This window comes from Hypanus sabinus, chromosome 11 (genome assembly GCF_030144855.1).
Source record: "Hypanus sabinus isolate sHypSab1 chromosome 11, sHypSab1.hap1, whole genome shotgun sequence".
In the NCBI taxonomy this organism is placed as follows: Eukaryota; Metazoa; Chordata; class Chondrichthyes; order Myliobatiformes; family Dasyatidae; genus Hypanus; species Hypanus sabinus.
This window is the reverse complement of record NC_082716.1, coordinates 55,647,321-55,791,499: the sequence shown is the minus strand read 5'-3', so window position 1 is coordinate 55,791,499 and position 144,179 is coordinate 55,647,321. Positions and strand designations below refer to the sequence as shown.

At 40.7% G+C, this 144,179-nt stretch overlaps 2 protein-coding genes across 3 annotated transcripts; one reads left to right on the top strand and one right to left on the bottom strand.

Moving 5' to 3' along the window:
- The first annotated feature begins 43,254 nt into the window (after nucleotides 1–43,254).
- LOC132401589 (growth arrest and DNA damage-inducible protein GADD45 alpha-like) lies at nucleotides 43,255–45,265 on the top strand. Its single transcript, XM_059983607.1, has 4 exons — nucleotides 43,255–43,412; nucleotides 43,651–43,752; nucleotides 43,872–44,085; nucleotides 44,616–45,265. The coding sequence occupies exons 1-4, from the start codon at nucleotides 43,372–43,374 to the stop codon at nucleotides 44,724–44,726; spliced, it is 468 nt and encodes a 155-aa protein (XP_059839590.1). The 5' UTR covers nucleotides 43,255–43,371; the 3' UTR covers nucleotides 44,727–45,265.
- Nucleotides 45,266–65,082: 19,817 nt separating this feature from the next.
- LOC132401976 (guanine nucleotide-binding protein G(I)/G(S)/G(O) subunit gamma-12-like) lies at nucleotides 65,083–133,239 on the bottom strand. 2 transcript variants are annotated; one of them, XM_059984365.1, is made up of 4 exons: nucleotides 133,077–133,239; nucleotides 78,618–78,667; nucleotides 78,424–78,531; nucleotides 65,083–69,345 (listed from the first exon to the last, which is right to left on the bottom strand). In XM_059984365.1, the coding sequence occupies exons 3-4, from the start codon at nucleotides 78,502–78,504 to the stop codon at nucleotides 69,220–69,222; spliced, it is 207 nt and encodes a 68-aa protein (XP_059840348.1). In that variant the 5' UTR covers nucleotides 78,505–78,531; nucleotides 78,618–78,667; nucleotides 133,077–133,239; the 3' UTR covers nucleotides 65,083–69,219. The 2 variants fall into 2 exon arrangements, with proteins under 2 accessions (XP_059840348.1, XP_059840349.1); XM_059984366.1 differs by lacking the exon at nucleotides 133,077–133,239 and adding an exon at nucleotides 101,112–101,181.
- Between the last annotated feature and the right edge of the window lie 10,940 nt (nucleotides 133,240–144,179).

Here is a 144,179-nt window from a genome sequence, read left to right as displayed (position 1 = left end):
GTTTAGATTTTTTATATGTCTAAAAATTATTCATACCTCAGCATACAAATTAATCTAATCCACATGAATATAGGGTAAGGAGTTGGTTAATGTGGTAAGGAGTTTGTTAACTTGATTCAAATATAATCTATTTGGTATTATCATATCTTTCTTTTGTTTCATAATATGTATTTTCTTGAAATCTGTATTCTTCTATGTAGAATTTAATAAAAATATTGAAAAAGAAAGATGTGGTGGGGGGAATCTCATTGAAAACTTTTGAATGTTGAAAGGCCTAGACAGAGTAGATGTGGAAAGGATGTTTCCCATGGTGGGGGGTGTCCATTTAAAACAGATGCGGAGAAATTTTTTAGCCAGTGGGTGGAGGATTTGTGGAATTTGTTACCACAGGCAGCTGTGGAGGTCAGGTCATTGGGTGTATTTAAAGCAGAGTATGATATGTTCTTGAATGGCCACTGCATTAAAGGTTATGAGGAGAAGACTGGGGAGTGGGGCTGCGGAGTGGAAAGAAAGGATCAGTCACAATTAATTGGCGGATTAATGGGCCAAATGGCCTTATTCTGCTCCTATGTCTTAAGGTCTAATTAGTTAAGTACAGAAACTGATCTTGATGTTTTTTTTTCTAGGTACTGTGTTCGGAAATAATTCATATTGGAATACTACCGATTGGTGGCCTCATAATGGTTGAAGACTCTCCTGAAGGTTACATGTTCTACGATAAAGCGTATTATTGGCTACTTGTACATTCATTTGAACAGATGTTAGGTATGAAGATTAGGTTGGCAACAGACGGACTATTCACAACATTCATGGAGAAGTCTATTTGGATCCCTTCAGATACCATGGTATTAGTAGTCTGTGTGGGTGAGGAAGGTGAAAAGGAAGTATGAATTTATGAAGAACTAAGAAGAGATTTTGTAAAGAAAAGGAGACCAATGTTTATTGGTAATTGTGATCGAGTAACAGTAATATGGGGAAAAGATGGAACTACTATGATAACGGTGGGTGGGATGTCATGTTTTTTGGGTCCTGCTTCAGAAAAAAAAGGGGTAATAGCTCAGTACAACTTCTTTGTGAATGTAATGGTACTGTTGACATGGACACAAATTGGAAACAAGATTATCGGTGAGCATGTTCCCCAGGCAACTCAATCCTTGTTGCTCTGGAGCCCCAAAATCTTCTGTAAACACCTCACTCCATGCTGGAGCTGACAACAATTGATACCACAACTATTGTCAACTGTTACTATTGTTGTGTGATGAGATTCAGACAGATACAAAGGGAGTAGGACTTGTATTAGAAGAAACGGAAGAATGAATTATTCTAGTACCAGGATGTAGACAAGTGTAAGTGTTGATTAACTTGACATCACTCCAAATCCCTAGCTGGTGTGAAATAAGCCTCCAGGAGCTTTTCCGACATTTATTAATTGAACGGTTTACCCATTCTGAGTTTAAAACATGAGCGAGGTGAAGAAGAGGGCTTATTAAACTTACGGGAGTGGGATACGCGGCTGGAGTTTCCATGGTAAATACACTAGATATTGCAGAGTTAAACTCTCAGTTGGATATTCTAAGGCAAAAGATGAAAGAAATTGTAAATTGAGATTTTCAGGATATGGAAGGAGTTAGCACTTTGGGAAAGAAACAAGTGAATATATTTTCAGAAATGCTCCATATCTTATAACCCTTGGGAGATGTGACAAATCAAATACAGAGTTAATAATGAAACTACTACACTAAGGATGCTGTATGTATAACTCATATCTCTTGGCTACTTTCTGTAACTGGAGTTAACATGGTACAATTAGTGAACCATAGGGTTACTGATTGGATTTCAGATGAACAGCTAAAGGAGTAGATTGGCACCTTAAAACCAGTCGCTTTGGGCAGATGGGGCTTGTCAGCCATGGTTGGCAGCTCATCTAGGAGAAGGAAAACTCTGATTTCAAGCCTCCACTGCCTTGTGGCTAGACCCATTCATTGGGAAGGCTTCAGGAGTAAACCCCGAAGGGAAAAATCCGGAGCTGGAGCCTCTACAGACCTACATTGAGTTCAATGCTGACTGGCAACTCCTGTGACGCTGCTGGTACCAAATTGTATCGTTCCTTTTGGTTCATCAGATGCATGGAGAGGGAGAGCTTGCTACATGGGCAACAGCTTGCTCTCCATATTGTACTGCCCAAGCTTTAATATCTAGACTGCCAGGATGCGATATCCATGGTCAACTCTGACCGAGAGAGGCCTCTGATACATCAATGATACTGTTAAGGGCTCACTTAGATATGTACCTACTGCTCTTCCACCCATCCCTTATTTTAGTTACTAACCATAATCAAGCTATTATTAGAATTATCCAAGACTGTTAAAGATCATGTGGATTTAGCTAATGATGTTTTGTAGAATCCACCATTTTGGAGTAAAGTTTGGGACGGGGGTCTGAATGTTAATGTACATCCTTGGATTCATGTTATTTTACTTCATTTTTGTTCTGCTCTTTGTTCTAATGATTATCCAGTGTATTTTCCTGTATCTTTCGATGGCAACTTAAACACCTGGAGTTTTTGTGTGCTTAATACCATTCCAAGTCTCTTCATAGTAATTTTTGTCTGACTTTATACCATCTTGTTGTCTTTGAGTATTTTGTACCTCGACCTCATCATATTTTATTAATTGTTATTAAATACCTTGATAACTGGTTCAAAGAGGTATATTTTATCATGTTTTTTTATATGCTTTTGCACTGGTAATATTTTTAAATGTGCCACTGTGTTTGATATTACTTTTTATCTATGTTTTACAGTCTATGATATTTTGTTGGTATCTTTATCTGTATTATTTGATGTAGTCATGAATGCTGGTGTTCCTTTTGTACTATATTCCCTCAGACATATATACAGTAGTGTGATCCAAAGGGGGGAGCTGTTGGCCATGAAGGAATTAAACAATAAAACTTGAATTGGTCAAAGACAATGGAAGTGGACAAACCAGACATCTTTATTCTTGCCATGTGCTTGAAGAAATGGAGGCTGCCATTTTGCAAAGCTGCTCTGTAACCTCCATTTTGTGAACTGTTTGATGAATTGATTCCTGCTCTGGGATAACTTAATCAGAGCAACTGAACGTGTACACAAGGAGTTTCTGCTGATAATCTGTGAAAACACAGACCCTTCTCAGATGAACTGTTTATTGTGTACAATGGCATGATTGCAGAAGTCTCCTAAGGCATGAAGTTGTGTAGCCCTTGGCTACATCCAATGGGAATCTGACACAGGTCATTCAGATGACCTTGTGTGGTGAACTACATATACCTGTCTGGACATGCCCCCCCTGCTGACTGCTCCTGTGGCTCCTCCCACGGACCCCGGTATAAAGGCGATTGGGGCCTGAGCCCTGGCCTCAGTCTCCAGGATGTAGTATGGTGGTCAATTGCTGCTTGTTCTTTCTTCCAGCCAATAAAAGCCTATGTCTCACCTCACGTCTCGGAGAGTTATTGATGGTGCATCAATTTTATTGGCTGGAAGTTTTAAAACATGGAAAGTATTTTACATCCAGAAAAATTAGACTTGGACCCCCAAGCCCCAGAAACAGCTCTTGCCTTTGAACTCTGGCTTGCATGCTTCCAATCATACTTGGAAGCGATTCCAGTGACTGAGCCTGCCACAATGTACAAAATACTACTATCCAGAGTAAGTCCGAAAGAATTCTCCCTTATCAGAGACCTGCCGACCTACCAAGGGGCACTGGACGCCCTCAAAAGACAGTACCTACAGCCGGTGAATACCATCTACGCAAGATTTCACTTAGCGATGCAGCGACAGCGACCCGACGAGTCAAGCGCTGAGTTTCTCCGAGCCCTACAGACACTCATGCGAACTTGCGACTGCAGAGGACTGACGGCGGAACAACATGCGGAGCTGCTAGTATGAGACGCTTTCGTTATGGGGATCAGGTCAGTGTATGTGCACCAGCGGCTGCTGTAAAATGCCGATCTTACTTTACGCTCGGCGATCAAGATGGCCGACATGCTGGAGGCTGCTCTGCACAACGCTGACGCTGTCCAGCCACGTGATCCCCCGCCGGAATTCACCACTGCTGCTGCCAGTCCACAAACTCCCCGAAACTGACCACAGCTGCTGCCAGTCGCAAGTCCGCGCAGTGTTACTTCTGCGGACTCGAAAAGCACCCCCAAAATCACTGCCCGGCCCGAGAAGCGACCTGCTCCAGCTGCGGGAAGGAGGGCCATTTTGCAAAGGTCTGTAAGTCTAAACCACGAGTGGGGTTGGGCAGCGCTGTGTGTGAGGCATGGGGGCCGCCACCATCTTGCCTGCCCGCCTCGTGCGAGGCATGGGGGCCGCCATCTTGCCTGCCCGCCTCATGCGAGACGTGGGGGCGGCCATCTTTGTCGGCGCCACCTCGCCCCACCCCTGACCCACCGGTGTTTACCGGGCACCAAGACGGTGGTTCAACTCTGGCCTCTGTAACCCTCGACCAAAGCGCCCCATACCAGCTTGCAAGGTCAATGATGGACATCCTGGTGGAGGGGCACAGGACTAGCTGCCTGTTTGACACGGGCAGCACTGAGAGTTTTATTGACCCAGACACGGTGCAACGCTGCGGACTCGTGACACGGCCGGTAAGCCAGAGGGTCACCATGGCTTCTGGGTCGCATTCCACAGACATCCGGGTGGGTTGTGTAGCGACATTGGTGGTGCAGGGCACAGAATATCGGAACTTTGTGCTACTGGTCATGCCTCAACTGTGCGCGCCTGTGCTATTGGGGCTGGACTTCCAGAGCCACTTCGAAAGTGTGACTATAGCATATGACGGGCCCCTCCCACCACTCACTGTCAGGAATCCTCAGTTTTTGTGGGACTTCGTCATAAACCCCGCTACTGACCACACACACACACACACACACACACACACACACACACACACACACACACACACACACACACACACACACACACACACACACACACACACACACACACACACACACACACACACACACCGACCCACACATCCCATCCAGCACCATGCTGACAGGTGCGCCACTGACACCACTTGCAGCCTCTCCACCCTCAAGATTTCCCCCCCACCGCTGTTCGCCAGCCTGACCCCCGACTGTAAACCTGTGGCAACTAAAAGCAGGAGGTACAGCGCGGGGGACAGGGCCTTCAATCAGTCGGAGGTGCAGCGGCTGCTCAGGGAGGGGATCATTGAGCCAAGCACAAGTCCTTGGAGGGCCCAGGTAGTTGTTGTTCAGACCGGGAAGAAAAATAGGATGGTCGTGGACTATAGCCAGACCATCAATAGGTTCACGCAGCTTGACGTGTACCCCCTATCCCGCATCGCGGATATGGTCAACCAGATAGCTCAGTACAAGGCGTACTCGACAATAGATCTGAAATCCGCTTACCACCAGCTCCCCATCCGCCCAGAGGACTGCCCCTACACCGCCTTCGAGGCAGGCGGCAGGCTCTATCACTTCCTGCGCGTCCCATTTGGTGTAACAAATGGTGTCTCTGTCTTCCAGAGGGAAATGGACTGGATGGTGGACCAGTGCCAACTGAAGGCCACATTTCCCTATCTGGATAACATCACCATTTGTGGTCACGACTGGCTGGATCACGACGCCAACCTCCAACGATTTTTCCAAGTGGCCAAAGCCCTGAACTTATAACAGGGACAAGTGTGTGTTCGGAACCACCCGACTCGCTATCCTTGGGTATGTCGTGGAAAATGGGGTCATTGGCCCTGATCCCAACCGTATGCACCCCCTGTTAGAACTCCCTCTTCCCACCACCCTCAAAGCCCTCAGACGGTGCCTGGGCTTCTTTTCCTATTACGCCCAATGGGTCCCCCATTACGCAGACAAGGCCCGCCCCCTGGTCAAGTCTACCACATTTCCCCTCTCGAGGCCTGCGCGGCCTTCAACTGCATTAAAGGGGACATTGCCAAAGCTACGATGCATGCGGTGGACAAGACCATTCCCTTCCAAGTAGAGAGTGACACCTCCGATTTCGCGCTGGTTGCTACCCTCAATCAGGCAGGCTGGCCAGTAGTATTCTTTTCTTGTACCCTTCAAGGCCCTGAAATTCGGCACTCCGCGGTGGAGAAAGAAGCCCAGGCCATAGTGGAAGCTATTAGGCACTGGAGGCACTATCTCACCGACAAAAGGTTCACCTTGCTGACTGACCAGTGCTCAGTAGCGTTCATGTTCAGCAACCAACAGCGGGGCAAAGTCAAAAATGATAAAATTTTGCGGTGGAGAAAAGAACTCTCCACCTTCAACTATGATATCCTGTACTGGCCTGGAAGGCTTAATGAGCCCCCTGATGCCCTATCCCGGGGAACGTGTGCCAGCGCACAGCTCAACCAGCTATACGCCCTCCATGCACATCTTTGCCACCCGGGGGTCACCCGATTTTACTATTTCGTGAAAGCCCAGAACCTGCTGTACTCCCTTGAGGACATCAGGACGATGACCAGGGACTGCCAAGTCTGCGCTGAGTGCAAACCGCACTTCTACTGTCCTGAAAAGGCGTAACTTATCAAGGCCACCTGCCCCTTTGAGCGACTGAGTGTCGACTTTAATGGCCCCCTTCCCTCCACTGACCGCAATGTCTACTTTCTCAACATTATCGACGAGGACCCACGGTTCCCCTTTGCCATCCCCTGCCCCGATACCACTGCCACGTCCGTCATAAAAGCCCTGCGCCAGCTCTTCACTCTGTTCGGATATCCCTGCTATATCCACAGTGATAGAGGTCCTCCTTTATGAGTGACGAGCTGCGCCAGTACCTGCTGGCTAGGGGCATTGCTACTAGTCGGACCATGAGCTATAATCCCCGGGGAAATGGACAGGTGGAGAAGGAGAATGCCACAGTGTGGAAGGCCACACTTTTAGCCCTTAAATCAAAAGGGTTGCCGGTCACTCGATGGCAGGAGGTCCTCCCTGAGGCACTCCACTCTACCTGCTCCCTGTTATGTACGTCCACCAATGCCACCCCTCATGAACGCCTATTCACTTTTCCCAGGAAGTCTGCCACTGGGACCACCCTACCGGCTTGGCTGACGTCCCCAGGGCCAGTGCTGCTCCGGAAACATGCGAGGAGCAATAAATACTCCCCGCTGGTCGAGAGGGTTCACCTTCTACATGCGAACCCACAGTATGCTTACGTGGTTTTACCTGATGGGCAGGAGGACATGGTCTCCGTCCGCGACCTGGCGCCCGCAGGAACAGCGGACCACTACTTGGAACACTCCACGGTAACTATGAACCCTGTACCCGAGGTGACACCGCGCACACCAAGCCCTACACAGACTCCTCACGACACTCCTATACCGGGCGTCTCGCACGCGCATATACCAGGTGCCTCGCATACGCATGAGGGCATCACTGACGCCTAGTGGGCTGACACCTCCAGTTAAGCCGGAACCAGCACAATCACCGTCTCCAGTGCAATCACCACCAGAGCTACGTAGATCGCAGCGACAGATTCGACCACCTGATAGACTTAACCTGTAAATATACTTGTAAGAAACTTCGCCACATGGGGACTCTTTTTTAAAACGGGGGGGTGGGGTGAATGTGGTGAACTACATATACCTGTCTGGACACGCCCCCCGCTGACTGCTCCTGTGGCTCCTCCCACAGACCCCTGTATAAAGACGATTGAGGTCTGAGTCCGGCCTCTCAGTCTCCAGGATGTAGTATGGTGGTCAACCACTGCTTGTTCCTTCTTCCAGTCAATAAAAGCCTATGTCTCGGAGAGTTATTGATAGTGCATCACCTTGAGCCAATGAGATTGAAACACAACATTTGAACTGATAAACAGAGTTGTATAAGAAGGAGGAGCTTCAAATGCAAAGGGACAAACACTCCAGGAACTAATTATCATAAGGAAGAACCCCATGCCAGGAACAGGGAGATCCTCCATTTCGGTGTTATAAATTGGAGAAGTTGTCAGAGTGACTATTGGTAGAGAGGGAGCAGTAGAATTCATGTTTTAAGTTGTTGTCCTGGGGTCAGCATAGCTACATTGTCGTTCATGAAGTGACAATAAAGTGCAAACTTTGATTGATTAAGATTTGTGTTGTGTATTGCTTAACCTAAGTCAGTTGATGAATAGTCAACACACGAGAGACTGAGTTTTGCTGCAAGGACAGGCTCATCACACTAATGCCCACTCAGACTCTAAATAGGTACAGCTACCCTCTGATCACACAGAGATAATTATACCATCACACAGAGACTTTCACACTCGTACCCGCCCCTTCCTCCTCCCATGCTGTCATTTTAACTTTCTCCTCTGTAGAGTTCAACTCCCCCGCTACTTTCTCCTTCCCCTCCCACTCTGCTTGCTGCCCTCTCTCCATCCCAGTTTCACTTTTTCTCTCATGCCCACCACTCCCCACTCTTGTGTTCCCTCTCCTTTTTTCCATCCTATTCTTCCCCTCTTTGTTCCCCACTCTTCCCTCTCAGCCCCACTCCCTACTCTCCCACTCCTTTGCTCACTCTGTCTGTGCCACTACTCCCACTCCTGGTCTCCCCACACCCCTCCACCCACCTGCTCTCACCCCCTACCTCCTCCCACCTCACTGCTACTTTCTGTCCTATCTTGATACCCTGGTGTCCCTGTCCCACTCCCCACTTCTCCTCTTTGTCCTACTTACTCTGACTATTGCCCCATTTTCCCCCTCCCCAATCTCCCTCTCCCTCTATGCCAGTGTCAGTCACCTTTCCTCCACTCCTCGATTGCAATAGGGAAAGGAATTCCATAGTTACTCTACATCACACCAATTTCTCAGCCTTACTGTCCTTTCATCAAGAGCTGCTCCACACTCAGACATAACCACACCAGAAGACCAGACATGGGACCATTTCTCAGTGAGAGTATTGACAGGGCACAATACTGTGACTTTCAGAGGGTTTCAGAGCAGGAGCTTGTTCCCATACACAAACACTTTTCAGGTGCACACGTATTCTAGTGCCAAGGAAAACTATAAGGAGAAGCAATCCTCTTCCCCACCCACAACACCCCTGCCCCCAATCTGAAGCCAATAACAACCGCAGTGCTTTGGCCAACATCATCTAATTCAACACTGACATAAACTTTTGGCTCAAGGAGAAGTCACATGGGTAAAGGCTGTTTTAAAAGCGAGACAAATGATTGTAGTTTTGTGGCTTAGGGAGACCTCTTGTGTTGAGTAAAAGAGAGAACAATACAAAGTAAACGAGAATACAGAACCTAGGTCAGGGGTGGGCAAACTTTTTGACTTGAGGGCCACAAAGGGTTCTAAAATTTGACAGGGGGGCCGGACCAGGAGCAGGTGGACGGAGTGTTTTGGTAATACACCTCATAAGAGAAAATAAAATATCATGGGATATGTAGAAAACATGTGCTTTAATTTCAATTGAAAATGAACAAATACATTACAACAAAATATCTGTCTTTGAAGTCCCATGGTATTTAGCTATTTATTGAAATGACTTTTAAAACACTGAAAATTAAATTAATAAAATACAGCTTTTTTTAATAGTAACAGTTATTATTTTAAAGCACTGAAAATTCTGTTATCCTTCAAGATATTATCATCATCACTCTCCTCCTGACTGTCTTTATTTCAAAAACGGTAGGAGTTGCAGGTCTACTTATCCTGCTCCTTCTTATTCAATTGTCCCCTGTGCCAAAACTCAACAACGACCCGCACAATGACAGAACAGTGAGTGCGCGCCAATATGCGGAGCTCTGTGCTCGCAAATCCCTGCAGGCTATCTCTCTTAGCCAGAACGCTGGCCAATTGTGAGCCGGTTCGGATGTGCCAGGAAATGGGTCGCCACAAGGTCACAAAGTAAAGCGCAAATGTGGAGTAATACGCTGCACCTCAACAAAGGTCAATGTATATAGAGTGCGTCATCTATTGGGAAAACGCCAGAATTGCGGGGAAAAAACATTAACAAGGTTTATTAATATAATTTCATCAAGTTCTGCGGGCTGGATTAAAAAGCTTAACGGGCCGCGTATGGCCCGTGGGCCGTAGTTTGTCCATGCCTGACCTAGGTTATGTAGGGGTCCCGTTTACGAGAACTGCTCATCAGATGATTTCTCCATAAATCAGAAACCCATATTGTATCACTCTTCATTCGCTTGCTCTAATTCTTTTGCCTCATTCAATAGTCATTCTAACACTGCCCATCATTAAACAAGTGGAAAATATACTGATTAATGTTTAATGAAGATCATCTAAATTGTTATGACTACTACCAGCTTGAAAAATGTGTTAAAAGTATCTGTAATATTTCCATGAGGATTGCCAGGGAGCTCTTGTATAAATAACTTGGAATTGGTTTATTATTGTTGCATGTATTGAGATACAATGAAAAGCTTGTTTTGCATTCTGTTCATACAGATCAAATCACAACAGTGCATTGAGGTAGAACAAGGTAAAACAACAACAATGCAGAATAAAGTGTCACAGTTACAGAGAAAGCATAGTGCCTGTAGCAATGAAGTTCGAGATCATATTGAGATAGATTGCAAGGTCATTTCCATCACAGCAGCATGACCTTTGCAAAGGGTCAATGTTTGTGACAAATATTACTTGCTCAACTTGATGTAAACAAGAGCCAGTCTTCAGTTCTTTAATAAACCTCTGACTCTCCCAGTTATCTTGCCCACCCCTCTTCCCACCCTTCACTTGTAAAAATGCTATTTGTTTTTCTCAATTCTTCCATCTTTACTGTTCTCATGATGAGTTTTCCCACTCTAGAATATCTGAGATGTCCTCAAGCTTATAGAATGGGGTTTCCAATCCACCACCATCAATGCTGCCCTCACCCACATCTCCTTCATTTCCCACACATCTGCCCTCAGACCATCCTCCCACCACCATAAAAGGAACAGGGTTCCTCTTGTCCTTACCTATCACTCCACAAGCACATAATTTTCCACAACTTCTGCCACCTACAAGGGGATCTTACCACTATATTCACCTCCGCACACCCCCAACCCACTCTCTACTTTCTGCGGGGATCACTCTCTATGTGACTCCCTTGACCACTCGATTGTCTGCATTGATCTACATCCTGAGACTTATCGCTACAAGCAGGACAAGTCTCACAGCTGCCCCCACACTTCCTGCCCTTCCATGATCAGGGCTCCAGGCAGTTCTACCAGGTGAGCCAATGCTTCATCTGCCAGAAGGTTGGGGTCATCTACTGTGATCCCACTGTGGTGTGGGACCCTCTACATCAGTGAGACCACTTTGACAATCACCTTCACTCCATTCTCCACGAAAGGTGAGACTTCCTGGTGGCCACTCATTCCAATTCGACTTCCCACTCCCATTTTGACATGTTGGCTGATGGCCTCCTCTAGTACCACAATGAGGCCATACTCAGGTTGCAGGAGGAATACATCAGATTCCACCTGGGTAGCCTCCAACCTGACGGCATGAACATTGATCTCTCTAACTTCTGATACCTTCTCTCCTCCCTTGGCCTGAAGAGTTGACTGTTCATTCCTCTCCATAAATGCTGCCTGACCTGTTGAGTTCCTCCAGTACCTTGTGTGTATCACTCAAAACATCCTGCATGCAGAATCTTTTGCGTTTAAGTATCTACCTCACCCAGGCACTCCAATAAAGTGGAACCCTGTATAGTTTGACTGGGTTGGTAATTGTATATCTGGCTATTTTGTGACCTAGTTTCCAAGGAAAATCGATGATGTCCAGCTCAGCAACATTTAGGAAATGGATGTTCAGTGACAGCAAACAAATGAAAATATGGTAGATCTGATTTAGGATTCACAAATACCAAATAACTTCCAGAGAGATTTCTTCAAAGAACTGAGGAACTGGGGATATTGTTTGACAACATTTTTCTAGAAAATTAAAGCCTTTAATGTTGATTGGGCAGCTTTAGTGTACAGACAGAACAGCAATATGTCATTCTATAAGGATATGCAAATTATCATCAATGCAATAAAAAGGGAAATGACAAATCCTTACCATGAACAATGAAAAAGATCAGGGTTGATTATGTTCAGAAACACAATTACATGAGGAAAACTTCAACAAACAAGCATGTTTCCACGCCAAAACAAATTGATATGAGATCATTGTGATAGGAAATGCGATGAGAAGCCATGCTGAAACGATATGCTCAGGGGAATGGAATAGGGTTGAGCAGAATGCAATCCATATCCTAGGGACATGCTCATGTTTCTATAAGGAGTTAAGTGGGTGCACAAGTGTCCAATCAGTTCAGTAGGTATGGGCTCACGTTTCAAGCTGTAGGTTTTCTATACATGAAATTGTATTGGCTTGTCTGCAAGAATTCATACACCAGAGCTATTTAAAGCAGTAAATAATAAAAACAAGTGAGGCTCTGATTTTTGAAATATATTTTTCAACTATTGGCACAAGTCTCCCATGGGACTGGTTAAGCTTGCTCTGTAGCTTGCAATGCTAATAAGCCGAAAGCAACATGCACACAAGTCAGGCAGCATCTATGGAGGAAGTAAAAGGACAACATTTCAGGCTGAAGCAGGGGCTCAGCCCGAAACGTCAACTGTTGATTTTCCTCCATAGATGCTGAGTTCCTCCACGTGTGTTGCTGAAAACTTCCAGCATCTGCAGAACCTGTCGTGTTTGTAATATGCATGAAGGACCTTTCACTTAAAGGGATCCAGTAATACAGGTTGACCGACATTTTAGATTGTAGCTTCTGGAGGTCATAACTCCTAAATCTAGAAAGTCTAATGTTTCAGCTGAGATTACAGGAACTGTAAACTCTTATGACAGGCCGATCCCCTCCACTGCACAATGTGGCTTATTAAACCAGGTTCTGAATCATAAAAATAAATTATTACTTAGGGTACCGACTCTCATTGAACTTTTTCTGTGCCATTGTTTAGTTCATACATTGTTCAGATGTCAGGCTTTAAAGCTTATGCTGATTTGACTTTTATTTTTTCCCTTGCAGCTTGGTATATTTTGCAGCATGTTGTTTTGTATATAAATAAACAACATTGTGGGCTGAAGAGCCTGTACTGTGCTGTACTATTCTATGTTCTATGTTTAAAGTATCAGGAAATCATGATCTTACAAAAGTTATATAACAGATTTTATGGCTTAAACTTGACACAAACATGCAATGTCAAGATGAAGAGCACTGGCCCAAAACATCAACTGTTCATTCCCCTCCATATTTCTGTGATGTGCCTGCTGAGTTCCTTCAGCATTTGGTGTGTATTACTCAAGATTTCCAGCATCTGCCGATTCCTTTGTGTATTAAGAGGTATTACACACTCCATTTCATACAACAAAAGGCCTGCCCTGGGGTTGGAAGCCTGTCTGTGTGTTTAGGAGAAGTTTGTTTTGTCCTGTTCTGGGTTTGCTGTGTAGGTGCCGGAATATGTGGTGACACTGGCGGGCTGCCTCCCATAGGATGTGTTGGTTGTTAAGGCAAATGATGTCGTTCACTGTATGTTTTGCTGTACTGTACACATGATAAATCTGAACTTGCATCTGAGTTATACAAAACCTGGCTCAAATATTGCTTTTCTGGATCTGTGGATATGATTCTTTAGCAGGAAAACCATTTCCAATAGATTGTAATAAAAGCTGAGGATTCCCAGCTGTTTCCTTCTCATCATGATGGTCCAGGTGGCTTCTGGGATGTGGTTCCAGTTGCTCCCCAGATCCCAGGAACTATTTCAGCTTCAGAGTACACACAGAAAGCATGCCCCGTTTCCAGACAACGGCCACTCACACTCACCTCCTAACAACAGTAATTCCATGTTAGGAGCAGAACACCAACAGAATTTTCATCCTGCCTTTGCTGTCGATGACAGCAGTAATAAAAAATCCCATTAGGATCTGCTACTTCTCACAAACCTGGATTAAATCCACCTCATTAGGAAAACTGATATCCACACCAGGTTCCAAGAGTACCCACAGGCCAAATTCTGTAAATTGGCAGAAAGATTTATTATTGTAACATGTCCAAAGATACAGTGAAAAACTTGTCTTGCTTACATTAATACAGATGGATTCATTACAACAGAGCATTAAGGCAGTATAAGATAAAACAAGGACAGAATAAAGTGTTACAGTACCGAGAAAACGATGTACAGAACGACAATAAGCTGAAAGGTCATAATTAGGTAGACTGTGAGTTTAAGAGTCCATCTTACTGTACCAGGGAATGATTAATAGTCTCATAACAGCAGAATGGAAGCTGTCTTTGAGCCTGGTGGTACATACTTCCAGGCTTTTTATTCTTTCGTTGGGGTGGATGGGGGTTTTGATTATGTTAGCTGCTTAAGCAAGGCAGTGAGAATTATAGACAGACTCCCTGGAGGAGAAATTAGGTTCTGTGATGTGCTGGACTTTAAACGTAACTCTGCAGTGTCACAGGCAGCGTAGTTACCACACTAAGGAGTGTTGCATCAAGGTAGGATGTTTTCTGTGGTGCATTGATACAAAACTGGTGTGAGCCAAAGGGGACATGCAGGATTTCTGTAGCACTAGTGAGCTGTCTGGGCTCTGCTGTCAACATGGTTGGACCAGGAAAGGCTACTGTTGATGTTCATTCCTAGGACTTGAAGCTCGAAACACCGTTGAAGTGAACAGGGGCATGTGGTTTGATCCATACGTACCCTCAGCCCCCCCCCCCCCACCAATCCTTCCTGAAGTCAATCACTAATTCCTTTGTTTTGAGATGAAGATTATTGTCCTGACACTATGTTACAAGACTCTGTAACTCCTTCCTGTACTCCAACTCATTGTTATTGTGATTCAGCCCACTACGGTGGCATTATCTGCAAATTTGTAGATGGAGTTAGAGCGGAATCTAGCCACACTGTCATGACTGTAAAGGGTATAACTACAGAATAATACCTGTTGTCATTATTCTGTCTTCCAGAAGAATACACAATATCCCCAAGCATCATTTTAAAGCAGGGCAGGTGAACAGGGTGGTAGGGTAGCATAGTGGTTAGCATAACGCCATCTATCAGTAAGTTGGGGTCCAATTCCGGCCGCTGTCTGTAAGGAGTTTGTATATTCTCCCTGTGACCATACGGGGTTCTTCCAGGTGCGCCAGTTTCCTTCTGCATTTCAAAGACATACAGTTAGAGTCATTACGTTGTGGGCAAGCTATGTGACAATTACAAGTTGCCCAGCACAATCCTCGCTGATTCGATCTGATGCAAATAATGCATTTCACTGTATGCTTCGATGTACATATGACAAACAAAACTCACCTTTATCTTTATTATCCTTGTAGACTGGTCAATAATTAATTCTGAACAAAAGCTAAAGCCCTCTGTGAGATCCTGCTTTATGTAAGTTACCTGCTCTGCTCTAACATTTCAGTGCAACAATGTCGGAAAAGTATTCATTTATTGTAAGATGTTTAGAAGAGTCTTGAATTGGTGTAAGACATCCCACATGTGTAAGCTTGTTTCTATGGTAATTCAGCATAGCCTGCAATTATCAACCACTGAACAAATAATGTTGCTTGTCATTAAGTTTTAAACATCAGTGGCGAAGATGGTGTCTTGTCTTACAAAATACATTGAAGCACTCTTGCACAAGTCCTCTTCCTTTCCTTGTCTCTTGGCTTGAGATCTTAAGGAACATTTATTCATACAGTGTAATTGGAATTCTTCTCTGGCCAGCTGGTGGTGCTCAACTACAAGATTTTTCTCTTTCTGGTTTAGCTTCCTGCTTAGGAAATGAAGTAAATTTCTCAATCGAAAAAATCTGCAGATGCTGGAAATCTGAGCAACACATACAAAATGCTGGAGGAGCTCAGCAGGGAAGGCAGCATCTACGGAAAAGAGTACAGTTGACACTTTGGGTCGAGACCCTTCATCAGGACTGGAGAAAAAAGGATGAGGCGTCAGAGTAAGAAAGTTGGGTGGTGGGGGGGGGGGGGTGGGAGAAACACAAGGTGATAGGTGAAACTGGGGATGGGGAGGAAGGGTGAAATAAAAAGTTGGGAAGCTGATTGGTGAAAGCGATAAAGGGCTGGAGAAGGGGGAGTCTGATAGGAGAGGACAGGAGGCCATGGAAGAAAGAAAAGGGGGAGGAGCACCAGAGGGAGGTGATGGACAGGCAAGGAGGTAAGGTGAGAGAAGGAAAAGAGGATGGGGAATGCCGAAGGGGGTGTGCGGCTATTACTCCCTCAGCTGAAAGTACTTCCCCACCCCCCAACTTCCTGCTTTCCGCAGGACTGATCACTATGCGACTCCCTTGTCTGTTTGTCCCTCCCCACTGATCTAACTCCTGGTACTTAACCCTGTAAGCGGAACAAGCGGCCCACCTGCCTCCACACCTCCTACCTCAATTCAGGGCCCCAAGTAGATCTATCAGGTAGGGCAAAACTTCAGAGGTCCATGAGCCAGTTCTCATCAGGGGATTAGAGCTGGAGAGAGTCAGCAACTTTAAATACCTTGGCGTTACCATTTCAGAGGATCTGCCCTGGGTGCATCATGTAATGCCATCATGAAGAAAGCATGGCAGTGCCTCTACTTTCTTAGAAGTTTCCAAAGATTCAGCATGCCATCTAAAATTTTGACAAACTTCAACATTTTGGTGGAGAATGTATTGACTGGGTGCATCATGGCCTGGTACAGAAACCCTTGAAAAGGAAAGGTCTACAAAAAGTAGTGGATATGGCTAAGTAAAGCCCTCCCCACCATTGAGCACATCTTTGGCCAGCTCCGCTCTCGTGCCTCTGTAATTCCTTTTACTCCGCTGTAACCCTTATACATCTGATTTTAGCTTCTCCTTCTCAAACTGCAGGGTTAAAATTATATCAGCACCCAAATTTCATTCTGGGTCCAGAATTTTCCAATAATTTTGATCGTCCTCCAACCGTTAAATGGAAAGTCAACATTTAACATCTGGATATTAGCATCAGAGAGTCCAGAACACTGCAGGTATGTTGTGGAAGAAAATGAACAGTTGATGTCCTCAGTCAGGTCCTGATGTAGGGTTTCAGCCTGGGACGTCGATTGTTCATTTTACCCTCTAGGTCAGGTGTTGCCAAGCTTTTTTACGCTATGAACCAATACCATTAAGCAAAAGGTCCAAGGACTCCAGGTTGAGAACCCCTGCCTGATGTGCTTACTGCTTAGTTCTTCCAGAATTTTGTGCATGTTGATCCAGATTTCCAGTATCTTCAGTCTCTCTTGTGCTGGAATCTAATCTCTCAATTTTTTCCCATCACCCTATCCACATCCATCTGCTTCTCTGCACAAAATCTTTTGGATAGGCCGGTTTATTACTTGGGGCTTTCTGGTCATTTTGAAAAACTAGGTTTCAATGCAGCCTTAGAATTTTTTCTTCAAAAAACCAGTCAGTGCCAATTTCCATGATATAGTTATAAATCTTGTCAAGTTGCCACAGACCATCCTTGATATGTCTACCATGAAGATATAATGGCCCCTCTATGTCTGAATATCTCAAACTTGGGTCAAAGTCGTTGGTTTGAATTAAGTAGATCCTGACTTCTAGTTGTTCTATGGTTGGGTGAGTTTTGTAAGTTATCAGTTGAAATAATTCGTAAACCACATACACACAATGAGCATTGATATTACAACTGGAAGGGAATTGTCAGATGCCACTCACCTCATTTTGGACAATCAAAACATTACAGGAACCCAAAAACAACCGAAGAAGAGTTATTTGTCCTTGAAGAAATGAAAGACTGAACAATCAGCAGGGTGTTACTGACAATACTGCTCATTCCTTATTTGAGGTCAAATGGATTTACATGGGGCAATTAAATGTGGGCAAAGAAACTGACAGTGTGAGGGGAAAGAGCCTGAAGCTTCACAGCCCTGTTTCCAGTCTTGTCATATTGCTGAAATAAACCTTTTCAAAGCCACAGAAGACTGCTCTAGAGACCTTGAATGATCACAAATGTTACCACCTCCAATTTAAAATCCTCTTTCTAGCAACCAGGTCCCTCCATCGTTTCTCGCCTGTCTTTCTCACTCTGTAACTATGACCCCTCCAAGCCCCCCAGCAGGACCTTTTGTGTATTCCCTAGCATAATCAATCTAAACTGTGCTTTCAATTGCCTTAACCCCAAACTCCAAGGGCCGGTAACGAGTTCACCAATTAGTTGCGGGTCTGGAATCACATATGAACCAGGTGAATATGGATAGCAGGTTCCCGCACTTAAAGGATATTGGTGAACCAAATGAAAATCAAATATTTTTAGATGTCTGAAATTTAAAAAAAGATACTGGAAACACTTGGCAAGTGAGTCTGCATTTGTGGAAAGAGAAAAACAGAGTTAATGTTTAGGTCCAAGACTCTTTGTCTCAACTGGGACTTCAGTTCCTTGGTTAGTATTCCTGGTGCTAGCATTTTAGTCAGACTTGCTAGTTAATCAAATTTAAAAGTCTGTTGCTGTTCTGATGAGAAATGGATTTGCATCTCCAGATCATTTGTTCTGTATTCTGGATAACTTCTCCAGTAACATACGACTGAACCACCAAATCCACAGTACTGACAGAATCAACAAGTCTGACAGGGGTCAACACATTCCAAGATGCTGGCTATGCACTAGAAATTAGAGATTGGAATAGTGATTTGTTGAAGCAGAGAGGGCAAAGGAGTCTTTGAGGAGAACAGCGATAGCAGTAAATTTGATCACAGGAGTACAGTGTCATCTTACGTTGAGACCAGGAAAGGGATAGGCTCAGGTGAAATGGATTATGAACACACTGAACCTGCAGAAATACAAGGTATGAAGTGGGGTTTCATACATGTTTTCAGGCCAAGGACATTTGAAAACTTGGCCTGATGGCAAGAGAGAGAGAGAGAGAGAGAGAGAGAGAGAGAGAGAGAGAGAGAGAGAAGGAAGCATCAGAGGCAACTGATAGAATCGTTGTCTCTGTGGCAACAAAATAATGAGATTGTGGTGACCCACTTCCCAGCGCACTCAAACCGGCTCACAAAGTGGTGGGCGCCGGCATAGAGGCCGGTCCCAAAGAGGGCGCCAAGCCAGCAAGGGGAAAAGCCCGTGCGCGGGACGGGACTGTGAATACGCGCCCCCCTACAGCATTCCCGCCTGGGGAAGGCGGGATCAGGAAGGCTTTAAAGTGAGGCCACGAAGTTCGAATAAATCTCTTTTGCAACTGCAGCTCACCGACTCCGTGTTGTTTATAGCACACCGCTACAAGATCTTCAAACTTGCTGTTGAAGATAAAGGAGATGAAGTATGGTGGGTAGTGAATTCAAACATTCAAAGTATATTTATAATCTAAACAGTACGCAGTATACAACCCTGAGATTTGTCTTCCCACAGACAACGATGAAACAAAGAAGCACCATAGAACCCATTCAAAGAAAGCATAAAACACTCATCAAGCCAAAAAAAAGAACAAATCATGCAAACAGTAAAAAAATGAACAAATAACACAGGATATAAAACATCAAACCATAAAGTCATTGAAACAGTCTAGGAATGTTCAGTTTAGTTCAGTTCATTTCAATTTAACACTGTGTCATTTGTTGACTGCAGTCCGCCCCGATCAAAATTGCACAAACTAGCAAACAATAAGGAGTAACCAGAAAGCAGAGACTCATCATAGTGTGAACTACAGAGTCGAATCCACAAACCACTTCGATTAAACCTTGCTTAAGTCCCAGCATCGAGCAAGAGAGAAAGAGAGCCCAGTCAGACGCAGGCAGGCAGTGCTGAACACCAGTTTGTCCTTTGCTCTTGTTCTCATTGATTTCAAACTTGCTTGAATGAAGAAAGTTTGGTGATGGAATGGGAGTGGGGAGTTAACTTTGATCAGTCTTTAGCGAAAAGGGCATGAAATGGAAATGTTTGCTGCATTCCAGCCAAGTCTGGTGACAGATAGTTAAATAAGATGTCCACACCTACATTCCTCAGATATAAGAGAGATGCAGATATAAGAGCTACACCATGCAGGACCACAGCTGAAAGGGGTTAGTAGAGTTAATGGAGCAAAGTTATCAAAATTGTTATATACTTTTCAGAAACTGGAGAAACAACATTTAGAATGGTGGATCAGAATTTAGACAGAATCAGAAAATGGAATCTGAAGGAGAAAGGGGAAATTATGGACAAAAAAATAAGAAAATAATCAGAGACTTGCTTATCAGTGAGAGTTGTGTTTGGGGTAGAAAGGCCACATGAAATACAGATTGAGGTGTAGCTACAAATATGGGTAGGTCAATCTCCACAGAAATAGGCAACAAACTCAGAAGAGAGAGAGGGAGAGGGGCGGAGGGAGAGAGTGAGAGAGAAAGAGAGCAAGAGAGAGTTAGAAAGCTTAAGGGGAATTTTTGAAATGTTAACGATGAGAAGTCAATGTGCGGGATGAATCAGGATGGCACCAATACTTGACAATCTTGTCAACATATTTTCCTAGATTCCAGTATCATTAGGAAAGGTGGGGAAGGTCCCAGGCAGGATACCATTCATTCTGATTGTAATTGCATGACTGACAAACTGTGTGGTTGTGAAATGTTCAGGTCATGAGGCACTCAGATCTGGAACTGCAAATCATGACTCATACAGATCACAAAGTGCTCAAGCTGAGAACTGCAGAAACAATGTTGTACATTCAATAGCCTTCACTAAGTCTTTTATCAAAATGATAGAAAATCAGCATATGTGTAAATAACACTCCCACATAATAGTACTACCACTTCCGTCAATCCCTTCACCAATCAATAATCCCACACATTACTGTCTGCATGAGTAAGAATACTTAATTCATACATTCTGTGAAAATCCCTGTTCTGTGAATATTATACATGTAGATTGTCAATTTTCATCTGGTTTTTCTGGAGAGTTCTTTCTCCCCTTTCATTAAACATAATGATGGATTTCAGGTGTCTTGCTGTATACCCTCAAGTGTAATTTGCCACATGGTTGAGGGCTGGGTGCTTAATCAGTGATGGACGAGGTCATTTCTCAGAGCAGCTATGAGTCAACAATATTGCTGTGACTCTGGAGTCATATTGCCCATACAAGGCAAGGGTGGCAAATATCTTCCTTGGAAAAAATGTAAATGAATCAGATTCATTCCCATGACAGTCTGGTTATTTCATGGTCAGCATTACTGATACTGGCTTTGAACATTTCTTTTAAACTTAATCAAATTGCTCAGGAGCACACTGTGTACATCCTATCTATTCAAAAGACTACATGAGTTAAGTTGCTGTAGAACAAAAAAGAAATTTAGAATTGCAATTCTGATATTGTGAGCATCTCCACAGGATATTCCCTGGAGAAGCATCTTAGGATCTGTTAAGCTTAAACCTCTGTTAATGTTGATGTGTTACAGCTGGTCCCAGTATTCGGCATCATTTCAGATAGTCAACTCAGTATGGATGAAGGGTCTCTTGTTGCATCTGAATCTTTACTCCAGGCTATCCTTTTTCCTGAAGCCCTGGCCATTGCAGAAGTTAGTGCATTTGTCACCTTGCATTATCTCAGATGCTCGGTATACAGTCTTATCTGCAGCGGAAACAGACAAATTACAAAAGGCGAAGGATCGTTATTCTGGCTTCTGAGATGGCTGATTTCGACCAAGGAATTTGAATTGGGCCAAGGGTTATACGAGTCATTTTAAACAACAGTGTACATTTTCCCTTCTGAAGTCTATTGCACAAGAAGGGCGTATTCTCAAGCCAAGTGCATGGGAGGTGGGCGGAGAAGAAAAAAGTAGAAACGATATCGGTGTTTACAATTGTTCATAAAATGACAATATTATTTCTGGTAAAGGATCACCACGGTTACAGGCACAAATGCCATAATCTAGAGAAGCTGGGTTGCTTGGTGTGGGTGGTGGGTTTTCTGGCAATCATTGGAGTTTTGACTCGGTAACAGTGGTTTTGCAGATTCTCCCTCTGATTGCATGAGTTTTCTTTGGGTAACCTGGTTTCCTCGCATATTCCAAAGTGAAACTAATTGGTAGGGTGTCACTGGTGAGTCAGCAGGTAGGATTGCTGCAGTGATCTGAGTCTAGTCCTGACCTCCAATGCTGTTTGTATGATCTTCCAGTGATTGCATGGGATTGCCTTATCTGTTCTATTCCTCTCAGGTCCCAAAGACATGCTGCTGGATTGCTTAATTGGTTGTTATAAAATACCTCCTAGGTAAGTGAGTGGGAGGAGAATCAGGACAGAACTGATGGATATATGAGAGAGAAATAAGTCATGTTTGGGAATAGTTTTGAGAACCAACATAGACTCAACTGAATGGCCTTTTATGTGATAAGTAAGTATGAGGACAGGAAACAAAATATGCAAGTAAATGGATGACATGGGGTGTCATTTCTTTTGGGAGTCTTGTCTTAAACTGCAGCACCTAATGAATGAAGGCTGGTAAATCTCCTTTGCCATCTATTTAGTTACACAACTGGCCAGCCAATTTATCTTATAATCTAAAAACACATTTCACCTCTGGAAAGATAATCTACCTGTCCCTAATTAAATACCTTAGTTCTCTATTGGCTAGTATAAATACTTTGCCCATTAACACGTAAAAACTTTTAAGTATTCTACCACTTTCAAAAAATGGGTGAGTCTAGATCCAGAGGGCACAGCCTCAGAATAGAGGGGTGTCCCCTTAGAACAGAGATGAGGAGAATTTCTTCAGCCAGATTATGATGAATCTGTGGAATTCATTGCCACAGATGGCTGAGGAGGTCAAGTCATTGGGTATGTTTAAAGTGGACGCTCGTAGGTTCACGACTAGTCGGGGCATTAAAGGTTACGGAGAAAAGGCAAGAGAATGGGATTGAGAGGGATAATAAATCAGCCACGATGGAATGGTGGAGCAGACTCAATGGGCAGAATGGACTAATTCTGCTCCTATGTTTAATGGTCTTTTTGTTATATGAGAAAAAAACTTTCAGAATATGTTTCATTAAACATCTTAGGTCAACTCAAATGGAGTAATCCCAGCAAATTTCCAAGCTCTTCTGAGTGTTGAATCTACAATTATTGATTTTCACTGCTTTAAGTTTACAAGGTAGATGAAGTGGAAGATACATCAAGCTTATGATAAAATGGTGATTAGAGATGTTACTGGCCCTGCCCAGGGGAAAGTCAGCTGGGGGTGTCATGACATGGTGGTTGTCTCAAAAGTGGCAGTTTTTCCAGTCATATCAAAACTAGAAATAATCCTCTGAAGATGCAAGATGAGTACAAGAGAGAAAAATATTAACACCCGTGACATTGCTGATGCTGGAAATCCAGAGCAATACGCACAAAATGCAAGATTGGTAGGCTGACATCCCAGTGAGTTGGCCTTAGCCCAGACCGTCATTAATCCCTGTATCTGCTGAGTGAAAGCTTTTCTCTGACTCCCAGCAACAGCTACAATTTCTGGCTAGCAAAGGAAAGTGAAGATTTAAAGCATCTGCTAATTAAAAATAACACTATGTTTTCTGAAAGGCAACAGATTCATGACGTGTCATAATGATAAGAGTTTGCCTTGACCCTCTAATCTCATGAAAATGTTCGGAGCTTAGAGAATTGTTTATTGCTGTCATTTTACTATCCTTGAAGAGTGTAAGAGTATGATTAAAGATTAGCTTTATTAGTCACATGTACATCAAAACATCGAAGTATACAGTGAAAAGTGTTGTTTTCGTCAGACGATCACAGACTGAAGATGTGCTGGGGGCAGCACACAAGTGTCACCCTGCTTCCAGCACCGACCTAGCATGCCCACAACTTACTAACCCTATTCCGTATGTATTCGGAATGTGGGAGGAAACCGGAGCACCTGGAGGAAACTACAGGGGGAACAGAAAAGCTTTGTACAGGCTGCAGCGAGAATTGAACCCCGATCTTCCGATCACTGGCGCTGTAAAGCATTGCACTAATTGCTATATTACCATGCCACCTGTTACTGTTATGTTCATGTTATCTTTAGAACTAATTATATTCGACCACATGCACTGAGCACTGAATCAGTCGTTTTAATCTTGCATGACAGAAACCATTGCACAGTACCCTGACTGCAACCTTCCCTGCAAAAAGCTCCCAATGATGTCTGAATCAGATGGAAAACACTGCCCACTGGAAGGGTTAGAGCCTACCATGCCACATGCTGCAGGGCAATTACTTGCTGAGCAACTGAGCCCCTGACCAAGCAGCATACCTACAGCTGACTTCAAACCACCTCAGTCCCCACCAGATTAAAATCAAGCTTCATTGTCCACAATTCACACAACTTATCTCTGGAGTCTTCAAAGAACTGACTATAAAACAAAAAAAGAAATCAACTCTTTAGTTAGGAAATCAACCAGGTGCATCTTGCTTAAGAAACTGAACAGAAATAACATCTCCTCCTTGCTGACAATTGATACTGGTGCACCACAAGGATGCGTCCTTAGCCCACTGCTCTTCTCTTTCTACACCCATGACTGCATGTCTAGGCACAGCTCAAACGCCGTCAGTAAACTTGCCCATGACATAACTATTGCTGGCAGAATTTCAAATGGTGACGAGAAGGCATACAGGAGTGAGGTTGATCAGCTGACTGAAAGTGCTGCTTCAAGGCAATAGACAATAGCTGAAGGAGTAGGCCATTTGGCCCTACGAGCCTGCACCACCATTCAATCTGATCATGGCTGATCATCCACAATCAGTACCCCGTTCCTGCCATCTCCCCATATCCCTTGACTCCACTATCTTTAAGAGCTTTATCTAACTCTTTCTTGAAAGCATCCGGAGAATTGGCCTCCACTGCCTTCTGAGGCACTCAGAATCAGTAAGACCAAGGAATTGATTGTGGACTTCAGGAAGTGGAAATTGAAGAAACTTTAGCTGTTTCAGAAAGGACAGGGAGGCAAAAGAGGTGGGGGCATGGCACTGTTGATCAGAAATAGTGTCATGGCTGCAGAAAAGGAGGAAGTCATGGAGGGGTTGTCTACAGAGTCTCTGTAGGTGGAAGTTATGAACAGGAAGGGGTCAATAACTCTACCGGGTGTTTTTTATAGACCACCCAATAGTAACAGGGACATCAAGGAGCAGATAGGGAGACAGATTTTGGAAAGGAGTAATAATAACAGGGTTGCTGTGGTGGGAGATTTTAATTTCCCAAATATTGATTGGCATGTCCCTAGAGTGAGGGGTTTAGATGGGGCGGAGTTTGTTAGGTGTGTTCAGGAAGGTTTCTTGACACAATATGTAGATGAGTCTACAAGAGGAGAGGCTGTACTTGATCTGGTATTGGGAAATGAACCTGTTCAGGTGTCAGGTCTCTCAGTGGGAGAGCATTTTGGAGATAGTGATCACAATTCTATCTCCTTTACCATAGCATTGGAGAGGGATAGGAACTGACAAGTGAAAGAAACATTTAATTGGAGTAAGGGGAACTATGAGGCTATCAAGCAGGAACTTGGAAGCATAAATTGGAAACAGATGTTCTCAGGGAAACATACGGAAGAAATGTGGCAAATGTTCAGGGGATATTTGCGTGGGGTTCTGTGTAGATATGTTCCAATGAGACAGGGGAAGGATGGTAGGGTAAGGGAACCGTAGAAAGGCTGCTGTTAATCTAATCAAGAAGAAAAGAAGAGCTTATGAAAGGTTAAAAAACTAGGTAATGATAGAGATTTAGAAGATTATATGGCTAGAAGGATGGAGTTTAAGAATGAAATTAGGAGAGCCAGAAGGGGCCATGAGAAGGCCTTGGCAGACAAGATTAAGGGAAACCCCAAGGCATTCTACAGCAAGAGGATAAGATGTTAGAGAATAGGACCAATCAAGTGTGACAGTGGAAAAGTGAGTATGGAACTGGAGGAGGTGGCAGAGGTAATTACTGAATACTTTGCTTCAGTATTCACTCTGGAAAAGGATCTTGACGATTGTAAGGATAACTTGCAGCGTACTGAAAAGCTTGAGCATGTAGATATTAAGGAAGGGGATGTGCTGGAGCTTTTGGAAAGCATCAAGTTGGATAAGTCACCAGGACCAGACTGGATGTACCCCAGGCTACCGTGGGAAGTGAGGGAGGAGGTTGCTTGAGCATCTGGTGATGATCTTTGCACCATCAATCAGGACGGGAGAGGTTCCGGAGGATTGGAGGGTTGCAGATACTGTTCTCTTATTCAAGAAAGGGAGTAGGGATAGCCCAGGAAATTATAGACGAGTGAGTCTTACTTCAGTGGTTGGTAAGTTGATGGAGAAGATCCTGAGAGGCAGGATTTATGAACATTCGGAGAGGCATAATATGTTTAGGAATTGTCAGCATGGCTTTGTCAAAGGCAGGTCATGCCTTACGAGCCTGATTGAATTTTCTGGGGTTATGACTAAGCACATTGATGAAGATAGAGCCGTAGATGTAGTGTATATGGATTTTAGCAAGGCATTTGATAAGGTACCCCATGCAAGGCTTATTGAGAAAGTAAGGAGGCATGGGATCCAAGGGGACATTGCTTTGTGGATCAAGAATTGGCTTGCCCACAGAAGGCAAAGAGCGGCTGTAGGCGGGTCATATTCTGCATGGAGGTCGGTAACCAGTGCTGTGCCTCAGGGATCTGTTCTGGGACCCCTACTCTTTGTAGTTTTTATAAATGACCTGGATGAGGAAGTGGAGGGATGAGTTAGTAAATTTGCTGATGACACAAAAGCTGACGGTGTTGTGGATAGTGTGGAGGGCTGTCCGAGGTTACAACGGGACATTGATAGGATGCAAAACTGGACTGAGAAGTGGCAGATGGAGTTCAACCCAGATAAGTGTGAGGTAGTTCATTTTGGTAGGTCAAATATGATGGCAGAATATAGCATTAATGGTAAGACTCTTGGCAGTGTGGAGGAGCAAAGGGATCTTGGAGTCTGAGTCCATAGGACACTCAAAGCTGCTACGCAGGTTGACTCTGGTTAAGAAGGCGTACAGAGCATTGGCCTTCATCAATCGTGGGATTGAGTTTAAGAGCCAAGAGGTAATGTTGCAGCTATATAGGACCCTGGTCAGACCCCACTTGGAGTACTGTGCTCAGTTCAGGTCACATCACTACAGGAAAGACGTGGAAACCATAGAAAGGGTGCAGAGGAGATTTACAAGGATGTTGCCTGGATTGGGGAGCATGCCTTATGAGAATAGGTTGAAAGAACTTGGCCTTTTCTCATTGGAGAAACAGAGGATGAGGGGTGACCTGATAGAGGTGTACAAGATATTGAAAGGCATTAATTGTGTGGATAATCAGAGGCTTTTTCCCAGGGCTGAAATGGCTAGCATGAGAGGACATAGTTTTAAGGTGCTTGGAAGTGAGTACAGAGAGATGTCAGGGGTAAGTTTTTTACGCAGAGAGTGGTGAGTGTGTGGAATGGGCTGCCAGCAACGGTGGTGGAGGTGGAAATGATAGGGTCTTTTAAGAGACTCCTGGATGGATACACGGAGCTCAGAAAAATAGAAAGCTATGGGTGAGCCTAGGTAGTTCTAAGGTAAGGACATGTTTGGCATAGCTTTGTGGGCCGTAGAGCTTGTGTTGTGCTGTAGGTTTTCTAAGTTTCTATTGTAAACATACACCAGTCCTCACTGAGGGATCAGCAGTGGGACGGTTGAGCAGTTTCAGGTTCCTGGGTGTCAACATCTCTGTAGATCCATCCTGCGCCCAATATATTGATGCAATTACAAAGAAGGCAGAACAGCGACTATATCTCATTAGGAGTATGAAGTGACTTGTATGTCACTAAAGACTCTCACAAATGTCTACAGATGCACCATGGAGAACATTTCAACTGGTTGCATCACCACCTGCTATGGAGAATCAGAAAGAGCTGCAGAAAATCGTAAACTCAGCCAGCTCCATCATGGGCACCAGGCTCCCAGCACTGAGGACATCTTCAAAAGGCGAGGTCTCTAACTGGTGGTGTCCATCATTAATGATCCTCATGTTTTGGACACACCCTCACTGCTGCCACACACTGAGTGTTGTGGGAACAGCTTCTTCCCCTGTGCTATCAGGTTTCTGAATGAATGTACACTATCTCACTACTTTTTCCCTTTTTTTTGCTTTCTTTTTGTACTGCATATTTAACTTATTTTTATATAGATTTCTTATGTAATGTAGAGTATTTAATTAATATGCATTAATGTGCACTGCTGCCACAAATCAACCAACTTCAACCTGATTCTGATTCAGGTAAGTTTTCTATACAGGAGTCAACTAATCTACACTTGACCTCCCCTGTGTGGAAAAGACCACATCTTGAGCAGCAAGTACACTGAGCTGAACTGAAAGAATGTTTGGCACCTGAGAGGGTGGGAAGAACTGGTTTTACACCTCCTGTGGTCTATGATGTGTTGTATTTGTTAAAGGGAGCTGAGGAGCATACCGTAGGGTCAGAGTCATACTGCCCACCACAACGATCACCCTTCTATACGAACTCCATTTGCCAGCACTTGGCCAGTGGCCTTCTTCACTGTAGCAATTCAAGTGCTCATCTAAATACTCCTTAAAGACCAGAGAGGCTTTCTGATTGTGATCGCCTCCCCTCCACCCCCGCACATCTGCATTCTACAAATTCACAGCCAAAGTTTCAAACCCTAACAAATCAAACAAAAGCACTGCATATTTTTCATCTCAGATCAAAACCTGAATACTTTTTTGTTCAGCTCTCCACACTAGGGGATTGCTGCTGTGGTTGCCCAATTGTTTGCTTACACTTAGGGGATGTTAAAGAAATGCAGATGCTGCTGATTACAGAATACTTCCCTTGAATTCGAGAAACACCAGCAACTGTGCTGGTAAATCAAACTCAGCCCAAAAATAGCAGTGAGAAGCACAAAATGAAAGATGAATTGAAAGGTTTCTAGGAAGTGAGGAACATGTAGAGATGAGGCAACAGCAATACTCTGGAAGTAATAATTTAATGCAGCTGTTGTAACATAATTGCAATAAAGGGCTTTATTACAGCCAGAGACTATACAATATGTTGCTGATAATCTTGGTTCCGTAAGGAAAGGCAGTGTGGCTAAAGATAAAAACGTTCTTTAGTGGTTTTCTTGGTTGCCCCACCCTGACCCTGCTGAAAGGAAACCTAACTCATTGTCCCTGCTTCTTCCTGCACAATCTACTCTCAAGTCATTTTGCAGTTCCACAGAACACACTGAGATTCGGCACTGCCCACATCTGCCTCCATACGTCTGACATTTTGTAAGTCATGTGCTAATTATCTATGACCTCAGCCTTCCATTGCCAATAGCTGGCTCGTGTATGTTTATTTTAAAAAACTGCAGTAATAACAATTGGTTCTTTTTAAGAATATTCTCGAGCCATTAGATCATGCTTTTTGATGAAATAAGTTATAGTTAATTTCTCTGAGAGGAATCCCTAACTACAGAGAAATATAAAAAAAACAAGAAAGGCAGTACAGCAGGTTAATTATCGAATACTGAGTATTCTCAGCCTAGGTTTCCAAGAATAACATAGCATCCGAACATGGTACCACACCCTAATATACATTAGCGTAATTAAAATGAATAGAGACTAAAAATCTTAAAAATGTGATATTTACATTGCTCAGTGGTTTAACAGTGGAAGGCTGCTTGGAATTTTTTGAGGCACATTACCACCATTTGCAGCCAAGTGGATGGTGTGCATAAGGCAGAAACAATAGCAATGATAGAATGCAGGCTTAGGCCATGGGGAATTCATCCAAGATTCTGATCAAATCTCTGTAAAGAATGTGAGGGGTGCCATATAAATGCAAAGTTCTTACATAGCACTGAGTATTCCATTCAAATTATTTTGGCTCATAGAAATTTACTTTTTAGAACCATGTTACTTTTGCTAAAGATAAAATAATTTATCAGATTTATTTCTGCCAAATTCATAGGTTCTGCAGCTTGTTCTATCATAGTACTGACTTTGCAATATTTGCAACGTAGTACTTGCAGCCCGAAAGAGAGAACACAAAGCAAGAAGGACAGAAATAACCAGGAGCCCATCTGCAGGGAACTGCATGCTTATGAACTTTCATGACCACAAACTTGGCTCAGTCACATGAAAATTACTACTCACAGAAGAGTTTAAGATAAGTGAGAATATGGAGAAAAGGAAATGAAAAGGCATATATTAGATAATACACAATTTTCAATTAATATTCTAGGCTGGAAATTCTAGTGCACCCACTATTATGTACTAAAATGGTGCCAACACAAGGGTGTTAAAAACAGCAGACCAGATTTTTCATGTTTTCTTGGGCAGAAAGACACGCCTTGATCTACAGTTATTAAGGCTAAGCCTGGTTATATTCCACGCATTGATCAATTGGGGCAGGCTGGAAGTATTGGGGGCAAGGTTGCGTAGGTGGATTGTCATAATGTAGCTGGGCTGAGGGAGATGCACTAGTACATTGCTGGAGCATGATCAGTCAACATTACAAACAGAGCTTTGTGCATTATACTTGTAAGATGTTATTGAGTAACCAACACATTTTATTTAGGCAGGATATTAAAGACATTAAAATATAGTGAGAAATACAATTGCAGATGTATAGTAGTGAAGCAAAGAAGACTGAAGAGCTGGTGAGATTTTCTTATTGATTCCCATCACGGTCTGCAAGGAGTTTCTACGTCCCCCTGTAACTGTGAGCGATTCCTTCTGCTGCTCCAGTTTCCTCCCACATTACAAATTACAAAGACGTACGGTTAGGATTTGTTCATTTGTTATGTGCCGTGTCGTATGACCATGACCATGTTTGTTCTTGGCAAATTTGTCCACTTATGTGTTTTGTCATTGCCTTCTTCTGGGACGGTCTTTACAAGATGGGTGGTCCCAGCCATTATCAATGCTCTTCAGAGATTGTCTGCCTGCTGTCAGTGACTGCATATCCAGAAAGTGATTTGTACCAATTGCTCATATGACCATCTTCCACCTGGCCCCATGGCTTCACGTGACACTGACTGGAGGTATAGGCAGGTGCTACAATACGCTCAAGGCTGACTTGCAGGCTAGCAGACAGAAGGAGCACCTTACACCTTATTTGGTAGAGACAGATCCCCACCCTACATCCAATGGTTAGGATTAAGGTCAATAAATTGTAGGCATGCTATGTTGGCGCAAGAAGTGTGGTGACAATCGCAGGCTGCCATCAACACAATCCATGCTGATGTAGAGTTATAGAAAACTACAGGACAGAAACAGGCCATCTAGTCTGTGCCTAGTCCCATCAACCTGCACTGGTCCATAGCCATCCATACCCTTTCCATCCTCGTACCTATCCAAACTACTCTTAAACTGTGAAAGTGAAATCACATCCACCATTTCAGCGGCAGCTCATTCCACACTCTCGCCACTCTCTGAGTGAAGAAGTTTCCCCTCATGTTCCCTTTAAACATTTCACTTTTTGGTCTTAACTCATGACCTTTATTTGTAGTCTCACCAAACCTTAGTGGAAAAAGCCTTATCTACACCTCTCATAACTTTGTATGCCTCAATCAAATCTCCCCTCAATCTTTTATATTCAATGGAATAATCTTCTAACCTATTCAATCATTCTTCATAACTCAGGTTCTCCAGTCCCAGTGGCATCCTTGTAAATTTTCTCTGTACTTTTTCAATCATATTTGCATCTTTTCTGACCAAAACTGCACACAATACTCCAAATTAGGCCTCACTAACATCTGGCACAACTTCAACATAATATCCCATCTCCTGTACTCAATACTTTGATTTATGAAGGCCAATGTGCCAGAAGCTTTTTTTTATGACCCTATCAACCTGTAATGCCACTTTCAATGAATTATGGATCTGTATTCCCAGATTCCTTTGTTCTACCGCACTCCTCATGCCCTACTGCTCACTGTGTAAGTCCTACCCTAGTTGCTCCTCCCAAAGTGCAACACTTCACACTTGTCGACATTAAATTCCATCTGCCATTTTTCAGCCCATTTTCCTGCCTGTCCAGTTCCTGCTGCAAGCTTTGGTAGCCTTTCTTACTGTCCACTCCACCCCCAATCTTGGTGTCACCTGCAAATTTGCTGATCCAGTTAGCTACATTATCATCCAGATTTACCACTCTCTGGTTTCTCCCATAAATCCGATTTACTACCATATCTTAAATGCTGGGCAACAGAATCCTCTTTACCAACCTCCCATGCAGAACCTTGTCAAATATCTTACTGAAGTCTATGTAGACAGCACCCACTGCCTTGGCTTCATCAACTTTCTTGGGTAACTTCCTTGAAAAACTATAAGATTGATTAGACATGACCTACCACACCCAAAGCCATGCTGATTATCCCTAATCAGTCTCTGTATATCCAATTACTCATATATCCAGTCCATTAGAATATCTTCCAATAATTTTCCCACAACCAATGGTTCACTGGCCTGTAATTTCCTGGTTTATTCCTAAACCCTTTCTTAAATGGCAGAACAACATCAGCTATCCTCCATTCCTCTGGTACCTCACCTGGCACTGTGGATAATTTAAATATCTCTGCTTGGGCCTGTGCACTTCCCTCTCACAGGCTCCAACAGAACACCTTGGGCACTGGGGATTTGTCCACCCTAATCTGCCTCAAGACAGCAAACTTCTCCACCTGTGTAAGCTGTACATGACCTCGTGCTGATTTGCCTCACTTGTATAGACTCTGATTCCCTCTCCTGAGTAAATACAGATGCAAAAAATAGACTTAAGATCTCCCCCATATATTTTGGCTCCACATAGATTACCATTCTGATCTTCCAGAGCCCAATTTTGTTTGCATCTACATGAAGCATTATTGCAGGAAAGCAGCATGTTTCACACAAGTCATGCTCTCTTCTCGCTGCTGCCATCAGGAAGAAGATAGAGGACTCATACCACCAGTTTCAGTTATTGCCCCGCAACCATCAGGCTCTTTAACCAAAGGGAATAAATTCACTCAGCTTCACTTGCTGCACCATTGTAATGTTCCCGCAACCTGTGGACTCAATTTCAAGGACTCTTCATCCCAGGTTCACTATAATAATTTATCATTACCATTTCTTGTTGAACTTTCACAGTTTATTGCCTTTTGCTGAACTCTCAGTTTGGTGCAGTCTTTCATTGATTCTGTTACAGTTATTATTGTATAATGGATAAAAGAAAATGAATCTCAGGGGCTGTATATGGTATATATGTACTGTGATAATAAATTTACTTTGGAACAGTTCAGCACAGGAGGACAGTGAAATTTACTTTGAACTTTGAATTCCCAAGCCTCACCAAGCCCAATTTTTCCAGTACAGTCACAAGGCATGGGATTGAGCACCACAGTCCCACAGTTGGCTCGCTGGTCTGTGCCCGTGCACAAAGACCGGGCTCAGAAAAGCGGCTCAGTGCAAAGGCTGAGTTTGCCAACATGGAAATGCTTGGCACTGTACACAACTCGGTTAGCCATTGGCTTTCACCCCTCCACGTGGTCCCTAAACACGATGTGGTTGCATCCATGCTGCCTTAACGAGACCACCACCCCTGCTCAATACCAGGTCCTACACGTTCAGGACTTTCAGCACGGTTAGCCGGAAAGATAATTTTTTTCTGAAGTGGACTAAGTCAGGGACTACCATCCGTGCACACTGAGGATGTTCCCAGAACTGCTGTTATAACCCTGTTTAGCCTTTTTAAGTTTCAGCACAATCCATTTGGGCAGAAATATCCAGCACAGACTTTCCAGTGACTAATGCACTCTTGTGTGAAAAGACTCAGAGTTTCTTTTTGTTAACCTAGAAAACGTAATTGTGACAGCGCATCCAAAACTGAACACATCACATCTCTGCATATTTTTTGAACACTTGAGCCAATAAAAGCTAATTATTAACCCATTAAATGTCATTTTGGGTTGTCTACTATTGGCTTTCTTGGCCACTGCATCTCCATAGGAAATGCGACACCCGTCATCAAAAATTGTTGCTATTATGGACTTTCCATTGCCCCGCACTGCCAAAGCACTGCTGGAGTTTTTAGGTATGATGAATTTCTATCACCAGTTTCATTCCACAAGCTCCTGAACTTATGCCTCCCTTGAATAGTGCTCTTAAAAGCAGTTACCCTAATCCCATGTGTGAGTGGTCAGCAGACATGACCAGAGCATTTGATAACCCCAAATGAGCTCTTTCGAATGCGATCCTTCTGATGCACCCGCTCCCCAATGCACCTGTGGCCATCACTACTGACACCTCAGACTATGCTGTGGGTGCTGAGCTGATATTGAAGGTGTGTGACAGCCACTCACCTTTTTCAACCCGCAGCTCTGCACCCACCCCTTCCCGAGAGGTAATACACCACATTCGACTACAGTTTCTTGGTCCCATCTGGCCATCTGCCATTCTTGGTTCCTACTGGAGGGTCGGCATTTCATAGTGTTCTGTGATCTCATGCAAGCAATGGCTAAAATGTCAGAGTCTGGCTCTGCACAGCAGCAACGCCACCAGGCCTACATTTCGGAATTCACAACTGACATACAGCATATCAGAGGGAAAAATAATGCTGTGGCTGATTGTCTCCCTCTGCCCTCCATCGATGCCATACACATCGGGGTTGACTATGCCGGCATTGCAGCTGACCGGGCTACCGACCCAGAGGGGCCAGCTCACAGGACAGCAGCAACGGGCCTGTGGTTAGCTGATGTCAAGTTCGGGAATGCAAGTGTTTCCCTCCTGTGTGATATCTCAAGTGGTCGCCCTTGCCCAATAGTGTCTGCCAACTAGAGGCGTATTGTTTTTAACTCCATTCACTGCCTTGAATCCAGGTGGGAAGGATTCACCAAAACCGGTTGTTTTAAAGTTTGTGTGGCACGGCCTTAGGAAGGACGTGTGAGACTGAAGTGCAGCCTGTGCTGTGTGTCAGTGGACGAAAATTATCTGTCACGTTTGGCACATTTCAAGGTCTCTGAGCGACAATTTGACCACATCAGTGTGGACCTGGTTGCTCCTCTCTCCCCCTCCTACAATTTCACACATCTCCTTACTGTGGTGGATTGTACCACCAGGTGGCCGGAGGTTGTCCCTCTAGCATTGATGACGGCTGCAGACGTGGCTCGGGCATTCATCAAACTAGGTTGCTTGGTTCCACACCCCATCTGATACTTCTTCCCACCGTGGTCCCCAATTCACATCAAACCTCTGGGCTACAGTGGCCCAGAACTTTGGCATTAAATTGCATCACACCACCCACAGCCTGTGTGAGTGCTTTCATCATTCTTTAAAGTCTGCTGTGAGGGTTCCTGACAGACAAGTGTTGGCATGATTGTATCTCCTGTGGGTCCTCTGCAACTGAGTTGGTGTATGGGCAGCCATTACAGGTTGTTGGGTGATCTTACTCCTGACACCATGACCACCTGGTTGGCACCTCAGAAGCTTTCTGCCCTCCTGAGTAAGCTCAATTCTTTGACACCTATTCCTATCTCCCACATGGTGTACAGGGTTCCAGTTAACCAACGTTCCACCTTGCTCATTTTTGTCTGCCGTGATGCACATCAATAACCCCTTAAGCTTCCTTACAAAAACCCATTCTATTTTGGGTCAGGATGAAAAGACTTTTATTGTGGTCAGGAAGATAAACCTGAATATATATCTGTAGATCACTTTAAACCAGCTACCAAGACCTGGATGGTTCCACTGCCATTCCCTCTGCACCACCCATGGATGAGACAGAGACACCTCCTGTTACTCCAACCAAGGCACATAAGGACCTGAGCCGGGGGGCTCATACGAACTCCAGACAGGCTCACAACGCCTGTTTCAGTGAACGTCTGGGTGTGAGGGGGTGGGAGCTGTGGAGGTTAAAGTAAAGGGCGACAGATGACACAAAACTCACAAACACCGTCAAACTGTTGTGTTGACTTTAAGAGATGGTGTCTGATATAATGACATCTGTATAAGGTGATTGGTTTGTTTGTAATGGAAGTAAGTAGCTGCAGCATTTGTTAAGCACAACAAATGACTCTCGCATATTTAATTCACAAAATCCTGTAAGATTATGTGTGAAATTCGTTGTTTAGCAGTAAAATTACTATGAGTACAATAAGAACTATATAATAAAATAAATAATGAGTGCAGAAAGAGAGCAAATGGTGAGGTAGTGTACATGGGTTCATGGACAGCTCAGAAATCTGATGGGAAAGGGGAGGAAGCTGTTCCTAGGAAGTTGAGTGTGCATCTTCTTGATGACATAATATGACATTAACCAGAGGCTTTCTCATCAAGTGTCAGTTCCAAAGCTGATCTCATCGTATTATTGTTCATGCATGAAGATGAGTTCCTAATGAGCAATGAATACATTGCCTTGATATCAAGGGAGCACTTGACCAACCATGGCCAAAGAAACTTTGCATATCGGGTCATCTGGTTCAGGGGGAAACCCACAATGACTGGAGTCATATCTGACCCAAGGAAAGGTGGTCATGATTGGCAGAGGGCAGTCACTCAGCTGTGGAACGTGGCTATAGGATTTTCTCACGGAAGACATCTATATTAATGCCTCCTCTGGAGTGGGTGCTTTGAAGAATTATATTGCATTTAGTTACAACTGCAACTCCTTCAATACTGTAACATTGTAAGACATCCAGCAGCATTACTCAAATCTGATTTATATTTGGATGAAAAATAGAATATTTACTCATAACAGACACCTTGAAGAAAGCACATCTTCAATCTGACAGCACAGCCCCAGGTTGAGTCAGGAAAAGGCTACTTGAGGATAAAGACCTCAGACCTGCCCTGCATCTGTATCTGAGATTTGGAGCCTTACAGCTGGCATCTCTAGGCTTTGCAACTTTGCTACCAATGGTGCCTCCACAAACTCCTCCAAATTCACTGGAAGGTCTAGTGAACTAATGTTATTGCCCTCTTGCAGGGTACTTGGAGCTGACATATACTCGGGTAGCTAAGCTCTGCAGGGCTCGTTGCTTGCGTACTTGACACCAGATCCTGAAACCGACAGTACATTGTCCACAAGCTGCCAACGGAAGAGATCAAGGGAGGAAAAGATTCAAGAGACAAGAACTTCTGCAGATCCTGGAAATCTAGTGCAACACATATAAAATGCTGGAGGAACTCAGCAGATCAGGCAAGGTCTATGTAGGGAAATAAACAGTCAATGTTTTGGGACAAGACCCTTGGAAGGGAATCAATGATGTGCCTCTTTATAAAAAAAATAACATCCCCATTGTCTCCTAGCATTACCGGCCCATGATTGCCCAAAGTGTTGAGGGAGCATTCAGGATAGTATTGCGAATGACAATACTGAGAGCACACAGAAAACCTGCATTAGAGATGTCCGCAACACGTGCCATTAGTAGAAGAATTCGTGCTTCCCAATTTGACTTCATTAACTATGTCAGATGCACAAAACCCGACTGGAATTAGGTCATCCTCAGTGCTGAGGGACATCTAAGAAGAAAGGGGAAAAGAAGAAGTTTTGTGCCAGGCACAACATCTCTGAAGTCTGTGCACTCTGGGGAGTTGCTACATTTCATTACACTCACCCTCTCTTGCAAGTCCATGGTGAGATGATGTGTGTAGTTTCACCTGCCTGTTTACTGTTTACTAAGATGTTTACTTGTAAAGGTTATAACATTTCAAACAGCATCAGCTCCAAAGTCTAGCTCCTGAGCTAAACGCAATCGTTTAATACCAATCAAATCAGCAAAGGAAGTCCGTCCAACAAAAAATACAGCTCACTTTGTCATATGCCATGTTACCAGCCTGATCAAAGTTCAAAGTTCAATTTATTATCCAGGTATATATATGTCACCATATACAACCTTGAGATTCATTTTTTGTGGGCATTCACAAAGAAACTCCATAGAATCAATGAAAAACTGCACAGAAGATAGACAAACAACCAATTTGCAAAAGACAAATGTGCAAATACAATAAAAGCCAAAATAATAATAATAAGTAAATATGCTACAAATATTGAGAACATGAAATGAAGAATCCTTGAAAGTGAGTCCACAGGTTATGGGAACAATTCAGTGTTGAGTTGGGTGAAGATATCCCCTCTGGTACAAGGGCCTGATGACTGAGAGTTAATAACTGTTCCTGAGCCTGGTGGTGTGGGTCCTGAGGCTCCTGTACCTCCTTCCTGATGGCAGCAGCAAAAAGAGAGCATGGCCTGCATATTGGGGGTCTTTGAGGCTTTCCTGTGACAATGCTCCATATAGATACGCTCAGTGGGGGCGGGTGGGGGGAACTTTATCCCTGATGTAGGCTTTTACGTTCAAGGGCATTGGTGTTTCTATACCAGCCCATGATGCAAACAGTCAATGCACTCTCCACTGCACATCTATAAAAGTTTGTCAAAGTTTTAGATGACATGCTGCTTCTTTACAAACTTTTAAGAAAGTAGCGGCTCTGTTGTACTTTCTTTGTAATGACACTTCATGTTCTGGACGCAGGATAGATCCTCTGAAATGATAACACCGAGGAATTTAAAGTTGCTGACCCTCTCCACCTCTGATCCCTCAGTGAAGACTGGCTCCTGGACCTCCAGTTTCCTCCTGCTGTAGTGAATAACCAGCTCCTTGGTCTTGCTGACATTGAGGGAGAGGTGGTTGTTATGACACCGTTCAGTGAGATTTTCAGTCTCCCTACTATATGCTGATTCATCACCATCTGGGCAACAACCGTGGTGTCATCTGCAAATTCGAATATGGCATTGAAGCTGCGCTTAGCCTCACAGTCATGTGCAATGCAAGTAGAGCAGGGGGCTAAGCACACAGCCTTCTGGTGCAGCTGTCCTGATGGAGATCGTGGAGGAAATGTTCCCAACCGAACTGACTGGGATCTGCAAGTGAGGAAATCGAGGATCCAGTTGCACAATGGAGGTATTGAAGCCTAGGTCTTAGGTCTTATTGATTAATTTTGAGGGAATGATAGTATTGAATACTGAGCTGTAGGCAATGTAAAGATGCAAGAGAGAAGAGGGAGAAGACATGTTTGAATGGGACGGAGGGAGGAAGATAGAAAAGGATTGAGAAAGGAGTGAGTGTGGAGGAGGAGGGACAGTGAGGAGAAATGATAGGTGGAGGATGAGGAACAATGGCTGCCACAACAAGATTAATAACAACAGACTGAATCTTATGTCTGATCTACAGCAATGGTCACCCATATTTTGCGTTAAGTACCAAAATGATTGTGGTACTAAATTAGTAGTTCCTTTCAGTGATCTCCAAGGAAGAAAACTTGACCAAAGGAATGGTAAAAGTGGAGCTTGCGAGGAAAATGACTGAGATAAACTTAGTGAGAATACTGGATCTTGTTTAAGTTAGGTGGTTATTAAAACTATTGATAGCTTTGACTGACTTACTAAAGAAATAAGTAAATGATCTTCATTGGATAAGCCCTCAGTTGCAAGGAGATTAAAGAGGTAAATTGTGGAACATTGGCTATAATGATCCAGCTGCCATTGATTTCTTAAGATGACTGCAAGAAACTTGATTCCATCCACCTCCTGGATAAAAAAAATCCTCCTCAGATCCACTCTCAACCTCTTGCACATTATTCTAAACCTATGCCCTCTACTTTTAGTTAGCCCTGCTATGAGGAAAAGTTTCTAACTTCCTACCTAATCTTATGATGGAGATTCACTTTCCCGGACACAAGAGCATTATTGCTAATATCAGCTTTCATCATAGCAGCATGACATTTCCAAAGGGTCAGAGTTGTTTGTGACAAACTTTACCTTTTAGCCAATATTCCTTGCTCAGCTTTTCATTGTAACTAAGAACCAAAGGACACTCAAAGCTGCTGAGCAGGTTGACTCTGTGGTTAAGAAGGCATACAATGCATTGGCCTTCATCAATCGTGGAATTGAATTTAGGAGCTGAGAGGTAATGTTATAGCTATATAGGACCCTGGTCAGACCATACTTTCTATGGGGTCAGAAGGATGTGGAAGCCATAGAAAGGGTGTAAAGGAGATTTACAAGGATGTTGCCTGCATTGGAGAGCATGCCTTATGAGAATAGGTTGAGTGAACTCAGCCTTTTCTCCTTGGAGCGACGGAGGATGAGAGGTGACCTGATAGAGGCATTGATCATGTGGATAGACAAAGGCTTTTTCCCAGGGCTCAAATAGTTGCCACAAGAGGACAAAGGTTTAAAGTGCTGGGGAGTAGGTATAGAGCAGATGTCAGGGGTAAGTTTTTTACTCAGAGAGTGGTAAGTGCGTGGAATGGGCTGTTGGCAACGGTGGTGGAGGTGGATACGATAGGGTCTTTTAAGAGCCTTTTAGATAGGTACATGGAGGTTAGTAAAATAAAGGGCTATAGGTAAGTCTAGTAATTTCCAAGGTAGGGACATGTTTGGCACGGGCTGAAGGGCCTGTATTTTGCCAGCATTTTGTGTGTTGTTGTTTGAATTTCCAGCATCTGCAGATTCCCTCGTGTTTGGCCTGTATTGTGCTGTGGGTTTTCTATGTTTCTAACCAGCTTTCTGTTTTTAATTTAAATTGAAAGCAATAATCAGTCTGAAGTGAAAAGGACAGCTTTGCAGACAAACAGCACTGTCTACAGAGCTCAGGCTGCTGGTCCACAGACTGCTGAATGAAGTGACCATGAGATATTCTGGTCTGCATCAGCTAAGTACAAGACAAAGATGATGTTAATTGGCCTACATCAAACCAGGCGACTACAGCTAAGTTAATTTGCATCATTGTGATCGAGATCAAGGAAGGTTCCAGACCAAACCTATTTTGTCACTTAACACATTAAACATGGTCACAAATCAAACACGATCAATCAATAGTTGGAATATGTGTGTACTCAGAGAATCAGCCCTTATAACATTAATTTTGGGCGTCTGGTACTTCTGTCCTCAGAAACTCTTAGAATATCTGAGTGAATTACTTTGTCCCAGCAAAGATATCTGAAAGACATCACCTGCAAATAATGTCAACTAGTAGCAAAACAGTGTAAATATTAGAAAGCACTGGGGATTGCTAGAAATGACAAGAAGAATGAAAAGAAGACAGGGTGACAGTAAGAAGAACTGGAATTCATTCCACAAGCTTCAGTTTCTGTAACAGATAACTTGTTCATCAGCAACTCATTGGTAAGCTCTTTTAGTTCATAAAAAATGTACCTGTGTTTGGAGTTCCTTTGTAATGTATAGATCTTCTGGATATTGGAAAATTTCTATAAATCATGAGTTTTAAATGTGTATTAAGAACAGTATAAATATTAGGAAGCTTTGGGGATCGTTAGGAATGGCAAGGAGAATGACAGAAAGAAGAACTGGAAATCATTCCTCAATCTTTGGTCTCTGTGACAAATGACTCGTGCATCTGCAAATGTTTGCTAAGAACTATATCTTTAAACTTAAATGTGTATCATTACAAATAAAATAAACTGTGTTTAAACTACTTCATTAGCTGGAAATATCTCCTCCTTGGTAGTGAGTGGGGGACCCATCACTCAAATCATATGCATATGCTAGACTTCGCCACGGAAATGAGACAGGTAAGTAAGCTTTGAACAGTGGGTTGTCATAGGTGAGGGTACCTGTAGATACCTATATAGGATAAGGCTTAAAATCTCCTTTTGAGTTTAGGTCTTTGCTGACAGTGAGCCCAACGCCATCACAAGTTATGTCCTTTGTATCTTTGTTTATCGCTATCAGGTTTTTCATCAGCCTCCTTTACTCCAACAAAAACAAGTCTGGACTATCCAGTTCCTCCGCATTCATCCCAGACAATCATGCAGTCACATCCTTCCTACACTTTGGTGGCCAGAACTGCACTCTAGCTGCAGCCCCAATAATGTTTTATGACGTATTATAATCTGCCTGTCTTTACCGTATATTCTATGCCCTGGAAATGAAAGTAAGTATCCTGTATATTCTGCTTGTTTAGTCTGGAACTTTATGGCATAAACAATGAACTCACCAGTTTCAGGTAACGTGCTCCCACTCGGTCCCTTTCTCGCTCATTCTAATCTGCCCGAGCCCTCTCTCACACTCCCTTCTTTTCAACCCCACACCCCAGGTTCTGTCACTCAATTTCCTTCCCCTCCTGCCCACCATCTGCACACTGGTTCTCCTACACTGCCCTACTGTTCGCACGTAACCACCCACCCTCCTTTACCCACCTTATCACCTTCTTATCTTAATCTGCAGTCCACTTACCTCCACTTAGCACTTCAAAGCTCATGTTGCTCGATCCACCCTCCCTTCCCACCTGCCTCCACTACTAATCAACCCTTCCTCACCTGGATCCGCCTATCGCTTGCCAGTCTTACTGCTACCTCCCTTCTACTCTCCCACTGACCCAAAACCCCCATTTCTCTCCAGGACGCTGCCTGTCCCACTAAATTCCTCCACCTTTCTTTTTTGCTCCAGATCTGCAGTCTCTTACTCTGTGTGCTTTCTTCACCAGTTTTCCAGCTGTGCCGCCACCTTCAGGACTTTGTGCACCGAGTCTCCTGTCCCTCAAAGTCTAACAAAAGTTGATAATGCATTACGGTATAAGTTTTGTAACATATATAACTCGTGTTTGTGACTATTTCTTAATGTCTACAGCGAATGTTTTATCACCGTACTCAAACGTATTTTTAAAATTTGTTCTTGGGTTGTAGCTGACTTTGGAGGACCACTTTTATTGCTTTTCTGTATTCCTCGAGACACATCGTATGTATTTAACGATTAAATTGGAAAGAAAAACTTGCAAATATGTCGTACTTTTAACAATGATCTTATTATGTCCCAAATTGCTTTCCCGAGAGTTTTAATTTAACTTCTGAAAATATAGTCAGAGTAATACTGGGTTTCAAGACACTGATCCAACAGGTGCGGGATGTTGTTCGAGGTGATGGTGTTTTTCTAATTTCGCTGCTGCCCTTGGCGACAGAGGTTGCAGAGGAGCTTTGTTTATTGTATCTATGCATTGTTGCACACATTTTTATTTCCCTTCAAACAAAACATGAATGATAGTTGTTTCTAAGCATAACTTCGCAAAGCTGCAAATGACAAACCCGGACAATCACAGGGAAGATGCCCGTTGACTGACAGATAGAGATCCAATGAAACGATGCGCTCTGTGGTGAAGACCCGCCCCTCCCTCCGCCGGGCTGACCCTTTGCCCCCTGCAGGTCAGGGAGAGAGCGATACCCTTATTAGCATAATGGAAATCAGCCAATGGCGTGAGGGCCATGCAAATATGCGATGAAATGTGGATAGTGGATTGGTGGGTTGGGATGGACACATCCGGCCCATAGTTGTGGCCCCGCCCCTTCCCCTGAGTTTTGTGCTGGAACTGGTGAAAGAGACGGACTTCAGAGTGAGTTCGGGTGCAAATAGCAGTGATTCGGCGCATCGCCTGCAGGCAAAGGAAGCTACTGTGACCTGTGTAACTTCTTTGAACATAATGACTTTTGAAGAGCTCGCAGGGGATCAAAAAGCAGACAGGTAAAAATAATGCTACAAAACTAATCGATTGCATTTTTTAATTGTGAAAATAGAACAATGTTTGACGGATACAGATTTTCAGAGCGCAGAGCTGACCTTTGATTAGCATTGAGCGTCGATTTGGAATTTTCCCCTCATATTTGAATCATTTTTAGAAGATTTTTAAAAAATGTATATTCCCTTGCTGAACCTGAAACTATCAGCGATGAATCTAATTAATTTCTGACTTTTCTGACAGGATGGATGTAGTGGGGAAAGCTCTGGAAGAAGTTTTGTCCTCCGCGTTAGCGCAAGGCTGCATGACAGTCGGAGTGTACGAGGCAGCGAAACTCCTAAACGCGTAGGTGTCCATTTAAAAAAAACAAATTTGCCACACTGCTACTTTTATTGGCATTTTGTTAGGGATTACTTGTCGTTTGCTAAACGTCTTGATTTATATATTTTTTTCCTTTTCAACAGGGATCCTGACAATGTTGTTTTATGTTTGCTTGCCACGAATGAAGGGGATGACGTGGACGTAGCGTTGCAAATTCATTTTACTTTGATACAAGCTTTTTGTTGCGAAAATGACATTAACATCATGAGGGTGAACAATATGCATCGTTTGGCGGAGATCCTCGGCGGGACGGACGGGGCAGACGAACCCAAAGATCTCCATTGCATATTGGTTACAGTAAGTGTTACCCTTTTCCCGGTACAGCAGCCGAGACTAAACAGACAAGTGACAGAAATTCTAGTTTCAAACAGTGCAGTTTCTGAAGGAGATAAAACAAGGACCAACTCCTCGCCTTCGTATAAACTGTTTATGAATAACTCGTGCAAACCCCACTTGTTGCAGGTAAAACAACTCACAACAAAAGTCAGTCAGTCCTGACGAAGGGTCTCGACCCGAATCGTCAACAGTGCTTCTCCCTACAGATGCTGCCTGGCCTGCTGTGTTCCACCAGCATTTTGTGTGTGTTGTCTGAATTTCCAGCATCTGCAGATTTCCTCGTGTTCATAACGAAGGTGCTCAGATAGTTTTTTAAAATCTTTGCAGCAGGATGTAACCGAGTTGAGATATGTGTATCTCTAAAATTTTGCACCGATAGATGGCGTGTCATATATATAGGTGGAGATAATTCAGAGTATCGAAATGGAAATGAATCTAGTGACATAATTGTTAACGCCATATGGGTAATTTGTTTTTCTTTTAAATTTCAGAGTCAAATAGCACCATGGAAAGATGGAGCCTTGAACAAAGTCACTTGCTTTTGTAAAGAAAGCCGATACCTCGACCAGTGGGTCCCGATTATTAATTTGCCCGAACGTTGAAGATCTTTTAATGGACTTTAATCTCAAAGTTGGATTTAAGAAATTCATTCACTTACGCGGGGTAGCTCCGAACGTTTTCAGAATAGCCGCCCGAAAAGTTGGCGTTGGGACATTAAGGTTGACTTTTTTTTTCGCAGAGGGCGGGCTCTGTGTAATAATTGTCTCTGAAGCTGGACTATGACTCAGCTTCAGTTTGTGCCTGGAAATAGTAATGAGTAAGCAGACGGGAACTGAAGCAAAGCTTGAGCTGGTTTCAGTGCGGAGAGCGTAACAATTTCCGGAAGAATTGTGGGAGAATTACGACTTTTCATTTCGGGAAAAGAAATGTTTTTAAAAAAATGACAACTGGATGGATGGTGAACCGATGTCGTTGGTTTCATTTAGTTGTTCAGTAACAGCAAGGTGACAAAGAACTGAAAGCAAAGTTTTTAAAAATGCAGACCTTTGGTGTGTTAAAGAATTTATAGTATTTCAATTGCAAATATGATTTTCATGCTGCTGTTATAGTATGAAATTAAATAAGTTATTTTTGTGATTTATATCTGGAGTTTTTATTATTTATGTTTAACTGAAGTGAACAGCTATACTTAAAGTAAGTTCACTTTGATAATTTAGTATTCTTCCTTTTACCCTGTAAATGGATTTTAATTTGGTACAGTGGGAGCTTGTTTTGATTGGACACTGTCGCCACACAGTGCATTGGGACTGATTGCTGGTTTTAAAACACAAAAATACAACTGCAGATGCTGTGGATCAAAGAATACGTACACAAGGCTGGAAGAACTCAGCAGGTCAGGCAGCATCCATGAGAAAAGAGTTTTCTGCTGGTTTTAAATTGTACCTGTCTTTCTGTGCTAAAGGAAGATGCAGAGAGATAGAATTTGGGTTCTCAGGATGCCTGTAATCAGTATGAAATGGATCTGAGACTACATTTGCGCCGGGTAGCAGTTCTGAAGCATGTGCGTTATTTCTTAACCATTGCAGCTGTATCTCTAAAGACCATGACACTTGCAGGCACTTCCTGCACATAAACTGGCCTGTGGTTGGTCAGTTAGTAGAAATAACAAAAACTAAAAGGAAGATTGCATGTTGAACCTATTAACATGGATGGAAGTGATAAACCTTGAGGAACCCAACTATTAGTGAAGGAAAAAGTAACCCATTTAACCATCTTGAGGATTCTGTGACTGTAGTGAGAATTCCTGGTGGCGATGTTCAGTTAAGGACAAGAGTGCTCTGAGATATTTAAACATAGTCTATAGCGAGAGAGAAAGGTATTGCTAATATACCTACCTCTTATCACAGAGACCACCAGAGTGGTCGTCACCAGAATTTGATTCGGATTTCCAGGATCTGCGATTTACCTGTGTTTCTTTACACGTTGCCTGCCATCCCAACCATCAACACCCTAAACCAAAGCCGATTCCTGAACAGAAGTGATCGCGGGTAAATGTGTGAGGATAACCTATGTCCACAGAAAGAAATTACAGTTCAACAGTGAGGAAGGGAGAACGTAGATAAGGACTTGGTGCCACCCATCTCCTGATGCTATGGTTTTGGATGATACTGGTTAGGGGCTGCAGTAGATATATTTCAAGTGTAGAGCTTGGGAGAACACCAGGGGTAACAGTGCAGTGATAGGAAGTGAAAGCACTGATTGTGAATCTCTGGCAACGATTGAATAGATAAAACTTAAGTGAGTGTGCTTGCTTCTCGCCAGACAACAATAGAGAGTTATTGCAGGAAACAAAGGCTGGGGTCACGATAGCTTGAGGAGGGATAGCTTATCATTGCCGTAATCATATTGAATGCTGATAGTTTTGTTATGAGTTGTTTCAGTACTATGGCAGAAACAGAATTTCACTGTACAGATTAATACTTGCATCTCTGGTAAAAACTGGACATGGATTTGGTACATTGGAAGTTCAATCAGGGACCTTGGAGAAGAAAAGGAGTTTGGAGGCGGGGCACTCATTTGAAGGATGGAAAGACAAATGCTTTTTTGAGGGGAGAGGCCGAGGCGTAAGATCTACTGGAGAGAGAGAGATTTCAATTAAGGAGAGTGCAGTTAACAAGACCATGGAAGAGAGAAAAGCGGGTAGGAGCACCAGAGGGAGGCAATGGGCAGACAAGGAGATATGGGGTGAGATGGAAAAAGGGATGGGTTCTGGTGAAGAGGGTGGGAGGGGGCAATACTGGAAGTTCGAGAAATGCAACGCCTTGTATTCCGTCGGCAGCCTACAATCAGATGGCGTGAACATCAATTTCTCGAACTTCTGGTAATGCCCCCGACATCCTGCCCTTTTCCTGCACCAGTCCCCATTCCCTTTCTCCTCTCTCACCTTATCTCCTTGTCTGCCCATCACTTCCCTCTGGGGCTCTTCCCCTCTTTCTTCCAAGATTTCTATCCCACCTATCAGACTCCCCCTTATCCAGCCCTGTAACACTTTCAACAATCAACTTCTCAGCTATTTACTTCATCCCTCCCCCTCCTGGTTTCACCTATCACCTTGTGTTTCTATCTCCTCTCCACCACCTTTTAAATCTACTCCTCATCTTTTTTTTCTCCAGTCCTGCTGAAAGGTCTTGGCCTGAAACGTCAACTGCTTTTTTCCTTAGATGCCACCTGGCCTGCTGAGTTCCTCCAGTATTTTATGTGTGTTGCAAGGAAAGCTCTGTTTTCTTTGATGGAGGTGAGCACAGAAGAGGCAGGACAGAAGGGTTTAAGATGTTCTGCAGTAGGATAAAGGATGCTAGGAGTTATTTTTAAATGTGAATGATTGGAAGTAATGAGCAGTTTTTGTCAGGCCAGATCTTGCGTGCCTTTTGAAGTCTAGAGATATTTCACAGAGTATGACTTAACCAGTTATCTGTCAGGAGCATTCAAATTTGTGGACAGTAGCACGAAGACAAGGTGAGGGCTGTTCCTGGGAGCGTGTGCAGGCTGAACATAAGTATTCAGAAGAGATTAATTCAGGGTAGGAATATACTGTACACAACAAACTAGGTTAAATTGTTGCCCTTCTACCTAAATTCCTATCCAATGCCACAGGTGAATGGAATGTATTCTGAGTCATGTTTCCTGCATTTAAGTTTAGCATAGTTATCAGTTATTGCTCTCAGAAAGGACTAGGCTGGCAGTACATAATCAATGTAAAGTCCTACATTCCAGTTGATATATGTGTTAGCACATGCATACGAAGTGTCATAAATGTCAATCCCCAAGGAAGTTCTCCACCTTCTCAAATACAACCTGTATTCCACAGGCAGAGTCCATCCCAATTGTAAGCTTGCAAAAATTGAAATTCTTACTCCTGAATTACATCAGAAACACTTTAATACTTTGATATAAATACATAGCATGCAAGTATCATTATGTTGATTGTAAATAGGTTTTTGATTTTGATTTCTAAGGGAGCACTAGCAGTGGTGACAGCAGAACAGCAATGGCTGGAGTTTCTGGGAGCAATTTTTAAAGCGCAGAGTAAATAAGTTCCAAAGAAGTATTCTAAAGGTGGGATGATGCAACTGTAGTTGACACAGGAAGTCAAGAAACAGAAAAGCAGAAGAGAGGGCATATAATAGAGCAAAAATTAGTGGGAAGATGGAGGTTTGGGAAGCTTTTAAAAACCAACTGAAGGCAACTAAGGAGGAAAAAGATGACAATAGACAATAGGTGCAGGAGTAGGCCCTTCGGCCCTTTGAGCCAGCACCACCATTCACTGTGATCATCGTGGCTGATCATCCGCAATCAGTACCCTGTTCCTGCCTTCTCCCCATATCCCTGGACTGTACCATCTTTAAGAGCTCTATCTAACTCTTTCTTGAAAACATCCAGAGAACTGTCCTCCATTGCCTTCTGAGGCAGTCAGATTGATGAAATCAAAGGGGATACTAAAAAGAGTAAAAGAGAGGTGACTATGGTATTGGATCACTGGAAAGGTAGTAATGGGGTATAAGGAAATGGTGGACAAACTACATAAGCATTTTGCATCCACCACCACTGAGGAAGACAATAACAGTATGCCAGAAATTTGAGAATGGTGGGGCAAAAATAAGAGTAATTGCTATTACTGTGGAGAAGGTGCTTGGGAAGTTGAAAGGTGTGAATGTGGATAAGTCAACTGAATCAGATGGACTACCCCCTGGAGTTCTGAAAGAGGTGGCTGGGGAGATTGTGGAGCCATTGGTGGATGGAAGAATCGATAGATTCTGGAATGGTTTCGAAGGACCTTAAAATCGCAAATGTGACTCTGCTCTTCAAGAAGGAGGGAGGCAGAAAAAAGGAGATTGTAGCCTAGTTAGCTTAACTTAAGGGGTTGGCAAGATATTGGAGTCCATTATTAATGATGAGGCTTGGAGACACATCATAAAAGAAGATCAAAGTCAGCATGGTTTCCTCAAGGGAAAATCTTGTCTGATAAATCTGTTGGAATTCTTTGAGAAAATAACATGCAGGTAAACAAGGGAGAATTGGTTGATGTTGTGTATTTGGATTTTCAGAAGGCCTTTGATAAGGTGCTACACATGAGGCTGCTTAACAAGCTATGAGCCCATGGTATTACAGGAAAGATACTAGCATGGATAGCAGATTAGCTGATTGGCAGGAGGCAAAGAATGGGAATAAATGGAGCCTTTTCTGTTAGGCTACGAGTGATTTATGTCAATGATTTGGATGACAGAATTGATGACTTTGTGGCCAAGTTTGTGAACAATACAAAGGTAGGTGGAGGAAGCAGGGAGGCTGAAGAAGGACGTAGATTAGGAGAATGGGCAAAGAAGAGGTGGACGCAATAGTGTTGGGAAGTATTTGGTCATGCACCTTGGTAAACGAAATGGAAATGTACACCGTTTTCTAAATGGGCAGCAAATTCAAAAACCTGAGGTGCAACAGGATTTGGAAGTCCTCATGCCAGTTTCCCTGAAGTTTAACTTGCAGGTTGAGTCAGTGGTGAGGAAGGCAAATACAAAGTTAGCATTTGCTTCCAGAGGACTAGAACATAAAGGCAAAGATGTAAATTTGAGGCTGTAAAAGGAACTTGGAGTATTGTGAGCAGTTGTGGGCCCCTTATCCAAGAAAGGATATGCTGAAGGTTCAGAGGAGATTCATGAGAATGATTCTGGGAATGAAAGGGTTAATATACGAGGTGTGTTTGATGGCTCTGGGCCTGTACTCATTGGAGTTTAAAAGAATGAGCGAGGAATCTCATTGAAACCTATTGAATGCTGAAAGGCCTAGACAGTGTATGTGGAGAGGATATTTCCTATGGTGGGTGAGTCTGGACCAGAGGGCACAACCTCATAATAAAGGGAGATCATTTAGTACAGAGATGAGGCATAATTTCTTTAGCCAGAGGATGACGAATATGTGGAATTTTTTGCCACAGGCAGCTGTAGAGGCCAGGTCATTGGGTGTATTTAAGGTGGAGGTTGATACATTTTTGATCAGTCAGGGCACAGGAGGTTATGGAGAGAAGGCAGGAGAATAGGGTTGAGAAGCAAAATAGATCAGCCATGGTGAAATATCAGAACAGACTCAATGGGCTGAATGGCCTAATCCTGCTCCTAAATTTTATGGTCTTATTCAAAGATTCAAAGTACATTTAATATCAAAGAATGTATAATTTATGCAACCTTGAGATTTGTCTGCTAACAAGCAGCCAGAAAGCAAGAAACCTGGAAGACCCCAATTTTTAAAAATAAAGACCAACAGACAATGCGCAGTGGAAGAGAAAAAAAAACACACCATGCAAACAACAGAAGCAAGCAACAGCATTCCGAAGCAAACTGAGTCCTTAGTTCCGAATCTCAGAACAGGCCCAAAGCCTCAGTCTCAGTCTATCATATTAGAGGGGCAAATCGCCGCAAAACACACAGACACAAAGCACAGCCGCCGGGCAGTCTCAGAGCTTCAGTGCGAAATTGGCCCAACCCTCGTCTCTGGTCCTGGGGCTCTGCCTTTCCAGTCTATTTGGGCTGGCATTTAAATTGTATCAAACAGCAGATCATGCCTCCCATTAATATCTGGGCCCGCCACAGCAAAATGCTCTGGGCCTAGGCCATGCCACTCAGCCCGAAGCGGTTCTTGACCATTCCAAATCCACTCAGTGCTTAGATCGATCCAGTCTCCCACTCAGGTTAGTCAATCGGGCATCGAAGCTCCTCTGCTGTGACTCCTCCTCTCCGAATCATTCACTCCAACACCACCTGCATTGATTTTGCAACACACCATTAAGGCTCATCCCTCACACTTGCTTCACTTAGCTCACCTCTTCCTTGTTCACAGTGATAGTTTACCACTGTTTATGTAAACAAAGGTGTTATTAATAATTTCTTCCCTTTCAAACTACCGGTAAGCTGTTGCTTGCCTTAATTAGCGCCACCTATTAAGTACGTATTATTTAAATCTTATATTTATATAATAAATATATTATATATACATTATGTCCTAAAAGACTTGACAGCCAATAAACCTGTCAGGGGTGCTTTAACTTTTTTTTTGGGGATCTCTCTATGCAACAGTGACAACTGCTTACTAACTTCCTCCTTTCTCAGTCCAGAATGCAAATATTCTTGTTATGTGGAATAGTGGATTTATAGTATTTAGCAAACTATGTTTGTTTATCAATGTAATTAGCCACTCTACACTGGGGAGATGAAGTACAGATTGAGTGATCACTTTATGGACCGGCTCTATTCAGTCTACATATTACCCTGAGCTTCAAGTCACTCAGCCTTTGACTTCTCTGTCCTCGCTAATATTGTTACAACAAAGCAAGGAACACTGTGTAGGGACTGAATTCTCTCAGCTCTGTATGAAAAAAGATATAAGCCGTTTGGAGGAAATGACTTTTAAACACATAAGAACACAAAGAAATAAGCAGAAATAATCCATTCAGATCTATTGACCATTTGACTGTTCAGAAATGGCAAACATGAACTTTCTATTGGACACTTCCTGTCTTGAGCATCCTTTTGATCCCTGATATCTTTTGAGGGACACATAACAACATCACTCTGAACTCAATATTCTCTGTCCTTGTAGAACCTGTTATTGGTATTCAAAGGACAACTTGTTTTTATTACCATGGTGATCACCTAAGAGTCAACAAGATAAGGAAAGTACTTTTGCCTTCATCATATACCTCTCGACAGCACTAAAGCTAAATACCAACACCTCAACTTCTAGCCTCTCTCATGATCTTTTCCCTGAGCTGTGCTGCCTCTAGAGCCATGATTCCCCACCCCGAATATCACTGCTGTTCACTCCCTCACAGCTCCATATCGCCCCAACATCTCTTTGTCTACATCCCTGATTTCATAACCAAGTCCAATGGTCTGTCCTCCATCTCCAATACTTCCCACCATTCAAATGCTAATCAGGTCCATCCACCTTCCCCTGTCATGCCTTCCTGCTGGATTATGGACCTTCAGGCGCCCGAGGTTTTACCAGCCACAGGCTCATGTTGGTTGTAGACCTCCCAAGCTCAGTTTCAGAAGAGGAAGGTAAGACTACACATTTCTGACTACAGGAATAATCACAATAACTCATAGCCAAGGCTTTGACCCTCTACTACAGTTGATACAACAAAAATGGGAATTTTTCCACCAAATCCTGGCATTCCAGTACACTGGCAATTTGAAAAAATCCAGAAGATCTGCATTTCCTGGATTTTATTTTGTATTTCCAGTGCGTACTCTACATTTCTCTGGTAATTCCAGATAAATGCTCTGCATTGCAAGTTTTCAGTTTTGTTTCCCATAATCCTCATTCACGTTACTCTATCTCCCCTTTTATCATTTAATCTCTCCTGTTTTCCACTTCTCCTTTGTTCTCTCTATCATCCTCTTACTCTGCATCGCAAAACTGATTTCTGAGTTTTTCTTTTCAGTTCTGATGAAAAGTCATTGATCTGAGTGAGCCATTAACTCAGCTTTTCTGCACTGATGTAGTCTGACCTCCTGAGTACTTCCAGAAATCTTCATTCCCCTTTTTGGTTCAAATAACTTTACTTTCTTCAGCTCTGTTACCAAAGGTTCAGTATATAAGAACATTCAAGAATACCACCCCACCTAATTCTGGTTTGCCAGTGGAGAAGATTGGAGTAGATCCTGTACTTCACTTACTTTGTGATTCAGAATTGTTTTGTATCATTTCCAGCACACAGGAATAAAGGAAAATGAAATAATTGTTACTCCAGATCCAATGCAGCACAAAGAAACACAATAATAAAAAAAAAGAATAAATACATTGGATGGCTTATATGATTATATGTGTGTACATAAAATGACGCTAGGTACAGGAGTGTTTGTACATAAGGTGACTCTGACAGGAAATGTTAAAGTCATGGTGGAGGGGTGGGGGTGTGGTGGGTGGAGGTGTTGATCAGCCGTACTGCTTGGGGAAAGTACTTGTTTTTGAATCTAATGGTCCTGGCGTGGATGTTTCATAGCCTCCTCTCCGATGGAGTGGGATAAACAGTCCACGAGCTGCTTGGATAGGCTCCTTCTTGATGCTGCTGGACTTTATCTGACACTTTTCCGTATACATGTCCTTGATGACGAGTATGCTGGAGCTGGTGAGGCGTTAGGCAGTTTTGACTACCCACTGCAGATCCTTCTTGCAGAACCTTCTTGCCTGCTGCAGAGCAGTTTCCACACCCCATACAGATATGCAGCATGTTAGAATGCTTTCTACTACATATCTGTAGAAGGTCACAAGTATTAATGAGCATGGGCCAGTTCTCGTCAGCATCCTCAAAGAGGAGAGGCTCTGCTGAGCTTTTTGATTGTATTGGATGTGTTCCGGGACCATGAGAGGTTGTGTGAGATTTTGAAGCTGCTCACACTTTCCACTGCTGTGCTGTTGATGTAAGGAGGGGTTCGAGCAGTGTGTGAGTTCTCCAGAAATCAATGACCATCTCCTTTGTCTTGTTGATACTGGGCAAGAGGTAATGTGCCTGGCCCCAGAGCTCAGATTGCTTTACCTCCTCTCTGCAGGCTGTCTCATTGTTGGTGGCGATGAGCCCCACCACTGTCATGTTATTGGTGAACTTGACAATGTGAGTTTAGCCATGCAGTCACAGGTGAGCAGTGGGCCCAGCACACAGACCTGTTGGTGATGATGGGAGGGAGGAGCAATTATGGATCCTGAATATCTGAGGTCTGTTATGAAGGGCAACACCCAGTTGCACAGTGGTGTACTTAGACTGAGGAGAAAGGGTTTGTACACTAATGTTTATGGGACAATAGTGTTGAATGCTGAACTGAAACTCAGAAACAGCATTTTGTCATAAGTGTCTTTATTTTTTAGGGCTATCAGGGCCAGGTGCATGACAGAAGTTATGGCATCTGCCGTTGAGCAGTTCTGTTCGTAATCATATTGGTGAGTGTCCAGTGTGACAGGAATGGAAGTTTTGATGTGTACCATTACCAGCTCTTCAAAGCACTTCATGATGATTGAAGTTAGTGTCACTGGGTGGAAGTCGTGTAGTTCTGAAGTTGTCAAATTCTTTGGTACCGGGATGATGGTGGCTGATTTGAAGCATATGGAGGCAGATGCCCCAATTGAAGGTGTAGTGAGCTGGTAGGCACACTCTGTGAGTACTCAGCTTAGGATGTTGTCTGACCCTGCAATCTCTGCAGAGTCCTTCTCACGTTTGCTACTGTTGCTGACAGTGGCTGCTCCCCTGCAAGGAGGGTAGCTTTTGTGGCTGGCATTGTGATGCATGCTTCAAAGAATACATAAAAGCTGTTTAGAGCACTGAGGAGTGTGGCATCACCGGTGCAGTTGATGCTGTTTTCCCTTGCATAGTCAGTAATGCCCTTGATACCCAGCCACATATGCCAGGGATTGCTATTTGAACAAGCGTTCCTGAATTCTTTTGTGCATAGGCAGTCTTTGCCCTCTTGATGACTAAGATGAGGTTTCTCCTGGCTGGTCGGAGAACTGTCTGACTCCAGACTTGAAGGCAATGCCTTGGGCTTTTAATAGGGAGTGTATCTCTGTGTTCAGCCAGGGCTTCTGGTTGGGCTGTGAGGTGGCTGTTCTTGAGGCACCGACATCTGTGTATGATGTAGCCAGTGTCAGGTGAGTCACATCCCTCAAGGTCTGCATCTTCTCCATTTGTGGCCAAGTGGGAGTTGCAGTAAGGCAAAGATTAGTCAAGGCTATCCTGGGGCAGTTGTAGTCAGTGAGACCTTGGGAGACACCTCTGCTTATTACAGATCAGATAGCCTGGGTTGACAGCGATGGAGTCAAACCAGATAAGTGAGACCTCTGTAGTGACACTTCTCCAGAAATGCCTTCCCAACATAGTGGTGCCAGAGACAGTAGAAATAACAGAATGATGTGAAACATACCCAATATCTAAGGCTCTATTGTCTTTACTGGCTTCAAAATATTATCAGTTGTCCGCTTGAAGTTTTGATTGACTTTAACACCTCTAATGTGAATGGCAATTGGTCTTGCGAGTAAGCAATTAAAACATGTAGAATTTACAATGATCACTATCTGTAACTGATAAGTTAATTCTGTATAAAATAGTTTACTGTTCAGAACAGTGTGGGTGACAGGAGCCCACACTGTTCCCCTTGCACACAAGTAAAATAAAAACAAATGCATGAGTCCTAAGTTTGTGTGTTCTGGGACCATTTATTTTAGTTATTTTATTCTATTGTTGACGATAACAGTTAGTCCAACAGCAGCCTCCTTGACTTCATATCCGATTCCCATTTTCCATGATTCCTTAGAGCCTAAATTCTATCAATCTCAGCACTGACACACATAGCCCTGAAGCTGAGAATGCCAAAGGTTTTCACCCCTCTCAAAACATGTTTTTCCATATCTAAATCTTAAAACATTGACATCTTATCTTGTGCCTATATCCTCAAGCTGCTATCTCTCCAACCAAAGAAAGGAACCACTCAGCATCTGCTGCGAACTGTGCTTCTCAGGAACATGTTTCAATGAAATAACATCTCAGTCCTTTGAAAGGCAGTAAGTACATGCCAATTCTATTTAACCCCTCCTTAAGGGTCAAACCAATCATTCCAGGAATCAAGTGAATGTACTTTGTGCAGGTGACCATAGCCTTTCTGAGGTATGTTGGCCTAAGCTTCATAATGTATAGCAGGTGTGGTTTCAACAAAACGTTCAATAAATGCCTGAAGACCTCTTGTGCTCCAGATCTCTTCTGATAAAAACATACCGTGCATCTTTCTAATTGCTTGTTGTACATTCATGTCAACTTTCAGCATATTTGGATCATAAATGTCTACTTTTGCACCATCTAAAAATATTTTGTTTTCCTGTAATATCTACTAAAGTGAAAAAGGACATCGGACGTCTTCTTGCCCGTACATTTTACCTCTCTTTGTACTTACTATATACTTTTGTATCTAGTTCTGTGTCATCAGCAAATCTAGGTGCCCCATATTGATCATTTCATCGAATGCAACATGGGTACAGGCCCTTCAGTCCAACAAGACCACATCAACCATGGTGTCCATGGCAATTAGAACACAGAACATAAAATAACACAGCAGACGAACAGGACATTCAGCCCACAGTGTTGCACCAAACCAATTAAATGGCCAACTAAATTAACCCCTTCTGTCTACAGAATGACCAACCGTTTCCTTCACATTCATGTGCCTATTTAAAAGTCTTAAAAGTCTGTAATCTATCGGCCTCTCCCATCACCTCAGATAGTGAATGCCAGGCACCCAACACTCTCTGTGTAAATATTTACCCTCAAATCTGCTTTGAACTTATTCCCTCTCATCTTAAATATACATGCCCTCTGGTACTAAACATTTCAACCCTGGGAAAAAAAGATGCGCTATCTATGCCTCTCGTAATCTTATATACTGTACCTCGATCAGATAGATCTTGTGCAAGGTTCCCTAAAGATCCCTGGCAGGTTGAGTTGCTAGTAAGGAAGGTAGATGTGCAATGTTAGCATTCATTTTGAGAGAGCTAGAATATAAGAGAAGGATGTGATACTAAGGCTTTATAAGGCAATCATCAGACCTCACTTGGAGTATCGTGAGCAGTTTTTGACCCCTTATCTAAGAAAGGATGTACTAGAATTGAAAAGGGTCATGAGGAGGCTCACAAGAATGAATCCTGGAATTAAAGGGTTAATGTATGAGGAGCATTTGATATTCTGGGTCAGTATTTGCTGGAGTTTAGAAGAATGAGGCAGATCTCATTGAAACTTATCAAATATTGAAAGGCCTAGATAGAATGGATGTGGAGAGGATGTTTCCTATGGTGGGTGAGTCTAGGATCAGAGAGTACAACTTCTGAATAGAGGGACATCCATTTAGAACAATGTTGAGGAAGAATTTCTTTAGCCCGAGGATGGTGAATATGTGGGATTCATTGCCACAATCTGTTGAGGAGGCCAAGTCATTGGGTATATTTAAAGTGGAAGTTGATAGGTTCTTGATTGGTCAGGCAGAAGGTAGGAGAATAGGGTCGAGAGGCCTTATAAATCAGCCCTACTGGAATGGTGAAGCAGACTCTTTGGGCTGAATTTTGCTATTATGTCTTATGGTCTTATTACGATCTTTATAACCTTTAAGGGCTCTGTTGCATATATTTCTGTATTTTTCTTTACTAAGTTCATCAGCTCTCAACATCCAAGGTTCTCTTACTTTCCCATCCTTGTCCTTCCTTCTGACTGTAACATACCTGTCCTGTCCTCTGTGCAGATGTCAGATCTCACATGTGAACTTGCTTAAAAACAGCTGTTCCTAGTTAGCTCTCCATAGTTCCTGTCTAAAGCTCTCATAATTTTTACTGCTCCAATATAAAATGCTCCTGCAATGTTACTTAACCTCATCAATAGCTATCTTAAAACTTTAAGATCTGCACTCACTGTTCCTTACGTGCTCACTCACTGAAAGGTCAACCTTCCATCTCTCCAGTTTCTGACCTGGTGCTCCTCAGCCAAAAAATTTATCTAGACTATCTTTCTATTTTGAGCCTTGCTAGCAAAAATTGCTTGGAAAGTAATGTGGAGGTTACTCTTCTTAATTTTAACCTAACTCTCTATATCCATTCTGCAGGACCTCACCCCTTGTTCCACCTATGTTGTTTGTTCCAACATGTACAACCACTTTTAACTGTTTGACATTCTCCTCAAGAATTTTCTGCATCCAATCAGATATCAGAATTAATATATTAGATTTTAAATAGTTGAGAACCTAGTATTTTTCTTGCAGCTTCTCATCAGTAAAAGCCAAGTTAAAGTTAAAACATTTATTCCTATTGTTTTCTCTTTACTAAATTTTCTATTCATTTATTGCAATACCCAAACCCTTATTTTATGTAACAATATTACTCTGATACATGAACACACAGCTCCTTTAAAATCCAAAAACACAAAATACACTGGCTAACATTGCCACAAAACTTGAGTTGTCGTGCTCAACTTCTTTTTCAGTAAACCACATCGGTCCGGCCTAATCACACTTGTATTACCCACACAGCCTATGCTTTTAATCATACATTCCAGCCTTTTTTCCAACTATTGATATCAGACTAATTGGTTTAATAAAATCTCATCCTTCTCTTTTAGATATTTTGCTGTCTTCCCGTCAGTTGAGACGATCTCAGAAACTAAGGAACTGTGGAAGATCACAACTAACCCATTCACTATCTACGAGATCATCTCTCAGAAATCCTAGGATTCAACTACCAAGTTCTGGATGAATTATTTTTAAAACTTAACTTGCTGCATTCTCAATTTGTTTAGGATTTTACATTACTAACAATATTTAAATTACTCATTCTTCCCAACCATTTCTATTGCACTTGTTATATTTAGAAGAAAATCAATATTATTGTGTAACTGTTACTTAATTTAGTTGTTTTCTAATTGCCCAGTACCGTTTCTTCTTCCTGTCTCTACAAAATCCATATTTAATTTTGATGTTCCCCTTCATATACTTAAATGCTGAACCCCTGTCCTTGAACCATCGGTACAAACAACTTACTCTAAGCTGGTTTTGATCACTTCATTTAAAGATAGTGAAAACCAATTTTAATTGGTGAGAACAAAATTAGATTTTTTTTGTAATTTAAGTTTATGAAATCAGACAAGATGCCTGGTGCAGAACTATTCCTATTATGGATAGGAACATGAATACATTGAAAGATTACTGAATATTTGGGTGTGATCACAAATCATAGTTAGGAATCATTGTTAAACCAAGTTGTTGTTCTATGCTATATATAGGAATAATAAAATATTTTTAATCACATTGTGTAACAGTTAGCCACTAGAGCCCAGTCTGAAAGGTTTAATCAAACATTCCAAGCCAAACTGCAAGTAACAGGAGTAAAACACCCTTCAATTCAATGTGAACTCCCTACAATCAGACATTAGTAATCCAAAATAATTACCTGTTTAGATCTTTTTGAGGATTACAAACAGATGATAATATGGACAAGATAGTTGTGTAAGTGGAATTTATAATAGATCCATAGATGAGATCAGGGATGGAAAATACTATGACTTATTTCATATTCTGATACCCTTTTAGGCATTGACATTAACATTGACATTTAAGGCATTGGCTCTAAATGGAAGGGTGGAATTGCTTGAAGAAACCCAGAAATACAACCAGATTAGCAACCTAAGTACTGAGGGCTGCAAGAGCAGGATGGAGGCTGCATGCTCTATGGTGACTGACTCATCACAAAGCCTTTCCGCACGACAAGGCCAGATCAGGAGTGTGCTGGAATCCCCTCCACAGGCTTGGTTGAGTGCAGCTCCAACTCTCAGGAAATACAGCACCATTTGATTACTACCCAGTCAACATGCTAAATATTCATGCCCTCCAGTATCACTGCATAGTGGTTGCAATGAATACTATCTACATAATGCACTGCAGTTACCCCTCTTGGAAATGTCCTTCATTATCAGAGTGTAAATGTTGGAACTCACTCACCAGCAGTGCTGTGGGACTGTAGTGATTCAGGAAGATGGCTTCCTATTAAATTTTCAAGGCAATTAGGGATGGGTGATAAATCCAAGCAGTACAGTCTTGCAAAAAGACTACAGAAAAATCTCAGTAAATGGAAATCTGTAACCTCAATTTAATTCCACTAGCTGGTTTTGACTTCTGAATCGAATTGAATTGACTTCATTTCTTACATCCTTTACATACATGAGGAAAGATCTTTACATTACGTCTCCATCTAAACGTGCACTGTGCAATCATAGTAATTTATAATATTTTATGATAAATACAACAGTTAATGTAATATAGAGTACACTCAAATCAGCATGAGCTCATTAGTCTGACGGCCTGTTGGAGGAAGCGTCCCGGAGCCTGTTGGTCCTGGCTTTTATGCTGCAGTACCGCTTCCCAGATGGTAGCAGCTGGAATAGATTGTGGTTGGGATGGCTTGGGTCCCCAATGACCCTATGGGCCCTTTTTACATACCTGTCCTTGTAAATGGTGTGTGAATGCACCTGGTCTTGCTCCCAAGGCTGCACAGTGAACATGATGCACACCTTGGCCCAATTTAAAGGAATGGTGCACAAATGGAAATAATTGTGATTAAGGGAGATGAACAGAAAGCAGGGGCATCAACCAGATTTGACAAGATTTTGTTGGAATTGTTCCTGAATGTAGACAGGAAGGACATACACTTTCCTCCAGGAGTAAGGAGGAAGAGAAAGGTTTTAATATCCAAGAAAACGTGAGCACATTTCCTGATTCAGTGATGTTTTTAATTTAAGCACCCCTCTTCTCTGTCCTCATGCTCGTGCTGCCTCTCTTTTCTTTCTTGGTTTCATGACTACCCAGAGAATTGAAGAATTTCAGAGTTGTACACTTTGATAATAAAATTAACCCCTCAACCTTTGCTGTCTTATTATTTTTCATGACTCTGCTCTTCACATCCTCTCAATTTCCAGCAACCCCACTCTTGGCGAATAACATCATCTCCCCATTTTGTCCATCCACTTTTGCCACTTAATTCAAATACAGGGCACACCTGCTCCCACAGTCACCCACACTAAGCTGATCTTCCCACACTTGTATGTCTGTTTTATCAGTCCTTGAGGAAGAGATCATGTATACAAGAGAGTAGGCCACCACAAATGGTCCAGCTCAGGGATGGCAATAACACGCTGAAATAAGTGGCATCTTTATGTATATCTCAGTGCCTGTTGGGAGAGATTTGCTGATAACAAATGATAGAAATAACATTTCCTCTACCGGACATTCACTAACTCCACTTCAGTAACTGATCAATGGAGCACTGTGACTTTTCACAACTAAATAGAGTCACAGCACACTACATCACAGAAGCAAGACCCTTGGCCCGTTTGGTCCATGCTTAACAGTTATTCTGCCTAGTTCCATCAACACACACCTGGACCATAGATTTCCATACTCCTCCCACCCATGCACTTATTCAAATTTCTCTTGAAGTCATACCCACCAGATCACTGGGGCTTCATAACCAGCTACCTACACAGGTTGATAGCTGGTTATGAAGCCCCAATGACATGCTTGCACTTATTAGTCAAGGCATTGAGTTCAAAAGTCAGGATGTTGCTGCTTTAGAAAACTCTAGTTAGGCCACATCTGGGCTACGGCATACAGTTCTGGTCGCCCCAATAAAGGAATTTTGTCAAAGCTTTGAGAGGGTGCGGAACAGGTTTAACAGGACATTGCCTGGATTAGTGGGAATGTGCTGCAACGGAAAATTATTTTGTCAGGAGCAGCAGAAGCTGAGGAGTGATATAATAGATGTTTATAAGATCATGAGAGGTATAGAGTAGACAGACAATAATTTTTTTCCCAGGCTTGAAATATCTAATACCAGAGGGCATGCATTTAAGGTGAGGGGGGTAATTTCAAAGGAGATACGAGGGGCAAGTTTTGTTTTTACACAGAGAGCCGTGGGTGCCTGGAATGCACAGTCTGGGGTGCTGGTGAAAGCAGAAACCTTGTCGACTTCTAAAACTCATTTAGATAGGCACATGAATGTGAGGAAAATGGTACGATGTGGGCATTCTGTCAGTAGAAAAAATTTGATTTCTAATTTAATTGGTTCAGCACAACATTGTGGGCTGAAAGTCCTCTACTCTTCTACACTTAATACTTTGCTTTTGGATGATAATACCAGAGAGCTTGGTCAATTCAGAGACAACTTGTCAGACCATGAAACAAGATATCTGTTAACTCTGCTTACAGCATTAATCAAGGTCAGACTGCACGGCAATCCTCTTGGCTTTGATGAGCTCATTTGAGTCTTGTTTTTAAATATTCTTGCAATTCTGTGGCCCACCTATCCACCAGCAACCTAATAGGACTCCTCCATCTCTCCCACTGCAATGGGCAGTATTAAGACCTTTTCTGTCAGTTCCATACCAAGTTGATGATGTGCCTCTTGCAATTTCCTTGCTATTGATACACCCAGATTTGTGCATCAATGTGATCCTTGCACGAAAGGGTAAACTGTCATTTGGACACTTTACTGGGCAAGACATGCCAGTGAAACACCTGCCAACAGTGCCTACCTGGGCTTACTCGGGATGAATGAATCAACAGACGAAAACACAACTAACTTTGTAAGCGGATTGTCCCAAACCCGTGGTTGCACTGAGGTTTGGTTCTACGTCATGAGATAGTGTACTGGAGTGGAGTGATTTGCTTTGACCCAAGGACATCTTCCAATAGGTTCCATGTAAGTGCCTTGAGGAGTTTAATAAATGCAAGAGGACACTTACGAGAGAAGTCAGGAGGGATTAAACAGGATACGAGGTTGCTCTGGCAGACAAGGTGAAAAGAGAATCCCAAGGGCTTCTATAGCTATAATAAGAGCAAAAGGATAGCAAGGGACAAAATCAGTCCTTTTGAAAATCACTATGAATGGAGCTGAAAGAGGTAGGGGAGATCTTACATGTTTTTTTAATGCCTGTATTTACTTTTGAGACAGACATGATCTTTAGACCTGAGGCAAAAAAAGGGAAGAGACCATGGACCATATCCAGATTATGGAAGGAGAGGTGCTTTCCGTCTTGATGTCTTGTGGAAAATTAAGGTAGATAAATCCCTGAGCATGATGAGATGTCCCCTTGGACCTCGTGGGAGGCTAGTGCAAAAATTGGTTTTTAAAACTGGTGCGTAAGTCCACTAGGACAAGTCTCCAATTCACTCTGTGATCTCCTGGTATGGAGGGTTATGTAGGAGGGAAGGAATCTGGCAGCAAGTTAAGGGTGGCACAGCATCATGGGCAAAAGGGTCTGTACTGTGCTGTATTGTTTTATGTTCAAGCAAACCAAGAGATACGAGGTTAGTGCTGGAAGGTGCTGTCACGATAAATATTTAACTGTGAATTTAATGAATGGCAGAGCTATGTACAAGAGGGCAAATGGCCTCCTGATGCGTTTTTTCCCTTTGCGTTTGTTGTACTGCAGTGATGTGCCAAGGCTAAGATAACAGCACCTCCCGAGGTTCAAAACTGCAACCAAGGACGTGGGTAGCAGACATGAATACAGCCAATTCAGAATCACTTTAAAAAATCACTTTTCATATTGACTTTGAAAAATTGTTGCTCCTTCACTAGCTTAAATTCTTACACTCCATACAAACAGTGTGGAAATATATTCACCAGGAATTTTCCAAATCCTTGCTCATCGTCATCTTCTCATGGGTTCAGAGGACTGGGGAATAAACGTTAGGTTTGCCATGTATAAATAAAATAAATGTATGCAAAAAAGACATTACTTGGAGATTTAATCTTCTCAGCCTTTTCTCCTTGGAGCGACAGAGGATGAGAGGTGACCTGATAGAGGTGTACAAGAGGCATTGATCATGTGGATAGTCAGAGGCCTTCTCCCGGGACTGAAATGGCTAGCATGAGAGGGCATTGTTTTAAGGTGCTTGGAAGTGGGTACATTAGAGGGGTCGGGGCAAGTTTGTTTTTAATGTAGGGCCTGTATTGTGCTGTAGGTTTTCAAAGTTTCTAAATTCAGTTCCCTGCCTTGTGGTATACACAGTCATTTTATACCTTGCCAGTTTTCCATCGTTTTAATTTTAAAACTGTATTTCATAAAGAAAGGAACTAGTCAGAGCTTTTTGTACCTTTCCCCAGAAACTGTTTTTACTGTTTGTGAAATGATAAACGTACAGCACAGAAAGTAATTATTCAAATATGAACTTGTTCTTTCAATGAGTCATCTGCTGAGAGCAACTTCTAGACATTTCCTCATGCCCTTGCAATTTTCACCTTTGAAGTGTTCTCCAACTTCCCTTTTGAATTCTGTATTTATCAACATTTTTTGTTGTTGTCATATGAAATGCATGCCATCTGGTTATAGACCTTTTCACCTCTTGAAATATCTTCTCTATGCAGTCTACCTAAATGGATGAGAAATTTCTCAAATTCTCCAATTCATTCATATAACTACAATCCTGCTCATCTTGAAACATTCTTGTACCTGATTATATCCAATATACATAATGCATGTTATTCCTGATTTGTAATGCATAGAATAGGAAAAATCAGTTAAGATCAAAATAATATCGGGCTACCGTAATCTTTTATCTATCACATCTAAGCTGCTACTTCTACAAAGTAGCAATCCATGTGCCTTATTAATTGCCATCATTATCCATCTTGTCACCTTTGAAAATTTGTGAACAAGTACCCCAAGGCTCTCTTCACTTTAAGATGGCTTAATTTAAATTAGTACTTCCCCAAACTTCATTTGTGTCACTGGGACAATTATGATCTCCACCTGACAAATTACTTTAGTTATTCTCACCATCTACCCTCTTAACTTAAAATTCATTAGTTTTCTCACTTTGTCCAGTTGTGATAAAAGGTCATTAGCCCAAAACATTAACTCCTTGCACAGATGCTTTCTGATCAATTGAAGATTGGCAGCAGTTTCTGGTTTTAATATAATAGTGCATCTCTTGAAGATCCATCTATAGGTTTTTACAGAAGGATCGTCATGAAAAGCCTACAACTTTAATTTTCCACTTTAAGCAATCAAGCAGAACACATAGAACACTACTCTTAATAGTGCTTAATAAAAATAGAAGTTATAAAATGCAATGAGTTTATTAATAAATGGAGTAATTGCATCCACGATACTGAACACATTCACATCACAAGAGTATAATGCATTACCTTTCTCACAATTATATTTGAATGGGGAAATAAAAGGCAATACTTCTACAATTATTTGTAAGTCATCTGTAGTGTTGGAAAATAGCATTAATAGAAAAATTAAAAATTGTATTGACATTTTTCTCTTCAAAATGAGTATGCTTAAAGAGGAAGTCAATTTCAAAACAAAGATTAAACCAAGCATACAGAAACTAAGTTTAATGCAGAATGACAACTACAAAATAAATGAAAATACAACATAATTTGGGCTTCCTAGTTCACATCATACCAAATTAAGAGTTTAGAAAACACAGTACGCCTTGTTTTACTGTATTGAGTTTTGATCAAAGATGGAAATGGATAGTAATTCGGAGGCATAAAATAAACATCAGAAACATGCAGCATTGGGTGTTATGGCAAGAGACTCAAAGTGACAAGCAGCCCTCATGCATGACTTCAATTAGACCCAAATAATAGATTAATGCATTCTATTGAGTTCTCTGAAATACTGTGGGCCAGCAAGGGAGGGGCTGGGGAAATGGTGTATTCAATTGTACTGGAATCTAGGATTCAAATTAAACATTCTCAATTTTAAAATGACTTTGCTAGTGCTGACTGAACTGGACTGCAATCACTCCAAAACAATCAGCCCGAGTTGGATTCACACTCTTGATTTCAGTGGATAAACTCAATTTACTGCATCCCCAAGTTTTCTTCCCCTTATTTTTCATTTTCTTGCAATTTCTTTTAAAAACATAAAGCATCTAATATAAAATCAAATCAATGTAAATTTGACAATAAAGGCAACAGTGCTATTCTGGCCATTAAGCTTTTCATTCAACATGAACACAAATGAGGCTTTGAAATGGTTAAAATAGCCTTGCATACAATCCTAATTTATGTGTCTTTTCCTGCACACAAAGACATATAAAGTTCAATATATCATTGCTGTGCAATTTTCCCCCTTAATATCTTTTCACTCAATGCAAAAGGTTAATAATCTATTCAACAGAAGACTTAGAGATATATGCTGCACACCTGATCCTCTTATTCACTTTTATCAATGCGAAAATCATTAGATAGCAGTATCTTATGCAAAAGCAATGTTAGTGGAAAAAGTAACAGACTTTGAAATTACTAATACTCTGCATTATGGACAATGAATCACAAATAAGTCTATTCCACTTATACTCAATGTGAAGATGGCAGATTTGAAGGCAAACAAAAATAAGTGCAGATAGGAAGTCCCCCAGGAAACATTTGCCAATGCAATGAATAATTACTTCCTAATCCAAATGCAAGACAAACACTAAAGAAAAACAGTTGAAGAGCATCTAAGTGATTTGAACCACCTCATACAATGCAAAGAATTAGGAAAGGTTTTGCTAACAGTGTACTGATGCCACATGTTTTGGAGTTTATGGGAGATGGAAAAAGACTACCAGCAAGTCTCCAACAACGCTTGTTTAAATACCTGATAGTTCAGCATTTCTCACCTGGTTCTGTCACCCATACTTCTACTAAACCTACCAGGTCCCCATTTCCATGTTCCTTTTAAATTCACATGGTTCACTGGAAAAATTATTATACTACTGTGTGATATTTAAAACTTTATTGACATATCCATTAGTGTGTAAAGTCTAGTGCAGCAATGAAATCCTGGAGAGTGCCAGATTACTGGGGGTTTAACATGCAAAATAATGGGACTCTTCCTGAAAGTCATAAAGGATGAGAGCTTTGATTATTCTATGTGTAGATAGAGTCGTAATGAAAAGTTACAATGACTTCAAAAGGAAATGGATAACTTGTAGGTAAGGTAGTATTTGAAGTGAAAGACCCTCCAATGAGGAAAGTTACATTCTAAAATAAATTTAAATTAATTGCTGAATGGAGTCAAAGAAAGCACTTTGTGGTTTTAGTTAGCCAATGGAGGACAACGTGCACAAAATTCTACAGATTCATTTGATCCGTTTTTCATTGTAGGAGTTGGAATTCTATGGAAATTATAATTAAAATTGAATGCTGTTGTTTAAGTTTAAAAATAGTACAGGCTGTGTAAAGGCGCTTAAGGAAATAGCAAAAATTATTGGTATTGTCATAATAAATACTTGACATTTTGCTATGCTTGGCTTCCAGTTCAGAGCACCATTAGTGTTTCAGGCTGTCTCCTGAGAGTCAGATTTGGAATGAAAGTAAAACTGACATATCATGGCAACAGAGTGCTAAAGAACAATCACCAAAGATTCCCATGGGAAAGTTCCAACTGGAAAATTTGGTAATTCAGGTAGAAAATACTTGATTATTGGGAGCTCTATCATGTCCCAAGCTAAATATAGGCGCTCAGCAGAAATTATTTAGAGACCCAAGTCTTAAATACCATAATAAACTGCAATCAGTAGAGGAAAAAATATATCCAAAGCTGATGCTTATGATTATATGCCCTCCCTGATTTATGAATGCCCGATTTATGCACAATGGGCTTGATGAACAATTCTCAGATTATGTAGCTTGTTATAATCTGGAGTGGACTTGAAAACAAAAAAGACCATTTACGTTTCACATGCAAGTGAAAATGATTTTAATAAATATATGTAAGCTTGCATCTGAATCATAGAAAACAAATCCCTAAAGCAATGCCATGATTAGTAGATCTGCAAATATGCTTGTGATATTCTAATTAGGCAGTTTGGTTAGTTTTGAGCGTGCATAAATGAATTGAAATCTTGGCCATTCCTTTGTAGGAGTTAAAAATTCAAATAGTTACATTAAGATTTGATTTCAGTTGTAATTACTGTAGGGCATAGATGGCATGTTTAATGAGGCTTATTTGGTAATGTTGTTAGAATTTACTGCCCTGAAAGATGGTGGCTATCTTATAAAACCAAGTTAAAATAATACAGAAATTTCTGCAGAGTTACTGCAAATTGAATTTAAATATTGGGGGATTAGCTGCTGAAATGTAAAACAATTAAAGCCCAGGAACACGTATGTTATAACAACCACATTTTACATTAAGCACAAGTACTGTATGTTAACAACTTGTATGGAATGGATAGGACAGTTGCCCCAGCAAGATTAATTTACTTCACATCAACCAATCATATTGAGATATAATATCACACATTAATACAATAACTTTCAAATAGTAAAGATGGCCTTTGAGCTTTGTATTACAATATTCATTTTGGCAAATTATTTTAAGTGGCATTTTGCTTTGATGTTGAATTAGAGCAATGTAGTTAATACTGCATATTCAGAATTCTGTGAACATCAGAAATTAAAGTCATGCTGCCAAATTTCCAAATTCAGATACAAAAGGTACAAAATGAGCACAAAAGTGAATGCAGCTAATGAGGAACAAATATCCTAGTTTATCAAATATAGGTGTAAAAGTAAGGTTTGCGAATATTTCCCCTTCATAAATTAGTCCAGTTTTCTTAAAAGCTTAGTCTTATCCATGCTAAACTGGACATTTTTGAGCAACACATTATTGAACATTTTTGCAATGTTCAATTACTAAATTATTTATTTTTGTTCTTGCCTTTAACAAAAAAGTTCCCAACATTATACACCTACATTTGAGTCATTGAACACTGAGATGATCAACATTGATCTGGTATACACTGTGCTTGGAATGGACCAATCCACACTTCAGTTATAATTATTAAAATGACATTTAAATTGTAGAACTCTTAATAAGAGGTTGTGCTTATGGATCTCAACAATTTCTCAATGAAAAATATGGTGATACTAAACTGATGGGAAAGATCGAGAAATTGTAAAAGCATGGGCTTTAAGGCAGCTTTGATGGTAGAAGGCTTTAAGTAAGGAGTTTGAACAAGTCAAGCTGAGCCAAGTGAAGGTTCTGCCACCTATGGCAAGGTGAAAGGAAAGACAGGCAGAGGCTTGCAAATTAAAAGTGATGGCATGATATGGCACTTTAGACAGAAATCAGGATAGTAATGAATTGGAAAGATCCACTTTAAAATTAATTACAATGTCGGTCTTAATTAAGTATACTCAAATACATCTACAAGTTTAAAAACTGCATACATTTACATTAATGTCAGAAAAAGTAAATATAAAGGCATGTTATTTGTTACATTCAATCTTCATTACTCTTTTGTGGCACAAATGCTTATTATTTTTTAACATGTCCTTTTCGTTTAAATGCACAATATGTACCCTAATCTATTTTCTGGAATGGACAAGGGAAAGAGTGAAAATTTAATGTGGAAAATATTTTTGTGTGGAAACTAGAGGGCATTAAGATAGTATCATCAATATCTGTTCTATTATTGGTCAGTTTTTTTTAAAAAAGGTAGAAAGCACAAATCACAACTACAATATAATACAAGGCTTCTTGTCTTTGAAGGGATTTTCTGAAGTTGGGATGCCCATAAGCAGAGGGTCATTCTTGGCATGTTCTTCACAGTAGCGCACAAGATCTGCTGAAGCCTTTGATACCTGTAACAAAGAACAGCTGAGAAGTAAGTACATGCGAGGACTTTCACAAATCAGTCCGATACAATTTTTGCTGGTTGACTCAAAATACTTTTCATTCAAAAATAATATTTTAAGTTCATTGTGAACAGTTAATGCTTTATGAACAAGTGATGCTGGAAATGAAAAACAAGTTAGTCTCCATTTGAAATTTATTTGGGTGAAATGCTTAGTCCTTAGATGTTCACATGCAAAATGTTTCTTTAAATTTGATCCTTTGGTAACTTATTCCACGCCAGTTGCAATATGTACTATTGTGACCAAGAAAATGGTATATGAACTACATGGCATCAACTTTCAATTCACAATATTTTCATTAAAAATGAATAATTTCAAAAGAGTAAAAATGTTAAAGTATGTAGTATGCATCTGTCATTTTAACTTGATAAATAGAAATTTAATTAAAAATATAAAGTCAATAAAAATAATATGGCTCTGAAAACAACTTTTCAATTTCCAATAGAGTCCGCAATAAAGGAACTTCCCAAAAATGAAGATTTCTGAAATGGAAGGACCTGTAAATTTCTACGTTCTATTTGGCTGACAGGAAAGCTGATGAGAAATTAAAAGAAAACTTTTGTTCAAAATTATTAGTTCATTAAACTTTGTTTTAATCTTAATGTCGAAACATATTTGAAACAGAAGGGGGATCAATATCCTAGTGGGGAAATTTGCTTTTGCCACCTGGGAGGATGCAAATTAGATCAGCAGAGGTGGTGTAACTCAAGGGAGTGAATTCAGTGAAATACATTTTGCAACCAATGAATGCAAGTCAAGCAATTAGGATAGCCATACTTACAGGAGGAGGATAGATAGGACCTCTGCATAACTAGCATCTATTTCAATGCACATACTCAAACTATTTCAATGCTCCTCTTGGGAGATTTGTAATTTCAGGGTATTTAATGGTCCCCCTGATGACAACATCTGCAGGAAGTGCATGCAACTTCTGTTCTTGACTAACAAGGGCAAGGAGCTATAGTTGGAGCTGCATGTATTCAAGACCATCTGTGGCTGAAAACCTCATAGAAAAGACTTCTACTGAGGTGGTCACACCCAGAGTGCAGGCTTCAGATAACAGATGGGTGGCTACCAGAAGTAAGGGGAATAAGCATTCAGTGCAATTCGCCTCATCACCAGGTGTACCCCCCTTTGGATACTGCTGAGGGGCAGAATAACCTACTAGGGCACAGCAGCTGCAGCCAGGCCAGTGGCACTGTAGCCAGTTTGGAGGTTCAGAGCGATAGTGATAGGAGACTCTATAGTTAAGGGGACGGAAAGGAGATTCTTTGGTGCATTGCTTTCCAGGTACAAAGGTCCAGGATGTCTCCGAGCAGCTGTTGAATATCCTTAAGGGGGAGGGTCATGGTGCACATAGGCACCAATGACATACCTAAGTAGAACAGGGGAAAGGGGTCCTACACAGTGAGTATATGAGTTAGGGAAGAGGCTAAAGAGCAGGACCTTCAAGGTAGTAGTCTCTGGATTACTACCAGTCCTACATGCTAGTCAGGGCAGGAATAGTATGATAGTTCAAATGAGTGGCTGAGAAAGTGGTGTAGGGTTTCAGATTTCTGGATCATTGGGATCTCTTCTGGAGAAGGTGCAGACAGGATGGGTTATACCTGAACCTGAAGGGGTACTAATATCCTTGAGGCAGGTTTGCTAGTGCTGTTGGGGAGGGTTTGAACTGATTTCACAGGGGGATGGGAACCAGAGTGATAGAGTGCGGATGAGGCAGTTGGTAAACAAGTTCAATGAGACTTGAGAGGAAAGATAGACAAGTGATAGGGCAAAATTGCAGACAAAAAGGGTAATAAATATGGGACTGAAGGTGCTATATTTGAATACAGACAGTATATGGTTTAAGGTAGATGAGCTTGTGGCGCAGTTAAAGTTGGGCAGGAACAACATTGTGGGCATCACTGTGTCGTGGCTGAAAAAAGATCATAGTTGGGAGCTTAACATCCAAGGATACACATTGTATCAAAAGGACAGGAAGGTAGGCAGAAAAGGTGGGTGGCTCTGTTTGTTAAAAAAAAATCAAATTCTTAGAAAGAGGTGACACAGGATTGGAAGATATAGAATCCTGATGGATAGAGTTAAGAAATTGCAAGGGTAAAAAGATCCTGATGACAATTATACACAGGCCCCGAAACAGGAGACAGGATGTGGGATTTTAATATGCAGGTAGATTGGGAAAATCAGGATGATGCTGGATCCCAAGGGACAGAATTTGCAGAATGCCTCTAAGATGGCTTTTTGGAGCAGCTTGTGGTTGAGCCCACTATTCAGGATTGGCTATTATGTAATGAACTAGATTTAAATAGGTAGATTAGGTAAAAGAACCCTTAAGGTGCAGTGATAATAGAGTTCACCCTGCAGCTTGAGAGGAGAAGCTAAAATCAGATGTATCAGTATTACAGTGGAGTAAAGGGAATTACAGAGGCATGAGAAAGGAACTGGCCAAAGTTGAATGGAAGGGGACTCTAGCAGGGATGACAGTAGAACAGTAATGGCTGGTACTTCTAGGGGCAATTCGGAAAGTGCAGAAAAGAAACATGCCCAAAATGAAGTAGTATTCTTAAGGAAGGATGAGGCAACTGTGGCTGACCAAGTTAGTCAAAGACAGCACAAAAGCAAAAGAGGGGGCATATAATATACAAACCCCATTTCCAGAAAAGTTGGGATATTTTCCAAAATGCAATAAAAACAAAAACCTGTGATATGTTAATTCACATGAACCTCTATTTAACTGACAAAAGTACAAAAGAAAAGATTTTCAATAGTTTTACTGACCAACTTAATTGTATTTTGTAAATATACACAAATTTAGAACTTGATGGCTACAACACACTCAAAGAAAGTTGGGAGAGAGTTAAAATAAGATTGAAAAGTGCACAGAATATTCAAGTAACAACGGGTTGGAAGACTCCACGTTAAGCAGGCTAATTGGTAGCAGCTGAGGTATCATGACTGCATATAAAAGTAGCGTCCATCAAAGGCTCAGCTTTTGCAAGCAAGGATGGGTCATGGCTCACTCCTTTGTGCCAAAATTCATGAGAGAATTGTTAGTCGGTTCAAAAGGAACATTGCAGAGAATTTAGGTCTTTCAACACCTACAGTACATAATATTGTGAAAAGATTTAGAGAATTCAGAGACATCTCTGTGCATAAAGGGCAAGGTCGGAAACCACTGTTGAATGCGCGTGATCTTCGAGCCCTCGGGCAGCACTGCCTAAGAAACCGTCATGCTACTGTGACAACTATAGCCACCTGGGCTCGGGAGTACTTCAGAAAACCATTGTCACTTAACACAGTCCGTTGCTGCATCCGGAAATGCAACTTGAAACTGTAATACGCAAGGAGAAAGCCACACATCAACTCTATACAGAAACGCCGGTGAGTTCTCTGGGCCCGAACTCATCTCAGATGGACCGCAAAACTGTGGAACCGTGTGCTGTGGTCGTCAGATGAGTCCACATTTCAGCTAGTTTCGGAAAAAATGGGCGCCGAGTTCTCCATGCCAAAGATGAAAACGACCATCCTGATTGTTATCAGTGAAAGGTGCAAAAGCCAGCATATGTGATGGTATGGGGGTGCATCAGTGCCCACGGCATGGGTGAGTTGCATGTATGTGAAGGTACCATTGACTCTGAGGCGTATATTAAGATTTTAGAGAGACATATGTTGCCATCAAGGTGATGTATCTTCCTGAGACATCCATGCTTATTTCAGCAGGACAATGCCAGACCACATTCTGCACGGGCTACAACAGCGTGGCTTTGTAGACACAGAGTGCGTGTGCTTGACTGGCCTGCTGCCAGTCCAGATCTATCTCCTATTGAAAATATATGGCGCATCATGAAGAGGAGAATCAGACAACGGAGACCACGGACTATTGAGCAGCTGAAGTCTTATATCAAGCAAGAATGGACAAAATTTCCAATTGCAAATCTACTACAATTAGTATCCTCAGTTCCAAAACGATTAAAAAGTGTTATTAAAAGAAAAGGTGATGTAACACAATGGTAAACATGCCTCTGTCTCAACTTTTGTTGAGTGTGGTGCAGCCATCAAATTCTAAATTTGTGTATATTTACAAAATACAATTAAGTTGGTCAGTAAAACTATTGAAAATCTTTTCTTTGTACCTTTGTCAGTTAAATAAAGGTTCACGTGAATTAGCATATCACAGATTTTTGTTTTTATTGCATTTTGGAAAATATCCCAAATTTCTGGAAATGGGGTTTGTAGAAAAAAATAATGGGAAGTTAAGAGAATTGGCAAGTTTTAAAACCCAACAGAAGCAATTGAAAAGAAAAAGCCGTAAGGAGAAAAATGAAACAAGAAGATAAGCTAGTCAATAATATAAAAGAGAATACCAAAGCATCTTCAGATATATCAAGAGTAAAAGAGGTGAGAGTGAATATTGGACCATTGAAAAATGACACTGGAGAGGTAGTAATGGGGGACAAAGAAATGGTGAATGAAATGGCTTACTTGGTCTCAATCTTCACCGTGAAAGACACTAGCACTATGCCAAAAATTTAGAGAGTCAAGGGGCAGAAGTGAATATCATTGCTATTACTGAGAAGGTGCTAGTGTAGCTGAAAGGTTTGAAGGTAGATAATTCAACTGGACCAGATAGATTACACCTAAGGGTTCTGAAAGAGGCAGCAGAATAGATTATGCAGGCATTAGTAATGATCTTTCAAGAATCACTAGATTCTGGAATGGTTCTGGAGGACTGCAAAATCGCAAAAGTCATTTCACTCTTCAAGAAGGAAGGGAGGTAGAAGAAAAGAAATTATAGCCCAGTTAGCCTTACTTCAGTGCTTAGAAAGATGACTGGATTCTATTATGAGGCTTCAGGGTACTTGGAGGCACATGTTAAAGTAGACCAGAGTCATTATGACCTTCTTAAGAGGAAATCCTGCTTGACAAGTCTGTTAGAATTCTTTGAGGGAGTAACTGGCAGAATAGACAAAGGAGTCAGTGGATGTTGCTTACTTGGATTTTCAGAAGGCCTTTGCCAATTTGCCATGCACCAGGCTACTTAATAAGATAACAGCCCATGGTATTATGGAAAGACTAGCATGGATAGAAGACTGGCTGCCAGTGACTATTGGTGTTCCACAGGAGTTGATGCTGGGACTGCTTCTTTTCATTTTATAAGTCAATGACGTGGATGATGTAATTTATGGCTATGTGGTATAGTTTGTGGATGATACGAAGACAGCTGTAGGGGGCAGTTAATGTTGTGGAAAGCAGGGAGTCAGTAGAAGGACTTGGCCAGATTAGAAAGGGTTAAAAAAAAATGACAGATGGAATATAGTGTTGGGAAGTGAATGGTCATGCACTTTGTAGGAGGAATAAAGATGTGGACTATTTTCGAAACAGGGAGAAAATTCAGAAATCAGATGTACACAGTGACTTGAGAATCCTTGTGCAGGATTCCATAAAGATTAAGTTGCAGGTTTGGTTGGTGGTATGGAAGGCAAATGCAGTGTTAGCATTCATTTCAAGAGTACTAGAATACAAGAGCAAGGATACTGAAGCTTTTAAGACACTACAAGACATTAGTCAGACTGCATTTGGAGTATTGTGAGCAGTTTTGGCCCCTATCAAAGAAAAAACGTGCTAGCATTGGAGAGGGTCCAGAGGAGGTTCATGAGGATGATTCTGTGAATTAAAGGGTCAATGTACAAGGTGAGTTTGATGGCTCTGGGCTTGTACTCATTGATGTTTAGAAGGACAAATCAGGAATAGTCAGCATGGTTTTGTGCGCAGGAGTTCTTGTCCAAGGAGTATTGGAATTTTCTGAAGGGATAGAAGAAGGCAGGGCTGTGAATGTAGTCTCAACCAACTTCAGTCAGGCCTTTAACAAGGTCTCACATGGAAGACTAATCTGGAAAGTTAGACCACATGAGATTCATGGGGAACCAGTGAGGTGCACTCTGAATTAGCTGGACATAGGAAACAGTGATGGTCAAAGGTCAAATTTTCAACTGGAAGCCTGGTGAGGTGTACTTGGGGTCAGTGTGGGACCTCTGTTTTCATTATGTAAGTGATTTGGAAATTAATGCACATGGCACGATTAACAAGTTTGCCAAGGATAATAAAATTGGGGCTCTTGTTGATAGTGAAGAAGGTTATAATGAATTGCAAAAGAGGGAGGTGGACTAAGGAACAGAAATGTATTTAAACTTAAATTATGCATGAGGTGATGTATTTGGACAGTCAAACCAAGGTAGGGCTTATATAGTAAATGGCAGGGTGCTGATGAGTGTTGTGGAACTGGAAGTACAAGTGCACAGTTCCCTGAACGTGGTCACGCAAGTAGATGGGTCTTGAAGGTTTTTGCACTGCAGCCTTCATCAGCCAGTACACAGAGTTTAGGAACATTTTGTTGCAGTTATTTAAAACTTTGGTGAGGTAAAACTTGGAATACATTGTACAGTTTTAATCACTGTTATAGGAAAGACTGTAAGACATAGGAACAGAATTTGGCCAGGTCCATCAAGTCTGTTTCAAAATTCATTCATAGCTGATTTATTATCCCTCTCAACCCAATTCTCCTGCCTTCTTCTTGTAAACTTTGACACCCTGATTAGTCAAGAACTTATCAACCTCCACCTTAAGTATACCCAATGACTTGGCCTGTGGCAATGAATTCCATAGACTCACCACCTTGTGACTAAAGAAATATTTACTCATCTCTGTTCTAAATGGGCATCCCTCAATTCTGAGGCTGTGCCCTCTGGTCCTGGACTCCCCCACTATAGGAACCATCCTCTCTATCTAGTCCTTTCAATATCCATTATGGTTCAATGAGCTCCTCCCTCATTCTTCTAAACTCCAGCAAGTACAGGCGAGAGCCATCAAATATTCCTCATATTAATTCTTTAATTCCTGTGATCATTCTTGTAAACCTCTCTGGATCCTCTCCAATGCCAGCAAATCCTCTCTTTTGCTTTTATGCTGTCTTGACTTCTCTTGTCAGCCCTGGTTGCCTCATTTACAAGTATTATTTGGAATACTTCATCCTTGGGATGCATCTATACTGCACTTTCTGAATTTTCCCCAGAAACTCCAGCCAATGCTGTTCTGCTGTCATCCCAAATACTGCCCCATTCAAATCAACTTTGGCCAGCTCCACTTTCATGCCTCTAATTCTCTTTGCTCCACCGTAAAGGGACTTCAGCTTCTCAAACTGCAGGGTGAATTTTATCATATTATGATCACTGTCTCCTAAGGGTTCCTTTACCTTAAGCTTCCTAATCAAATTTTGGTCATTACATAATAACCAATCCAGAATTACTGTTCCTCTGATGGAGTCAACAAGATGGCTTTAAAAAAGCCATCTTGCAGTCATTCTACAAATTTTCTCTCTTGGGATCCTGCACCAGTCTGAGTTTCCCAATCTATCTGCATATTGAAATCCTCATGACTATCATAACATTGTCCTTTTAACATGCCTTTTCTATCTCCTGTTGTAATTTGTAGTCCACATTCTGGCTACTGCTTGGAGACCTGTATATAACTCCCATTAGGGTCTTTTTACCCTTGCAGTTTCTAACTCCAAGAATTCTACAACTTCCGACCCCTATGTCAACCTCTTTCTAAGAATTTGATTTCAATTTTTACCAACAGAGCAACCACACCACCTCTGCCTATCTGCCTGTCCTTTTGATACAAAGTGTATCCTTGGATGTTAGGCTCTGAACTACGATCATCCTTTAGCCATGAATCAGAGATGCCCACAACTTCATCCCTGTCAATCTCTAACTGTGCTACAATATCACCTACAATATTCCTTATACTGTGTGCATTCAAATATAACAACTTCAGTCCCATATTCATTACTCTTTTTGCTTTGATCCAGTTACACTTTAACTAATCCCACTGACCGAAATTTTGTCTTATCATCTACTTGTCCTTCCTTATAGCCTCACTACACACTGCATTGCATTGCATACCAACTGCCCCATCCTCAGCCCTACCACTCTGGCCCCCATCCAGGTCAAACTAGTTTAAACCCTCCCACAACTCTAGCATATGTGCCCAGAAAGATTTTGGTCCCCCTTGGATTCAGGTGTAGCCTGTCCTTTATGTACAGGTCATACCTTCCCCAAAAGTGATCCTAATGATCCAGAAATCTGAGATCCTGCCCCCTGCATTAATTCTTCAGCCAGATATTCATCTTCTAAATAATCCTATTCTTACCCTCACTGGCATGTGAAGTGTCAAGCTGGAGAGGGTGTGGAAGAGATTTATGAGGATGCTGAGGATGGGAGAGGTTGGCCACACTGGATCTTATCTGGTAAGATAGCATTGAGTTTGGACACAGTGGCTTCTCGGGGGCCAACCAAAGGTGTTTCTGTCTTTTTTAAAATACTTTTTTTTAATATAATTGCAAGACAATGCTGTACTTTAAGAATTTTGGTACTGCAAGTTTACCCTATCAACGAGCTGCTTGCTGGTGGAGAAAATGGTCTTGGTGTGGACCGTTTTGTTACCTAATACAGAAAGGCGTCAGAATTGATGCATGAAGGCAGCATGCAGTGTAACATTGATTGTCTTGGACATTTCACTTGCAATCACAACAACCTGTTGGACATTGATAATGTAAGCTGCTGCAGGCTCGTTTCCCTTGTTTGCATGACAGACAGCGGAGAGTTGCGTGGCCTCAGTTGTAGCAAGGACTAGGCCCCAAGCCGTGGGCTTTTCTGCTACTGCATTCAAGGAGAGGAGACACTGGAGGCAGTATAGCGCAGTCCGTGCTCTATTGGGGGCTGTCATCTCTTGTTGATGCTACCCTCCAGTGTTCGGCGGAATGACAAGCTAGATTGCTTGAACTACCGGGAATGGCACCATCAAATGTAAACAAAGATTTTTGGATGTCTGCTCAAACATCTAACTTGCAGTAATTCATTACCATGTTTCCATTGTTTGAAAATTACTAAACTTAAAGCAGATGTATTTTCAGAAATGGTCATAAAATTTTGGTCTGTTCCAATAAAAGATCAAATTCCTTACCTTTATCCTTTCAATATTCGACTCTTTTTTAAGCTGCTGAACTGTCCTTGCTGCTTGTGCTATGTTGTTTGTGCTAGCCATTCTTGCTAATACTTTCAAAGTTGATACCTGCATGAAAAGGAGGCACAATAGTGCAAATGTACAAAACTAGAAACATAATGGACTTTTACGTCACTTTAAAATTATATACCTACTTTGACTCTTCAAAGAAATTGCTGATTTTTAGTGGCGTTGAAATGAAATCCTGCAAAATTAAACAAATTCAGTATCAGTGAATACAGAGGATCAAAATTAAAGCAACATTATTCCCAACTACAAATTTTGTTTTTTGGTATAGATGTATTGCATTGGTTTTTAGATCACTAAATACAAGTGGTAAGAAATCCCATAAATAATGTTCTATTGATCAAATGTATAAAACAGTGAAATTAATATTACTGTCTCTTAACATAGAGCAGTACTGCACAGGAACAGGCCCTTAAGCTCACAAATATTACACCAAACTAATTAGTGTTGTTAAAATGAAGTTAATAATGTCAATACATTCATGCAATTCTGGATGTGAAGAACTCCAATAACAATTTCATCTTTAGATTTTCCTGTTTAAAATTATAGACATTTGAGAAATAAGTCTTAAAAAATTGACACAACATACTTTGCTGTTAAATAGTCCGCATAACATTATCAAAACTGAAAAAAATGAGATGTGTTTACTGAACAGCCTTTCACTATCTCAAGGTTTCTCAAACTCTTTAAGCCAATAAAATACTTTTGAAGGGTAGCTTCTGTTTTCCTGTAGGGAATATGGCATGCAATTTGCACGCAGCAAGCTTCAGTGAAAAGCATGCCCAAATAACCCAGATTTTTCCAGCAATGTTATTTGAGGGCTAAGTATTGACATGGGATCAGGTATGGTTAAGCTATTCTTGGAGTTATCATTGACGTTCATCAGAAGCTTAAATAGATCAGCCACATAAAGACAGATTGGAGCCTGGACATTATAAGAAAAATGACTCATCTCCTGACTCCCCAGAGCCTTCTCTGCAAATCCAAGGCATAACTGGAATATGATGCAATATTCTTCACTTGTCTAGATGATGGCAGGTTCAACACAGCCAAGCAGCTCAACATTTCTTTGACCAGCATTCTGCCTACCACTCGTAACATTCACTCTCTCCACCACTAAGCATATTGTGGCTAAAATAGACCACCTACAAAATGAATAACAGTTAAATATAAAAGCTACAGTGACATTTCCCAAAGGTGTTCCTCATTATCCTGGAGGACAAAAGCTACATTGTAAACTCTAGCTACCGGTTTCCTCCCAAGCCCAAACACCCATCTTGAAAATCATCCCACCTTCCTCACTGGGTCCAAATGCAAGAACTCTCCATCGCACAGCACTGTAGAAGTGCCTTCATTAGAAAGACTGCAGAAATTAAAAATAACTCACCACTGCTAACTTCCTTACCTGCACCACCTACTTGCCTGTCATCTTACACCTCTCCACAGTCCACCAAAATTCTTTCCCACCATTCCCATTCTCTCTATGCTGGCCATTTCACCTTTCTATTCTCAGTACTGATGCAGAATTTCAACCAGAAACATTGACAATTCCTTTACTCCCATGGATATGAAATGGCCCACTTAGTTTCTGCAGCAAATTGTTTGTTCCTCCAGATTACAGCATCTGTAGTCTCGTCTCTCCAGTGCAGTTTGTCCTACTTCTCCTAGAAGTTTGTCCAACTTTTCCTTATAGCACGTCCTCTAATCCAGGCAGCATCCTACTTAATCCCTTCTGTACCCATTCCAAATCCCCGCAGTTTTTACTATAATGGGACTACCAAAATTGAATGGAATACTCCAGAAGTGGCCCAACTTGGGTTTTATAAAGCTGCAAGATCAACTTCTTGACTATTGAAATAAATACCTTGACAAATAAGGCAAACATGCAATACATCTTTTTTATTTTAAACCACCAAACACATTGTGCAACACACACGAAATGTCGACTGTGCTTCTTCCTATAGATGCTGTCTGGCCTGCTGCGTTGCACCAGCATTTAGTGTGTGTTGCTTGAATTTCCAGCATCTGCAGATTTCCTCGTGTTTGTGTTTTCAAAAACACATTGTGCAGCCACTTTCAGGGATCTATGTACCTGGACCCCCAGATCTCTCTTTACGTCAATACTTGTAAGGTTCCTGTCATTACCCTTCCCTTTACATTGGCTCCCAAAGTGCAATGCCTCACACTTGCCTGGATTAAATTCTATCTGCCACTTCTCTATCCATACCTGCAACGATTTATACCCTGCTGTATCCTTTGGCAATGTTCTACACTACCCAGAATACACCAATTTTTGCGTCACCTGCAAACTTAATAACCCGACCATCTACATTTTTCATCCCAAGTCAATTAATAACAAAAAGCAGGTCCCATTACGGATCCCTGTAGAACAACAATATCACTAGAGTACTGCTGATGAAGCAGAGAACATAGCACAAATAACTGAAGAGGGACTGCTTTTCACATTTTGAAAAACTGAGGATGTTAGGAATATTGGTAATCTTCCAGGACTATAGATTTCAAAAAATATAGAGCAACTGGATTTCTCTGTTTTCCAAGATGGTCCCTTTTCTAAAGGACACAGAATTCACAGTACAATGCATGATAACTATGGTTATTTTCTGTTATGTTTGACTGCTGTTCTAAATATTTAACAGCTTTGAAGGAAAATCAGCTGAAGCCTCTGAAAAATGTAAAATACGTTTCAATTTTATTTTCAGATCAAATTAGATTTTTGCAACAAGACTGCAATTAGTTTCACGATCTGCAATTGTTATGTTAATAAAATGGATTAGCAGTCATATAGACAAGCTTTCCCAAGCATCAGTGTTCACAAACAGCCAGTTTTGTTCAAACATTACATCCAACTGGCAGTAGTCTGTGCTGATATTCCAGGAACTGTCATAACTTCTTCTTTTAAAAACAGTCCTGGAACACACAAACTGAAGTAATACATTGGTTAAATCTTAAAAATCTGAACATTTAACCAAACTTCCTTACAAAGATTTGCTTTTTGAGTGATTGCAAAATTATGTTAGTTAATGGTATATCAAAATACATACTATAACATTTCAAATTTTCAAAATAATTAACTGATTCAAATTATCTGTAGAAATTTTGAGTCAAAATGCTTGTATTTTTACAAATTAGAAAGGATTAACACACCATATCTCAAAAGAATTCCAGTATGCGAGCAGCACCTCAGGTAATTAAATCTTTATATGTATTTAGTAGCCATATAATAGAACAATGTCTTGTATGAGGATGATTGAAGTAAGAAAGGAAATACTTAATTTCTTCCATAACAAGTGTTATTTAATCGTAAAATACAAAAAGAGTGAAGTCTGTTACCACAGTTCAAATTTCCAGAGACTCTCCTGGATCCCCACTAACATAACTCAAGAACATGATGCAGGAAATTCCAATGGTTCTTACATCCCCACCATTTCTAGCACTTACTACCAGTGAGCTAAAGCTCTGATAATACCCCTCTTTTCTGTACATTCATATTTCAACAGCAAGCAAACATTTTCTGTCACTTGTTCATGCTATCCAGAGTGCACGGATTTTTGAACTGGTATCATCTGTCAACTATTTGTTTCACAGCATTGATTCAAAACATTCTCCAACCAGAATTTAAATTTATTCACAGCTGGCATAGATACGGTTTTTAACTGTTGCACCAAAAGAGCAATAAACACATACCATTAGCAATACCATTTGCTAACTGAAATGTGCACAAGTGGTACATGTATATACAGGTGTAATGAAAAACTGATTCATGGCACCATCCATTTCAGGCACAAAGCCATAGAAGCAGTATTCACACACAAACCAAATGTTACACATTTTTACAAGGAAGAGTATAGTTACAACAAAAAAGACCATTTTAGTGCAAATCCTAACTTCTTGCTCTGTGGGACATATCTATCCAGCACCTTGTGAACTATTCCCAGAAACTTCAGCCATCTCTGCTCTGCCATCATCCCTGCCAGTGTCCTCCTGCAATCCACCTGGGCAAGCTCCTCTCTCATGCTTCCCTTATGATACTGATACATGCGAGTTATGTTTCTCCCTCTCAAGTTGCATTATGAATTCAATCATATTATGATCACTGCCTCCTAAAGGTTCCTCTGCATTAAGCTCCCTAATAAAGTCCGGTATTACACAATACCCAATTTAAGATTGCCTTTCCCCAAGTAGGCTCAAGCACAAGCTGCTCTATAAAGCTATCTCATAGGCATTCAACAAATTCCCTCTCTTGCGATCCGACACCAACCTGATTTTCCCAATCCCCTTGCATTATTTAAGTCTCTCATTACAATTGTGTCATTACCCTTATTACATGCCTTTTCCAACTCCCTTTGCAATCTCAAATCCACATCTTGGCAACTATTGGATATCTATATATGTTTCACATAATTTTTTTTACCCTTGCAATTTCTTAACTCCACCCACAAAGATTCAACATTCTCTGACCCTATGTCACCTCTTTCTAAAGATGTAATTCCATTTCATACTAACACCACAGCTAATGCCTTCCTGACTGCCCTTTTGATAAAGCATATCCTTTAATGTTAAGTTCCCTATTATGATCCTTTTTCAGCCACGACTCAGTGATTCCCACAAGGTCATACTGACCAATCACGAATGAGGAAACGTAAGTGTGTGTTAGTAAGATTGCAGATGACAAAGATTAGTGGAGTAATCTTGTCCACTAACGAAGGTTGTTGTAGGTTACAATGGGACAGTAACAAGATGCACAGCTGGGCTGAAAAGTGGTAGCTAGAGTTCCACCCAGAGGAGGGCGAAGTGATTCACTTTGGAAGGTCAAATCTTAAGGCAGAATAGAGTTAATGGCAGGATTCTTAGTAGCGTGGAAGAACAAAGATTTTGGAGTCCACCTTGATATAGCTCAGAAAAGTTGCTGGACAAGTTGATAGGGTTGTTAAGAAGATCTATGTTGTGTTGACCTTCCTTAGCGGATTGAGTTGTTCAAGAGCCACGAGGTAATGTTGCAGCACTATAAAACCCAGGTTAGACTACATTTATAGGAAAGATGTTGAATCTTTAGAGATGGAGCCTGGATCAGACAGCATGTTTTATGAGGTTAGGTTGAGTGAGTTAGTGCTTTTCTCTTTGGGGAGAAGCAGGATAAGTAGTGACGATAGAGTTGTACAGATGATAAGAGGCATAGATTGAGTGGACGGCTGGAGACTTTTTCCCCAGAAGGGAACTGGGTCATACAAGAGAGCATAATTTTAAGGTGATCAGAGGAAAGTATACGGGAATATCAGAGGAAACCACAGTGGTGGGTATGTAGAATGTTGTACCAAGGGTTGAGGCAGATATCATTAGGGATATTTAAGATGGGCACATGGATGAACGAAAGGGTTATGTAGAACAGAAGCATTAGATTGATCGTGGAGAAGCTAAAAGTTCGGCGCAACATCATAAGCTGAAGGGCCTGTAATGTGCTGTATTGTTCTATGTTCTAAACTGATCAAAGTGGTCATATTGTTGCTAAACTGCAGTGATTAGGGTTTCCCTGGTTGGTTTAAGAATCAAATGGCTGAAGGGTTATTGTTACTGTTGATTGTTCCTGGCCCATGATATTTCAAAAGGTTACTGTTACTATCGAGGGTCCTATGAAAGGGTGTTACTAGCACTGGTTGAAAGATCTGAGCTTGTATATGACTATCACATGTGGCGGCTTGACTAGTGTCAGACCATTCTATTTTAGTACTGGTATCCTGGCAGTAGAGAGAGCAAGTATGCAGCAATGATTTGACAAAACATGTCTTTATGTCACGACCAATTCAAATGTCTAGTTTTTTTGTGGGCTCATCCACAAGGTAGAGTAACAATAGTCCAGAATGAGAAGGATTTTTTTTTCTTTTCTAAGCAAAATCAGTGTATTACTTAAATTATCAGAATTATACTGATAGTAAAAAAACAATTTGAAATGAATTTTCTTAAAATCTAGTTATTAACTTCAATTTAATTTATATTTTTGCAAGCCATCAAACAAAAGAATCTTAAGTAGTCATGTAGTTATTGAGTACATAAGACATCAATTTGTGACAATTTGACATTTGAACAGAAGCCAATTAGCGATCGGGATTGACTGGTAAGAAGGGGAAAAAAAAACAAGCAAAGTGGCTATTGTTGGAGTGGATGGTGTTAGAGTGGTTATTTGAGGCTTTAGTTCTTCAAGATTCCAGCAAGTAAAGGTTGGAGTGAGATAAGGCAAAAAAGCTGCAGATATATTTTTTATTCTTCACTTATTTATATTGCATAAAACAGTAAGAATGCCAGACAGGATAGCTGAATACTCCTCTTGCGACATGCAGGATGGTAGAGAGTTCTCCAGTATCCCTGACTTCATCTGCAATAAGTACATCCAGATGCAGCTTCTAACACTCTGGGTTATGGTGTTGAAGCTGAAACTGGATGAACTCTGGATCTTTCCGGAGGCTGATAACTAGGACGTCTAGAGAGGTGGTTACACCCAAGGTGCAGGATACAGGAGACTGGCTGACAGCCAGGAAGGAGAAAGGGTTAAGCAGCCAGTGCAGAGTATCCCTGTGGGCAAACCCCCTTCCTTATCAACTTTGAATAATGTTGGGGGGGGGGGGAGAGAGTGGGTAATGACCTAGCAGAAGAAAGTCACAGTGTTTAGGTCTCCACCACTGAGACAGGCAGTGTGATTCAGAAGGGAAGGGGGGTGGGGTGGGGGAAGAGTGAGCAGTGCGATTCATTAGGGGAACTTTATAAATCTATGCATGAAGGAACAAATACAGTATTTTTTTCTCCTTCAACTCAATACTTTCTCAAGGAATTTAATGCAATTTGCTTTATTATTTCTATATCTTGTAAAGGTAATGAAAATACCGTGTCACTTGAAAGTTCAAGCGTTTGGACACAGGTACACCATGGTCTGCTGGGTATTGCCAACATTTGGTGTTTTTGTTTTACATTTCTACCAACTGCAGCTTTTAAAATAAATTTCACCCTTTACTCTTACTTACAACATAAGCTACTGGGAGATGATTTTGCTCTCTGTAATCTGTCTTTGTAAACCACTTTTTTTCTGGACACTGACATATTTAGTTTAAAGACTCACTTATTCCAAGGAATTAATAATATGCCACAGATACTGCAATACAGAAACTGTATAGATAATAGCTAACCCTTCTGTAAGACAGCTCAAACCATCCATTTAACAAAAATAGAATAAAATTCTCCAACTAAATTAACAACAATTACATATATTTTTAAAAGTCAGTGGTTTTCAAGTTTCACAGTTAGCAAATAATATATCATTACCTTGATTAGTTCTCAAAACAAGCAACACAATAACTACTACTAACATTATAATAGCAATGAAGTCTATTTCTGCAGTTGGTTTGACTATCCTGGCCTTGGGAAAAATACATTATTCCACCTCATTAAAGCCAAAATTGTGATACACAAAAGCAGTAAAGAAAAAAGGCAACCATAGGAAATTACAACCTAGATGACTGTCACAACAAGCCTCAAGGAGAAACAATTGATCACTAAGCCTCCAAAGGAGACACTGAAAAGACTAGCATTCTCTCCATTGTTTTTCCAGTCCCCACCACAGGAAGTTTTTGACTTTAACCAGTAGAAACCAAAGAAATAACCCTTCAATTGGTTAATGAGTGTTTTTATATCTAAAAATCACCGAACAGAGACAAATATTTTTCTGACGACAACATAGGTCCCATTTCACAAATGTCAGGAGCAGTCATTATCATGTGAAACGAATGACCATTCATGGGACTTTTCCCTTCCTTAGAAGCACAGAAACATTGGAAGCTTCCAATAAGACCATAGGACCATATGACAATTCAGCATCCTATCCAGATGCATCATGGTTTCATATGGCAATAGCTCTGTCTGAGATCACAAAAAAACTGCAGAGTTGTGGACACATCTTAACAAGAAAACCAGGGTTCCCCTCCATAAACTGTCTACATTTTGCTGCATTAGTAAAAAGCCAACATAATCAAAGACCTCACCCACACAGACATTTGGTCTTCTGCCTTCATCCATCAAGGCAGAAGATCCAAAAATCAAGAACATACCACTTGGATCAAGGACAGCATCTACTCTGCTACTAGATGGTCCCTTTGTATGTTGAAATAGATTTTTAACCTTAATAATAGCCTTGCATATTAAATGTCTGCACTTTGTCTGCAAAGGTAACACTTCATTCTGCATTGTTATTGCTTCTTTCTCATATTACTTCCATGTACTGGCACAATAAAATGATTTAAGGATGGCATACAAAACAAAGTTTTTCACTGCTCAGGTATATGTGATAATAATGAATCAATTTTCCGATTTGCGTTGAAAGACTATTTCTGAAATATGTGGGGTCTTGGGAAATAGCTTTGCTTTGTTTTTACACAATAAGAATCAATGACCTGGACATCACTGTTTATAAACATGGAGGAAACAGAGCTAAAAGAAAACTGGATAAGAATTTGAGGAAAATATACTTGCAGAACTATAGGGATACATCAGGGCAAATGGTTATTTGACAGAAACCCGGCATAGATTTAACATCAAATGGATCACCTGTTACAACAAGCATACAACTTCTCAGCCTGGTATCAATCTAGAAAAACTTCCTCACATCTTCCAATATTTATTTCCTCTTTACAATATGGAGGCTTTAATGGATTATTACATTGTGGTATCGCTGTAGATTATATCCAAAATTTAACATAATTTCTGTGCTTTTGTTCTATTCTTTCAGACATGCTCTGTATGTCCTACTTATGGCTTTATGTACTTTACTGATACTTTGTAATATGTACCTCTGGAACAACAAACAGCTTCTTCTCCTCCACCTCATTTAGAAACTTGCTGTAATACATACTTTGTTCAGTACAGCCGCAGTTCTTCAAAAGGCAACATTGTTTCGAGCCATGGCTAAAGGAGCCATGGGAATAAACAGTAATGCTTGTTTGAGCCACCGATGAGTCTTAATGATTCTGCTCAATGTATTACCATAAAACTCTGGCATCTTGGAAATCTGGTGGTGCCGGATTGACAGATTTATCACAGTTAACTATTACTCATTAATATTGCACACTCCAGCACTTTTTATTCACTTCTTAAAAACTCTTTATTCGGTGACATAATAAATTTTCCAGGGGCTCAATGCACTTGAAGGGAGTGTGGGAAAGGGAGCTCCGGTCATCAATTGTCAAACAAAGATCCAGTTACTTGGCTAGCAATCAAGAGATGATTCTGCAAAGATTCATGAAGTGACATAAAATGCACTACAGTTACTCAACAAGGCTACTTTATAAACTCAGCAAGATCAAATACAGGCAGTCCCCAGGTTACGTACAAGTTCCGTTCCTGAGTCTGTCTTTAAGTCGGATTTGTACGGAAGTTGGAACAAGTACATCTGGTATTATTTAGCGTCAGTTAGTCAAACGTTTGTCTTAGTATATATTTTACTTTTCTATGCATATAAACACTTAAGAAATGTATGCCAATAATTAAACCACTGCGTTGCTTAGTAATGATTGTAGTTTTCATCGGGGCAGCGCCTTTCACATGCTCCATTATTCTCACTTAATCCATTATCCTTTTAAATTGTTCTGATCGTTGATCAACTGTAGCCTAACGGTTTTCCAATGATCGATGGTGTTTCACTTTCCAGACACTTCATTATTTCCACTTCATTTTCAATCGCAATTGCTTCCCGTCAATGGAGCAAAAACACTGTGGGCAGCGGGTCCCAAGCTCCACTGGCTCCTGAGGTCCACTGGGTCCTAAGGACCACCGCACTGAATTCCCCGGGTCCGAAACTCCACCGCATTGAGAAAGGCTAAATGGGACAAGTGGGGGCTGTTCTGGGTTTGAGTATTTGATCATCCACAATATTCCGCATGGGAATTTAAACTGGAGGTGGCAGTGTTTTTTTTTACGAGGTCGAGTTGCGAGCTTGACATCACAGATGGTCACTGGATCGACATCAACCCGACATGGGAATGGTCTATCACTGGATCAAACGCGGGAAACTCCATTCTCCAGCATGCGCTGATCTCACTACGCCACCTGCCGACCAGTACTTTGGGGGGGGGGGGGGGGAGGGGGAGAGAAGCGGGGGTCGGGGTGAATCTTACTAAGGAAATTTTAAGCCAAATTCAAAGCTAAACACCCAACAGTGTCAATGGCAACGACTTAAAATGGTGGACGGCATTGTGATCTGACTTAAAATGGTGGACAGCGTTCTCCTTCCTTGGTTTGTAAGTACAAATTGTCTGTAAGTCGGACATTCGTAACTCGGGGACTACCTGTAGTGCACAAGTACACTGCCACTTTACTGCTACACAGTTTTGACTTGGAAGTATATGACTGTTCTTTTCCTATCTCTGGATATCACTGGAAGGATGACAACAGTTCATTAACTTCAAGGGCACTAACTCTAGACCCAACATGAATTGAATTGACTTTCTTACATCCTTCGTATACACGAGGAGTAAAAATCTTAGTTATGTCTCCATCTAAATGTGCAATGTATAGTAATTTATAATAAATAGTTTGTACAACAGGATAGCCAATATAACAGAAATAGAGTTGTATCAGCATGAATTAAGCAGTCTGGTAGCCTGATGGAAGAAGCTGTCCCGCAGCTTGTTGGTCCTGGCTTTTACGTTGTGGTACCGTTTCCCAGATGGTAGCAGCTGGAACAGTTTGTGGTTGGATGACTTGGATCACCAATGATCCTTTATGACCTTTTTACACACCTGTCTTTGTAAATGTCTTGAATAGTGGGAGGTTCACATCTACAGAAGCTCTGAGCTGTCTGCACCACCCTCTGCAGAGTCCTTGGATTCAGGGAAGTATAACTCCATACCACGCAGTGATACAGCCAGTCAGGCAACTCTCAATTGTACCCCTATAGAAAGTTCTTAGGATTTGGGGGTCCATACCAAACTTCTTCAACTGTCTGAGGTGAAAGAGGAGCTGTTGTACTTTTTTCACCACACAGCTGGTATGTACAGACCACGTGAGATCCGGGGAACTTGAAGCTGTTCATCTTCTCAACCCCAGATCCACTGATGTCAATAGAGGCTAGCCTGACTCCATTCCTCTTTGAGTCCACAACCAGATCCTTTGTTTTTGTGACATTGAGGAAGAGGTTGTTTTCTTGACACCACTATAGTCAGGATGATGACTTCTCTGTAGGCTGCCTCATTATTATTTGAGATTAGGTTAATCAGTGTAGTGCCATCAGCAAATTTAATTAGCAGATTGGAGCTGTGGGTCGTGACAATCATGGGTATACAGAGAGTAAAGGAAGAGGTTTAGTACACAGCCCTAAGGGACACCAACCAAAACAGAAAATGAATAAAGTTCACCACGATTCAATTAATATTTCAACATCTAGCCAAAATTTGCCACCATCATTAATTATGAGCAAGCTACCAGAGAAATATAGTGGATTCTGGTTAATTGGGCCATTGGTTAACCAGGGCAGCCATTTATTTGGGACAACAATCTTAAAAAAACAAAAAATAAACAGAATATAGCTGGGATTCCTGTTTATTTGGGGCAACACGCGGTTTAATTGGGGAAGGAGAGTGTTGCCGACCGGTTTCTGACTAGCATCAGTTGCATGCACTTGCATGGCTGTTAAACACTACACATGCTTCGAGCAATTTGTTTTTCAAATTGCATCAGTGTGTTCAAAAAGCAGTGATTTTTGTCACTGGTAATACGAGAGAAAAAAAGCAGTAAGACAATTCTGAACTGTTTTGCTCACTGCTGTTTCAAGCATTCGGGCTTGGAGGTGCCAGAAGCACCTGGGAGTACAAATCAAATGATTTCACTACTTCAATGTTAGGAATTACAAGGGTATCAATAATTATTTTGAATATTGCAATGAAAATGGAGATTTGGAAGATGCAATTGTTAAAAAGATTGCATAAAGGCAGTTCATTATCCACATGAGGTTTCTGTGTTGGTTTTCTTCATATACAGTCAAAAGAACACAGTAAATGGAAGAATTGGATCAGCCCATGATTGAATGGCAGAGCAGACTTGATGGGCCAAATGGCCTATTTCTGCTCCTATATCTTAGGGTCTTAAGTGAATTCCTCTGTCGATAACTAGTAACTAAGACACAGTTTTATAGTACTGTAGAGGTGTTGGCAGTATTTGAATTTATTCTGTATTTTATTTAAATACATAAATTGCTACTCAGTTAAACAGTAGTTTGTTTTTTCTATGACTTTTAACTATTTACAGAAAAATTCAGCTAATTGGAGCAGCCACTTAATTGGGTCAAAATGTACTGGTCCCAATGTGCCCCAATTATTTGAAAAGCTTAGTGCTTTTCTCTCCCTCAACTTTACAGCTCCATTCACTTTCTATCTCCCTTGCTGAGAGGTATTCAATTGACCATCTGAACAACGTGATAAATGAGCTCTCTCCTCCATTTCTCTATTCAGTCTTGTATAGATGGAAAGAGAGTTGGGAAGAGGAATGAAGTGCTGGGGGAGATGATGGAATTAATGCAGATAACAGAAGGAAGACCATGAAAATGCGTTCAGTGGTGAAATGGTTTGCATTTAGGTCGACCTGCCATTCAAATTTTGTTTGAATTGACCATGAACTACCTCAAAATTTTAAACAAATTTTTTCTGGTAGTCCCGAGTTGTTTTAAAGCTGCTTTCAACAGACTCAACTATGATACTAAAATTTCTCTGCAGGGTGTACTCATCAAACAAAAAATGAAAAGGATAACATTCGTTCACAACCACCATTCAAAAAAAGTACATTTTCCTCATAGTGACGATAGCTTTTAAAACAAAAAGCATGTCCCAATAAAACTATTTTTTATCCATTTTATACAAATTAACCTGTCTCCTAGATACATGATCAAATTCTACCCGGAGCATTAATGAAGCTTGCATCACACAACAGCACAACAAGTGGTGGCTCAGAGAAAAGATTAAACTATCTTCTGTTTGATCAACAGCTCAAATGAGCTTGAAAGAACAAGTTCTGCCTCACTGATGGACTGCAATCTGAATATTTGCCATCAACACCCAATAAACAGTAACTTGGAGTCGAACATGCAGTTAGTACTTGTGCATCTAATATTTCAAAGTTACAGTTCAAAGTTTATTACCAAAGTACATATATGTCACTATATACAACCCTGAAATTCATTTTCTTGTGGCAAACTCAATAAATCCATATTAGAATAATAACCATAATAGAATCAGTGAAAGACTGAAGTAACCAGTGTGCCAAAGACAACAAACTGCAAATACAAAGAAAAAAAAACAAGCAATAAATATTGAGAACATGAGATGAAGTGTGCTTGAGACTGAACCCATAGGTTGTAGGAACATTTCAATGATGGGACAAGTGAAGTTGAGTTAAGTTATCCTCTTTGGTTCAAGAGCCTGATGGTGAGTGGTAATAACTGTTCCTGAACCTAGTAGTGTGAGTCCAGAGGCTCCAGCACTTCTTCATGATAGCAGCAGCAAAAAGAGAGCATGTCCTGGGTGGTGGGAGTCCCTGATGACAGGTGCTGCTTTCCTGTGACGACATTTCATGTAGATGTGCTCAATGGTGGGAGGACCTGACCCATGATGGACTGGGCAGTATCCACTACGTTTTTGTATGACTTTCTGTTGAAGGGCGTTGGTATTTCCATACCTAGCTATGATGCAGCCAGTCAATATACAGCATGTCTGTAGAAGTTCAAAGTTTTAGATGTAATGCCGAATCTTCACAAACTCCTAAGTAGAGGCACTGCTGTGCTTTGTTTGTAATTGCATTGGCATGCTAGGCCCAAGACAGGTCCTCCAAATTAAAAGTTGTTGACCCTCTCTATCGCCGATCCTCCATTGAGGACTGGCTCATGGACCTCTAGTTTCCTCCTCCTGAAGTCAAAAATCAGCACCTTGGTTTTGCCGACATTAAGGGGTTGTTGTTTATGGCACCGCTCAGTCAGATTTTCAATTTCAGTAATATCTGAGTAATATTGTGAATACACTGTTTGGTTACATTCCTTGATGTTTAAATAATTCATTACCAGTTATTATGCCACTATGTGATATGTGCTTGCCATACTTAAAGTAAAACTGAAACTAGCACGTTCTCCTTGGCTCCTGCCTTTTTGCTATCAATTAGCTTTAATGTTTTGGAGTTACAAAACACAACAGTACTCAAGTAAAATTAAATCAGAAGCTCAAAAATTACACTTATTCCACTAATCTTAATATTACCCAGCTTATGAAAACTAATGGAGAAGACAGAATAAAGATGACTGCAATCGTGCAATCTTACGGGATTGTCCATTAAAGCAATATGGATGGAATGTAGAAAGGATGGTCACTTTGATGGGATTACAGTATAGGCTCCCCAAAAGTTGGTGGGAATTGGAGGAACAAATATGCGAGAGGACTGCAGGTAGCAGCGAGACTGAAGGGGTTGTAATTGAATGTCGTTTCAATTTCTCTTATATTGACTTCAACTGCCCAAAGGGTTTGGAACAGAGCAATTTTTTAAAGTGTAATCAGGAAAGTTTTTCTTAAGCAATATATAGACAATGGGATTAGAGAGGGAGGGGCAACACTGGATATCCAATTGGGAAATGAACTTAGGCAAGTGACTTATTTGTCAGTGGTAAAGCATTATGGTACCATAATTTTTGGTTGTAAAATAGTTGTGGAAAAAAGATAGAAACAGCCCACAAATGAAAATGCTAAACTGGGACAAGGCAAATTTTGAAGGCATTAACAGGAACTTGCAAAGGTTGATTAGGAGCTCTTAGCAGATAAAGCAACATTTGGCCAATGGGTGGCCTTTAATTAGAGACAGTCCAGGACAGCACACTCCTGTTCGAGTGGAAAGCAAGGCTGGCACACTGAGAATTACTGAGGTACTTGTGGTAAATTCCGCCATTTCTTTCAGTGCCCTGGAATGCATTACATCAGCACTAGGCGACTTGTCTATCTTTAGGCTCACTAGTTTGCTCAGCACTACCTCTTTAGTGATAGCTATTGTACCAAGGTCCTCATTTATAATTATATCAATAACATTGCTCTTGGCATGTTAAAAGACCTTGTGAAGACTGAAGCAAAACAGTCATTCAAAGCCATGGGTATTTCTGTATTATCCAAAATTAAATTTTCCGTCACACCTTCCAAGTGGAGCCCTGATGACTAACACACTGTCCTCATCAACCCTCTTCATTAAAAGGTGACAGGATAATTAGAACAGGTTGGTAGACAACATCTACATTGTCTTTAGCAAGACCTTTGACAAAATCCAGTAATTTTCCCCTTCTTCATTTCTGCATTTTGGTCCACTTTTACCCCTTCTCTTCGCCTGCCTATCACATCCCCCTGGTGTCCCTTCTCTTTCCCTTTCTCCCATGGTCCACTCTCCTATCAGACTCTTCCTTCTCCATCCCTTTACCTTTTCCATCTATCATCTCTCAGCTTCCTACTTCATCCCCTCTTCCCCACCCATCTGGTTTAACCTATCACCTTCTAGCTTGTACTCTCCTCTTCTCCACCTTCTTATTCAGGCGTCTTCCCCCTTCCTTTCCAGTCCTGATGAATAGTCTTGGACCAAAACACTGTTTATTCCTATCCATAGATGTTGCCTGACCTGGTGAATTCCTCCAGCATTTTGTGTGTATTGCTGTAGAAGATGGTACAACATTGATAAGGCATAGACAGATATGTGGATAGAGAAGGTTTTGAGGGATATGGGCCAAAGACAAGCAAATGGGACTAGCTCAGATTGGCATCTTGATTGGCATATATGGGTTAGTCTAATAAGGACATTTCTGCACTGTATAGCTTTGATTCCATGATATATTTTGGAAGAGTTTCCAGTTATTACATGAAGATAAAGTCAGTTAAATAAATAATAAAAGATGATATCAGAGCTAAGAATTTATATTTGATAGAAAAAACTTAATAGAGTGAGGTGTCTTCAAATGCAACTGCTAGCCACTTAAGATTTGCTTTGGAAAATGTCAAGGCAATCCTTCAAGTGGACACTGCCATGAACCAGCAGTAGTACGATCATTACTGTTGAGAGAAAAACCTTGTGTATGAGCACATCTCCATTAATGTCACGAGAATTGATAAATAAGAATTTGCATTACAGGAAGTAACAATACAGATAGTCTTCTAATAATGCAGCACCTCTAAAATGCTGGAGCTACCTAAAGTTTTCTGACTTTAAGTGGAATTCACAACATACGAAATAGGAGACTGTCTCTTAATCCTTCAAGTTTACTCAGTTTGTTCCTACTTCATAGGTTCCACCTTAAACATCAAAAACAAAAGAGATTCTGCAGATGCTGAAATTCTACAAAAAAAATGTTGGAGGAACTCAGCCGGTCGGGCAGCATCTAAGGAGAGGAATAAACAGTCAAGACGTTTTGGGTTCTACCATTGATGCAGCCCTCACCCACAACTCTTCTAATTCCTGGACATTCACTTTCATCCCATCTTCCAAGCCACCATAACAGGGATAGCGTTCCCTTTTGTCTTTACCTACCACTCCACAAGCCTCTTACCACTTTACACATCTTCCTGAAATCCCCACTCTCTGCTTTCCACAGGGATTGCACACTCTGACTCCCTTGTCTGTTCAACACTTCTTGAATGTTCTCCCTCCTGGCACTTATTCCTGCAAACAGGACGTGTGCAACACCTGCCCCTTCACCTCCTCTCTCACTGCCATTTAGGGCCCCAAACAATCCCTACAGGTGAGGTAACACTTCACATAAAAGTTTGATAGGGTCACATATTGTATGTGGTGCTCCCAGTGTGACATCCTCTAAATCAGTAGTTTGGACCACTTCACTTAGCACTACAACAGGTGAATTTCTCAGTGGTGAATTACAACTGTGAAGAACCCTGCTGTACCTGATGACCCTGTGATCGCTATCTTAGAGGCCGATGTTCGGCTGTCTTTAAAGAGAGTGAACCCTCGCAAGGCAGAAGGTCCCGATGGAGTACCTGGTAAGGCTCTGAAAACCTGTGCCAACCAACTAGTGGGAGCATTCAAAGACATTTTTAACCTCTCATCCTACGGGTGGAAGTTCCCACTTGCTTCAAAAAGGCAACAATTATACCAGTGCATAAGAAGAATAATGTAAGTTGTCTTAATATCTATTGCCTGGTAGCACTCACATCGACAGCGATGAAATACTTTGACGGGTTGGTCATGATGACTGAACTCCTGCCTCAGCAAGGATTTGGACCCATTGCAATTTGCCTATCGCCACAATAGTTCAACGGCAGACACAATCTCAATGGCTCTCCACACGGCTTTAGACCACCTGGACAACATAGATACCTACGCCAGGATACTGTTCGTTGACTACAGTTTAGCATTTAATACCATCATTCCCACAATCCTGACTGAGAAGTTGAAGAACTTGGGCCTCTGTACCTTCCTCTGCAATTGGATTCTCGAATTCCTAACCAGAAAACCACAGTCTGTGCGGATTGGTGATAACATGTCCTCCTCGCTGACGATCAACACTGGTGCACCTCAGGGGTGTGTGCTTAGCCTACTGCTCTACTCTCTATACACACGACTGTGTGGCTAGGAATAGTTCAGAAAGCATCTATAAATTTGCTGACGATACAACCATTGTTGGTATATCTCAGGTGGTGATGAGAGGGCATACAGGAGTGAGATATGCCAACTAGTGGAATGGTGCCACAGCAACAATCTGGCACTCAACATCAGTAAGACTGAAGAGCTGATTGTGAACTTGAGGAAGGGCAAGATGAAGGAGCACATACCAATCTTGATAGAGGGATCAAAAGTGGAGAGAGTGAGCAGCTTCAAGTTTCTGGGTGTCAAGATTTCTGAAGATCTAACCTGGTCCCAACATATCAATGTAGTTATAAAGAAGGCAAGACAGCGGCTATACTTCATTAGGAGTTTGAAGAGATTTGGCATGTCAACAAATACACTCAAAAACTTCTATAGATGCACCATGGAGAGCACTCTGATTGTCTACATCACTGTCTGGTATGGACGGGCTACTGCCCAGGGCTGAAAGAAGCTGCAGAAGATTGTAAATCTAGTCAGCTCCATCTTGGGCACTAGCCTACAAAGTAACCAGGACATCTTTAGGGAGCAATGTCTCAGAAAGGCAGTGTCCATTATTAAGGACCTCCAGCACCCAGGGCTTGCCCTTTTCTCACTGTTACCATCAGGTAGGAGGTACAGAAGCCTGAAGGCACACACTCAGTGATTCAGGAACAACTTCTTCCCCTCTGCCATCCAATTCCTAAATGGACGTTGAATCTTTAGACTCTACCTCACTTTTTTAATAAACAGTATTTCTGTTTTTGCACTTTTTAAAAATCTATTCAATATACGTAATTGATTTACTTGTTTATTATTGTTTTTATTTTATTTATTATTTTTTCTCTCTCTGCTAGACTATGTATTGCATTGAACTGCTGCTGCTAAGTTAACAACTTTCACATCACATGCCTGTGATAATAAACCTGATTCTGGCCATCCATTTTAATTCTACTTCGTTTTCCCATTCCAACTTGTTGGTCCATGGCCTCTACTACTGTCGCAATGAGGATAGTCTCAGGTCGGAGGAGCATACCTCATATTCCTCTGGGCAGCCTCCAACCTGATGGCATGAACATCAATTTCTCTACCTCCCCTTCTCTTTTTTTAAAAACTCTGGCTCCACCCCCATCCGTTCTCTTCTCCTTAATTGTCCATCATCTCACCCAGGTGCCTCCCCTTTTTCCCTTTCTCCCAAGATCCACTCTTCTCTCCTAATTTCATTATTCCTCCCACACTTTCTTATTCTGGCTTCTTTCCCCTTCCCTTCCCTGATGAAAGGTTTCAACTATATTCTTCTCCACAGATGGTCCCTAACCTGCTGAGTTTCTCCAGCATTGCGTGTTACTTTAAATAACAGTTTTCTTGTCTTAGCCCTATTTCACATAATTCTATTGATATCCAAAGATCTATTGATCTGTTGTGACAGCAATTAATGGTTGAGCCTCCATAGCTCTCCAAGGGAAAATTGCTTAAAAGATTTCTCATCCTCTGAAGATGCTTTTCGGTTCATTCCTAAGTGGCCTTACCCTCATTTTCAGAATCTTACCTCTTGTTGTAGACTTAAGGGAAAATATCATCTTCTCATCGGCTCTACTGAATTCTCATTTGTCTGTGGTTGTCAGGGCCTCTACTATCTATGGAAATAGCACCTATGGCAATCATTGAAATTGCGCTCCTGTCCAAACATCTGAAACCCATCTTTTAGATAACTTTACCATAATATAAGCTCAAAAATACAAGTCAAGCTTGTTAATCTTTTAATTAACAAATTATGACACTACATGAAAATTATATCTGTACCTTCCTTGCTTTCACTGATGGAAATTGGTCTATGATGTGATCAAAGTCAGTTTTTTCAGTTTCTTCTCTCTCTACACTCAGCAGAGCAAGATCACAGAGTCTGCCTTGACCCATGAAGGCTCTCAAATACGAAAGTATTAGTTTAAACTTGCTGAATAATCTCTCATAGCTGCCAGTAGAAACTGCGACGGTTAGCATTATCTGAATAGCAATGTGAAGATTGGGGAAGATGCTCTCATCTCCATACTGAACAATAAATTCAAGAAGCTCTTCAGGTCTTGATATTTTCATGTTGACCTGCCTTGATAGCACCATTCTGCAATGCAAAATTTCTTCATATAGCTGCAGTCCATCAACATCAGAGCTGTACAATTCGCCCAAATTTTCGCACTTCTTCTTTAGGTCGTTACTGTTGGTGCCGTAACACAGTCCCTCAGCATAGAGACGGAACCCAAGCTTGGCGCCAGTGTCGTGCAAATGAGCGAATCTTTCGTCCATTTTTCTGTGAAGATGGTTGAGTGTTTGCTTCATGACTCTTTCCATTTCCTGCTTAGCTGTTAACCCAGTGTTTCTCAAGTTCTCATCAGCCATTTGTTTCTTTTGTCTCTGACGTCTTTTAACTTCAATATTCCATTCTTGACAGAGACTGACTCCTTCTTCGAGTGACTCACTGACCAACACTTCTCTTTCATCACAAAAATGATCTTGGAGGGCTTTCAAATCCAGGGCAGCATTGTGGAAATTCATGCTAGGATCCTGCAGCCTCTTTTGAATACAGTCAATGCGAATGAGTACTTCGTTCCAAAATCCTAGCAAAATTAGAAAATCCTAATTCAACATGCAGTTGTACAGCTGCTTTGCGTCACTTGTTTCACTGGTCTCGTTTTCATTGCTTATCATGTCCTGGAGAACTTGAAGTATCTCCTCAAGGTACTTGTTGATGGGCTTCACTGCTTCTGTCCTTACACTCCACCTGGTTTTGGACTCCGACTTAATAACCACAGGCACAGCGTTTTTGAGTTTTTCCCCAGCGCTGTGTTGAACGAGAGAAAAACATGTAGAGAGCTTTGATGGTTCCAAAAAAGTGACTGCTTGTATCTTGCTTGGCTGCATGTACACCCACCAAGTTGAGTGAATGATTGTCGCAATTCATAAACACTGCCAGATTGTTTTTCTTACTTATTCTTTGATGAACACCAGTTCTGTGTCCAGCCATCACAGCAGTGTAGCCATCATAGCACTGTGACTGACAATCTTGTAGCTCTATTTTGTCCTTCTCTAGCTGTTTCAAGATGTCTTCAATTAAGCTCTCAGCTTCTGGCTTATCTGGATAAAACCAAGGAAGGACTCTCTAACATGGACTGTTTTCCTCTCAAAATCAACTTCCACATACCTCACTACTTCTGACATCTGCTCACGGTCTGTCTGCCTGATCAGGAGTCGAGTCGAACATGAGACCATAGTTCTTGGCTTTACGAATGCTTCTCAGTAAACTCTGGCCATCATGTGGATGAATTCATTCTGGACACCCGGTGAAAGATAAGACATGGATCCAGGATGACTTTCCAAATGAGTGAGATGTTCTTTTATGACAGGGTCAAAGATGGCCAGTAGTTTCAGTAAGCCAAGGAAATTTCCCACATTGGAGTCATCGTCTAGCTGAAATGACTCCATGTCCTTGCAAAGCCAGGTTCTGAGTTGCAAGGAACTTTATGCAGTGAAGGATTCTCATCAAGATATTAAGCCACTTCTGCCTTTCCTTCTCAGTTTGTGACTCAAACTCCTGTTTCCAGCTAAATTTCTTTCCATTTCTTTCCACTGTGTGAAGCATTCCCAATGATTCTTGGCATTTTCATGAACCTAATCCTTTCAGGTGCTTTCCACTGGTTAAATCCACTTTCCTGCTCCAATAAGGATTGATGGTCTGACTGGGAATAGAGGAGACAACAGATACAAAATGCAGACTTTTTAGAAGGGGAATAGACCAGCCATGAGCGAGTCACTTCCTCACCATGACCATTTCCCAATTTCCTCTTGAACCAAGTTTTGTTCATTGAGCGGTTATTTGTTGGTAGGAAAGGCCCCTCACTGTTCTGGTAATACTTTGAACCCAGCTTTATTATTTCTGTTCTCAATCCGTCAGGCAGAATTGCTTTTCTAGAATCCTTGTTGAACTTCAGATGTCCAATGTCATGCTGTTCAATAACTTCTGGTATGACAGTTTGAGGCTCTTTGACACCATCCAGTTTACTGGGTTCAGTGTCGTCAGGTTCAATCTCGTCAGCTAAAATCTCATCAATAAACTCAACATCACCACCGCTACCACCACCATAGTCTTCCCCTCCTGTCATGTCCACGCTCTCTGTGGCAGCCTCACTCTTAATCTCATCATACTCGGATTTATCTGACTTGCCTTCCTCCTCGGCTTGTGACGCATTTGTTCTTGATCCACCTTCAGATTCTAACAAACTTGAAGCAGGTGCAGGTGACTACATGGAACGTGTCAAACTACTTGTTCTGGGCTTTTCAAATAAGGCATGAAGAACTTGCTCGACTTTTTGGCTCCCTCCACCTCCAACTTTCGTCTCTTCCATCCTTCAGCTCCACTTTCCTCCTTCTTAGTGAAGAAATGTTTCATGGTCTTCTTACACAATGCTCTGAAATAAGACCATCCTAGTGCTTCTCACCCATGATAATCAAAGACAGATCATACATCTGAAGGAAATTCTTTTTTCACTATCCAAGTTTGGCTTGTCTAACTAATAGAAACTGCTCAGTGGCGTCCCCCCCCCCCCCCCTTCAAGTGGTGCCCAGGGCACGTACCATACCTGCCATACTTTAGATACACACTGATGGCTATGAAACAAAGTTTATGTGTTTGGGTATCATCGGGCCAGATTATTTTCTACCTATCAAAGGCCGCAGAATTTCCAGATGAAGCTCAGAAACAGCATTTTAAAGGAGCCCTAACTTTTAAGCATGCCAGCCAATGTAAATTATATTGGAAAAAATTGAAAATGTTAGCTTTCAAACTGAAAAGTGCAGAAAATAGAAGAACACAAGATAGTAATGGAAACAGTATAGAAAAAACAGACCTAATGCCAAAGTAGAGATAAAAATATACAAGAATCAAAAACTAAGCTTTTATGTTTGTAGTTCAGTAACAGTGAAAAATTTGTTACCTTCACAGTCAGCCAAGGAGTAAAGCATTTTTTACTGGCTTGGAATCCTACACTATTATAATAAACCCAAGGCTTTTCTTCCTTCTCTTGTTAAAATAGTTATCTACACACATATTGCACGAAGTTAAAGACTTTAATTTATTTTCTAAACACATTCCACAACCCCCACTCAACCCGAATTGAAAAGGACTTCTAAGAAGAATGCTAGTACTGTATGAAAATTATGCCAGTGCTCTGGCATTTTTCCAAGTATGAAGTTAGTAATTCATAATATGATTGGAATCTCAGCATGGGGAGAAAAAGGCACAAAGGCATGGAGGTTTGTAAATGACTGAAATTGCCCACGGAAAAACTGCTGGTAATGCACCAATGCTGTAAAACAGATAAGAGAATTTAAAGTTTGATGTCTGGCACATAAAGCAGGTTTTGCATATACACAGTTCTCAGCACTTCCAAAATCAATTACTGGAAGTGTTAAAATCCTTGACACGTGAAAAAATAAATTACAGTTGAATTGTACATATTTTCAACAAATTATCCACAACATATAATTCAATCATTAAGAGAACATGCTGGCAACAACTTAATACCAGTGTGCAATCAAACTGCACTGATGTGATTCCTTCCTCTCCAGCCTTTTACTTTTCCAATCCACCTGACTTCATCTATTACCCTCTAGCTTTCCTCATTCCCCACATTTTTATTCTGGTGTCTTCCCCTTTCCAATCCTGAAGGGGGTTGGGGGGGGGGGGTGTTCTCAGCTCGAAAAGTCAACTGTTCGTTCGTTTCCATGGATGCTGCCTGACCTGCTGAGTTCCCCCAGCATTTTGTTTGTGTTGCTTGGGATCTACAGCATCTACAGAATTTTTTGTGTTAATGATCAAGCTTGTTTTTGCAATCACACTGTTTATACTGTACCTATTAATGCTGCTGTGGACCACTGGCTAAGTCCAGCACTTCCAAATAGCCAGTCAACCCACACCATAGAAATATTTTATACAGCAATTGAAATAATGTGTTTAAGATTCAAAACAAATTTCTTTGCTATTCTGAATTACTATATTTTTTCCAATAAAAGAGAAGAATGAAAATCTGTCTGACAAAAGAAAAGTTATCAAAAATATTGAACAATTAAAGTTTTTCTTTTGGCAAGTATAATTTACAATATTTGCTTTAAGAAAAAATTATTTCATTATAGCAGAAGGCCAATACTTGGGATTCAATAAAACGTTCCAAAGTTTAACACTGACTTAATTGCATCTTAATTCTGCAAATAGAAAATAATTCAATTTTGCCTTTTCCATTTGTTTCCTATTTCACAAGAAATAACCCATTGTATGAAACTAGTAAACAATAACAATTACCAACGTACCAGTGGTGATTGTTAAGTTAGTGGCCTAAGGTAGAAGGAGATGAGTTATACAGCTCTTGTTACATATACATGCAAGTCAACTCTGAGTGGTTATGCAGAAAGCTTGAAGTTAATAACTCATCTCCTTCTACCTTAGGCCACGAACTTATCAATCACCCCGGATGAGTTATTAACTTCAAACTTTCTGCATAATCACTCAAGGAGTTGAACAGCATGTGCATGTAACGAGAGCTGTATACCTCACCTCCTTCTACCTTAAGCCATGAACTTATCAATCACCCCTGCTGTGGACACTTTCTGCGGGTTCAAGATCCATATGCTCCACGACCGCTGGACTAAGTGTGTAAATGTAGAAGGGGCCTATGTTGAAAAATAAATGTGCTAGGTTTTCTAAAATTGACTCCTTCTACCTTAGGCCACGAACTTAACACCCCTCGTATAAATTGGGTTATGGGATACAGGTGGGAAGGCATTGTAACTGTGCCACCAGATCAGTCTGGCAGGAAGTTAAGTCAAGGTCAATATTTGAAGGAAATTCTAAAGTTTCTCAAACTTCATGTTGAAGTCAGAATAAGGTGCCATCCACATCACCAAATTAAAGATTATTAATAATTTCTTTCATTTCCTCCTTCCCCTTAAATTATAATCTTGCTTGCATACAATTGAAATGGAAAGACACACATTCCAGATTTACAATCTGACTGGGGGTATAATTACTAAAGAGTAAAGTACAAGTTTTATTTTACCTCGTTTCCAAAAGCTTAGTATTACTTTGTTGAAACAAAGTTAGCCACTTAAAGAATTCAATGCAATCAAGTTTGGCATTTTCCCGCTTTGGCACATGTTTCCTAACTGGAAAATGAAGGGACTGAGCTTACTGAAAGTTTAAGAGTAATAGTAGTCCACAGAAAATGGAGTTTGCACAAAGCTGGGAAATTATTGAAGGTTTGTTGTGCTGGCTTTGGATAGAGAAAGACTTGGAATAATCTGAACAAAGAGGGAGATGATGTAATAGTGGATGATGCAACACAACTGAATGAGATTGAAATAATAGATGAACAGCTCTTACACATTAGTGTAAAGACGTTTGATAAGATCAATTTCACAGCAGTTGGGAATTTGGGAGGCAAATCAGCAAGTTGCAAAAAAAATAGACAAGTATTTGAACAATATGAAGACTAATATGAAGGTATATTAAAAGCCCAATACTACCTTGGAGGCAATCTTTGTGAAGCTCAGCATGTATGATTAAATATCCAATCATTGTGAACAGAGTGGTTTCATGTGGCCAGAAAGAGAGTGTGCCCCAGAAACAAGTAATAAATGGCACTGGTTTACCCAGTATTTAATTGAGGGAGATTTCAACTATCACAGAACAGAAATCAAATATTTGTGCACATGACAATAAACTTGACTTCGACTTTGAATATTGAGCAAACAATCTGACAATGGGGGGGGGGGGGAGAAATGAATACACACCACATGCCGTTTCAGAGGGCACAACCTTTCTTTTCTTAGAAAGCAAGGATTAATATGTTTGTATGCTTGGAGTAGATTACCACTGTTAATGGTTTAGTTGAACAGTTATAAAGGAATTTAAAGTGTTATGAATACACAAAATGCAGCAGCTTTGAAAAATTTGGGTGAACTGATCATAAAGATACCAGATCACTAATTCATTACAGCATAAAGTTATAAAGCAGTAGAAACAGCCTTTAATATTCCATGAACCTCTTCAAACTTCATTATCAATATTTTAATAGAGCCATTGAAATGGAATATTTATTCTGAGATTGGAAGTCTGTTAAACTTTCTTTTAAGCTTCAATGACATTATTAAAATAATATTGCATTCTTCTGAACACTTTCTTTAGATTGCCTCTATCTACCATTCACACACATGCAATCTTTTTCATTTAAAATGTACTTCACCTGAAGTATTTATGAACTTCAAGCTTTAAAAGGAAGCATCACTTGTGGAAGAAATTACCATGCTCAAAAAATATCATGCAATAATTCCTGAAAGCATTTACAAATACAAATGAACCAAATCATACAAGTACAAGTTTAGCAGATATCTGAGAAATGTTCAACGTAAAACTTTATATAGAACAAACATATTTGAGGGTTAAAACCCAAGCTAATTAGCTAATGGCTCAAAACAACACTGCGTAGGAACTCAAGAAGGTCCAATAGCATCTGTGGAGGGAAAGAGTAAGTCGTCATTTTGGCATGTGACACTGCATCAGGATCCTACTAGAGGCTCTTTACCAATTTACAAAAAAAAATTACATGTTCAAAAAGAATATGGTAGATTCTGGCTAATTGCTGCAGCTGCTTATTTGGAATGACTCTTAAGAATAAAAAAACAATCAAGAAAATTGCTGGGATTGTCTTTGTTTATTTGGGATACTATGCTGCTTAACTGGGGCAGAAGACTGCTGCTGAACAGGTTGCAACTAACGTCAGTTGCACTCACTTGTATGGCTGTTAGACGCTGCTCTGTACTTGCAGCTAAGTTTTAAAATATGTCATTTGCGTGTGTTTGTACAGCTGTCCCCCACTTTACGCCACTTTGCTTTTACAAAAGACCTACATCAGTAACCTTTACAAGAGAATTTTCGCTTTTACGAATATTTTTCCCATTTAAATTAATGGTTCTTCGCTTAACGCCATTTTGGCTTAAAAAAGGTTTTATTGGAACGCTCTACCTTTGTAAAAGGGGGGGGGGGGGCACCTGCATTCAAAAAGCAATGATTTTTGTCATTAATAGTTGGTGAGAAGTTAGTAGCAAGACAATTCAGAACTGTTCTGCTCACTGCAGTTCAAGCAGTCTTGGGAGATACCAGAAATGGCCAAAAGTGAAAATTAACCTGTTGGCCAGAAAGAACTACAGTCTGCAAATCAGTGAATTTGAAGGAATCAGTGACAGAGGAAGCAAATGGACTAATTATCTTTGTTCTTGTCAGAAGGTAGGAGATGGAGGCTGCCATTTTATGAAGAGATTGTGTTCTCCATTTTGCAAGTCTGTCATTTGGCTTGATCAGTGTTTTAAAGTAGACACAATGATGCCTCAGGTATTCTGCTGAACAAGGGATCACTTCCAAATATGACAACTCTGCCAGGGTTTGCAAGACATTACTTCCTACAAAGCGAAACCCAACAGCATGAATGACAGCGATGCTTCACTACCAGATTAATTCAACAACTTCTACGCCAGCTTTGAAAGGGAGAATATAACTGCATTTGTGAAAATCCCTGCTGCACCTGATAACCCTGTGATTTCTGCTTCAGAGGCCGATGTTAGATCGTCCTTATAGAGAGTGAACCCTCGCAAGGTGGAAGGTCCTGATGGAGTACCTGGTAAGGCTCTGAAAACTTGTGCCAACTAACTGGCGGGAGTATTCAAGGCCATTTTCAACCTCTGACTGCTACAGGGAGAAGTTCCCATTTGTTTAAAAAAAAAGCAACAATTATACCAGTGCCAAAGAAGAATAATGTGGGCTGCCTTAATGACAATTAATGATGAAATTACTTGAGTTTGGTCATGACTAGGCTGAACTCCAGCCTTTGCAAGGACCTGGATCTATTGCAATTTGCCTATCACCACAACAGCTCAAGGGCAGACGCAACCTCAATGGCTTTAGACCACATGGACAACACAAATACCTATGTCAGGATACTGTTCAACTATAGCACAGCATAATACCATCATTCCCACAATCCTAACTGAGAAGTTGCAGAACACAGGCCCCTGTATCTCCCTCTGCAAATGGATCCTTGAATTCCTAACCAGAAGATCACAATCTGTGGGGATCGAAGGTAACATCTCTTCCTCACTGCCCATCAACAGTGGAGCACCTCAGGGGTGTGTGCTTAGCCCACTGCTCTACTCTCTATATACCAATGATTGTATGGCTAGGCATAGCTCAAATACTATCTATAAAATTGCTGATGATACAATTGTTGGTAGAATCTCAGGTGGTAAAAAGTGGGCATATAAGAGTGAGATATGCCAACTAGTGGAGTGGTGTCACAGCAACAACCTGGCAAACATTGTCAATAAGATGAAAAATTGATTGTGGACGTCAGGAAGGGCAAGACGAAGGAATACATACCAATCCTCTGGGGGATCAGAAGTAGAGAGAGTGAGCAGCTTTAAGTTCCTGGATGTCAAGATCTCTGAGGATCTAACCTGGTCTCAACATATTGATACAGAAGGCAAGACTTCATTAGTAGTTTGAAAAGATTTGGTATGTCAATAAATACACTTAAAACCTTCTATAGATGTACTGTGGAGAGCATTCTGAAAGGCTGCATCCCAGTCTAGTATGGGGGTGGGGGGCTACACAGGACCAAAAGAAGCTGCAGAGGGTTGTAAATTTAGTTGGCTCCATCTTGGGTAACACCCTACAAAGTACCCAGGGCATCTTCAAGGAGCAGTGTCTCAGAAAGACAGTGTCCATTATTAAGGACCTCCAGCACCCAGGGCATGCCCTTTTCTCATTGCTACCGTCAGTGAGAGGTACAGAAGCCTGAAAGCACACACTCAGCAGTTCAGGAACAGCTTCTTCCCTTCTGCCATCCAATTCCTAAATGGAGATTGAACCCTTGAACACGCCTCACTTTTTAAATATATATTATTTCTGGGGGGTTTTTGCATGATTTTTAATCTATTCAATAAATATACTGTAATTAATTTACTTATTTATTATCATTTTTTCTTCTATATTATGCTTTGCATTGAACTGCTGCTGCTGCTAAGTTAACAAATTTCACAACACATGCCGGTGATAACAAACCTGATTCTGATAAGAAGGTATTTGTGAGATGTTCGGTTGCTTATAACATGCAGGTTTCTGACTGTTGGAGTCAATATCTGTTCTGTATGAATCAAGCTGGTAGTTGCTTGAGAACAAAGAGGCACATGTTACTGATTGTCATTTGCAAGGAAGAGGGCAATAAATGAATGCTAGCCTGGAGCAGCACTAATAAAAAGGTGTTAAAGGTCAAAAATACGACATACAGCCAATGACACTGGAATGCGATATTTGAATTGGTAAGAAATGAATATAAGAGCAGAGTGCTGGTGGCAGTAACTAGAACAACCATCTTGGATGTGAGGTGCCCCACAGATACGTGGAGATTTGAAACAGAACTACGAGGAACGAGTCTAGCAGCAGAAACTCCTTTTAACTTGCAATATCTTTTCAGTTCTGTGACTGCTCATGAAAGGTCAGGAACCTTAATTGGTGTGCACACATGTATTGACTGTGTAAGTTCACGTGTTCTTCTGTTGAGGCAATAAAGGTACTTGTCAGTAAATACAGATCTGTCTGTGCCTCTGATCATTATTATAAGTGGTGATTCTTGTACCAAAATGATTTCACTACTTCAACAAGTTAGGAACCAAGAAGATTTTGAAGGTATCAACAATCATCTTGCACTTTATAATGAAAATTTGGAGGATGCAATTATCAACAGCATTGTATAAAGCCAGTCCGTTATATGCACTAGGTGTCTGCACTGATTTCACTGCATACACTGGATGAATTCCTCCATCGATAACTATTAGGAACTAATACAGTTTTATAGTACCATAATACTATTGGTAGTGTTCTGATTACTTCTGTATTTCATTTAAATACGTAAAGTTACTGATCTGTTAAATACTTTTTTTTAATATTACCATATAACTTTGGCAAACTGGGCCAGCCACTTAATTGGGCCATAATGTACTGATCCCATTGTGCCCCAATTAACCTGTATTTCTTTCTTGAATGTATATTTGTCTTAGCAATGAACATTCCCTACACTTAGCAAACTTGCACAGCCTTTCCCAACTATGAAATCACTAAACACACCCCTTCATCTGTTCAAAATTATAGCAGGAAGTATATATGACATCATAGTTAATGATTTAACAGAATAGGACCTTCAGTTATTGCTGGCATTAATGACAATAAAGGAAATACATTTAAAACTGCTTCTTTTATGTTTTGTGCTTCCTTACTATTATGGTTATGTTAGTAGATTCTAATTTTTTTCACAATAAGATAAAATTGAAAGATCCTTAGAACTACAAGTTAGAAGTGGCCAAAAACAGATGCAGGTAAATTTCATCTCCTTTAGGAATGGGCAGAGGGCTTGAAATTAATGTTTACAATAGTGGTGAAGTAAGAAGGACTGTTTCCAGTGGCAGAGGCAAAACTTGATTAAAAAAAAGCTTTGTTTGTTTAAATAAACACGTGACATCGAAGCAGAGCGAAATGAGTTGCCTGTAGCAACAGTCTAAGAATTATACCGGGGACAACTCATAAGTATCACCAAAAGTTTGATGCCCACAACTTACTAACCTTAACCATATCTCTTTGAAACGTGGGAGGAAACCACAGCACCTAGAGGAAATCCATGAGGTCATGGGAGCAACTTACAAAATCCTTACAGACAGCAATGGGAATTGAACCCCCATCAACGATCAATGGCGCTGTAAAATACTGCGCCAATCACTATGCTACCATGTTGGGTTTTCTTTAAGATACCCTTTTTTTTAAAAAAAAGAAGTTTTAATAGTTATTTTCCCTTTCAAGGCTCCGATAGATGGTTTATTATTCTTGCTATAAACTACATCAGCAGAACCACATGTTGATAGCACCACCTAGAGGTATAACATTTTCTGATAACTGTGATAGAAAGCTTCTTTAATAGAAGTAAATACCATGGATATGATCATAATCTGGTTCATTTCCATTTTTATTATTGTAAGTTTGCATGGAAAATAAAGCATGAAAGCAAGTTACTGATAAGTATCCAGACAGGGGCTTTCTGCTACTTTCTGGTTCCAAACACTACCTACTGTAATCACTATAGGAAGTAAATTTCAAGACATCTGAATTTTGTCAGGATAACAGAAATATACACTCAATAGCCACTTCATTAGGTATCTCATCTACCTAATAAAGCGGCCAGTGAGTGTATTTCTGCTGCTGCAGCCCATTCACTTCAAGGTTTGATGTGTTGTGAATTCAGAGATGTGTTTCTGCACACCACCGTTGCAACACTTCCTTGAGTTACTGTTAGCTTCCAGTCAGCTTGAACCAGTTTCGCTATTCTCTTTTGACCTGCCTCATTAACGAGGCATTTTCGACCACTGAATTGCCCCTCACTGGATGATTTTTGCACCATCCTCTGTAAACTCTAGAGATTGGTGTGCATGAAAATCCCAGGAGACCAGCAGTTTCTGAGACACTCAACAATCATTCCACAGTCAAAGTTACTTAAAATCACATTTCTTCTCCGTTTTGATGTCTGATCTAAACAACTAACCTCTTGACCATTTCTGCATGTCCTTATGCACTGGGATGCTGTCACATAGTTGGCAGATTAAAAATTCGCATTAACAAGCTGGCGTACAAGTGCACCTAATAAATTGGCCACAGAGTGTAGATTCCCTGCCAATAATAAAGGATTTTAGGCATGCAAAGACATTTATCTTCTAGAAAAAGCTGCATGCTAAATATCTATGCATTTGTTCATTAGGAATATACATTAGTAGGGGAAATCGGATAGATTAAAGTTACTGTATTGAGAGAGTGGCTTTATTTTAAGTGATACTACAACAATTTTCTAGTGGACTGCAGTGGTCTTGTTAATACAAAATAAACTCCAAGATGCTAGTGATTTAAGAATGCTAAAAGAATCTTAACAAGACCAATGAATGAATTTCATACCATTTCACTTCACTTTATGAATGTTTGATAGAGCAATGCAATAATCTGTAATGCAGTTTATTCCCTTCTTGTCAAAAGATCCTACACAATAAGCTGAATTAAGGGAATTCTCTTTTATCTGATTTTTAGGAAAATGATAAATAGAGGAATGACCTAAAATGCTGGAACAATTCATCGCGTTAGGCATAATGTGGCAAGGGAAATACAGCATTAACATTTACAGTGCTACACTATCAGTAGCAAGATGCCTGAAAAATAGTAACCATCTTGCAGAGCACCTTCCTTCAGTTCACAGGGCTCTCTGAACTTCTATTTTCACATCCACTCTAATCCATCTGTTGACGACTTCCAGGACTGTTTATATCCCTTACTTGTTCAGCAGTTTTCAGGACTTCACAACAAATTCAGTAATAAATATTTTGCTTTATTTGTCAGAACTGCAGCTAAAGATTATCTGCAATATTAAATCTTCTTCCTCCTCCACAGACATTGCTCAATGTTCAGGACATTTTATGCTTTCCCATTTTGATCAGGACATGAACCTGCATTTTATAGATTAAACCAGCACCTCGTTTTCATTCTGTTACTGCTTTCTTTACCTTGGCAACACTGCATTATCTACCCTAACAGAGATATTCCTTTTGTTCCAGACAAAACTCCCCCATTCTCTTTGAAACTTTAAAGTAACTTGTTTATTCACTTTCCCAGTTCAAACAAGTGGTCTGCCACCCAAAACATTAATTGTTTCTCTTTCCACAAACGTTGCTTGACTTGCTGAGAGCTCCTAACATTTTCTGTAATTTTCTATAATTCAGATTACCAGTGCCTGGAATTCCCAACAGTATTAGCCTGAAACTTTAACAGCACTTTGCTTCTTATATTATCACCATGCATTATGTTCTCGGCAATCAGAAGAATATTGAACAGAATATAACAGAACACTTCTTTCTCCAGATAGAGGTTTGCAGGTAAACAACTTAAAATGTCAAAGATGCAGTGTATGCAGGCTTTGATATGAATAGGAATCTATGACAATTAAACTGCATGGACCAAGATCTACAGCTTAACAAAGTCATCTCCAAAATCGTGAATGTTAATCACTTTAGCTTCCAACAATGGACATATGCAACACAAACATTTTGTTATCTTTAGTAACTTCTACTGATGAGCAAAGTTCAGCTACATCCCTGAAGTCCACAAGGATGAGAGAACAATGCAATTTTCTGAAGTTCTAAGAAATTAGTTTTATTAACATACTATAATACAGTATTCAGCCTGCATACAACAGTCCAAGTCTAAATATGCATTTCAACATTCACTTCCCAGATAACCATCATAACCTTTGTTTTGAGATAGTTGGCTAACCCTCCAAAATTTGATAAATGAAAGTTTTAGGATGGTCCAATGGTTAGGATAATCAAGTATGTACTCTGTAGTAATAACTATAAAACATCCTTAAACTATTCCTAGCAAGAGGTATGCATGTGGGTAACGAGATTTGGCATCCAAAGTAATCAGCAAAAAAATGTGTGATGCAGTACTTCAGGTGCCTGAACAGGTTTGGCAAAGTCACAGTACATATTCTGGTTAGAGTTTCAAAAACTATCACATGCTCTATCTGCACAAACTTAACTTACAAAAGCAGAATCACCAAGATGTCCAGTAGAGAACGGTTTGTATCAAAAAGGTCACAGAGACTGAAGTGTCAGTACTTCTCAGTTGAACCAGCATAAGACTGAACACCAGAATATTCCTGGGGTTTGGTATCTTGAGGCTTGAGATAATGCAAGAAAAGCAAAGAGTTTCTGTGCTGATATTCATACACACTTCAATTTTATTCAAAATAATATTCTGATCTAACAACGAACGAGTCTGCATTTTCCTGCCACTATTTTCATCTGTCCAATTATAACCGTCTTCTCTTACACCAAAAATTTACCTTTACCTATCTTTGGTCTTCTCTTTGCAATCTGCATGGTAACTCCTAGTAACATTGCCAAAATAGTGTCAATTTTTACGGATTCTTTGATTAACAAAGAAGATGTCCCTGAAAAACTATTAAGCAAAAATGCAAAGGTATTTCCCAGTAGCTTATATGTAAAAATGTTGGTTGCTTTCCAGAGATCAAAAGTCTTGGTTTAAGACACCTTAACATTAAAAATAAATCGTAAATATTCAAAATAATAAAAATGATTAAAATAATTTTTAATAAGGCATAACAGACATTATTATTGCACCCTTTCACAATGCTCAAAATTATACTTACAAAATCTTGAGGGGGCACAAAGGGTGGAGTCATTCTATTGTGGAGAAAACTAGAACAAGAGATCACTGGCTCAAGTCAAGGGTTTCCCCACATAAGACAGATGAAACAAAATTCTTTCTCTGCCAGTCATAGGTCTTCTGAACTCTCCCTCAAAGGGTGGACAGAAGCCCAATCTTCTTTAAAACAGATTCTAGCTAAAGAGGTAAAAGGCAAGTAATGAGAAACACAGAGATGAAGTAGCATTCGGATCAGCCATGATCTTACTAAACAAAGCAGACTTGAAAGATGGAGTGAATTAGTTCTGGTCATAATTTGTGGTGTCTGTACATGTAGAAGTGGAAAGAGCATGGAAACAAGAGGTAGGGTTGTCATTGGAGTTTGAATACATTTGAGTCATTGGAGTGGTACATTTAATTCTGAGCTTAATGGAGCTTGTACAATTAAAGGCAAGCTTCCTTCTGCGGCTGCCAGTTGGCTGATGAATGAAGCTTGGGAATGAGGCATTTGGACAACTCTGCTCTTACTGATCTGATAAAGCTCTTTGCAACAAAACACAGCATTTTACACCACACTGCTCTGCATTGGAGTTATCTTTGAAGGTGACCATTACTTTCTTAATATGGGGAGAAATGTGGGAAATTCAGTGAGTCACACCCACGAACTCAATTGCTCACTTAAGTGTTTTTCACTGAGTGACTTCAGTAATGTGTATGTCACCTGATCTCCTATTTCAAAGCCACTGTTATTTACCTACCAAGTTTTGAAGATTTGCTCAGGTTCATAAACATAGGATAGATGCAGCAAGGTTGCAAGGTAAATTGCAAGGTAGCAATGAAGCAGTTCAAAAAAGGAAGTTATCACTTACATCCTCTATACTTATTGGATGCCCAGGAGCACTACAAATGAAAACTCAAGGCTCTATTGTCCTAAATTGTCCCTCTTGCAATATTATTTAATGAGGAGAGAAAAAAGTCAGAATTTTGAAAGAAAAGCATTGCCATCCAGGCTCATCTGCTTGATCAGCAGAGCACTCGAAGATGTGATTTCAAATATCCCTTTAGCACCTTCCTTCCGTCATAATGCCAGAAGTGGTGGTGTTCACTGGCAATTTCAGTATTCAGTTACTTTCACAACTTGATAGCCAATGCCTGGATACTAAGGGGCTTAGACAACTGTCAGGCATAGTGCTAAATAACAATTGCATTACACCTGCCAGGCAATCACCATCTCCAATAAGAGTGCCCAAAGAATTACTCTTGATATTCAAGCAAATAAAAATTCATCAAAATTGATGAACAATATAAATAATGTGACTATGAGAACAGTTCAGAGGCTGGGTACCTAACAGCAACTTGCACATGTCTGACAGTCCAAGGCCTTTCCAGCATCTCATGCACAAATCATCAGCAAAGTGTATTCCACAATATCTTGTCTACTGTATACAAATGAATTCGCATGAGATTTTAAAGTTTATATTTAAAAGGAGGAGATTATATTTGGTTTAGTTTTGAATGCATACAATATTACGTTGCACTGCAGAGAGTAAAAGCTTAATTAATGATATCCCGATTAGTACTGCCTTTATAGCATTATTGAAGTACTCAGTAATAATGTGTGAAATGCAGTATTAAAAATATATTCCTTTAACTCCAAAATTACTCATACACATACCTTACACACGCATTTCATGAAAATAGCACAAAAATCAGATATTCACAAAAGTTACATCACTGTTACATTTTGGAATTTTTGCCATTTTGTCAAAGACTTAGGGGAATGTATACACAGTGGCCACTTTATTAAGTACAGGAGATAGGTACTCCTGTACTTAATAAAGTGGCCACTGACTGCATGTTCATAGTCTTCTACTGCTATAGCCCAACAAAACTAAGGTTCGACAGGTGCGTTCAGAGATAGTCTTCTTCATGTCACTGTTTTAACGCATATATACTGTCACCTTCTTGGCAGTTTGAACCAGTCTGGCCATTCTCTTCTGACCTCTCTTATTAAGAAGGCAATTTCACCCACAGAACATTCGCACCATTCTCTGTAAACTCTAGAGACTGTTGTGCATGAAAATTCCAAGAGATCAGCAGTTACTCAAACCACTGTCTGGTAGCAACAATCATTCCATGGTCAAAGTCACTTAGATCACATTTCTTCCCCATCCTGATGTTTCACCTAAACAAAACTTGACTATGACTATGCTTGCACGCCTTTATGCACTGAATTGCTGCCACATGATTGGCCAATTAAATATTTGCAATAACAAATATACATACAGGGGTACCTAATAAAGTGGCTACCGAGTGTAGATTGTCCAACTGAATGGACTTCTACTGGGGCAACCATGTTTGGGAGAACAGTATGGCAGACTGATTAAAATTCTCAGGATCTTTACTTGAATTCAAAATACCTCTGCTATACTGACAAACAAAACTAGTTACTCACAGATCCAATTTCAACTTTCTATAACTATATAGATTGCCCTACAGCTGAATTACAACAGGCTGTATTAGAATAAAGAGATACTAGCAGATCTTGAAAGAATGACATGACTTGATTCTGGGTGTTGCTATGAGGCATCTAAGGAATGTCAGAGAACTTAAACCTCATACTTCAAATACAGTGTGAAGAATACCTCATGGAGATGTTTTTAAACAGGAATTCCATTTTTTAAATTTAAAAAGAATCATACCAATCAATTTATGTTTAATTCATTGGCATTATGAAGATTGTGTGCTACGCTAGGCCTTAATGCCTACGCTTCATGATTACGTACAAAGAAAATCTTCACTGGACACAAACTCACAGTGCACATGTTTAGCAACTTCTAAATTAAAAATTACTGATCAATTAAGCAGTCTCATTCAAGTTTATTGATGTGAGATACGCTTTTATTTCCCTCTATGCTGCCATATCTTTAGGATACTTCAGGTTGCCATAGCTGGGCGAGGTAGTGGGGACAAGCTACCTATTAAATGCTCCCAATGGCCTGCATCCCAAACAGCCTCTGAAAACCAAGTCCAGCTCCTAGCCTCCTGAGCCCAGTAGAACAGTTTGTATTGACAGGAGAGGGGGTAAAGGCAGATTACTGGAACCTTAAAAGAGTCGCTTTGGGCAGATGGGACTTGTCAGCTCTGGTTGGCAGCTTATCTAGATGGAAAACTCTGATCCCAAACCTGTGGCTATACCCACTCATGAAGAAGGCCTTGGGAGTAAACCATGAAGAAAAATCTGGAGCTGGAGTCCCTAAGGCCGTCTTATGTACAGTTCAATGCTGACAAACAACTCCTGCGATGTCATTGGTACTAAAGTGTATCGGTCCTTGACTTTGTTAGATTCATCAGCCGCATGGAGAGGAGGAGCCTGCTACATAGGCAGCAGCTTACTCTTCACATCTTACTGCCCTGCCTTGTGGATCACGTAGGCACAATATTGACCCAGCCAATGGATGACCTCAGAATGGACATTTAAAAATAATCAACATTAGGAATGGTTAAATCAATGCCAGGGACCAGTAGATCTTTATAGATAATTTTCTTGATGATCAACAGGGAGGAAGCTATTAATTTGCTGCTGATCACAAAATCTAACCCAAAAGTAAAAGTTACTAAAAACACTAGTGGAAGCAGATTACAGGTCTTTAAAAAGTGACCCTGAATGAATAAGAACGAAGTAAGATGGAGAGAAACCTTCAAACAACTGGCACGAGGAACATGACAAAACACTTCCTTCTATGCCACAGGATTCCATTATTTCATAAATACCCAGTGTTAATCATTTTTATTACTCCTAAGCATGGTTAGAATCAGCTTAATATAACGCAGTCTTTCTGAGAAACAGCATCGGTCGAAATGTTACTAGCTAATGAAAATTAGAAACCTTACAGGTACTCCAGAAAAATGGGTTTTTTTAAACAAAATTTATAATCAATGTCATTTACCAGAGTTGAATCCAAGTTAGGATTGTCCACCTCTGCAAATTTGGGTTATTCTAGCTAACACATTCTAGACTGAAACTAAATGTTTTCGTTGTACACTGGAGGAATCAGTGAGTAGGAAACTGGATGGGAAAGTGGATGGGTGGGGAAAGTGTGCTAGGATCAAATGAGATGTTATTAAATGGTGGAGCATGCTCAAGGGACCACATGGCTCACACTAATTTCTATTTCTAATGTTCACATTCTGATATGCATCTTAAAAATGTTCACATTAAAAAGTTCCAAAGTAGTAATTCTCATGGGATGCAATGAGAAAGCTGAGGCGGCATAGAATGCAACCTAAATAACCAGCATTACAGTCATTCTATTTACACTAGCTGGTTGTAAAAGGGTAAGAAATAATTTATCACTGAGCAGTTCCAGGTAGAATTAAAGAACACTGCCAAAAGCTGCTTTCTGTTCTATAAGAACTCTTGACCAATATGAAAAAAATTATGTATTAAAAATTATGTAATGCTATTATGGTTGCTTTTAGAGCACCCACCAAAAAAGCTATTCAGTTGGTTCCAAAGCCATGCATGAGGTGCAGTATGAAATGACATTATTCAAAACAAAAGTGCCAATATAGGGCCAATTCAACTTTTAAGAAAATTTTAGTGCCCATTAATTTAGACATCATTGTTTTACAAATAAAATCTATGTGAAATAGAACATATATAATTGGTACAGAATTACACAATTTTTGAGACTGAACTGCAAATATAAACAAACACAAATCATTATGCAAAGATTTTTATTTTTTCCAGTGTGAAGATATCACTAGGAAGCTCAGCATTTATTGCATTGCCTTGCTGCAGTCCTTCAGAAGATATTTCCTCAATGCATTTGGAAAGAAAATATTAAGACATAAAATATAAAATTTTTTAAACATATAAAATAAGAAACTATGAAGAAATGGTAGTATGATGAATAAATGCTTCTTGGGCTTCCAGCCAGGTACCAGTATCAACTTTTTAACCGATGACAAACTCTGCCACCTTCATCAGGGTTGATGCCTAGTCATGTGCTCCAATGGTGTGTATGTATGTGTTAGTCCTCAGCCAATCAGGCAATCAGGAGGGACGGACGATGAGGATATATATATATAATACCGCCAGACTAGGGATGAAATTTTACTGTGATCATACTTTTACTAAGATTTCTTAACATACTTAGTCAAGTGCTAATATTCAGCTCAGGTTCATATTTAAAAGAAGCAACCCAAAGACATCCAAACTGCAACACACAAGATGCTGGAATAACTCATTTCAGGTACTTACAACTATGTAAAAAATTTGCCCTTCACAAAACTTTAAAACCTCTCTCCTATTTCCCTCCCCCAAACCTTAAAAGCATATCAACCCCATCTATACCTCTCATAATTTTAATCTCTATCAGGTTTCTCTTCAGCCTTTGACACTCTAGGTCAAACAACCCAAGTTTGTCCAACTTGCCCTAATAGCTCATACCAACTAATCCAGGTAGACTTCTTGTAAACCTCTTCTGCACTCTTTCTGTAGTCATCCTCCTAATGGGATAACCAGAACTACACACAATACCACAAAAATGCAGTTTGACTAAAGCTTTATAACTGCAGCATGACTTCCTTGTTCTTATACTCAATAGCCCTACCAAGGCTTGCCATATGGCTTCTTTACCACTTAATCCACTTTGTGAATGATAGAGCCCCAAGATCCCTCTGGACCTCAGTACTAATAAGGGGCCTACCATTAACTGTCTACTCTTTTTTTTCATTTAACCTTGCTAAGTGCAATGTGTTACACTGTCCAGATTAAGCTCCATCTGCCACATTTCTGCCCATATCTGTAACTGATCTATGCTCTATGAAGGACTATTATTTGATGGTCCTTTACACTGTCCACACTCCACCACCAGTCTTGGTGTCATCTGCAAACGTGCTATCCACCCATCTACACTTTCATCCAATCATTGATGAATATCACAGAGGTCCCAGCATCAATCAGTGCAGTACTGTGCTGTTCAAGGACCTCTAACAGTTTCCACCCATCTTCTATGAGCCAGTCAGTTCTGAATCTGAACTTACAATTTACCCTGAATCCCATAGATTTTTAGCTTCTGCATCAACCTACTATAAGGGACCTCATCAAAAACCTTACTACATTCTAGGTGTGACCAGTCCACTGAAATCTTGAAAGCCATGCGGATTGCCCATAAGCAAGCCATGCCTTTCCAAATGTGCACATTTCCTTTCCCCAACTATTCTTTCTAATATCCTTCCTATAACTTCAATGCATAGATAGCATCTAGACTACAGTCATCTATACCACCAAAATACTTGGTTAATGAATGCAGTGGGAATTCAGTTATCTTATCAAAAATGGTATAATATTTCTATTAAAAATGGGAGACTGAGAACACAAGCTTAACCTCAAATGAGTGAAAAACAAATTTCAAATAAAATTCAACAGTACTGTGTAAGTAAATAAGTTGCAAGTTACTTCTGAATATTTAAAATACTTTTATACAAGTGTCAAGAAGAACCAGCATAGAACAAAGGCACATAGAGCAAAATCTTTGTACCAATTTCAGAGACCACGATCTTTCTAGCAGGTCATTAAAATCAGATTATGAGTTTGGCTATTAAAACCACATGAATAGTTAACTAAAAGTCATAACTTCATACAGTAATTTAGATATTGATGCAGTATCCAAAAGAAAACTGGTAGTCTTTACTGGTTGGACTCGTAAGAAGCAAAGTTTTGAGGCATCCAAAATCAAGATGAGAAGACTTAGAGATAAATATAAATTAACTCGAGATCGTGAAATGAGAGGCTAGGAGTTAGGGATAGCTAACAGATCTGAGAACAGGATTAAGGCTGATGCCGAATTCTTGTTCTCTGATTATTCAGCCTGAGCTGAATCAAAAGACTGAGGATATCTTACTGTGACATTTGGTTTAGAGCTTAGAGGATTAAAAAAAAATCATTTCAAACATTGCTGCACAATGAAGCAACTTCACATTAAAGTTATATCACAAGTAGGGGCATCAGAATCTGGTTTAATATCACAGGCACATGTTGTGAAATTTGCTATTTTGTGGCAGCAATACATTGCAATACATAATAAAAAACTATAAATCACAACATATAGAATATATTAAAATTAAATTAGTGCAAAAAGAGAGAAAAAATGGTGAGGTAATGTTCATGGATTCATTGTCCATTCAAAAAACTGATAGTGGAGGGAAAGAAGCTGTTCCTGAGATGTTGAGTGTGTCTCTTCAGACTCCTGTACCACCTCCTTGATGGTAGCAATGAGAAGTGGGCATGTCCTGGGTGATGGTGTTCCTTAATAATGGATACCACCTTTTTGAAGGTGTCCTCGATGCTGGAGAGGCTAGTGCCCATGATGGAGCTGGACAAGTTTAAAACTTTGTGCAGGTTTTCCCGATCCTGAGCAGTGGTCCCTCCAAACTAGTTAGAATGCTCTCCATGGTACATCTATAAAAATACGCGAGTGTCTTTGGTGACATAACCTCTCTCTTCAAATTCTGAATAACATATAGTTGCTGTCATGTCTTGTTTGTAATTACATCAATATGTTGGGCCCAGGATAGACCTTCAGAGATGTTGACACCCAAGAACTTGAAACTGCTCACTTTTTCCACTGCTGATCCCTCGACTTCCCCTTCCTGAAGTCCATAATTCCTTGGTCTTACAGATGTTGAGTGCACAGCTGTTGTTGTGACAGCACTCAACCAGCTAATTTATCTCAATCCTGTATGCCTCTAGACACCATCTGAAATTCTGTCAACAATAGTTTTGTCGGCAAATTTATAGACAGCATTTAAGCTGTGCATAGCCACACTGTTGTGGGTATAGAGAGAGTAAAGCAGTTGGCTAGGCACACATCATTGAAGTATGACAGTGTTGACTGTCAATGAAGAGTTGTTCATTTCTGTCCACGTAGATTGTGGTCTCCTAGGGAGGAAGTCAAGGATCCAGCTGCTGAGAGAGGTACAGAGGCCCAAGTTTTGGAGCTTGCTGAAGTATGATTGTGCTGAACACTGAGCTGTAATCAATAAACAACAGCCTGGTGTAGGTAGTACTATTGTCCAAGGCTGACTGGAGAGCCAGTGAGACTATATCTGATATAGACCTAGCATGGCAATAGGAAAATTGTACAGGTCCAGGTCCTTGCTTAGGCAGGAGTTGATTCTAGCATGACCAATCTCTCAAAGCACTTCATCATAATGAGTGTGAGTACCACTGCGCAATAAGTTGTTGAGGCAGCTCATCCTGATCTTCTTGGTTACTGGTATGCTTGTCGACTGTCACCCTTTTGAAGCAGATGGGAATCTCAGTCTGCAGCTGTAAGAGACTGAAGATGTTCTTGGTCACTCCCGCCAATTGGTTGGCACAGATTTTCAGAGCCCTACCAGGTACACCATCAGGGCCCGATGCTTTGCGAGGGTCCACCCTCCTGAAAGATGCTCTGACGTCAGGCTGTGAAACAGAGGTCACAGGGTCACCAGATGCCACAGTGATTTGCACAAGTGTAGTTTTATTCTCCTTTTCAAAGAGTGCATAAAACGTGTTGAGCTCATCTGGGAGAGAAGCATCACAGCCATTCATGATATTAGGTTTCATTTTGTAGGAAGTAATGGCCTGTAGATCCCACCAGAGCTGACGTGCATCAATTCCGTTTCTAACCACAACTGGGATTTTTTTTTCACTCTTAAAATAGCCTTCCATAGGTTGTACCAGCACTTCTTGTATAATTCTATATCACTGGAGAGGAAAATCAATCCAGGCATCAAGTAATGAGAACAGATTAAAACATTATCTCACATTATTGATAACAATACTTAAGTCATTCTTAGAACTACAAAGTTGTGTTATTTTCAAGCTTTACGAGATGTTATTTTTGAACTCAATGAAAACAAGTTATCATTCCCTATAATTCTGAAGAATGATCTTGCATACAGAACACCTGGTAGTTTTCTGTTAGAAACAATGATTGCTATACTTGGTTGAGTAGATGCAAGACTCACGTAAGACTAAACATCAGAATATAATAATGATGAATTATTTGACAGGTCCATTAAAAAGAAAAATGGCACAGCAATAAAGGCATTATTAACAAAAGTATTTAATTTCAGCACAATGTACCACAAAGTTCCATAAAATTGCCATGAAAATATAGTGGTGAACTTGAGAGTATTTGATATAATCACCTCACATTTGCCCAGCAACTCACAAAAGGAAATACTACCAGAAAACCCCATTCATTAACAAATAACTAAATCCAAAGTATCAGTAGCTTTGCAATGGAATTGCATTAACTGCATGTCCTGATGAAGGGTCTCAGCCTGAAATGCCGATTGATTATTCACATCCACAGATGCTGCCTAATCTGCTGAGTTCCTTCAGCATTTTGCGTGTTGTTCTGGATTTTGAACATCTACAAAATCTCATGTTTAGCATTAACTGTTGGGGGTCTTGTGAACCTATGTTGACAGCATCACTTGTGACCAGGTGAAGTTCATTGTGTCAAACACAGAATTTTAAGTGCTAAGTCTAGTTTATCATCATATACACAAGAAAATGCAGGTGCAATGAAAAACTTACTTGCAGCAGCATCGCAGGCATATAGCATCATACAAAAAACATTCACAACAAAAATTAAATATTAGCAACAGACAATTTTTACAACAAAGACCACAATTAAAACAAACAAACAGTCTATAGACAACAGGACTCATGTATAATGCCTGCTATAGAGCAGCTTACACCTTAATAGATGGCAGGCCTATCCTGCACCTCGTTGGTGCTGGTTAACTGCACAGAGACATTGCCCTGACCAAAAACTGTTAGAAAGTTCACTCTTAAGGCTGATTTATACGTGTGTATGGGCTATGCCGTAGCCCTGATTTTCACTTCTGCATAGGCTCTACACCATAGCAAGCATGCTTTGGTGTGCACCAAAATGCTAGTTGGCAATGGGGTTTCTATGCCACTGTGTTGAGTCTTCGTGAGAGACATGGACGAGGAAATGCATTTCAAACATTTTCGCATGTCGGCAGGTAGATTTCATGATTTGGCTCATCTATTCCACATTGGTGTACAGACATGGCAGAGAAGAAGCAACTGGAAATGCAATGCTACCAAGTGGACCAATCACAGTTGTTGTGGTCTGTGTTGTCGCGACGTGCATTTTACTTTTTTGGGGAGGTGCACGTCACCCTATGGCTCAGGGTATACGGTACCTACAGCGCACATGTGATGCAGAAGTATAAATCAGCCTTTAGCATGGTTTGTTAAATCCATGCAGGAGAGGAATGAAGTCCATAACACTAGTTGATGCCAGTATTCCTTCTACAAGATGTACTTTAACATAACAATCTCAATTAGGTTGGGGATCATGGTGCAAGATAGAACCTAAGACAGTGGCCTAAAAAGCTTTCTGGATAAATATAGGCATGTAATATCTGAGTTGCTTGGTTGTTTCAATTACTTCCAAAAGGAATGAGGTGGCTCAGAACTCAGCTACAGAAGAAAAGTTGGCCTGAGAACTCCTGGAAAAACACGTCAAGAAAGCCAAGTTGCAACTGATTCAAAATATGATCAGTTATTTAAATTTCATGGTGATTTTGTAGAACCTTCCAGATTAAGTGTGTAGCAAAATTATATCTCTAGCAAATATGACCCTTAAGTGGAGAATAGATGGCTTTAATAATTAAAAATCTAGCAAACACTACTGGTAACAATATCACTCAAAGGCCAGTGGTATACAGCCTCTAACACTAAAAACTGGAACAAAGTTAAGTTTTATTTAAGAAGAGAAATACTCATAAGCATTTCTTGCCCAACATCAAACAGGCAAAACTGGTTTTGCTCAGTTCTGAACAGTTGGCAACATGCTGCCATACATTTAAAGCAGTACACATTTAATGTGACGTACAGTTTCACAAAAAAGTTTGCGAAGCCTTTACAATTACCCAGCCTTTTGAATTAATTGCTCATAAAATTAGGTCCGAACTTCATCCAAGTCATAACAACAGGCAAAAACAATATGCCAGAACTAATAACATACAAGCATACAAGTCTTTATTGAATATATTGTTTAATCATTCACAGTCCAAACTGGAAAACATATTGGAACCCTTGTATTTAATAACCGGTAGAAATGCCTTTAGCAGCAATAACCTCCATCAAATGTTTCCTGTAGCTGCTGATCAGACTTGCACAACAGTGAGGGGGAATTTTAGACCATACAAAACTGCTTCAGTTCATCAGTATTTCTGTGAAACCTTGCATGAACAGTTCTCTTCAGGTCATGCCACAGCATTTCAATTCAGTTAGGACCAATTTTCTTCTTTTTAAACCATTCTGTTGTTGATTTAATCTTGTGTTTTGGATCGTTGTTCTGTTGCATCATCCAACTTCTATTAAGCTTCAGGTGATGGACCGCTACCCTGACATTCTCCTGTAAAACGTCTTCATACAATTTTGAATTCATTGTTCACTCAATGATTGGAAGCTGCCCAGGCCTTGAGGCAGCAAAGCAGCCTTAAACCATGATGCTCCTTCCACCAAGCTTCACAATTGGGATGAGGTTTTAGTGTTAGTGTGCAGTGCCCTTTGTCCTCCAAACATAGCAATGTGCATTTCTGCCAAAGAATTCAACTTTTGTCTCATCTATCCACAAAAAACACTGAACAAGAATGGTGTTCATGGAAGGACACCATGGAGGAAACCACTGCTCTCCAAAAATAAAACATTGCTGCATGTCTCAACTTTGTAAAAGACCTCCTGGTGTACAACTGTAGACCATCCATTTCTTGTTCAGTGTTTCTTATATTGGACACAGAGACTTTAGTAAGTTCTAGATATTTCTGCAGGTCTTTTGCTGTTACCCTTGGGTCCTTTTTCACCTCCTTCAGCATTGCATGCTGTATTTGGTGTGATCTTTGTAGGGTGCTCACACCTAGAGAGAATAGAAGCAGTACTGAATTTTCTCCATTTGTAGACAATTACTCTTACTGTGGACTGATGAACACTCAGGTCTTTAGAAATGCTTCTGTAGCCATTTCTAGCTTCATGTGTCTGTATAATTCCAATTCTAAGGTACTCTAAAAGTTGTTTTGATCGAGGCATGGTACACACAAGCAGATCTTTGTTGAGAGGAGCAATCTCCGTCAGTAACCTGACTTTTTATGTCTAGGGCATGGCACTTCTACAATCCACACCTCAAATCTCATCTCATTGATTGGAACACCTGACTTCAAATGGCTTTTGTGGAAGGCATTACCCCAGGTTCAGATAATTTTTTGAATCTAGACCGTGATTGTTTAAATGATGTACTCAGTATTGACAAGAGGAAGTACAATTGTTTGTTATTAGTTTAGTCAGATTGTATTTGTCTATTACTGCGACTTGATGAAGGTCAGACCATACTTAATGAGTAATTAATGCAGAAAACCAGGTAATTGGTTCACTAACTTTTCCTTGCAACTGTATGTAACTAGGAAAATAAAGCAGTGTTGACTATAAAGTTGAATGCACATACAACAGATTTTTAAAAAAGTATAATATATTTCAGCACAGACTGGTATTCCACTTGATGCTACAAACTATTAACTCCTACTGCAAAGTAGCAATATGTCTGGAAATCTAAACACAGATACCTAACTGTACTTTAAAAAAAGACATCAGCTCATGGTGCATGTTGTTTTGTTTGGATCCTGGCACAATGCCTCCACCCTCCCTGCACTCCCCATCAATCCTGCCCTGGTAAACTCTCCTCTTCACCTCACACTGCAGCAATGAAGCAATTACCTCACTGCAGCATAGCTTTGTGTAGAGTGAGCCACTGAGACAATGAGTCCGCATGTGAGGATTGTGCCGCCACAGACCAGAAATGCAAGGCTCATGTTGCAACTTGGCTGACACATTGAATGCCTGTTATTGCAGCGGTCCAAAAGTGGCTTGCTTCCATGTGTTGAAACATCACTGGGAACCTAGAGTCAATTCCTGCTGCAGAAATTACTGCTGAGTTAGTCAGGGGTTTACAACCTCTTTTATGCTATGGACTCCTACCATTAACCAAGGGGTTGGTGAACCCTGGATTGGGAACCCCTGAGGGAAAGAGCTGCTCATTTCAAGAGTGGAAGACAGCATCTTCTACCATTTCCAACAGGCAGTGATTAGACAGACCATAGGATCCTTGGTGTCTGGTGATCTATGAAAACATGGAGCAGCTGCGGCAAATCCCCAGCAATGACCTGCAGTGTTTGCACTGAGTTTCTGGAAGAGCACCACTGCCCCATGAGGGCAGAAATCAGCAGGAAGCAGCTTAAACAAAGTAGGAAAAGTGAGCTGCTTATGGAGGAAATGCCATAGTTCACATCTGGATAAATGAAGGTGCAACTGCAGAAGGTGAGTGTAATTACTTGAAAATGTGCAGAAAGACAGAATTGAATTTCCTTTTTTCCCTGTTAACGTGGCTGCATGCTTGTACACAGCAGCCTCTGCGGGTTCAATCAAGGTAAGGTGCATTTGTTCATCATGTACATCCTTTTTTACTACAAATGCAAGTCACTGCTGGATGCCAAGAACATCAAGTACTGCAGAACTATCCCATCAGTGAGTTGCTCGATAGCAATGGAGCTGGAGTTATTGCGTACCATTGCGTTGTCACCTGGATTTCTTACGTATCATTGTGCTGAGATGATGCGGTGTGAATGATTGTCTTGGTCTTTTTAATCCAGATGGCAAGACCCAGTAAAATATTGGTAATATAGTATAATGCAGTCAGTTTCACTGCTTCATTGGGGTGGCCAACAGCAGGGAAGGGGGAAGGGAGCTGCGTGCCTTGGTTATGATGAGGTCTTGGCCCAGGCATGGGAAAGCCTCTGTGGGGCACAATGTAATCTGTATTGGGTTGGAGCCTGGCCCCTCCTGTTGGTGCTGCCCCCCCCCCACTCCCCCAGGTGTTTTTTTGGTGGAAGAACAAGCTGTACCAAGAGTATAGTCATTCCACACAGGGATGAGAGCTTTTATCCCCCCTTTGTGACTGTATGTTTTTCTGAAATTATAACCATATGTGCCATTTGTGCTATGTGCTGTTGGCAATGTGTGCTTCACCTTAGACCCAAAGGAACACCATTTCATTTGGCTATATTCATGTATGGTTGAATGGTAATTAAACAACCTTGAAAGAAGGTCAAGTTCTGAGATTTGTTGGGGAGTAGGATATTGTAGAAATATCTGTACAGATATTTCATTTTGTGCAGTGATTTGAACACAAAGGGATTTGAAAATTGATTCTGTATTAAATCAAACCATAGGAACTGTTATTTATTGTCCTCAGCCCATTTATTATTCAACCTTGCAGTGCAATTAATCAGAGATAGCAGTCATTACATCATACAACCTGAGCTGTCTACAATGCAGCACCAGTGCAGTTTCATGGTAACTGCCGAATGCTCCCTTATGCCTCATTACAAACACTGTGTTGCATGTACTACTTCTATTCTACACGTCCGATTTGGTTCAAGCTGTCATTGCTTTCAGCTTTGAAACCAATGAAAATAAGCTTCCAAATGAAATATTTTCATTGAAAACAAATTGAAGCAATATAAAAATAAATTCAAATTAAAAGACAAATCTGATATTCATCACCACCTACTCCCCAGCTACAGTGGGAGGAGCAGTTTGTGACATCATTCTACAAATAACTGTATGGATTGTCAGAATATGTAATCTGTTAAAAAGAAATCTGAGTTGGTCCAGCAGATTGTGTGTTGCTCCAGGATTCCAGTATCTGCAATCTTGTCTCCTGTGTATGGAATTGCCAATTTACTTTTTAATTCTGAAGAATGACTTCAAATTATAGTCATTCCTATTGAAGATACACTTCTCTGGTGATCTCTTTTCCCAACCTCCTGTTCTTCTCACTATTATTATGTCTGATTTGCCAGTTCTATATGGGTCTGCAGCTGCAAATTCATTTCAGGAAGATAGACACTCTGGGAGAGCCTTGTGCCCCAAGACTGAACACATTTCATTTTCACACAGAACATTTAAAAAATAAGAGAGAAGCTTTTGAAGTAAATATTTACATATGAAAGTCAACATAGATACACACCCATAGTCATTTATCAAACATACATCTATATTAATTCTATCTTTCAGCACTTCTTTACACTGGCAATTCACGTGCTCCTCCAAATACTTTTAAAATACTGAGAGACAGCCAGCCTCCACCTGCTTCTGCCTCAGGTGTTGTACTACAGATTCCAACCACATCCTGGATTAAAAAAAAACTTCTACACATTCCCTTTAAACATCCTGCCTCTTACCCTAACTGCAACACCCCCCCCCCCACTCGCTTTGGATATCAGCACTATAAGATGTTTTTAATCTACGCCAAGGATGCTCCTCATAACTCTGAAAATGTAAAACAGGTCTCCTCTCTATCTTCTCTGACAGACAAACTGAAGCCACCAATTAATTTCATCTATAGATTTAATAATTAAAACATACAATATTTAAAATACCTTTAAGAATGTCATGGCAGCTCGCAGAAACAATACCAAAATAAATTATACCATGCAAAAGATGATATTCTGGTAATAAACAAAATAAGAACAAAATCAATAACTGACATGAGAGCAAGCAAGAAAGAGAAGCTTGATGTCAGTGATTTATTTGAAATAGGACTCAGAGAGCTAGAGGTGGCTATCATGGAAAAATAAACTCAGGAAGAACAAGAAAGAACATATTAGAAATTAGAGATTGTAAGAGTGTAGGAGGAAGGCCATAAAAGAAATTTGGCCCACTTGGTTTGGTAAGCGGGGGGAACTGAGGCAGTTGATCAGATGTCTCAGATTTAAAGAAAAAGTACCAATGGTGGGGAAAATAAGCAAAAGACAAGGCAAACTTCAGAAGACAGGTCTGAGGTATAGAATGGAAGTTGGAGGTTATCTTTGCATTCCAAGATGATTCTACAAAAGTGAGAAGTTTTGGTATACTGATTATAATTGATATAACCAGATACTTTCAGTTTTGGGTAACTGCTCTACAGAGCACCTGTGTTCAATCCACAGGGATAATCAGGTTTCCTGCTGCAGACTATTTAATATTCCATCACACTTAGACTCTGATATGTCTGTGTGAATTCCCCCCCGCCCAGGTCCTCTTTAATTTTTCCCCTCTTCATCTTCTAGCTATGCCCTCCAGTTGTAGACTCCCATACACAGGGGAAATGATGGTGACTATTCACCTTATCTATGCCCTCTCATGATTTTATATATGGCATATTGCCACCCCTGCCTCCCAAGCTGCAGAGGAAAAATACCCCAGCCAATCCAGTCTCTCCTAATAACTCAGGCCCGCCAGTCCTGGCAACATCCTTCTGAATTTTTTCTGTGTCCTGCCCAGCTTAAATTATATAGACATATTTAGAGATAGGGCATGGAACAGGCCCTTCCAGCCCAATAAGCTGCACTGCCCAGCAACCCACCTATTTAACACTAAATCACAGGACAATTTGCAATGACCAATTAGCCTACTTACCAATGCATCCTTGGACTGGAGAAGGAAACCAGAGCACTGAGGAAAAACACGTGGTCAAAGAGTGAAAGTACAAATTCCTTACAATGGCACCAAAACTGATCTCCGAAAGCACCAAGCTAACCACTACGCTACTGTGCCACCCCCTAACTAGGAAACCAGAATTGCGCACAATACTCCAAGTGCATTCTCACTTGAACAACTGTAATGTGATGTTCCAACTCTCGTACTCAATGCCATGACCACTGAAAGTAAGCATGCCAAATGCCTTCTTCCCTATCCTATCTACCAGTATCACCACTTTCAGGAAACTATGTATCTATATCTCTAGGTATCTTTCTTCCACATTTTCCAGGGGCCTGCCACTTAATGGTACAAACTTAACTTTGCAAATGTAACTCTACACTTACCAAAGTTGAATTCCCTTTTGTTGGCCCATTTTCCTAGTTGACCTGGATCTTAGATAATCTTCTTGACTGTACACACTACCAATTGTGGTGTAACCAATAAACCTTCTAAATGTACTTCATTGTCACCCATGTTAAGGATTTGGATGAGAAATAACATGGACAAAGCACCAATCTCTGCACACACCACAGCTCTCTGATCTGTAAACAACCCTCCACTAATGTCCTCTGACTCCCAATACCAAGACAATTTTGTATCCAGTTCATTATCAGCAAGACCTTGAGAAAAACTATGGTAAAGTTCATGTAAACAATATCTATTGCCCTAATCAATGCTCGTGCTCACTTCCTCAAATTCATTAGATATGATTTTTAATGACCGAGCCAGATTATCCTTAATCAGTCCTCATCTTTACAAATGTAGATCCTGTCTTTCAGAATTACGTCTGATGTAAGGCTTATCAGCCTGTTGCTCCTTGGCTTGTCCTTGCAGCATTTCTTAAGTAGAAATACATTAGCCACTTTGCAATCTTCTGCTACCTCACCCACAGATGACGATGATAAAAATATCAGTATCAGGGCCCAGTACTTCCTCCTTTGTAATGTGGATGTGTTTCAAGACATCACTATTCTCTTTCTGAAATCCCTAGCATACATGACCTTGACCATAGTAAATACAGACAAGAAATACTTACTTAATATCTTAACTGTGATTCCACACATAGATGACCACATTGATCTTTAGTTAAGGAGCCCTATTCTCTCCCTAGTTACCTTTCTGCTCTTAATGAACTTACAGAAACAGACTCTCGCACAAAATGATGAAGAAATTCAGCAAGTCATGTAGCATCTATGAAAGGAAGGGTCACAGCTGAAAATATCAACTGCTTCCAGCATCTGCAGTCTTCCTACTTCATCCATGAAAGCCACCTCATGCTCATTGATATCATTTTGTGTACTCCTATAATTCTGACACTCAAGGGATTCATGAACCCAGCTGTCTATACCTGACATATGCCTCCTTTTTCCTGACCAAGCTTTGTCCTTCACTTTAACAGAAACTTGCTAGCCTTGATGTCTCCCAATCTCACTTTTAAAGTCTCCCACTTCTCAGATGTCTCTTTACTTGCAACAACATCTCGCAATGAAACTTTGAAAACTCCTGTCTACTTGTGTCAAAATGAACCTTTCCCCAATTTAGGACTTTGACTAGTGGACAATTTTTTTTCCCCTAACTGTTTTAAAACCAAATTACTGCTTTTTTTTTCAATCCATCACTCACCCTCTGTAGCTTAGCAAGCTGGTCTCTGTGTCTACTCAAGTGTATGTGACTGTTTGAAAGATGGATGGGGAGCTAATATAATAGAGTAAAACTCCAATCTAGGGGTATCAAGAGCGGGACAAGGTTCCAGCACAACAAAATGAAAATATAATGTAGGTTTTAATGTGTCATTTAAAAAACTATTCTCTCAGAAGCCTAGAAAAAATTTGACAAATACTTCATGTTTTTAAGGGGTCTCTAGTGCATGGTAGAAGGTATTATTTAGTATAGTTTCTCATCTCAGAATCCAAATATAAATTGAACAAAAGACACCCAAGCCCATTTAAAAAAGGCTGAAAAGGCAAACTGTTACAAGGTCATGGATCAAGTTACCACTTGAATGGAATTTTGAACAACTAGATTAAAATGCCCCTTGTATATAACAAAAAAGTTCATTTTGGTGTTTTTTTAAATTGTTTCAGGTGACTTATAGGAGCACTTAGCAGGGCAACCCTTTTCCTGTGCCTCCCCCCACCCCACCCAACATTCACAATGCTGAGAGTTTAGGGAAATAACCAGGACTATGGTACCCATGAGGAAATGTTTGTTAAGAAGAGGAAATAGAAAGGTCGAAGGCTTGGAATGACTCTGAAGTGCTGCAGACCAGAAATAAACTAGTCAATGGTTTGATCAGATCAACACTTAATTGACACCTACAACATAAACCCTGTTTTGTAACTGCTGTTTTCAATGTCTACAAGTTCAGAATCTTGTTTTAAATCTTAATCTATCGAAGGCTGCACTAATTAAATTAAGTTTTCTTAAGGAAAAAACTTGTTCATTTGGGCAAAGGAATGATGATTCAATTAGCAAAGCCAGAAGCCTGCATTGTTGTAACTGCACTCAAAATCTGAACAATACTTTAACCCTGAAATTATGCAGCACCATCACAAGCCTATCATGTACAACTGAAGCAGTCATCACTTACAGCTCCCTAAAATTCCCCTGAATCTTTGGCCATTTAACACCACTTAAAATTAATCAATAAGAGAGCAACACTGGAGACACAGTGTGAAATGGAAATAAAATATTATGAATGTGAAGGATTTTACGACTACTTCAGATAGCAGTTATCTCTAGCACTTTAAGAAGTGCAATTTTTTTCTTACAGTTTATAAATGACATTTGCAGAGTCAAGCTGAAAGCTCTGACAGGATTCACACAGAAGTACGGACTCCCTCTGCAACGTATGGATTTTGTGTGTTGTATGGATTCCCTGTTGCTTGGAAAAGTAAAGACTGGAAACTAGGACTACACTGGCCACACCCAATTTCTATACCTTTTTTCAAACTAATGTATTAATTTTAATAAATAAACATCTGTTATGATTCATAATATATTACTCATTATCTCAACACATCACAACTCACACCACAGTAATACTCTTTGCATTTCAGATGATATTAATAGATAAAAATATCAATGTAAGATATTTTTATTTCTGCCCTTTCCCTTTATTCTTAAACATGTAACACTAACATCAATGATTTATTTTAATAATTTTACCACTTAGTATTCCCATAATGATTACAAAAACCTAGTTGTCAAAACACAATTTTTTAAAATCAATAAGCAGCTCTTGCTAAACTGTAACATTTACAAATTAGCCAACAAATTCATTTTTACATTAAAGCACCAAATCTAATTTTAAAAATATATGTATCTACATGTGCAAGTTGCTGTATAGAAGTTATAATCAAGGATAAATTAGTTCATTCCCTGCATTTAATAAACAAATTCAAACAGCAAATTTTTAACAGAACATCCTATTTAAAACAACAACCTTGGAAGAGAATTAGATATCGATTTACAGTCTATAGTTAAACCCGTTTTCAGCCTAACAGATCTGCAAAACAAAAACAGAATTATGCTCCCCTAATTAATCAGCAGCAAACCAGATCAGACGCATTTAGTATGCAGCAGATACGAAAGGTAAGTTTATTGTAAGAAACAAGCAATATTAATGGGAAGTGCCCCTGAATGCATTGAATGCAAAGTACGTCCAGTAACCACACGGCAAAGTCGAATAGCGAAATTTTACATTCAAAATATGTAAGCACGCACAGAATTAGCCCATTAGAAGTTATCTTAACCCATTCTTATTTTAAGTGAAACCAAAAGTCAACTTAAATAAAAGGACGAAGTTATTTTGGAAGTTAGCAGTGAAAGGACGGCTAATGTTCCACACCCCCAGCCGCAGCCTTAGCTCTGACTCCCGGGGAGACGCGTTGCCTGAGGTTAGCGATCCGAGGGCTGCAACACAACCCAATTTGTCTTTCGAGGTTCTTCTACAATCGTTTCCCGGGCCGCAGGAAAGTACAAACCTACCTCTACCGGACTGCTTTTGAGAGAACTTGGCCGCTTCCGACTCCCGTCGCGTTTTGTCTGTCCTCACTTTCAATCTATTTCACAACAACATACCACTTTGCATCCACTGCTCAGCACCGCCACTGACCCCTCACCTCGTTACCAGCCTCGTTCCCAACGCAACGCCTCCCCACCCCCCGCCCGTCCCGACTGCTGGGGTTGCCGGGATAGCTGACAATTCCTCCGGAGGACTCCCGGGACTGAGATGATGAAACGAGGCGTGGAATCTTAGTGTCGAGAGCGCCCCCTCCGCTTTTTTGCTTCTTTCGGACCAGGTGAAACCGCGATGCAGAGATAAATCTGATAATAAGAGAGAAAAAGAATAGGCCAGCTGTCTGAAGCTGCTGGGTTTTTATTTGCTAAGACATTGTTCAACATATCATTTTAGTCCGACAGTCTGACAATGAGTGTTCAGCAGGTTGTTCCACTGTGGGAGACGGTCACAGGTAAGCCCGACCCTCTTCCAGCTTTCCAATTTGTTGTATGAATCTGCAGGTGTAAGATCCCCACGGAATCCTGGCAATTTTGGTCCCCTGACCACTCAAAATGAAGAAAACTTATATGGAATGCCTTTGAGAGCCTCGAATCCATTCTTCATAAACACGAGGAGCAAGAAGTACATATTGTCTAACATCTGCCCTGACTGCCAAACACTGTGGATCCTATACTGCCCTCCTTAGCCAGTTCAGGCCCCAGAGAATATTGTCTGGTTGGAAGAATCAAGGAAATCTAAGGTCAACTGTATTCTCCCTGTTGTTATTCTTTTGGTTAGGACTTTTAAATTCAGGACTGCTGACCATAATACTTGAACTCTTGGCTCCAATGCCAGCTTAACTCACAAGAAATAATCATTCCACTAAGATCTTCCCTATATGACAATCAGTTACAAATGTGCCCCCATAACACTTCGCTTAATACAAAACAATTGAGAAGTTTTTTTAAAAAATCTGCTTTAATGTTCACAATATTGAATGTCTATTCACAACTTCTCATATAAGGAATCCACATGCAGCATGACCATTCAGTGATAGACTGAGGATGCAAGACACATTACCAGGCAACAATTGTCTCCAGCAAAAGCGAGGCTCTCAATAATTTAAATTGTATTATCATTACAGAATCCCAAGTCTAGTGGTTGGGAGGGAAAGAGAGGAATAATGACATTTAAGATTACTGGAGGACCCTGTTTCCTTCAAATCACAGCATCAATCTTAAATGTCACACTCATTTAAATATTCCACAATTTTTCCAGTGTAAAGATTGTTATCAGTCTCCCTGATGCTGTTTATTAAAATGCAATGAAATTTGCAAAATTAATTTCTATCATTTCCAAATAGCTTGTGCAAGTTCCCTCACGTAACATCTGTCTGAAGGACAACAGGCATTAGGCATTGAATTTTCTACATAATAGCAACTTTTGTCTGACCCAACTAAGTGCCCTTAAAGGGTCACTTCACAATATAACCAAAAGTCTTTCAGATGCTTTAATTGTTGCATTTTGTCAGTTAGGCTTTACTTTTTTGAATTCTGCAAGCAGCAATGAGCAGCAAACTGTCATGAATTATTTATATACATATATATCTACCTATCAGCAGGGACAGCCTGCAAAGATGCACAAGTCTGAAGGAAAGTAAGAAAATACTGGAAAGGCCTAACAGGTCAGGCAACATCTGTGTAGATCTGAAACATTAACTGTTTCCATTTCTACAGATGTTGCTTGACTTGCTGTGTGTTTTGAATATGTGTTCTGCATTTGTTTAAGATTTTCATCTTCTGCAATTATTATTGCTACAGGAAGTGTTGATGAGAAGATGTTGGTGAAGCCTGGGTGAAGGTTTCTATGCCAGCTCTTTTATCAAAATCCTCATTTTTTAAAACATTTTTCCTCCAGAGAATGTAAAAGCACTTATCTTTTGTAGAATTTGTTCTTATATTTCTCTTGACACCATCTGGTGGTGTTGTAACCCTCAACCCATTGTGGATCTGTTCATTTGAGATTTAGGGGGAAAATTTTATGACAGAAATAAGTCTCACTGTTCAAATAATGGACACTTAGTGCTTCTGTAAGCTTGGATCAAACAGCAGCAGGAGCTATTAAGCTCAATGTGGGGCAACATCTTAGTTGTAATGAATTTTGGCCATTATGTACTCTTGGTATCAATTGGATAAGCCAGACACCAGAAGAACCATGCCAAGGTGTATAAAAACATCACAAGAAAAAAATTAGTATGCTTTTGTGATTGGCAAAATTTGTTAACATTATGTTTGCATAATACATAATACTTTTCCTGATGAATATTCATAGATGAATTTCTAGGCCTCTTATAATGGAAGACAAGACTGGGTGATGTAATTTTATGAACTTGAGGATGAAGCTGAGTAACAAATTAAAATAGTTTGCGTAAAGCTTAATGTTTAGCGACCTGTGGAGCCTTGTTGTTTTAAGAGAAAAAGAGAACAATAAATTATGCAACCTGATTGGAGAGGTAAAAATCTTAGTTTTAGGCTTATACCTGGGGGTCTCCCTCCTGTACCCAACAAAGTGTATTGGTGGTCTTTTGCTGCTGTCATGCATCCACTTCAAGGTTCAACATATTATGCATTCAGAGATGCTCTTCTGCACACCACTGTTGTAATATGCGATTATTTGAATTACTGGCACCTTCCTGTCAGCTTGAACAAGTTTGGCCATTCTCCTGTGGCCTCTCTCAAAACACCCATAGAACCGCTGCTTACTGGATGTTTTTTGCATCATCCTCTGTATACCTTAGAGACTGTTGTGTGTGCAAATCCTAGGGAATTGGTCAGCAGTTTCTGAGTTACTCTAATCACCCCATCTGGCACCAACAATCACTCCACAGTCAAAGTGATTAGTTCACATTTCTTCCCCATTCTGATGTTTGGTCTAAACAACACCCTACTGAGCCTCTTGGCCATGTTACCTGCTTTAATGCATTGAGTTGCTGGCATACAATAGGCTAATTAGGTATTTGGATTAATGAGCAGATGTACAGGTGTACCTAATAACGTGGTCACTCACTGTAGATGTACCTATCACTTTATCTATTACTGTAGTCACTTCCTCTTCCCTGCGTGGAAACTCTGGGCCTTGCTTCCCTCTGTCCTCAACTATGACAAACCAAAAAACTAATGCACGAGCTTCATTTGGCTATTAATAGAATCTATTAACTACAGACCACATTATATTTTTAGTCCAAACATCAATAAAGAGTGGAATTCAGAAGTGAGGGAAAAGGGATTACTTGGATATCAAGGTGAATATGTCTAAGAGTGACAACAAGACTACGGAATGAAATTAAAATTATGAAGAATGAAGTGGAAACTTCTCCTCAGGTTGCAGACAAAGGAAGCACGTTTTGGTTTTCCTCAAGCAAGTCAAGGACACAATTACAGTAAATCCATGTGGTGCTGATCTTCATTGCCACCCCTAAACACTTCAGCTCATTGTAATGTCAAGTGTTTACTAATTCCACAATATTCAATACCTATTCACAGCTTCTCCAATAATGAACCAATCTGTGCTCCAAAGAAGTAAGGCTATCATTCAGTCATGAGCAAAGCAGACAAGTAGCATTCAAACCACATCAGGAGATTAAAGGGAATCTTTCAATATCCTTGATTTTCATTACAGTATCCCCACATTCTGCATTTCATTGCAGAATCCCCACAATCCTCCCTCCACCTACCTAATCTGGTTACAGGTGCCATTCACCTCTCCCCTAATGGTTCCCATTTTCACATCCCTTACCCATCAGAATCCAGCTTTCGTAGTGCTTTGTGTTTCTGCTTATCTCCCTCTGTCTTCCATCTTAACACACACCCCTTCTCCAATTTCCTGTAACTGCTCCCCCTCCCTTTTCCTTTCTGTCTGCTTCCATCTGTCAGTCACCTGCCACTGTCTTCCAAATCCACTGCCTGTCATTTATGCCTCTCCTTAGCTCACCAAGTACATTGGAAGCCTTTCTTACTGCTCCCCTTCTGTTCTCTATTCTGGCTATTTTGCTTCTCAACTCTCAGTCTTGATGCAGGATTCCAACAATCCCTTTCCTTCCATAGATGCTGCTCCACCTACTGAGTTCTTCTAGCAGGTTGTTTGTTGACATCTGCAGTGTCCTGTGTCTCTGATTTCCCTCTAGAAGCATAGACTACCTTCACTAGTTGGATTATATAGTGGTTTAAGGCAACTCAGCACAGCCTTCTCAAACATATTGAAGGACGGGTAATAGATGTGTGCCTTTGATACTCACAACCCCATTCCACAAGATCAATCTTTTAAAGAGTCTCACTTTAACTCAGCAAGAGTCAAAGATAAAACTGGGATTTTCCTGGTTTGGTGACATATAATTACCATCTGAGCCATAAAGGAAGAATGTCTAATGCTGAAGCTCTGCAAAAAGAGTGATTTATAAATTAAACATTTTAGTGTCTAAGATTCCATTTACAAAATTGTAAAATGAATTTAGAAAGCTTCCAATCCATTAATTCATTAGTTTGCATTTAAATAACATTATACAAAATTTATTATTTTTGGCATTTACTGCCATCACTGGAGCCAAGTACATGTTCAGCTAAATTATTCTACAAAACGTGAACTCAGTTGAAACCCCTCTAAATTAATGGGATATGAAATGAAGCTGGAATATTTCGGAGATCTCTTCTGCAACATCTATCTTCTGTATCCACTGAGTCTTTGAGAGACTGTTATTTCTCAGAGTAATCATTGCTCTTTAATTTACTGTGGTAATTTCTCCCTTGGTACATTATTGGGGAGCTAGAGTTAATTTTATATTATTTATTTTGCGGTACTGTGCGGAGTTGGCCCTTTGGGCCCTTTGAGCCATGCCACCCCAGCAATCATTAACAAACCCAATTAACCTTAACTTAATAATAATGGGATGATTTACAGTGACCATTTATTCTACCCAGTAGGTCTTTGGACTGTGGGAGGAAACCAGAGCACCTGGGGATAACCCATGCATTCCCATGGGGAGGATGTACCAACTCCTTACAGATGGTGCCAGAATTGAACTCTGAACCCTGGAACACCCAAGTTTTAATAGTGTTACACTAACTGCAAAGCGACCCTGGTGCCCATTGCAGCATATTGTTAGTGTTGAAAAGCAAATGGGTAAACACCTTTGACTGAGCTGTGGTCTCTAGATACATAGTCGATCAATTAGTCTAGAATGATCCAAAATACAGCCCTAGATAATTAAAAAATTTCATTAAGACTTCAATGCCCAGAAATTGGACTCATTGGCAACATTTTTATCGTTCATTAAAAAAAATTGGACTCTCTCATGCCGAATTCTCATCTATCACAGAATTGGAACACGAATTTTTGTCGCATTTCACCATAACAGATTTAATTTTCCAAATGCCCTAACTGTGAGATACAGTATTATCATGGTGTGCAAATATTTTAAATGATGTCAGAAATTTGGTCAAAAGTGACAAGTTAGGTTCTCTTTACTTAAAAGCTCAAGTTTAATTGCCATTCAACCATACATGAAAACAGTCAATCGGAACAGTGTTACTCCAGGGCCAGGGTGTAAAGCACAGTACCAACAGTCATACACAACATGAGGCACGTACATATAGTACATATAAGATAGCATGTACATATAAGATATTAGTGAAATGCATTCATACAAAAAATAGTCCAACACCCCGAGTCCATGAATGCACCAACTCCTCCGATGCAGGTAGCAGCACAATCTGCAACAAGTCCAGCACTTTCAGTTTTGCTGCCAACGAGTAGCTCACAGATGGGGTAGGCCTGCAGTCCTTTAAGTTCTTAATATCCAGCATGGCCTTGTGATAATAAAAAAATACATTTTAAAAAGACAAAATACCTTTGGTTGACCCTGTAAAAGCCACTGTGACCGATTGTATCTCCATCTGACCGGAAGATAAGGGATAAGGGATAGGAGCATGGATTTACCATGGGTAACAACAACAAAAAATGCAGACATCACTAAGGTCTCTGACAATGACATTAGGAATGCCAGCTGCAAACCTAGCCAAGTTCTTGACACATGGTGTTCCCAATTCAGACCCCAGCTGTGGCTATACACCAATTTTTATATTTCCCTGCTTTTCAGCATGGCATCAAATGCAATCTATCTCCAGGCAAGAAGGATTCGTTAGGCACCAAGAAAGGCTCTGGAACTGTGCATTGTATTTACCAAAATGCCCAGATTAGGCAGATCCACAAACAGCCAGTCAGGAATCACAAAGACCTGGTGTACATCACAATAAAGTAGTGAACTATGTGAATTGAAATGATGGGCTCTCTTGATCCCCACTTTTCCTATGGTTAAGACTGAATGTGACACTAGTCTAAATATGGAGAAGTTTTTTCTCAGATTCTCATGAAAAGAAAAATGTGCCAAAAACCAGCTCTGTAGTTCACAGACCTGTAGTCACAACTCTGACCTGAAGGACAGAAGACTGCTGATGATCACAAGTGTAGGGGCACCTTGTGACCACCAGGGGGTCATCAAGCAAGTTTCATATTCAGAAAGCTTCTTGAGAACTGTTCTCCACAGCCTTCCTCATACAGGCTGCCATGGAGATATCTCTCTAAAAGAACAGAACCAGTTCCTCTTTGTCAAAACCCAGACAGAACAGGAGCTGCCTGCTTTTTAACATCTGCAAAACAAGCAGTCAGGTCACAATGCTCTGAAAGTGAAGCAAACCATGAGAACAAAAAAGCAAAAGGTCCTAGTTTTGTGATTTATTTTGTGACTTCCAACACACATTTACTGCACTAAAAATAACTAAAGCTCAATTTCTAGGCTCAAATATTTATCTCTAATACTACAAAGTGATGGGCTCTTGTTATGTCTATTTGAAGCAGGTGAATTTATTGTCTGGTAGGAAGTGTGCCGAGAGCATTCTCTCAGTAAGGAGCACTTGGACTTTCTCAAGTCATTCTGCTTAGTTTATAGATATGTCTATTATCACTTTATTGACCAAGCCTCTTCTGAATAACATCTCAATTCTTCCCAATTACCTTTGCAACTGCTTCGGTAATTTCCCTGCATATTCAGAAATGTATAACGTACACACCACACAGCACCAACCAGCATTTCCATTTCAATCAGCTCTCATCTTCAATTAGACTTTGGTTGATATATTTGATGTCAACTAAGTCTGCATTGGAATTCAAACTTCCAAAACTTCTTATGGTTCTGAAGAGTATATTCTGGATCGTGAACCTTTTTCACATGTTACTATGTATGTTAGAATATTAGCAAATCTACTGCCATTATCACCACAAGTTTAGCTCCATAGGGATGCTCATGTTGGTGTGCGTGTGTGTGTGATTATTAATTTACCTATATGGTACTCAAGAAGCAATGTGTGTCTAAAGTTGTATATGACAGTCCATTGAAAGGATGAGTACAACCAGTGTATCTGGTACTGGCAACCAAAGATGACTGTCTTCCCGAGTTTAACAAATGGTTATTGTGGATCTTAATCTACAATGTTCAGCCCTGCTAACCTCTTTATTTTGGAACTATACAGAGTAGATGAGAGATCAGCTTTATCATGTTTGCAGAGGCTTCCAAGCCCAAAGACAATGAGGTAAGAGTGGACAGGAAAGAAACTGTCCTTGAGCAAGATATGAAACACAGCATTTCCACTTGGGGGCTTCTTAGAAGCCTGGCATTCCAAAATGTAAGTAGAGTAAGTGGGTTAACATCATCTACTGGAATTACTGCTCTTGATTTCTCTGTACTCGACATTAGTATCTTGTTGACTGTAACTTTGAAAGAGGGACTGGCGTATTTTGGGTAAGGATTGTAGTTTTAAGCACTCTAGAGAACAAAGGGAAAATTTCAATCTGAATAAAATTGTTTACCTTTTAACAGAGTTATTTTTCTCCTAACAACTACTGTAAACATTATACTCAGATGGCCTGCTACTCTCACTGTCACACTCAAGACATACTGGATACATCAGTAAGACCTAACCATGTCTCAATACACCAAATGGACTAGATCAGGGGTCAGCAACCTTTACCACTGAAAGAGCCACTTGGACCCGTTTCCCACAGAAAAGAAAACACTGGGAGCCGCAAAACCCGTTTGACATTTAAAATGAAATAACACTGCATACAACGTTTTGTTTTGCCTTTATGCTATGTATAAACAAACTATAATGTGTTGCATTTATGAAATTGATGAACTCCTGCAGAGAAAACGAAATTACATTTCTGCATGCAACAAAAACATGTTGACCTCCGAAAAAAAGACGTTGGGTTGAAGGTTACTTTTAAGTAAAATACTCAACGTCTATTTGAGTCCTTCTTGTATTTATGAAAAACGCCAAACTTAAATTTGCCGCCAGCAGCAAACCAAAAATAACGTCAGCCAGCTGTCAACCTGAAAAATAAAAGGACTATTTCACTGAACAATGAAAGCATATGAATATACGTAAAATAATAGGCAATTAAAATATTTATCATCCTTGTTCAGGTTGACTCACACCTGACAATGCAGTCGTATTCAGTAGGGATGGATCGATGCTTAGGGGAGTGACCAGGAAGGATAATGTGTTTTTTTCCTCTCTGAACTCACAGAAGCGTTTCCCAAACGATGTTTGCATTGCGATGATTGCCCAATGTAAATACTCCGAATTTATCATGTCGTGACCTTTTTTGAACTCTCTCAAATTGGGGAAGTGAGACAATGTGCCTTTCTGTAAATCTCTGGCAAGCAACGTCAACTTGCGCTCGAATGCCAAAACATCCTCCAACATGTGCAGGGCTGTACGTCCTTACCCCGTTGAAGAGCTGTGTTCAGCGTGTTCAGGTGCGCTGTTATGTCTACCATGAAGTGTAGCTTTTCCAGCCACTCTGGCTGTTCCAGCTCAGGAAAGGTGAGCCCTTTGCTGCCCAGGAAAGTTTTCACTTCTTCCAGACACGCGACAAAGCGTTTCAGCACCTCCCCTCTGGACAGCCAGCGATAAAAACACGTTGTAGCGGTTGCTACACGCAGTCAGTAAACTGCAGTCAAAGATAGCTTTATTCGAACTAAACAGCCTTGCTTTTAAGCCTCCCTCAACCCGCCCCCCATGGGCGCGGATGCTGCAAAAGACACGTACTCACAAACCCCCGTAGGCTATCTCCCTTAGCCTGAACGCTGGCTAATTGTGAGCCGGTTCGGATGTGTCAGGAAATGGGTCGCCACAAAGTCTTATTTAGATTGTACAAGATCACCATAATCTTCAAATTTAGATTTACATTTCAAAAACTAACAAACTAACATAAAATACATTTTAATTAAATACTGACCATGTAGCGGTGTGCTACACGCAGCGCTAAAATTACGACACGGAGTCGGTAACTGCAGTCGAAGGAAAAAACTTTATTCGAAATCTTCAGCCTCACTTTTAAGCCTCCCTCAACCTGCCCCCCATGGCGCAGAGGCTCCAAAGCTCTGTGCTCGCAAACCCCCGTAGGCTATCTAATTGTGAGTCGGTTCGGATGTGCCAGGAAAAGGGTCGCCACAACCAATTATTTCCCAAAGCAACAGGGAGCCGCAGCACAGACGTAAAAGAGCCACATGCGGCTCCGGAGCCGCGGGTTGCCGACCCCCGGACTAGATCGATGATTCAAAGAGGACAAAAGGGGGAGGATCTGTGTTTCATGCTGAACTTTTCTTGGTGCTTTGACATTGCGGACTTGTTACACTCTTGTCCCTCAACCTGGAACATCTAATGATTAAGTACCAACCATTTCACTTACCAAGAGAGATCTCCTTGTACTCCTGACTGCAGTTTACATACTGCCAACGGCTGATGTTAAGCAGACGCTCAAGGTTTTGAGTGCAGCAGTTAACAAACATGAAGCGGCCTACTCCAACGCCTTTCAAGTCATTGTTGGGGCTTCAATCAGGCTTGCTTGAAGAAATCTCTGCCCAGTTATCATTAACATATGCACAAGGGGTCCCAACATACTTGACCACTGTTAGGATTGCCTACCATCTATCAGTAGACCGTATTTCAGAGATAAGGACCACAGAGGAGCAGCTATGGGATTGCTACAAGTTGATGGACTGGGCCATATTTAAGAACTCATCAGAGGATCTGAATGAATATGCCACGGTAGTCACAGACTTCATAAAAGCAGTTGTAAATGAGTGTGACCCTACAAAATCATTCTGAGTCTTCCTCAATCAGAAGCCCAGAATGAACCAAGAGATCTGCAATTTGCTGAGGGCTAGATCACTGGTGTTCAGTTCTGGCAACCAACTAAATTATAAGAGGTCTAGGTACAGTATGACCTCTGGAAAGACATGTCACAAGCAAAGTGGCAATTCTGGAACAAACTTCTGGAAACCTAATAGCATGAATGGCAGTGGTGCTTCACTACCAGGCAAACTCAATGCCTTCTATGCTCGCTTTGAAAGGGAGAATATAACTACAGCTGTGAAATCCCCACTGCACCCAGTGACCCTGTGATCTCTGTCTCGGAGGCCAATGTCAGACTGTCTTTCAGGAGGGTGAACCCTTGCAAGGTGGCAGGCCCCGATGGAGTAACTGTGAAAACTTGTACCAGCCAACTAGTGGGAGTATTCAAGGACATTTTCAACCTCTGACTGCTATGGTCTGAAGTTCCCACCTGCTTCAAAAGGGCAACAATTATACCAGTGCCCAAGAAGAGTAGTGTGAGCTGCTTTAATGACTGTCATTCAGTGGAATTAATATCTATGGTGATGAAATGCTTTTAGAGGTTGGTAATAGTTTGATCAACTCCTGCCTCAGCAAGGACCTGGACACATGGCAATTTGCCTATCGCCATTATGGGTTTACAGTGGACGTAAACTCAATGGCTCTTCACACAGCCTTAGATCACCTGGACAATACAATCACCTCAGTCAGGATGCTGTTTGATGATTATAGCTCAGCGTTTAACTCTTATCATTCCCACAGCCTTGACTGATAAGCCAGAGAACCTGGGCCTCTGTACCTCCCTCTGCAATTGTATCCTCATCTTCCTAATTGGAAGACCACAATCTATGCAGATTGGAA

Bases quoted from the DNA above. Each gene is read 5' to 3' on its own strand.
- LOC132401976 (XM_059984365.1), bottom strand. From the start codon at position 78,504: ATGGCTAGCACAAACAACATAGCACAAGCAGCAAGGACAGTTCAGCAG. The intron at 69,346-78,423 runs GTAAGGAATTTG...TCTTTGTTACAG, and splicing joins CGAATATTGAAAGGATAAAG to GTATCAAAGGCTTCAGCAGA.
- LOC132401589 (XM_059983607.1), top strand. From the start codon at position 43,372: ATGACTTTTGAAGAGCTCGCAGGGGATCAAAAAGCAGACAG. The intron at 43,413-43,650 runs GTAAAAATAATG...CTTTTCTGACAG, and splicing joins GGGGATCAAAAAGCAGACAG to GATGGATGTAGTGGGGAAAG. The intron at 43,753-43,871 runs GTAGGTGTCCAT...CCTTTTCAACAG, and splicing joins GCAGCGAAACTCCTAAACGC to GGATCCTGACAATGTTGTTT.